General features: G+C 41.7%; 3 protein-coding genes across 7 annotated transcripts; all 3 read left to right on the forward strand.

Annotated features, from left to right (window-relative positions):
* The first annotated feature begins 919 nt into the window (after positions 1 to 919).
* On the forward strand, positions 920 to 13,666 carry LOC142160397 (uncharacterized). The gene is made up of 7 exons (XM_075215299.1): positions 920 to 1,011; positions 2,904 to 3,245; positions 4,698 to 5,018; positions 8,896 to 9,015; positions 9,724 to 10,080; positions 11,488 to 11,796; positions 11,907 to 13,666. Exons 1-7 carry the CDS (start codon positions 969 to 971, stop codon positions 12,254 to 12,256), a joined length of 1,842 nt encoding a protein of 613 aa, XP_075071400.1. The 5' UTR covers positions 920 to 968; the 3' UTR covers positions 12,257 to 13,666.
* A 1,688-nt stretch (positions 13,667 to 15,354) lies between these two features.
* Positions 15,355 to 70,419, forward strand: LOC142094377 (uncharacterized). Of its 5 annotated transcripts, none has more exons than XM_075176454.1 (15): positions 15,355 to 15,437; positions 17,101 to 17,454; positions 22,279 to 22,387; positions 22,514 to 22,684; positions 32,100 to 32,233; positions 33,697 to 33,817; positions 39,900 to 40,049; positions 42,380 to 42,552; positions 43,020 to 43,349; positions 43,898 to 44,003; positions 45,181 to 45,311; positions 45,579 to 45,699; positions 57,405 to 57,554; positions 60,204 to 60,397; positions 69,728 to 70,419. In XM_075176454.1, exons 2-15 carry the CDS (start codon positions 17,110 to 17,112, stop codon positions 69,998 to 70,000), a joined length of 2,508 nt encoding a protein of 835 aa, XP_075032555.1. In that variant the 5' UTR covers positions 15,355 to 15,437; positions 17,101 to 17,109; the 3' UTR covers positions 70,001 to 70,419. The 5 variants fall into 5 exon arrangements, with proteins under 5 accessions (XP_075032555.1, XP_075032556.1, XP_075032554.1 ...); XM_075176455.1 differs by having other exon boundaries at positions 15,377 to 15,464; XM_075176453.1 differs by lacking the exon at positions 15,355 to 15,437 and adding an exon at positions 15,486 to 15,608.
* A 13,857-nt stretch (positions 70,420 to 84,276) lies between these two features.
* PEDS1 (plasmanylethanolamine desaturase 1) lies at positions 84,277 to 110,105 on the forward strand. Its single transcript, XM_075176457.1, has 6 exons — positions 84,277 to 84,489; positions 91,802 to 91,921; positions 100,600 to 100,691; positions 101,711 to 101,855; positions 102,752 to 102,964; positions 105,249 to 110,105. The coding sequence occupies exons 1-6, from the start codon at positions 84,312 to 84,314 to the stop codon at positions 105,368 to 105,370; spliced, it is 870 nt and encodes a 289-aa protein (XP_075032558.1). The 5' UTR covers positions 84,277 to 84,311; the 3' UTR covers positions 105,371 to 110,105.
* The last annotated feature ends 34,074 nt before the right edge of the window (positions 110,106 to 144,179 follow it).

The following is a 144,179-nucleotide window of genomic DNA, read 5'->3' on the forward strand; positions in this document are numbered from 1 at the left end:
GTCCGTATGGCCTAACCCCACTCGGCAAGGCACACTTCCATCCAAATAAACTCCAAACATTATTGATATATTTATGTAAACTCTATATCAATTCTGCTTGTTATTTATATCAACATATTTACCACTAATACTTCACTGTATCAAAATTAAAGTAGATGGCTGTGATACAATGTACCTGTCTTGTGCTCACTATCACACCTGAAAGATTCAAAACGTCTCCATCCAATGCTAGTATTTCTCCAGAAAGATAAATCCGCCTGCATCTACTTATATCCCCTCATCTCTCAGGTGTTACTTTATCTCTTCAATAGCAGCATATATATAGAGTGGCCTATATACCTTTTTGCTTTAATTAATGTTTGTGTTTTTTTTCCAGTGGTGCACTGCACAATATGTTGGAATATTTCTAAATACTAAATGATATGGTTTTAAATAGAACCATGTGGGAATGTGTATATTTGATCCCTTTGCTCGTCCTCCCTTCTCTCCTCTTGCCTCAACTGGCTCCTCTTGTGCCTGGTCTGTCTACCCTCCCTTAGGATGTAAGCTCGTATGAGCAGGGCCCCCTCCCCTCCTGTCTCCATGCCTGTTCTTCCGCTCCATCTTTACTGCATATGACTAGCCGGAGTTTCTGAAGTATTGGTACTTTTTGTTCATTGTTCTGTATGGTTTCACCCTGTATAGTCTACTGTTAGTGCTGTGTGCTGCGCTGCGGATACCTTGTGGCGCCTAACAAATAAATGATAATAATAATATATGTATATATATATATATATATATATATATATATATATATATATATATATATAATTATTGTGTATATAGTAGTAACTTAGATTTCAAGCACATATCTCATTTTACTTTGACTCCTCCTCACTGCATAGGTGCGGTTTACAGATTATCAAAGTCCAGTTTTTCTCCTTTGATAAAAACAAAACAGCAGAGGATGCAGTGTCAAGCAGCAAACCATGAAATGTCTGATTGTGCTGTGGGTCTTTATTATGCTGACAGGTAAACGTAATCCTATATTATGAACAATTCATAATTTAGCATTAACCTCGATGTTTCTGCTAGTCTGGTGCTATCCGTATATCAGCTACATTGCCTTGTGGGATGTTAATACAGGTACTCCTCACTTAACAACCTACCCATTTAATGACCACTCGGAGTTACGACCAGGTTCTCCCTGGGTCCTCATTGTTATAATTGCTGCTGTTTGTAGAGCTTTACTGTACACATGTTTATTTTCTGTTATGCAGTGTTATGTAATGTAAAGCAAACTAACAAAATACAGTTTTCTTTAGTCTATTTCTTCATTCAGAATCAATAAAAATGATTACAATACATGCAGGTGCATATAACAGTACTGTACTCACTTAGCGACCAATTCGCTTAACGACCTAGTCGTAGGAACGGAACTCGGTCGTTAAGTGAGGAGTACCTGTATATCACTACAGAGTGAAGAAACCAGCATTTTGCACCTTCTGGTGTTACAGCATAATATGAACACATTAGATTTCATAAAAAAATATGCTTAACCTGGAACGGTCACTGTGAATTAACATTAAATGATGTATCAAAATGCATGCAAGGTATTTGTCCTAGAAATGCATAGTAAATATGATCTACCATATTAACCCTTGCCCCTTTGCTGGAAGCCACTCCCTAATGCCAGTGGCATTCTGTACAGATAGATTCATCTGGTTTTCTAGTAACATAAAATAATTACATTGAAATGAAGGTTATTCGAAAAGCTTAAATAATCCTTATTTTTACTCATGTTGTTTTAAGTGAGAATGACTAAGTGTACAATTATATGTGAGACAAAAGTTAATTTAATTAATCTTTACCTAGCACATATAATTGCACACAGAATTTGTCAGGCACAAGGATTACATGTTCATCAATGTTAGAATTGGAAGCGGGCTTAGAACTAACTGCTCTTGTTCAAGTAGTGATGGCTGGTGTTATAATCTGTGTAATTGAGAAGAATGGGTGTTAGAGGGTGAGGGAGAGGGCTTACCTGTACGTAGCAAACCACTTGTGCGGTTATCTTTTATGTGTAAATGTGTGGTTGAGAATCAGGAAGTAAATGTTGGGTGTACCAGTTATCCTCGTATTTTATAACTGTAGTCCTTGTGAGTCTCTGGGTAGTCAAATGGGTAATTCTTATCCTGTGACAACAGAAGGGACGGAGAGGGGAAAGATGGGGGAGTAAGCCCTGGGGGGGGGGGGGGATTTAGTCCAGTGTAGCTGAAATGTAGATTGCTGAGTTGGTTTCTAGCTAGATGCATGTATTAGAGTAAAGAGAATTTATGAAAAAGTGATTTTTATAGCTTTTGAAGTAGATAGTAGTGGAGGATAGAATAATAAAAGGTAGATAGAATCGAATTGGTAATGTAGAGAAAAGATGGGAGTAGATGTTACAGGCTCTGCTAGGAGTTAATGTTCAGCATGCAGCCCTAGTGGTCTAGGGTTGTTGTATAATATAGTATAGCTCCAAAATGTTTATTACTCAGTGACCTGTGCTTACACAGTGTATATATCTTGTATTGCTCTTAGAAGTACAGTTTGTGCAAGAAAGCACCATATTCTTTACTTTTGATATCCGGATCCAAAATAGATGCTCTGGAACGAACACGCAAATTCTGCTTACTATCTTAATTTCCACTCTGTGTTACTCTGCTCCTATTGTTTCAGATGTGCCCTTTTCCCACTAGATTGTAAGCGCTCATAAGCATGACCCTAGCCTTTTCACATCTGTCTTTAGTTTCTCTACCATTTATGTCCCTATTTTATATATATATGTTTTGTTGTGCCTTACAAATCAATGATAATAATCATAAATGTAGTAACATACACAAAACTTAAAAACTTTATTGATAATCTTTGTTTCTCACCAGATTCCTTAGAAGTGAAGACATACAAATTGCAAACACCGGCCTTAGTGCAGAGAGACATTTTACTACGCTGTGACTTTATTAGCCTGGAGCCCGTTAGGCTGCAAGATATTGCTGTGAAGTGGATTATAAAGCGCAGTGGTGTGGTGAATCCAGTGTACATGTTTGATGGCATTACTACAAATTCTCAGAGATCAGGAAGCCATGTTGATCTCCGGTTCCTAGAAATGGGCAATGCATCATTATACCTGTCAGACCTGACTCTGGAGGATGAGGGAGAGTACACCTGCACTGTGATAATTTCACCCGATGCAGGGAAATCCACACTGTTGCTTAAAGTGGCAGGTAACTGATCAGCAATACAGGTGCAATGATGGTACTTTGAATACTGAGAGAGCAACCAAAAACTAGGATGAAAAATAAATGTCCCCTATGATCCACTGCAGTTTATGGGAAATTCAATTGCCCGCGTTACTTGAAAAAGTAATGCGGCCTGTGCACTATTACCGTTATTACGGTAGTTTTAACGCCGGCTTTTTGCTCGCAGCTTCCAGAGCTGCTAACAGTTAATATTACCGTAATAACTGTAATATGTTTAACGCTGCGGTACTTCGGGGGAATTGAATTCCCTTAATGTGCGATTCCATTTCTTTGTGTCCTTATACACATTTTCAGAAAACTGCAATTATCCCACAGTGGTGTATTTGGTAAGGATACAAGATATTGAGGATTATTTACTAAGAAAATTTACATATGCCATAACTATTAGCAATTATCCAGACATTTACTTTTACTGTATATCTTGCTCTAGTTCGATTGCAAATTTGGTGCATCAATGGAACTGGTGTTCAGATTGGGCAATACATCAAAGTTGCTTTTTTTTTTTAGAAATATTTGAGTTGGCTATATTGGGAGGAGGGGGGGGGGGGACAGCTTGTCTTTACCCACAAATCATGTTGGGTTGTTTAATAATAAAGCAAATGTTAAAAACTGCGGCTGGAACCATGCTCGTTGAGCCGGTTATCTGGCAATAGCAACCGGCATCCTATTTCTGAGAGGACTCGGCAGTCTCGAATATAGTTGGTTGTCAAAAAAACGGCAACCAACGTCTCTTCATTGTGGGCGTCAATCTGGTCCCCCACAATGAATGAGAGTAGCTGCCTAACTAATCTCATGCAGTTTGAGCTTGCTGCACTTGTGCAGCTAATTAGGCAGAACTTCTCTCTTTGGCCCTTCTGTGCATAAAAATCCTTCTGGTTGATCACCTGTCCTGGTTATAGTTGCTGCTTGAGCTAGTGTGCTACTTGTATCCTGACCTGATTTGTCTTCTTGTTGTGACCCTGATTGTTTATTGAATTTCTCTGTCTTCTCCTGTGACTGACCATTGCCTGTTCTTGGATTTGCATTAACCTCTGCCTGCCCTGACCTTGGGCTGCTAAACGTTAACCTCAACCAGCCCTGAACTCAGTTTGTATTTCGGACTTATCCTTATATCGCTGCGATTGCTTGCTACCTGCTTCCGTGTTCTGTTCAAGCAATCGGCAGTATAGTGTTTTATAAACTAATACTTCTGAGTATAAAACCTGGGGGCAACCATGTACTGTGGAACACATCAAGTTCCTTGAAAATAGGGCTGCTATAGATGAAAATCTCGTTTAGTGGTTCTAGTAGTTTATGATCACTTCCACTATTGCCTTATAATCTAGGTCTGAACTGTGATTCCAACAGTTTTATTTGCTTGAGGCCACCAAACATGATGAATACAATTATCATCTCTCTTGTTTTTATTCTGTACAGCACAACCTACAATAAACCTCGCACCAGTGAATCCGAATCTGACAGGTGGAGAGACAAAGACCTTTTTTTGTGAACTAAGTCATTTTTATCCACAGGATGTTGAAATAATCTGGTTTATGAAGAAGCAGGAGATGGAAATAGTTATTACCAGCAATATATGCACAGGAATTCCAATTCTGGGTGAAAATGGAACCTTTTCTGTCAGCAGCCAAGTTTCTATGATTTTCTCTGAGGAGGATAATGGAGTTGTCCTCATCTGTGAAGTGAGACACAATTCTTTGCTGCAGCCACTAAGAAGAAATACCACTCTTCACCTCGCAAGTGAGTGAAGACATCATATACTAGTGGTAGCCTTGTGAATACAATGTTAACTGGGATGGAATATTCTTGAGCCAGGCTTTAAAGGAATATTGACCAAAATGAGTGTTCCTTGCTATTTATGTATTATTTAGAACACATCTGCTTAATACAGTCTTTTGTTTTAAATCACAATTCCTCAGCTGCATAACCTTTGTTACCTGGGACCACTGACTCCTCACAATGATGTCATGACTAGATCATGCTGAAGGCCCCTTCCCCCACATGTGTGCCGTCGAAAGTATTGAAAGCCCGGAGATAGACATATGTTAATATATTGCATCAGGTTAGACAGGCATGTCAAACTCAAAACTCCAATTGAGCCAAATAATCTATAACCAAATAAAGTCTAAGATTGTGGTGGGCCGCAAGAAAAAGTCTCATATGCAATTTTGTAAGGTTTATTATTAAGAAAAAACAAAAATAAAGATTGATGTTTTCTTCCTGATGCATGACCCTGTGCCAGGGCCGGACTGGCCATCTGGCACTTCTGGCAAATGCCAGAAGGGCCGATGGCCAGATGGGCCGGTTGCTAGCTGGCCGGCCCCATCGCTCAGCGCACAGACTGTCATGCCGGAATTCCTGCATGACAGTCTGTGCGCTGAGAAATGGGGCCGGCTGTATACTTACTTCCTGGTGGCCGCGTGTCCTCTTCTCCCCTCCTCTTCTATGAATGGATCTGGCGATGTCACATGGGACGCGCACCACGTGATAGGTGCCGTCCTATGTGATAGGAGAGACTGCACAGCGCGCCGCGGAGCGCACAACAAGGTAAGGAAGGAGGGGGGGGTAGTTTATGTGCCAGGGTATGTAATGTATGTGGGTGCCAGGGTATGTAAAGTATGTGGGTGCCAGGGTATGTAAAGTATGTGGGTGCCAGGGTATGTAAAGTATGTGGGTGCCAGATTATGTAAAGTATGTGGGTGCCAGGGTATGTAAAGTATGTGGGTGCCAGGGTATGTAAAGTATGTGGGTGCCAGGGTATGTAAAGTATGTGGGTGCCAGGGTATGTTAAGTATGTGGGTGCCAGGGTATGTTAAGTATGTGTGTGTGACAGGGTATGTAAAGAATGTGGGTACCAGGGTATGTAAAGTATGTGGGTGCCAGGGTATGTAAAGTATGTGGGTGCCAGATTATGTAAAGAATGTGGGTACCAGGGTATGTAAAGTATGTGGGTACCAGGGTATGTAAAGTATGTGTGTGACAGGGTATGTAAAGTATGTGTGTGACAGGGTATGTAAAGTATGTGGGTGCCAGGGTATGTAAAGTATGTGGGTGCCAGGGTATGTAAAGTATGTGGGTGCCAGGGTATGTAAAGTATGTGGGTGCCAGGGTATGTAAAGTATGTGGGTGCCAGGGTATGATTATAGTGTGTACGTGTGTGACAGTGAAAATATAGTATGTTTTGTGTGTGACAGGGTATGACTATTGTATGTGTGTGGGGGCCGGCGTATGACCATAATGTGTGTGTGTGTGTGGGGGCCGGTGTATGACCATAATGTGTGTGTGGGGGGGTCAGTGTATGACCATAATGTGTGTGTGGGGGGGGTCAGTGTATGACCATAATGTGTGTGTGTGGGGGGGCATACGACTATAATGTGTGTGTGGGGGGGGGGGGATCGGTGTATGACTATAATGTGTGGATGGGGGGGGTCTTAATATAATGTGGGAGGTAGGCTGGTTAATCTAATGGTGAATTGCAGGTAGGGGCTAATTATTGGGTGCTATTCAATTTGTGGGGGATGGAGGGGCAATTTAATAGTGGGGCCTATCAATTTAAGATGGGGTGATTGGATTTTTAATTTAATGCTGGGGTGGTTTGGGAGCTATTAATTGAATGTGGGGCTGTGTGTGGAAAATGAGGTATATTTATTAAATGTGATTATGAGTTATTTAATGCCTGGGGTGGTTGTAGGAAATGGATATATTTATTAAACTTAAATGCTATTTAATTTCTTGCTGGGGTTGTTTGGAGAGAGGAAAATATTTTTATTTATTAAATGGGAATACTATTTAATGTCAGGGCTAGTTGGAGGGAAATAGATTTATTTATCAAATGTGAATACTAGTATTTTAATGAGTGGCTGCAGTGAGGCCTAATTTTAAAACGTGGATGCTATATTGATTTAACACCAGGGCTAAATTTCATTTACTCATGTACTTTTTCTCCTAATAGGGCATCCAACATTCCAGGATCCAGACAAGCAGCAACTGATCTAAAGACACCAGCAGCCACAAGTGGTGACCATGACAAGACAGGTAGGAGAGACCAGGACAGTCTGCCAACTGTTCTGAATTTGATGGGTGACTGTCCCGCTTAGTCAGGATTTGGTCTGACTACAAGAACAGTTGGGAGATATGTCCTACTTCACACTGTACTGCTTGTTAAGGCAGAACTGCGTGCACCTAACAGTAGTGCACACAGTATTGCCTGTGTATTTGTCAAAAATGTGTCTAATAGCCAAATTACATTATAGGAGCCCCTATGACTTAAGTGCCGGGCCCCCGAGCCTTAATCCAGTTCTGGTCAGCAGGAGGAATTTGTGCTCCCAGTTCCGCTCAGGACACAGCCTGCAGAGCAAGCCGAGGAGCTCTAAGTCTCATGAGATTTATTAATCTCGTGAAACTAAGCGCTTCCCTGCTCACTCTACAGGAATGTCAGCAGCATCAGAAGCATAGATAAGTACAGTGGGCTGGGGGTGTCATAATGTATCTGGGGGGGTGGAGTAATGTGGATGGGGAGGGTCTGATAAATGTAATGTTTTATTATAATGTATGTATCAATGCACCATTTTGACCACGCCCCCAACATAATGTAGCTACGCCCTTGGCGGCACCGCCACTGCACTGTCGCACACATTTTTTTCAACAGAGGTGGGCCTGTGTGCTTTAAATGCCAGGGCTGATTTTTAGTCCCAGTCCGGCCCTGCCCTGTGCACTCCATGCTGCTTTTGATCCCCTTCACCTGTCTCCTGTTTCACACTGCCCTTAATGCTGCTTTTGCTCCCCTACACCTGTCTCCCGTTTTACACTGTGCCCTTCATGCTGCTTTTCCTCGCCTTCACCTGCCTCCCCTGTTTCCTACTGCGCCCTTCATGCTGCTTTTGCTCCCCTCCACCTGTCTCCCGTTTTACACTGTGCCCTCCATGCTGCTTCCCTTCACTTACCTCTCTGTTGCCTTCTTTCTTCTCTTCTGGAATCTTTTCTTTTGTTTTTCTCTTTCTCTCGAGGCTCCCCTCTGTGTGCTCCTCACTGCAAATGTTGGTCGTGATGACATCACGCCCAACATTCAGTGCAAAGGGAGGAGGGCGCCGGAAACTGGCGTATTCTGGCGGGGCTGCAAAACATATGCGTTTGGGCCGCTAGTTTGACACGTCTGAGTTAGAAGCACTGTTATTTCCCAAAAACCAGGAAAAAAAAGTACAGTATAAGGAAACATTGACTGTGATCCTATGTTCAGCCCAACCTCCTAACAATAAAATCTAAGACAAATTTGCTGTGAACATTTATGGCTAAATTCGTTAAAGATCCAGTTGTTCAGCATTAGTACCGAACTGATTACTTGCTGAATGTGTGACCAGCTCTTTAAGCAGCAAATAGGATCACATCTTGCTTCAATGAGCAGTTCAAAGTATATTTTAAGATAGGCTAGGCTAGGAAGTATACATTTCCTATGATCTGAAAACATATTTTGACACTAGAAATTGTATTCTTTATCTGTCAATGTCCTCTACAATAAATATACAAATGTAAAATCCTAACTCAGAATTTTTATCTTGAAGTTTGCTTGTAAAAAAAACAGTGGCTGAATATTAGTAATGTTGTTGCCTCTGTTTTGCAGTTTTGCAGATACTCCAAGGAGATGTGGGATTTATCGCGACAGTTGTTGTCAGTACAATTGCATTGCTGTTATTAGCTTGCATAATATTCACTATCTTATATCAGAAGTTACTTGCTAAAGGTATGCTACAAAAAAAAAATTACAGTTCACACTCAACGAATATATTCACCAGTGTACCACCAAAATGAATTGAATGAAATAACCATTCCATACCTGGAATTAAATACAAAATGGTTAATAAAAATTAACTCATCTCAAAGATATACACCAACTTGTAATATAATTTCAGCTCATGTAATACATTGAAACACACTGGATACTCTTTAAGCAAAACACTGTCCACTAATACTTATGTAATATCCTGTAATAGTATAGGGACAAACTGTAACCATTAGATTAACAGAAAAAATGTCCTTACAAACATAAACTTCTAAATATGCTGTATGTGTAAAGTCCTAATTCTGTGGCTTAACCTCATCAGTCATCTGCCAGCGGTGAGTGTCCATTCTCTTTAAAGTTCTGTAGCATATATGGAATATAGCAATTCTTTAGCTAGTACTTCTATGCTCTAACTATTCTGATGGTCTTACCTAAGTGGGCATTTAATAATATAAACTACATAGGTAAACTCACAATTGTATAAGCCTTTAATCTAAGTATTTCATAAACACCAAGAAGAAACTGACCTAACAAACAATAACCGATAAGATTAAATATACAGCACAGACATACTATGTAACACAGAGCCGAGCCTGGAATGTTTGAGATTACAATGTAACAAATAATGTATTCTTTTTGTTACTCATACATAGACCCTTTTTCCCCTAGTGTCTCCGCTGGTGTCGCCCCTTATTCTACCAGAACTGAATGCTGATGATGAGAAGATGGTAGCTTTTTGCAATATAAGTGGGTTCAGGCCCAAAGCAATCGACATTCATTGGTATATTGATCAATCCAAGGGAGAGCCAGGAACAGATCACTCAGTGAATGGCCCTCTGCTGCAACCTGCTGATATAACAAGCCAAGCACACCATCCAGTCACTAAGCACGGCACTGTGTTTAATGTGACTTCCCAGTTATCTTACACCCCCTGTGTCCTGGATAATGGAGCAATGCTAGTGTGTGAGGTACAGCACAAAGCACTGCAGAGGAAAACCAGGCATGTGAGCCACATAAATGTAGCAGGTATGTATGTCTATTGGACCTGATATATGCAGTAATACATTTGTTCCAAATAGTCCCAGAAATCATAATTGATAATTAATTTTTTAATTCATTTGTTTAATGCAGACGCCTGTGTAATAGAACAGATAGGGGCATTTTGGGGTAACATGCTTTATTAGTCATCTGATCAGAAAGGAAGTGAATAGGGTTTGCGATTAATTCCCTTCAGAAGTTTTGTTTGAAATACATTTAGCCTGTTATTGAATTACAGTGTTTGTTAAAAGATAGGTCCATCTATTGTGGACTTAATATATTCATCTAAAGTTTTTATTTTTTTATTTTGTCTAGCTGCTACAGTATAGTGTGGTAGATATACTCACTAGTAATGCATATCTAATGTCAAGCTTGAGTTCACAGTTCTGGTCTAGGAAGGGGATTCCATTAACAGAAGTGACCCTTTTGGTATAATTTAGTTAAGTATATAAAATCCACAAAAGGTGGATATATCCTTAAAGACTTTTTCATCAGCCAGTAAGAAAATGAGTTTGTTGAAAAACATCTTCCTACTGGGTAACAAGGTCACATATTAATTTAAATATTATTTGTGAAATAAATTTAAGAGACTAGGAGGTATATTTAGTAAACTGCGGGTTTGAAAGAGTCGAGATGTTGACTATAGCAACTAATCAGATTTTAGCTATCATTTTGAAGAATGTACTAAATAAATGATAGCGAGAATCTGTCTGTGTGTTTGTGCGTATGTTAGGGAATATAGACTGTAAGCCCCAATGGGGCAGGGACTGATTTGAGTGAGTTCTCTGTACAGCGCTGCGGAATTAGTGGTGCTATGTAAATTAATGATGATGATAATATAGGAAACATCTCCACTTTTTCAAACCTGCAGTTTAGTAAATATAAAACTGAAAATTCTAAACATGGACAATGAAGGTCAGAGTTACCCTGACATTCCACTACATCTCTGCTATATAGTACATTATTATCTCCTCCCTCCATTACAGGTATCTGCAGCCCCTCCCACATAATTAAGACAGTGTGCTGATGCAATGTGAAACAGATCAAAAAGCTGAGTAATTTCAGACACTGTGACATCAGGGGCCTATTCTTTTTCGGCAAATCAAATCTAACAAGCTCACATTTAATTCATGTCCTCACCTTCCTCATAAAATGTCAGCCTGCTGCAGAGGAGTGATAGAGAGCATAATGGACATATTTAGTTATGTACAAACAATTATTTAATATATATTATTCAGTTCAACAATTCACAGACCTTGATGTAAGTTATGGTTAATAGTGGATTTACTTGCTCCATAAAGTTGGATATTTGAGCATCACATTTGTGTCTTCTTAAGAATTAAATTTAGCTTTTTCTGTAGAATTAAAATTAACTATATGCTGTATTTTGTTCAGCACGTCCTAAAAAAACTTACATTACAAGCTGGCCGCAAATTCCTCGAATAGGAGAAACACTGATTCTCAGCTGCATTGTGGAAAAGTTTTATCCGAAGCTGATAACCATAACCTGGCTGAAGAACGGACAGTCTCTGACCAATGTCACTCAGTTTGGACCTTTCCCTTGTGAAAATATTTATTATAGTGTCTGGAGCCAGACAGACTTTTTACTGACTGCAGATGATGATGGGGTGATTTTTACATGTCAGATCAGCCATAGCAGCCTCGGGAAGATAGAGGAACTATCCTATGAAATCAATTTAAAAGGTGAGTTTTCCACTGCAGTGTTTATCTATTTGTCTTGTTTGCTGCAAAATATGCCATTAGTTCAAATCCGCAAACATCACTAATGATGCACATTCCACATTTCCCCCCAGGAACACCGCCTGAGGTTCAGTTTATTTCAGCCGATCCTCCAACTCCCCACATAGGAGAAGAAATGTGTCTCAGCTGCAAAATCAGTAACTTTTGTCCTATGGATATAAAAGTGAATTGGTTCAAAAATGGTATTCAACTGGAGGCTGGGGTCTATAATTCTGTATGTGTGACCAGTAACAGTGGAGTTCAATCTATGTGTAGTATTTTAAAGTTCACTCCACGGAATGAGGATAATGGGAGTGTTTTCACATGTAATGTTCAGCACATTGCTCTAAAGAACTGTGAAGAGAGGTCTTACACGCTGAAGATACCATTGATCACAAGTATACATCTTGCTGATAAAATTTAAGACAATAAAATCATTTTGCACGTTTTTTAGCCTGCTCATGGTGGCAAAGTGATTTTGGCAGTCTGTTTATCTAAATGTGTACTTTCAAATGTGCGATCTGGATATTCCTGTGCAGGGCTGGCACTTCCATTTGGTGAAACTAGGTTACCTGGGGTCCCAATGTTTAGGTGGTGCCTAAAGCACTGAATAAGTGACACAAAGTCACTCAGTATTTTTAATGCCTGTTGCAGAACCCCCACACAATGCACAGGAGTCTCACATAAATAAGAGACAGCCAGCACCTTATTATTACTGCTGTGACTACTGCTCTTCCATGTCAGTGTTATGCTGGAAATGTGGCACTTGGCTATGAAGTCACAGTCAAGCTCCCTACTCCCAGTCTGAGGAGCAGAGGATGCCACCCTCTCCTCTTGTCTGCTAAGGTAAGAAGCAGTGTAACACCTGTGGGGAAGAGGCTGAGGGGGTGCCACTTCTGATAGGGGGCTGCAGAGGGCACCCACAGGGCTCATGCCAGCCCTGCTATTTTGTATTAAATTTCCCTACTCTGGAGGTCAATTACACAACTGATCCAGACTTGTCTGTACAGGACTCCCCCTTGAAAGATGGACTGGACTTTCTTTGGTGCTACAATTAGTGCATTCAGCGGTGCAAGTCACTATATATAGTACTTTAAATAGTTGTTCTGAGCCCAGCATACACATCTAATGATATAACAAAGTATAGCCATAACTGTTCTACATTGTAGCTGTTTTGGGGCCTAAAAAAAGGGTATTAATAAATTTAGTGGAAAAAAAGCTTAAGCTTTGCACATGCTACATCATTTTTTTTTTTTTTTCAATCTCTAAAAATTAGCCAGTAAAAAATAATTATGCATGAAGATGCTAAAAATTATGTAATGTCAAAAGTCCAAAACCTCCCTTCCCCCCAGGCAACAACTTCTCAATAAAATCTGGCATTTAGCATCCATGAAGAAAATGCCAGCGTACCTTATTAAGAAACCCATACATATGCCCAAATTTGGGGTGATCGGTTCATCTACAATAGTCCATTCAGTTCCAATCCACCATCTGACCAAATCCAGAATATCTCAGCCCTATTCCTGTGAATAGCTCTGCCTAGTGTGCTGGCCGCATAATGCTTTAATCGATTTGACCTATGTCCACCGGAGAGCCCAGACCTGGTCTTACATCCCCCCACCTCTCCCCTTTCCCACACCCTCACTATTACATATAACGCCACACGCCCCAGCATTCCTTTACGGTTTCTCATTGTAATATTGTTGCAAAATTCTTCTACCTATTTATGTTTTGCAATTGCCCCAAGAGGACTTGTTCTTTTTACTTTGTTATAAAACTCTCAATGTAACTTGGTGTTGCAATCTTGGACTACAGTTGTTTACCTGTCTACTGTGTGAAGAAATCTACAAATAAACGATTTAAAAAACTGCAAAAAATATATAATGTTAAAGTTTGTTCTTTTCTTCTTTCTACCTAGAGATGTAGTAAAATATGCAGTTCATCCAGGAGTGTCCAAACTTTTGCATCTTGGTATATATTATTAGAACCAGTCTCCGTTAGGCCACTGTGCCTTTGTGAGTTGGGGGACAGTTGGTATCTCACAGTGATAATCTCAAATAATGTGGCCATTGATGAAATACATTTGTAAAAACTGGTGCACAGGAAAAATGTACTCTAACTAGTAGCAGTACATGTACTTTAAACAGTGTAGTTTTTCTAAGCTGCTCTAGAAAAATTGTGGTGACTGGTTTCTATGGATTACACAACATTTTACTTCTGCACAATATTATGAAAGGAGTTAGATGGTGTTGAAAATTCCTTTAGCTCCAGTCAGGTTGTTAGATATGTAGAAAGTGCTGCTAATCAAAATATGATGGAATAATTGCAACATATACATTACTGACTATACATGTTAGATATTATAATAACCTAGGCTTATTATGACTAAACAGCAAGACTGCATTGATCTTATAGGTAAAATAGACACGTGCCTGGGACAGCATAGATGCGTTTTCTGTAAATTTGAACCCCCCCCCCCTAATTTTAATATTATTTTTAACTACTTGGTCTTTATCAACCACCCATTTAACTCATAATGAAAGAGGAGAGGATTCTGGGCAGTGGGTCATAAGCATGTATGGTGCACAAGTATTAATTTAGAGATTTTTATTCGCAATGCCTAAGGCATAATTGCATACATTCTGGGAAGGTCTGGGCGTGCCAGATTAGGGTGAGACCTCCTGGACTTCCATGAGAGAAAACAGTTCTCTTGGAATGAGCACACACCTCAGTGAACAATTACTCAATGTGAATACAAAGTTGCCTGCTGTCCTGGAATGTCCAGGAGACTCCTGCATTATTAGACACCAGACTGTTTCCAGGTGGGCACTTACGTGACCTGCAACAACATTAGCAGGGGGTGTATTTGCTGTATGGATCCTGTCACTTCTGTAAAAGTCACATGTGTATATTTGTTCCCCACCCTACCCCACCCTTGGATGGCATATGGAGGCCATTACAAATTGGTTCTATGGAGCCCACACATCTACTTACATGCTTGGCCTTCAAAGTGTGCAGGAATGTGCTGTGATAATGCAGATTGTGTCATCATACACCTTGCCAGCCCACTTAATGATGTAAATTACCTCAAGTCACTGCCACCTCTGTTTATATACTTGTCATTTACATCTCCCTAAGGTAGGGCAGATGTAAAAGTAGGCAAGTATGTGCTAATGTTATTATCAAGTCACCTCCACCTCTCCATCTCATACCTGCCATCCTCATCTCACTACAGCAAGGTATTAAACATACCAACTGTAAACAGAGCATTAATATGAATTGTCCCTGTGGTCCCCACAACAGAATGTACAGGATATGTAATGTATGTTTCCGTGGTTATCCCAAACAAAAACGACACATTTTTGAGCAGCTGTATGTTCCATTTATTCAATATATGTAGAAAAGGCGGGAAAGGATTGCGCACGCGCACTTGAAACCGATTAGGCTTTCCAGCCTCAGCGATGGTGAGTGTATCCCGTCATCCAGTGCGCCCATCGCCACATGACATGAGCTAACGGTGACGTCAGCGGTCCATTGACAGGAAGTAAGGTTACTTCCGGCTGCTAAAGAACTGCACTTAGCTGTGTCCGCCGCTGTGTTTACCCGTGAATTTACGTCCCCTCAGCTAACAGGTGCCCAGATAGGGGTTTGACGTTGTCAGGCACACTTGAAAACATGGGGACACATGTATTTAGGGATCTGCGATGGACACGGGAAGGCATATATGTATGGACCTGTGGGGGGCAGGAGCACACGTTTGTATAGACAGCTATGGGGTACGGAGGAATACATGTATTTAGGGATCTATTTGGTCTGGGTATCTATGTGGTGTTCTATGGGGCAAAGGTGATCATGTAGTATGTATGTATGTATGGATCTATGGGAAGAGACCATCACACACACCTGTGTAGGGTTCTGCGGGGAGACACGCACACCTGTGTAGGGTTCTGCGGGGAGACACGCACACCTGTGTGGGGTTCTGCGGGGAGGCACGCACACCTGTGTGGGGTTCTGCAGGGAGGCACGCACACCTGTGTGGGGTTCTGCGGGGAGGCACGCACACCTGTGTGGGGTTCTGCGGGGAGGCACGCACACCTGTGTGTGGGTTCTGCGGGGAGGCACGCACACCTGTGTGGGGTTCTGCGGGGAGGCACGCACACCTGTGTGGGGTTCTGCGGGGAGGCACGCACACCTGTGTGGGGTTCTGCGGGGAGGCACGCACACCTGTGTGGGGTTCTGCGGGGAGGCAGGCACACCTGTGTGGGGTTCTGCGGGGAGGCACGCACTTGGATTCAGAAACCATTTCACTGCAAACACTGATAGATTTTTATGGAAACTTATGCACAGTTAAAATGTATTTAAAAACGTGAGCAAATAGTGTCGGATCAACTTTTTGCTTTCCATCAGTTTCATAAATGTCTCTGACCAGTGTTTCCCAAACTGTGTGCCACGGCTAGGGCCGGTGGTAAGCAAGGTGGGGGCAACTTGGTAATTATTTTGACTTGTACCCTTAATTGAAACAATTAAGGGTGCCTCGAACTGAGGAAGTTTGGGATCCACTGTCCCTGACCATTATGTTATTAGCAATCTCAATTGACAAGCCAGCAGTTGGTTGCAGTCTCTACACCCACTACCAGAAGAGATGGGCAGCTTACTCGCACCTTAAGCCAATATGTCCTTGTTTATGATATCATCAGCTATCTTTCTTTGCCCTCTTCTAGTGTCTGCAAAGTTATACTACCAGTGGCTGGGTATCTAAATACTTCTAGACATTTCACACCCTGTTTTCACTTGTTAATGCATTTTCTAGATTGTAAGTTATTTTGTATGTTACTGTACAGTGTTTACAGCCTCCGACTGTAATATTGTGTCATGGATGGAATGTGATAAGTGATCAGCAAGCACATTGTAAAGATGTGTCCCAGGCAATATGTAATTTTTTTTATTTTTTTTTGAAAAATACTTTGGAATGAAGTGTTTCTGGGAATGAACTGTGAAACTCAAGCACAACTTAAAGGTTTACTGAACCTCAAACTTAACACAAAAAGGAAAGACCTTGACTTTCTACTGCAGCTCTATTAGACAGCAGAAGACACATCCTTATGGGAGTTTGACAAGGACAACATAGTTGTGAGAAGTTAGAGCATGTTTGTTATACCATTACTAATCCAGCCTCTGTGTATTATCTGCAATCTGTTCAGAGCATTTCTGTTTACTTGCTCTTTAACATATGCTATTACAAAGAAATATAATCCTTTTTATTTTTAGGGTGACAATATGGAGGTGCATGAACAAGACACCCTTAACAAGAAAGAGGATGTTGTTTGGCAAACACAAGCAACACATGATGAGGCGGATTTGGCTTTTCGGGTCTACAAGATGCTAGATGGGAATGAGGCATTCAGTAACGTATCTGAATTCCATGTGGTACCTGTGCAGGCTGAGGATGGCTCTATCATAAGTATTCAGGTTACAGGAATACAGAGAGATGAGGACGATGGTCAGATCTTGCAGACACAAGTGTTTGAATTACAGGATTTGGGAGAAACTTTGCAACCTCAGGTTGCGCCTCTGTGCCAGGAAGTGTCTGTGGATAATTCAGAGGGCCAGCCCATGCAGCAGGTAGGTATTCGGCTGTTAGATAGGATTTGTTTATATTGCAATTTTCATGTGAATATCTTCTTTTTTTTTTTTTTTTTTTCTGTATCCCTGCCTATAAATTTTGGTATGCTGAAGTTCATTCCTAAGTGTGCACTCATGCTGACAATAACGTCGGGTACAGGTAGCCGAATACACTACTTTTCATAAACCTTTCCCCAGTCACGTGAGAGTTCTCATAATATATGGGTGTCCAACATACCTTGCACTAATACTTATAAGTACTTAAGTAAATTCTGTCTTTTGCTAGCCTTAAATGTCTTACATAAGTGTATGTTGTTAATAACTTTCTTGCATAGAATAAACCTAGCAGGGCTATTAGTCGTACAGAGCCATGTTATTGGAAGAGAGTGAAGGGGGTGGGGTCAGGCACTTTACGGGAGCCACTTATATTTGTAATTCTAGTTACTGCAGCTATGTGCTCACTCTATCAGCTGAGTGTGTACCAAATACTTTAGGGATCCACAGAGTTATATTACCGTGCAAATGAACACATTTGGCCTTGCAATGCAAGATGCTTTTTCACGCCCTGTAGTGTCAGCCTGGTGTCTGGAGGCCCATTTAGTAATTGGTAATTCAATTCACTGTGGTGGTGATTTGTTCCAATTTATCTGAAGTTTGGAAATATAGTTTGTAAACGGGGTGAAAGATTTGGTTGGCTCATTGGTAATTTCTAGAAGTTTTGCCTTCCTGACACGCAAAAGTTCAAGGTGACAAAAACCTATCGTTGTTGTGTAGAAATTAGGAGACTGCTCGAAGGTTGTATGTCAGAGAAGGAAATGCTTACACTAAGGATGTTTTTCTGCAAATTGAGTAAGAGCAAAATGGTTATGGAGAGCAAACGTATCTCATCAAACATTGCAAAGGTTGAACAATTAAACCAGACATAAGTTGTTGCATATATATAATGCCTTTTGTGACCTACAACTGAGTGTCTTGAATGTTAATAAATTTGAGGTGGTTTGGCTTAAGCAATAACAGATTTAGGTGGCAGAAGCCCTGCACAAGAGATATTTAAAGGACCACTAAACCTTTAAATGTAAATCATCAGCATCATCACCATTTATTTATATAGAAACCTGAGCACCCGAAGGAAACCCACATAAACACGGAGAGAACATACAAACTCCACACAGATAAGGCCATGGTTGGGAATTGAACTCATGACCCCAGTGCTGTGAAGCAGAAGTGCTAACCACTAAGCCACCGTGCGCAAAACCTCTAAATAGAAATCTTCGTTGATTAATTATGAAGGTAAAATACATTATTCAGTGGTGCATTGAGGACATTCCATTAGAGACAGACCCTGCATCTTTTGGACTGTCTTGATGGGATCAAACACAGGTTAAAAAGCTGAGCCTGCAGTCATGTGAACTGCTGTGACATCACTGGTCCTATTCTTGTGTATGAATCAATCCAAAGAGCGTTTCTGCAAAGGAAGTCTGCCATGCTATCGGTCACTGCGTATTTTGTTATATAAGTGCCTCCATCCTTACATGGAAGCTTGCAGCAGAGGAGTGATGGAGAGCACAGTGGACATATTTATAGAAGTAGTGAAAGAAAAAGAAACTAAACTGTTGCACAGTGTGATTTGGTATGTTTTTCTGTGCTTAAGAGAGCAGCACATCTGTCTGCATCATGCAAATGTCTAAACAACACAAAAAAAAGCTTGCCTCCTACAAAAAATGATTATATAGAATGAAAATATAATACCAGTTCATACCTCATACCAAACATTTTTAAATATTATAGTGGCAATCTTTAACCTGCAGATATTTTATATAAATAAAAAGAGGGCTCATAAGTTGAGTTTTAACTGTTTTTTTTTAAATATAAGTGGTCATCCTTGAGAGGGTACAGAAAGGGGTCTGATTTACAATGTCATAATTATGTTCAGATAAATGCAAATATGATAATTACATCAACTTTTTTTTGTCCAACGAGGGGAAGATTTGGTAAAATAGGAAAAAAAGGTTGGAACCTGAGTTTTCATAATATTCTTACTAATTTTATTTGAGGAAGAGGTAACCATATATATATATTTTTTTATATCGATCATCCCCTCTGTAAATGATATTATTAAAGAAAATACAATATGGATTGATAGCTTGAAGCTAAAGGGTGTCACCCATGTTGGTCCAACATCTACTCAAACATAAGGAAGACTAAAGTAAAAATCACTAAGAGTCCCAGACTATACAAATTAATATTTGTGTAAGGGTTCCCATGCAGTTGATTAGGTTTGTGGCTTTTCAGCACTTGATGGATGTAAGCCTCTATACCTGGGAAGAGCATGAGGTAAAAGCGATGGCTAGAATCCAGGTGGCTGACCCAATTATTCCAGAGTGATTTTCAAGAAAAGTCCCTTGAAAAATCAGATCCATAATATAATCCAGTGGAAGCATTTGAGGATTTAAAGAACAGAATCAAAGGACAGATGTGAGAGAGAAGGAATTCAAATTTAATAGGCATTTACTTCTTGTGAGTCAAGTGAGTGCGGACACAAAGGGGGAAGCAAGAACCTGATCTGTCGTGTGTGGATCATTACACAGATATTTTGTATGGACATATGTTTTGTCACTCTTAATGATTTTTTTTTGTTCAACTTACATTTGATTAGATGTTGAACTAAGATGGGTGACACCTTTCAGTGCCAGTACATCAAGCCATATTGTATTTGTTTCATTGCGGATTATAAGTATGGTGGCACTTGGAGATTGTACTTGGGCAGTGTTAAGGTGTCTATATAGAGGTGTCTGGGATGAGTTGTTTCATTTATTTATATTTTATTAAAGATTTTGTGTGCTTGTTTTCTTTTTTTAATGAATCACAGAAGTCCTAATAAAATAAAATATCAGCACTGTTATTCTGACAAATCTGCTGCATTAGGCTACACGACTATGTGCTCAGATTCAGTATATGGTAGTATATGTATTTAATATGATCCAAAAATCTGTTCCTTTTAAAGGAAACAAAAATAAATAATCCACAAGTATTTTGCTATTATATTTGCAAAGCAAACTGCACATGGGTGATTTAAGGTCATTACTCCTATGTAAACGAAGATGAATGAAAAATAGAATCCCTGTGGTAAAGTAAATACTGAAATATCACCAAAATTAAATAGTAAATTATTGCTCCAGAATAATCCCTTAGCATGAATGAATGAAAAATATCTGCACCAAGATTATTAATTTTTCCAAAATCAGGAATTGTGAATAGTTATGGTGATCTAAATATAACTTATTATAAGGCTCTATTTAAAAAATAACATAGCAAGCCGCTGACCTGGCCACTGGTTCCTCTCTCTTCTATCTCTATTATGATTTTCACTTTGTATTTTATCTATCAAAGGTACAATTTTATATAAAATGCAAGTTAGACTACAGCTATTAGTATTTAAATTCCAATATGGCCATATTAAAAAAGCTCAAAAGGAATGTTTATACAATTGTAAATGAAGACTTGGTTGTCTTGAAAAAGCGTTTAGGTTCTCGCTTTTCAGACGTAATAATGCCCTTCCTCAGGGCAGATTTGAGAAAATATCTTTGTCAGTGCTATTTACAAGTAGGTTTTAAACTACTAGTAATGCAGTGTCTTTCATTTGTATTATTGTCAAATAGTGGTTTTAGTTGCTTTTTAATTTTCTAGTTGTGTCACATGATCTGAGCATAGGACAGGTTTTCTGTAACAATATGAAACTGGTTCTTAAACCCCTAAATGTACTGTATTGCCTGTATCTTATAAGACCCTACTGTCATCCTCAGCACCATTGTCAGGATTTACCCCCCTCCCCCAAATACACATACACACTCCAAAGAAAAACATACTGGTAGGTTAATTGGTTGCTATCAAAAATTGACCCTAGTCTCTCTCTGTCTGAGAGTGTATGTTAGGGAGTTTAGACTGTAAGCTCCAATGGGGCAGGGACTGATGTGAGTGAGTTTTCTGTACAGCGCTGCGGAATCAGTGGCGCTCTATAAATAAATGATGATGATACACAGTCTAAGGCTGGGTACAGACTACCGCTTTTTCACCCAATTATCGTGCCAGTCACAAGATAAACGACCGTTAGGTCCGATATCGCATTAGTGTGTATGTTTCAGCGTTCATGTTTTATTGTTACAAAGCACATCGTATCGTTTGATTATATGAACAGACAAAAGTTGTCTATAAACAATGAAACAATATTGTGCAGATTCTGAAGTGTCTCACGACCAGCAGTGTAGGCAGATCTCCATAGAGTCGCTTCTTTTTAGATGATGGTTATGACAGATGAAGAGCACAGATCTAAAGGCAAATCTTGTAAAACAAGGATAATGTTTATACATTAATCAGAATGCTGATCAGTCGTTGGTAAAATCCTTAGCGATATTACATCAAGAGAAATTTTCTGTAGTGTACCCAGCCTAAATAGTAGGTCCACATCTTCTTTACTCCTTTAATGACTCCTTAATTAACTGGCTATCTGAGTTACTTCTCACACTCTGGTCTATGCTTTTGCTGTAACATTTATGTGACAATCTGAAATAGAACACATTTACAAACTGAAAGTTGTCAAACCATTAGATCTATACATGTATTATCCAGCAGCATCATTTTAATATAATATACATTCTATTACTTAGTTGCAATAATTTTATTAATGTTTGACTTAGAGAGGGTTCCATCATATTGAAAGAATTGTGTTACCAGTGCGGAGGGCTTTTGTCTTTCTTGTCAGGTCTCATCTCATGTTTTGAATGTGTGTATCTCTGGTTTTACTTTTTTTTTTTTTTTTCCTTGCAGAGTACAATCCAGGAGTATGAAGACCAGCCAGTAGCAACCACAGTGCCTGAAGTAACATCAGAACCAGAAAACTCAATCACTCAGTCACCTGTAACCATAGAAGAAACAGGTATTGATTGTATTCTATAGTTGTTGGGATTATTATTGCATTTTGATATTGTTTGATTGAACTGTTGCATACTTAACATCATCTACACACCTTTGACATAGAGCTTAGGTTGTTTTCTCTTCCAAGCTCCAGGACTGAAGACACTGTACCAGTGTGCAGAGTGCACATTCAATTCATGCAATTTGGCTGCATTGAAGCGCCACATGCGGAGACACTCAGATAAACACAAATGTCATTTGTGTGAGAAGACTTTTGGTTCCACCACAGAACTTCGCCTCCACGTGAATGTCCACTTGGGTAACTAAAAGCATGAACCATTTATATTTTTAGTTTCAGTATTTTTTATTTTTTTTGTAGATTGAAAGCTTATTTCTCAGTCAGCCCTCTGGTGAACATGGACATTAGTCTGGGCTTAAGCTTCACCGACAGTAGGCAGGGCCGTCTCAAAAAGTAGGACTCCTTCTCCTCCTATATTAGTTTAACATGGGCCAGGCAGTGTCTGTGTTAAAAGTATCTTCTGAAATAGTATATGAGCTCTGCACAAATGTTTACTAGATTATCTGGACGATTTTGTTTCCTTGATATCTCTTACCGCAACATTACTGATTTCTCTTTCATCCAGTTTGGGGGGACACTGCTACCATGGGTTGTGGAGGGGAGCTTGGGAGTTGGCACCTAGCTAGTTAACTTTTAACAACTGCTGACAGATTCCTCCCCTCTACAATCCCCCTGTCACCTCCCAGTTTTTTCTAGGTGCCCAAGGAGTTGGGCTGCTTTTTTTACTGCTAGTTTTATTTTCTATTTAATTTAAATTTTAATCTATTTTTTTCTTAACTAACTTTTAATTTTTTTCAGAAGTGGGAGCTCTGTCTTGTCAAGAACCATATTTGTTTTTTCACAAAGACAGAGCGGTATTAAGAACTCTCCCTTCTTTTGTTCCGAAGGTGGTTTCGGCATTCCATTTGTACCAGGAAATTGTGGTTCCGGTCTTTACATCGGCTTCTCATTCTGATCAGCAGTCTATGGAAAAGTTAGACGTGGTTAGGGCTCTCCGTATTTATGTTAAGAGAACTTCCCAGATTCGGCGTACCGATTCTGTTTGTCCTTTTTGATTCTAATAAAAGAGGCTGGCCAACCTCAAAACAGTCTATTGCAAGATGGATTAAGGCAACCATTAAACAGGCTTACATCAGGGCTAACCGTCCTTTGCCAGAGAGACTTACGGCCCATTCCACCAGGTCAGTAGGGACGTAGTGGGCAGCGAGAAATGGGGCTTCTGTGGACCAGCTTTGCAGGGCAGCCTCCTGGTCCTCTGTTAAAACCATTACCAAATTCTATCAGTTTAATGTATTTGCGTCTGCGGATGCAAATTTTGCTTGTAGTGCTCTCTGAGCAGGGCTTTCAGAGCGGTCCCACCCTTAGGGGGCTGCTTTAGAACGTCCCCATGGTAGCAGTGTCCTCCACACTGGATGAAAGAGAAAAGAGGATTTTTGTACTTACGTTAAATCCGTTTCTCTGATTCCATCTGGGGGACACTGCGATCCCTCCCTTCTGCTTTTCCTCTGTGGGCTCTTGGTTGATTGGCCTTCTCTCCTTTGGGTTTTTTGATTAACTGGGAGATGACAGGGGAATTGTAGAGTGGAGGGGTCTGCTAAAAGTTAACTAGCTAGGTGCCAACTCCCGAGCTCCCCTCCATAAGCCATGGTAGCAGTGTCCCCCAGACGGAATCAGAAACGGATTTAACGCAAGCACAAAAATCCTCTTTTCCCTACTCCACCCCACCCCCTTTGGGCTGCGAAGGAAAATCTGCGATATAGCATTACCGTATTAACAAAAAAAAAATTGCATCCGCCATGTTCAGCCTTAATTGACCCTTTGAGTGTGTGAGAGAATTTGCTCTATCGCTCTGCCATTGTCTACTCCCCTCTGGGATATTACTCCTTATTGGGAATACCTTTCATGTCCTGGCATGGAGCACCTGGGTCTTAAGGAAGGGGCTGGAGCTCGCAGCTAAGTACAAACACACTTAGTGTAAGGACTTATTTTTCCAGGCTTTCATTAAAGTGCAATTTATGTAAACATGAAAATATATAAAAATTTTACAAAAATTAAGTGTATTGTTATAAATAAGAACCATTTGTATAATGTGTCATGTGTTCAACATTGCCTGTTGAAAGAGGTTACCCTGAAATGCATATCGGGGACACAGATATTGTTTGACCTAATCAACATTGTTTAGACAACATTATTGTATTATCTGCTCAATTATTCCTAGTGTTTGTAAATGCAACTTATTTTAATGTATTAACAAATGGTTCACTTGGTCTATATACCTATTTTCTTCTCAGATGCTTTCCAATCTTTCCACTATGATAGGCAGTCTGTTATAGCCTTTATGCCCCTCATTTAGCTTATAATGTGTCTCCCAGGAGGTGTCACTGAGGGTAAAAACTGATAGAAATAAATTACCAGCTTGCTTGTAATTAGAGATGCACAGGCCCCCAGAATATCACAAATCTGAGTACCGAGCCAAGCTGGCTCGGTACTTTCCCGCTTCCTTGGATCTGACATTGAGGCAAAATGTCATTGTTGCATCATCGGATCTCGCATGTTTTGGATTCCATAAGTACATCCCTCCACCGGAGATCCAGCACCATTGCTCACACAAGCACAGGAGGGGTAGCAGCGTTCTTGTCACTCTCCAGTACCATTGCTCTGTGCCATCGATATGGATCATGATCAGTCAACGGAAGAACATGATCATCAAACCGCTGCTGGCACCAGTCTTGATGACAGTACAGTAGTCCTTCTACGTCCTCTATAAAAGTTTATGCACAATGGCATAGTTGGGTATAAGTCAGGGAAAAAAGTCCAAAAAACAAACTTTAAAATTGGTAAAGAAAAAAACTCCCTTCTCTCAGCTAGATCCCAGCACCTGCAGTCTGCACTGTCATCATCCTCACCCTCATCAGTGTGTATATCATCCTCACACAATAATAATTCATTCCCTTAAGCCCATTTATAGCTTGTTTTGTGGGTACCCAAACAAACCAAGCGCTTCGGCCAGAAAAGTGGAACTCATTGTCACTGAAGTGCTTGGTTTGTTAAACTGTATTTGTCCTTTTTGATATCCAACATAAGAGTGGGTGGGAGGGCCCAAGGACAATTCCATCTTGCACCACTTTTCTTTTCTGCTGATGTATGGAAATGTTTCATAGATGTACTGTAAACTGCCGTGTGCTTGAGCCTTTGTTCTGTCACTTAGTATCCAGCCAACTCGCTGAAGTTTTTAGCCGAAACTGGATGAAAATAATATTGTGACCTGTGAGGTGGTCAAAATGTACTGAAAATGAAAATGAGTGTCATTGAGGTTAATAATAATGTAGGAACAAAAAAAGGCAAATTTTGTATTTTTTTTTTTTTTTTTTTTTTTTTAGTAATTTTTGCAAAACAAATACAGAACCAAAACAAGAAGTTTTAAAACCGATCCAAAATACGGGAGTCGGTGAACATACCTACTTATAATGTCTCCCAGTACAGAACACTGAGGAGAAAAACTGATATAAATAAATGACCAACTTGCTTATAAGGTCTCCCCTGTATCACTTTATACCATTGTGTTTACATACTACATATTGCCCATCCAATCTTTGATTATTTGATGAGAAAATGGTAGGAAAGCCGATATTTTTCTGATGTGTTATACCTGTAGAAGTGCAGAGTATAGTTATGACACCCTTGCTATTTTATTTTATTACCAAAATCCCATATGCTCAGTGTTTTTTTTTTTTTTTTTTTACATGACTTGACTTCTACTCATGTAATATGCTTTTAAACCCATAGGCGATCCTTTCTTTGTTTTTTATGGGGGTTTTTTCCGTTGTACAGGATATAAAACGAAAAAAAACAAACAACCCACAGTGATGCAATCTACTTCTTGCAGTGATGCAATGATAAAGAATGAAAAGGTCAATACCAGATGGCCAATCAGTGGTTTTCCCACACTCCAGCCAATCAGACACAAGCTACTTTGATATGAACGCCTCTGATCCAATTCTCCAGGCAGCAAGTCACGTTCTTATGCACCATATCTTAAACAGGCCTTTAGTGCAGGAAAATCTCATCTTAATTTGAGGAGATTAACCAGTTATCATAACCTGGGCTTTAACGGCTGTTCGTCCATCTGAACTCTGGTCCGTTGGCCTGTCCCTCCGGATCTCTGACAACCCTTGACCCTCCTGCTCCTGAACGCTGGTCCCCATGAACTACTCCTGCTCCTGTGATTACCTGGAACTCTCCCAAACTCTCCCGGTACCTGCACTCTGTAGCCCTCACTGACTTTTCTTGTGTTTCATTTGATCATACCACCAATCCATTTATTTAATTTTTATCTATTTTTCCCACTTTTTATTTTAGTATTCCCCACTCTCTATTGCTTAGATTGTGTTTTCATCCATTTCACTGTATTTTTCATTCATTTCACCATACCACCTATCCATTTATTTTATTTATTCCACCTTTATTTTTGTTCCCCACTGTACATTGTCTACACCGCTTGATCGTGATTTCATTCTCCTCCACTTCACATTGTTATTGCTCTGCCACTACTCTTCTCCTTTTACATTGTCCACATTGGTTTCACTGCTTTGTCTCCGCTTCTAATTTGATCTGTTCCACTTCGGACTCCCTTCTGCTGCCCTCCTCTCTGTACTTCTCCCCCTCACCTCCCCGCTTTCTCCGGCCGTTCTCTTATTCCCCTGTCTCTCATCATGCCGCCTCGTTCCTTTCCTATACCCATCCTCTCCCCCAGCCCCCGCCAAGGGCCCATATCTCTCTATCCTATCTCTCACCCCCCCTCGCTCCATCAACCCTGACAATCTCATTCATATCTTCTCTTCTTCATCCCTCCCTTTTTCGTGTGCCCTCTGGAACTCCAGGTCTGTCCGTAACAAACTGTCCTCCATTCAAGACCTCTTCATCTCTAACTCTCTTAATCTTCTTGCCATAACTGAAACCTGGCTTACTTCTTCTGATACTGCCTCCCCTGCCGCTCTCTCCTATGGGGGCCTCTCTTTCACCCACTCCACCAGACCAGACGAGCGTCCAGGTGGGGGAGTGGGCCTCCTCCTATCCCCTAACTGCACTTTTCGGGTCATACCCACTCTACCTTCCCTCTCCTTCTCCTCCTTTTGAAGTCCACTCCATTCGGCTCTTCTCCCCCATCCACCTCCGTGTCTCCGTCATCTACCGTCCCCCTGGCCCTATCTCTCTTTTTCTCGACAACTTCGCCGCCTGGCTCCCCCACTATCTTTCCTCTGACCTGCCCTCCATTATACTGGGTGACTTTAACATCCCTATTGACAACTGTTCTGACCCTGCCACCATCAAACTTCTCACTCTTTCCTCCTCCCTTTGCCTCACTCAGTGGACCTCCTCCCCTACCCACTGTCTTGGTCACTCCCTCGACCTTGTCTTCTCTCACCTCTGTGATCTCTCTGACTTCTCCAACTCTCCCTTCCCACTCTCCGACCACCATCTCCTCTCCTTCTCTCTGTCCTCCTCCCCTTCTCCCACCTCGCCTAAAGCCACCCTCACCAGGCGCAACCTTGACGCTATTGACCCCATCTCCTCCGCCTCTCTTGAAACTCTCCTATCACCCCTTCCCTCTCTGGCCTGCCCTGATCAGGCATCCTCTCTCTACAACCAATCCCTCACTACTGCCCTGGACACCATTGCCCCGACCTCTTCTATCCGCCGTCGTCGCCTTACTCCCCAACCCTGGCACTCCAAACTCACCCGCTCCCTCCAAAAGTGCTCGCGCACAGCTGAATGCCTCTGGAGGAAATCTCGTTTCCTGGCTGACTTCCTTCACTTCAAATTCATCCTCTCCTCTTTCTGCTCTGCCCTGTCCCTTGCTAAACAATCCTTCTTCAAGTCGCTCATCTCTTCTCAGTCCTCCAACCCCCGCCGCCTCTCTGCCACATTCAACTCCCTCCTCCGCCCCCCCCCCCCCCCTCCCACTGTCCCGCTTTCCCTCTTGGCATCTGACTTCGCCTCCTTTTTCTCCTCCAAAATTGAAGCCATCAGACGCAACATCTCCTCCTCCCACCCCTCTCCCCCCACTCCCACCGCTTCACCTCCCGCCATCAACCAGCTGTGGTCCTCCTTCATCCCCACATCAGGTGAAGAATTTCGCTCCCTTTTTCTTTCCTCTCTACCCTCTACCTGTCCTCTTGATCCCATCCCCTCCCACCTCCTTCGCTCTCTCTCCTACTGCCTGCTCCTACCTCGCACACCTCTTCAACCTATCACTCTCCTCTGGCGTTGTCCCATCCTCATTCAAACACGCTCTTATCTCCCCTATCCTTAAGAAACCCAATCTGGACCCCACCTCTCTTGCTAACTACCGCCCTATCTCTCTTCTCCCATATGCCTCCAAATTACTTGAGCGGATTGTCTGCAGCCGCCTCACCAGACACCTCTCTGACAACTCCCTCCTTGACCCTCTCCAATCCGGCTACCGCCCCCTCCACTCCACTGAAACAGCCCTGGCTAAAGTTACCGATGATCTCCTATCAGCCAAATCCAAGGGTCACTGCTCCATACTCATCCTCCTTAACCTCTCCGCGGCCTTCGACACCGTGGACCACCCCCTCCTACTGCAAACTCTTCTCTCACTCGGCCTCTCTGGCTCTGTCCATGCCTGGTTCACCTCATACCTTGCTAACCTCTCCTTCTCCGTATCCACGTCTGGTTCTTCCTCCACCCCCTCTCCTCTCCCTGTTGGAGTCCCTCAGGGCTCTGTTCTTGGCCCTTTACTCTTTTTGCTCTATACTTCCTCCCTTGGGGCTCTCATCTCCTCTTTCGGTCTTCAGTATCACCTATATGCTGATGATATTCAACTCTACATCTTTTCTCCTGATCTTTCCTCCTCCCTCCTCTCTCGTGTAACTGACTGCCTCTCAGCCATCTCATCCTGGATGTCCTCTCGCTTTCTTACAATTAACATCTCCAAAACCGAACTCATTGTCTTTCCCCACCCAGGCTCCCTTCCCACCATGACCTCTCTATCGTTGTTAACAACTCCACTATCTCCTCTGTCACCCAACTCCGCTGCCTAGGTGTCACTCTCGACTCCTCTCTCTCTTATGCCCCCCACATTCAATCCCTTGCCCAAGCCTGTCGCTTCCAACTCTGTAACATTGCCCGCATCCGTCCCTTCCTCTCTCAAGATGCCACCAAAACTATCATCCATGCTCTCATCCCCCGTCTCGACTACTGCAACCTCTTCCTTACTGGCCTCCCCTGCTCCCGCCTTGCTCCCCTCCGCTCTATTCTCAATGCGGCTGCGAGACTCATCTTCCTCTCACGCCGCTCCTCCTCTGCCTCCCCTCTCTTTCCTTACACTGGCTTCCCTTCCCCTACAGATTCCTTTTCAAACTCCTCACCACCACTTACAAGGCTCTCTCTTGGGCCATAGTTACCTGCCTGTACTCACTTTTCCCCTCCCTCCCTCTCTTTCATGCTGTGCCTGAGCCCCCAGAGTTATAGTGCTTACTGTTACTTGTACTGTGCTGTTTCACCTTGTACTGTGCCATTGTTTGTCCTTGTACGGCGCTACGGATACTTTGTGGCGCCCTATAAATAAAAATTAATAATAATAATACTGCCCCTTACATCTCTAACCTCCTCTCCATTCACACTCCCGACCGCTCCATGCGCTAAGCCAATGATCGCCGCCTCTCCTCCACTCTGATCACCTCTTCCCACTCTAGAATCCAAGACTTCTCCCGTGCTGCCCCCCCTTCACTGGAAGGACCTCCCTCGCTCCATTCGTCTCTCGCCCAATCTGTGCTCCTTCAAGCGGGCTCTTAAAACTCACCTGTTCCTTAAGGCCTACCAACCATCCACTTAACCTCTCACCTCTTCTGGTTCTCCCCTGCCCCCTTTCTCTCTCCCCGTTGCTTCACTGGCTCCCTTATGTACCTGATTCTGTTTACCCTCCCTTAGGATGTAAGCTCGTATGAGCAGGGCCCATCTTCCCTCCTGTCTCCATACCTGTTCTTCCGCTCCGTCTCTACTGTATCTGCCTGCCTGGAGTTTCTGAAGTACTGGTACTTTGTGTTTATTGTTCTGTACTGTCTTACCCTGTATAGTCTACTGTTTGTACCATGTACGGCGCTGCGGAAACCATGTGGCGCCTTACAAATAAACGATAATAATAAATGTCAGAGAACCTCCCCTTAATGAAAGTACTGTATAATTTATGTAGCCTGACCATCCTACTACAGGAGTAAGCTATTCCATTAATAAAATACTATGAAATGCTGCCAATGCCCCTTTTGTATTTTGCACTGCACATTTCTGAAATTGGTGCTATTTTCCTATTTCAGCGTTTATCCCCACAATAGAGGTTACTGCTGTAATAGGTGTTCTGTAACTCATCATTTCAGGGTATTACTCATCCTGAACTGTGTTTTATGTATTGGATTAATTTGTTTTTTCCCCACTTCTAAGGAGAACTTGGAGAAACATGTTTATGTAATTTTACTGTATCCACACAGTCTCTGCTAAGCTGGATTGTGTGTGGCACATTGTAGCTATATAGATGAGCACTATCAGCATTGTTCCTCATGCTTTATCACAAACACTGGTATAACTGTATAGGTACATGTCTGTATAGATGTCAATAATTAAGGCTGACACTACTATGAATATGAAAGAGTAGGAAATTCACTACGGTCTGGTCTCTAATTTTGTATGAGCAGGAAAGAGGCAAGTACATATTCCCAATAATACAGTGTTACTATAGTCCCTTTTAAATTAGTAAAAAAATGTGGTGCTTTATGCATTTATTGTCATTGAGCAGCATTTGTTGTGTATAAAGATTCCTGATGATCACACTGTGACTGTCCTGAGTTACATGCTTAAAGCAACTTAAATTGCTTATGGAATTGCTATTTATTGGTCCAAGTGTTGTCATGGTGGTTGACTGCATGTGTTATGGAACATTGTACCAGAAAATGATTTAATACATATGGATTTGGGAATATTGGTGCTAACTCCTTTTTCCTGGCACAATCTAGTAGTTGCTTTTATCATTTCATCCTTTACTGTTGCATGGTATTGTCCCTTTAAGGTCTTAAATGTTTCTTCTGCTGTTCTCTGTGCAGTCAACCTACCCTGACTATTATTACAATGAAAGTTATTCAAAATTGTCTCACTTTGACACGGAGTGTCTTTATACCACTTTCAGCTATGTTATTTGTGTCGATTTATTTGATTTTAGATGGTTCCTTTCAAGGTTTAGTTCAAAAAGCAGATTTGAGGAAGTGTATTAAGGCTGCGCTACCACTAGTAAATCTCCCCTTGTGCCGCCCTAAAGGATGCAGTATAAACTCCTTGTACGTGGATCTAATAGTGTTATTGGGCACCCTGGGGGAAGTCTTTGTGATGTCACTGCAATGACATTGTAGGATTTTCTCTTGAAACGAGGACGCACTGTGTTGTGTGGAGCTAGGGATTGCGTGAGCACGCGGAAACTGCATCTCCTTGCTGTCATTGATAGGCTGACTGTTCTCGAAGATGACACCATTCTGTGCCTGCCATGTTGTGTCAACTACTTTGCGACCATAGACATAAAATAGCAAATAAATGACGCTACTGAAGCCTTGGGGTGGAAGCTAATAATACATCATTATTTGCATTGCAGGGATCCGGCCTCACAAGTGCAGAGAGTGCGACATGTCATATGGGACGGCAGCAGATCTACTGCGCCACACAAGATCTGCACATACATTTGAGAAACCCTTTCAGTGTTGCTACTGCGATTATGCAAGTGTGGAGGTATGTGCACATTGACAACATAATACTGTGTTATTACATAACTTTTTCTGATGTCAGAAATTCTAAGAACAATGGAACTGTTTCTCATTACTGAACTCTGCCTGGATGTCAAATAACAAGCAGTCTTTGCATGACCTCCTTTCCCTTTAACTTGGCTTCATCCATTGTATTTATTTTTGTTTGTATGATGTTTAACACACTTCCGGGGTGCTACATATAAAAGATGTTTCTGCTTTTGTATCTGGAGAAATGGCTGGCTCATTGATTATTAAAGCTGCGTTACCACCTAGTAAAGTCTCCCTTTTTGCCACCACTAAAAGATGCAGATAAAAACATGGTTCTCAACAGCTTGCAAAAGAGGAATTGAAAGTCCATCAAAAAATGTTTCTTTTTCCTTCCTTTCTCTTATCAAATAGAAAAAGTTGCTCAATGGTAATTGTTTAATGATGAAAACATTGTCTGATACTAGTTGGATGTGAGTTGAGCTGCTTGTTGCAGCTGATTGGGCCGCTGACAAGCTTCTTACCATTTGATACACTCTATTTGGAAGTGAGCCGTTTATTACAGCTGATGACGATCGGGATTACTCTTTGACACGCTGACTCGCCTCCTACTATCTGGTAGGAGTATAATCGTCTATATCAGGATTTTAGATTTGAGTTGTTTAGGATGTTTTGTTTTTATGCTTTTTAATAAATTATCTGGAGGTAATACACTAGATGTGATTTCTATTTCCCTACATATTGTCTGATAACGGATCAATGGGGAATGAATACATGGATGAACTTAACATCATTGGAATGAATCCCCTTTTGTGTATGCAAGTCCAATATTGATAGCAATACTTGATGTATGTTTTGTTTGGACTTTACTATCACTTATGGGCGTTACCTTCAAATCTTGCTTTCTTGCAAATCTTAAATTATCGGTGATGAATTATGTTTTGATCCAGTATTTTTTTCTGTTTTTTACATATTTAAACGACATCTGATCTAAATGTTTGGAGGAATCACTGAACACCATTTCAGACAATGTTTTCATCATTAAACAATTACCATTGAGCAACTTTTTCTATTTGATAAGAGAAAGGAAGGAAAAAGAAACATTTTTTGATGGACTTTCAATTCCTCTTTTGCAAGCTGTTGAGAACCATGTTTTTGTCTGTTTGATGCGCCTTCTGTACTTTGATTTATTTATTTGTATGGTTAATGCAGTGGCATTATATTGTGTATTTAGGCTGTCATTAAGCAGGGAGCGCTATAATTGGGAACCTTTGATTATATAAACTAAAAGATGCAGTCAGATTCTGCCTAGATTAACACAGCCTTGAATATGATGACATTGTATCTTTACGATCTTCATTAGAATATGTAAGAATTCCTAACTGTATAATAGTGTGATGTATTTACAGATTGAACCATTTCTTTCATTACTGTTACGCTCATTTTGTAATGTCTCTTTAGGCAAATAGGATGAAAGTCCACATTCGGTCCCACACCGGGGAGCGACCATTTATTTGCAGCCTTTGTCCTTTCGCCACTACTGACACCTTCAAATTGAGAAGACACATGAGAACGCACACAGGTCTGTGAGAAGGGCGATTGGGTTTTCTCCTGGTTTTATTTTGGATACTTTTACTGTGTGTAATACCCTCTTATAGCCTACGCGTGTTATCGTTTGTCTCTATGATTATAACAGATGACTAAACATAACTGTAAGGAATGGAGACAGTGATAACTGCAGGCTACTGTATATAAAGTTATAAAATATTAAATTTCTCTCTCCTACCACTGGGGGACACTGCCAGACATTGGGGTATAGTAGTGGGATTGGGAGTTTAGGCACTAAAAACTCTTTGATTTTTACTCTCCTCCTCTGCTATGCCCCTCCTCTTCTAGATACCTCAGGTTTTTTTTAGTGCCTTAGGAGTTAGGCCAGTTTAGTATAGGCTCCTGCCTATATGTTATTTAGTGATAGTGTTTCACGTTTGTATTTTATTTTTTTCTTAAGGGTGCTTCGCGGGGATCGATCCTAAGTCCCAGAGAGGGGGAATAGTCCTGGGCTTCCTTCACCCTGATCCCCGCGCAAGGTAAGAAGTGGCTGATGCCCGGGTCTTCCTTCACCAGTCTTGCCGGTAGTTCATCCCCTAGAAACGAGCTGTTCGTTGTGGATAGCACCATTAGGGCTTTAGGTGCCCACGGAGGTAGACCTCTTCAGCGGGCCACAGAGATAGGTCGCGCGGGGGAGATCCAGGATCCATCTCTCCCCGCCGACGGACTAGCCGGCAAGCCCCCTCCTCCATACCCCCACTTCCCCTGACAACGAGCAGCGGGGTCCGTTAGCGCTCCCTCCTTATAGAGAGCGGCGCTGCAGGAGGAGGGCATTGACGCACACGCTACCTGGGCACTGTAACAAGCGTGTTGTGGAGAGATTACCGACAGCCATATTATAGATGAGCTGTTCGGTAACTTAGAGAGGAGCAGACATTTTTTTGATGAAGGCGGAGCTGGAGGAGGACCTTCGTTTCCCGCGCTTCTCAGGATCCTGCACAGCGGAGTTGCCATCTTTAGCTCACACCGAGCAGCTGCATGTTGCTTCTCTCCTCTCATTTACCTCTTCTGTGACTGGTATCGTTAAATCCTGTGTTTGTTGTGTACAAAAACATTTTAAACATTCATGGTTGATTGTTCTACCTAGCGGGAGAGGTTAAAAGTTACTGTGGGGCAAATTTGTACCCAGGTATATAGATTTGGCTACAAATTGTGTATTGCTGTAAACAGTTAAGTTTAGACAATAATCATTTATCTGTCTAGTCATAATCAGTTTAGACTATATTTAACCAGTAATGTCTAACAAGGAGTCCTCTGACAGGGGATCCTCTGGAGGGTCTGCATTGTATTTTACTTGTGCCATGTGTAAAATAAAACTTTCAAAAGGACAGCATGACAAAGGTACCCTTTGCGCTGCTTGTGAGACCGGATCTCAGGAGCGTCACGCCCCAGCTCAAACACCGGTAGCCATAGTAGAGCCGCCTTGGGTTAAATCCTTTGCTGCAACTATGGAGAAGTTTACTACGGTGATGTTACAGGCTGCAGAGATACGTCAGAATGTAGTTACAGAGTCTCAGGTATCTCTCACTGCAGGGCAGCGCTCTTCACATGTAGCAGGGGCGAGTGACCAGACAGAATTTGCTGGCACATCCTCAGAGTTCTCTGACTCATAGTGATGATCGCCTACTTGCAGTCTCCCACAGAGCCAAAAGGGTCTCACTGGATGTAAACCAGGGTCGTAGCCCAGGCTCAGATATCCCATCAGATGAGGATGGGAATATAGTCTCGGATACTCAGGAAGAGGACTCGCTGAGTATTATGACCACCTCGGTGGGTAATATTGAAAGCCTGGTGTTGGGTATTAGACATAGCCTTGGTTTTGCTGTCCCTACACCCTCGGCTCCCTCAGGTTTCTCCATTTTCAAAAGGACTAAATCTCAGGTTATGTCTTTCCCACCGTCATCAGAGATGGTACAGATTGTGACGGACGCTTGGTTAAACCCAGGAAAACAGTTCGTTATGCCGGATAGATTTAAGAGTTTTTACCCTCTTGCAACAGAGGATTGTATTAAATGGGAGGCGTCTCCCAAGGTGGACAGACCCATTATCAGGTTGTCCACTTCTTCTGCCATTCCTACCCAGGAGAGAGTATCTCTTAAAGACTCCACTGACAAAAAGTGTGACAATGCGCTCCGGTCCGCATATGTGTCTTCCGGTAGCTTGTTTAGGCCCACTATGGCAATGGCATGGGCAAATAAGGCGGTGCAGATTTGGGCAGAGCAGTTGATCTCGGCCATCCAAAGTAATGCTCCGCTACCTAATCTCCTGGTTCTCGCTGAGCACATTCAGGAGACGGCGGATTATATGGGACAGGCATCCATGGATGCAGTAGCAGTCCATGCCAGAATTGGCGGCCTTATTATGGCGTCATGACGTTCCCTGTGGTTACGTTCGTGGACGACGGATGCTGAATCTAAGAGGTCCTTGGAAATCCTGCCTTTTGATGGAGTCACTATGTTTGGGCCGGAGCTTGAAAAAGTGATTTGAGGTAGCCACAGAAGGTAAGAGTAATATTCTTCCTATGGGCTCTCGTAAACCGCGTCCAGCTCAGTTTCGGTCCTTTCGCTCCTTCTCGCAGGGCCGTGGCGGCCCACCAAGGGGTCAGCCGGCGGTTTTCAGAGGAGGCGGCGGCAGAGGTAGGGGCGCTCCCAGACGGGGAACGTCGCGTCCCAGTGAAAAACCTGCAGCATGACTCCTTGGCCCCCACGCGGGTACCCGTGGTGGGGGCACGGCTTCTTCTCTTCAAGCGCCAGTGGTGGTCGGACGCTTGGATTCAAGGAGTGGTGTCGAAAGGATATTTTATAGACTTAATCCAGTTTCCACCAATAAGGTTCCTTTCCTCACCGGTGCCTGCTTGTCCTCTCAGAAGTCAGGCCCTGCTGGAGGCAGTGGCGAAGCTTCAGGGTGCGGAAGTGGTGGTTCCGGTGGCGGGGCCAGAAAGGGGTCAGGGGTTCTACTCCAATCTCTTCTTGGTTCCGAAGCCGGACGGAACATTTCGCCCTATACTGAATCTCAGGTCCTTGAACAAGCAAGTGATAGTCCAGAGATTCAAAATGGAGTCTCTTCGGACAGTCATTGCAGGGATGGAAGAGGGAGAGTTTCTAGCTTCCATCGATATAAAAGATGCGTATTTACACGTTCCCATATGGGAACAGCATCATCGGTTCCTGAGGTTTGCGGTGAGTTCCGATCATTTTCAATTCAGAGCCCTTCCGTTTGGTCTGGCATCTGCTCCTCGAGTGTTCACAAAAATCATGGCAGTTATGGCAAGTGCCCTGAGAAGAAGGGGAGTCACGATAATTCCATATCTAGACGACCTTCTTTTAAAGGCGAGGTCTGCAGAGATTTTATCCCGCCAGGTTCAGACCACAATGGAGTTCTTGAAGGACCATGGGTGGATTCTGAATGTGCCAAAATCGTCTCTCATCCCAGCTCAGCGTATGCGCTTTCTGGGATTGGTGTTCGACACAATGGTTCAGAGGGTGTTCCTTCCTCAGGAAAAGATCATCGCCCTCCAGCGGAGAACCAGAGTATTATTGGATCGTCCTCGAGTGTCCATGCTCTCTTGCATGAAACTTCTAGGAACTATGGTGTCAGTGTACGAGGCAGTTCCGTTTGCCCAATTTCATTCCCGGTCTCTTCAGTTGGAAATTCTCCGGAAATGGTCGGGGTCACAGGAACGGTTGGACAGACAGTTCATTCGACAGTCTCCGTTAACTCGACTGTCATTAACGTGGTGGCTCTCCACGAGCAAGCTAAGCAAAGGTCAGACCCTCATCAGGCCTCTGGACCTTAATGACCACGGACGCAAGTCTTTCGGGTTGGGGAGGAGTCACGGGACCGTTAAGGTTTCAGGGACTCTGGTCTCCCCAGGAGTCGGCTCTTCCCATAAACATATTGGAGTTGAGAGCTGTGCTCAAGACTCTGTTAAAAGCTCAGTGGTTTCTGGAAGGAAAACACCTGCAGATACAGTCAGACAATGCCACGGCTGTGGCTTACTTGAATCATCAAGGAGGAACTCGCAGCAAGGTAGTCATGCAAGAGGCTGCCAAGATTCTAATCTGGGCGGAACATCACATTCCCCAGATATCGGCGGGATATATCCCGGGAGTGGACAACTGGGAAGCCGATTTCCTAAGCAGGGAGAAAGTTCATCCAGGGGAGTGGTCCCTGTGCAAAGAGGTATTCGCTCTTCTAGTTCAGAAATGGGGTCTACCAGAAATAGACCTCATGGCTTCCAGACTGAATTGTCAGGTCCCTCGGTACTGTGCAAAGTCCCAGGACCCTCGAGCATACGCAGTAGACGCCATGGCAATTCCGTGGCGCTTCAGGCTGGTGTATCTGTTCCCACCTTTTCCGATGCTGTCTCGCGTCCTGAAAAAGCTAAAAAGAGAACGCGTTCGGGCAATATTGGTAGCCCCTCATTGGCCTCGCAGGGTGTGGTTCTCAGACATTCTGGGAATGTCAGCAGATCAGCCGTTTCGTCTGCCCATGCGCGCAGACCTGCTAGTTCAGGGCCCTCTTCATTATCTCGATTTAGATCGGATGGCTTTGACGGCGTGGCTGCTGAATCCTTAGTTCTTAAGGCTAAGGGTTTTTCGTCACGAGTTATTGCGACCATGATTAGGGCAAGAAAGTCATCTTCTGCGGCTATTTATCATAGGATCTGGAAGGTTTATATCCTTTGGTGTGAATCCAAGGGTTTCCATACTTCCAGGTTTAGCCTTTCTAGACTGTTGGCTTTTTTGCAGGAGGGCCTGGATAAGGGACTCAGACTGGGTTCCCTTAAAGTTCAGGTGTCTGCACTGTCAATTTATTTTCAGCGAAAATTGGCACTTCTGATTGAGGTTCAGACCTTTTTACAAGGAGTCCTTCATATTCAACCCCCATTTTCTCATCCGGTAGAACCTTGGGACTTGAATTTAGTGTTGAGGGCTCTTTGTCTTCCTCCATTCGAGCCCCTTCATACCGCAGAACTGCACCATCTGTCTTGGAAGACGGTTTTTCTTCTAGCTATATCTTCAGCTAGGACGGTGTCGGAATTAGCAGCACTCTGTTGTAGTTCTCCATTTTTGGTGTTTCATGAAGACAGAGCGGTGTTACGTACTAAACCTTCCTTTGTTCCAAAGGTAGTGTCTAGGTTCCATCTCAACCAGGAGATTGTGGTTCCGGCATTTCGTCCGGAATTGTCGTCTTCAACTGACTCTGTTGATTACGATCTTCAGCTACTGGATGTGGTTAGGGCTCTCCGGTGCTATGTGGACCGCACAGCCTCTACTCGTAAAACAAAGGATCTGTTTGTTTTATACAACGTCAAGAAGCGTGGTTGGCCGGCGTCTAAACAGATTATTGCTCGGTGGATTACTTCCACTATTAGTCTGGCTTATGTCCAAGCTTCTCAGCCAGTTCCTCAGATGCTTAGGGCTCACTCGACCAGGGCTGTTGGTGCATCCTGGGCGGCACGCCATGGGGCTTCGGCTGAACAACTGTGCAAAGCTGCCACTTGGATGTCTGTTCATACTTTTGTAAAGTTTTACAGATTGCAGGCTTTCGCATCTTCTGATGCGAGCTTTGGCAGAAAAGTATTACATGCAGCCGCTCCAGAGCATTCCCTCCCATGAAGCTGCTTTGGTATGTCCCCAATGTCTGGCAGTGTCCCCCAGTGGTAGGAGAGAGAAAAGAGGATTTTTACTTACCATAAAATCTATTTCTCTTTCTCCACTTGGGGACACTGCGCTCCCTCCCTTGCTCTGTAGACGATCTGTTTATGAATGTTTATGATTTGGGCAGCTCCTTATAGTACACTTGGTTAGTCAAAACTGAGGTATCTAGGAGAGGAGGGGAGTAAAAAAATGAAAGAGTTTTTAGTGCCTAAACTCCCAATCCCACTACTATACCCCAATGTCTGGCAGTGTCCCCAGTGGAGAAAGAGAAATAGATTTTACGGTAAGTAAAAATCCTCTTATAAATATGCTTAATTTCCTCACTTCCCATTGGATTAAGCAGAATATATTTTTTGTCTTTATGCTAAATAAATGTCTTGCTTTGTTTTCTAGGTGAGAAGCCCTACACATGTCACTTATGTCAGGCCAAGTTCACACAGAACACCAGCATGAAAATGCACATTTTGAGGAAGCATACAGAGAACTTGCCCAAGGAACATTGCCCTATATGTAATGCTGCCCTGTTTGGGAAGAATGACGTACGTAAGTATTTTTACTGACCATTTAAAGTGACGTTCCTGAAAGTAATGGGGTTTGTGAATAAAGGAAGATACGTTATTAGAGGATGGTAAGATATCTAAAACTGCTGGAGAGTTCCACATAACACACAGATAAAAAGCTTTATGAAATGTTTCATAAAAGTGCAAAAACATATCGCCATTTGGTTTCCCATGCTAAATTAAATGATCGTTACAACTTTCTATATTTTTTTTAAAATGTTTACTTTATTAAACAAGAGACACAATAAAAAAAAATAATCAGGTGAGGAAAGTTAAGAGCTTAATACATGCTTATTTGTTCATCCTCAAACAATGGACTCCTCTTCTCCCCTTTTTGCTCCTTCCTACTATTTTTTTCTAGTGTTTTGCACAGAACCTTTTGCCCTTTTTTTTTTACTTTATTACCACTACTACATATTTAGGAATTGTGGCAGGGATGTGCCTGATACCCCCTCCATCTGCTTGCTCACAAAATGGATTTCCATCAACCTCATAGCATCTTTCAGCTGCGGGTCAAATGGACCTTTGGCTGTCTAGGGTGAGGAGGGGGATATTATGGGTTTTCATGCCTGCAGCATTTATGGTTCTCACAAACTATTACTAAAGTGTTGCAGGCCAGGAGGGCTTCCCCCAGACTCTTGGGTATTCAGAATCATTATTTATTTCACTTTATTTCATTGCATGCCTCATCTCTTGAGAAAAGCGGCAGAACCACAGGATTTTTCCCTTTCTAAAGTGACATTTGCAGTGGATCAAATATGCCTGTGGGGATTGGCACAAGTATTCAGTATTCTCCAGTGTCTTTTCTAGACTGACAGATGGATAGTGTGGGGTCAGGGAGGAGGTTCTCCACATGATACATACGTTACCAATAGGATTACTTATCAAACAGCATGTCAAGTATAGCAGCAGAGTTGATCCTCTAGCAGCATCTTCCTGTTGCAAAGTTACACCGTAACACCGGCTGCCTGGAACAGGCTGCTGCTCTCCTCAGACCAGCTCCATTTCATTGAAGTGCTCTTTTTTGTAAACTCAATTTCTGAGAGGATGTGTTTGTCACTCTGGGACCCATAACTCGGACTGTATGACAACTAGGCCCTCACAATACCTTGCATTGTAACTTCTAGAGAAAGATCACTCTGACAATGACTGAATCTGATTGGTGAAGCCTGTTCTGGTATCGGTGAGTGTATATCCTCATTGGAGGGGATTTTAGAATCTTCAGCTAGGCCCTGCAGAAGCCAGAGCCTGCAGTGGTCAAATTCTGGGCCTGAACTGCATAAAATTATTAGTTAGGCCCTTTTCTCCCGTTTATGCATCCAAATTTAGAGGTCTTCAAGTTCTGTAATTTCACTTCTCAGGAAAAGTTGGAGGTGTGATCATTCTAGTCCCGGTGGAGCAGATTGGGTTGGGTTTCTATTCAGTTCTTTTATTGGTACAGAAACCAGACAGAACTTTGAACCTAAAATCTCTAAACACCTAGCATTGTAGTGACAAGTCCATGGTGAAGTCTCTGAGATCAGTCATAAACAACATAAAGTGTAACAAGTTCATGGTGTCCATGGACTTCAAGCATGTGTCCTAGTGTTTCCTGATCTGGGAAGGTCATCACGTCCTTCCCAGACTCACAGCCAAGTCTCATCATCATCAATTTTAGGCTCTACTGTTTTTGGTCTGGCAACAGCACCAAGATCAGGGCAGTTATGGATGCTTTTTTGAGGGCAAGGGTGGTGATCATAAATCCTTACTGGGACAAGCTGTTAATCAAGGCAAGATTCTTGTCTTTATACCCAACTTAACTTGTTAAGTGCCAACTCTTACTTCCCCCTTACTCAACCCCATGGTAGCAGTGTCCCCCAGAAGGGATCAGAGAAACAGATTTATCGTAAGTATATAAATCCTATTTTTTTTTCCTTATGGATGCCACATTCCTGTTACCTTTTCATTTGGACATGGCATCTATTTTTCCAGTGCCAAATCTGAGTATTGGATATCTTTGTAATCATCTGCAACTGGATGTAGACTTTAGTACTCCACTTAATTGTGACAGTATTTTAGAAAGGAGTAATACATTGCTTGGCTATGTTTATATTACTGAATACATAGTGCACGCACCACAACAAGGGCGGTAGTAGCCGACTTGCCCACAGCAAATGTCAATGCAATACCCATACTTTTGCATTCTGTCATAGTATGGAAACTGAAAACCATTCACAAATACCAAAGTCTGTCAGCTTATATTTTTAGGTCTAAATGGTGTGTAACTTGTAGCTTGGGCATTTTGAAATCTGTTTGGTAACATATTGTTTGCAGAGGTTCACATCCGCAAGCAGCACACCTACTTGGAAACTCCGCTGAAGTGTCGCTTCTGCCCTGAAACGTTTCATGAGCGTTACATTCTCCGGCAGCATCAGCTGAGCCACAGGAATGAGGTGCAAGTAGCAATAAAATCTGGGAAACAAAACACAAAGACCGACCACAAGAATGTGAGTAAACTGCTTTCACAACTCAAATATATTATATATACTTATATATTTTATATCCGAATATCTCTTAAACTATGGGTAGTTGGACATTGCTGCTCTATGCAAAATTCTGTAAGATGAGTCTGGAGAGAGGAACAGAAACTGGGTAAGGGTAAGGGGATATTGCACAAATTATAATGTCAAGTTAAAGGGGCACTCGCGAAGATACAATTTTGTTTCTACATCAGCATAACATGTGTTAATTGATATATTGGTTGAATAGGCTCAATAATGTAAGTATAATTACTTGAAATAGAAAAGATGAAAGAAAAATACCCAAAACTATTTTTTTTGGGGGGGGGGGGGGGGGGGGTGAGGGGTAGATAAGTAAACCTTGTTTTATACATTGCTTAGATTGTTATAATATGGTAGTGCAGTGTGTGTGGTCTCTTTTATGTACATTTTTTTTTTCTATTATCTGCTGATAGGTGGATGGACAAGATTCGGAAACAAAAGATGAATTTGCATGGAACTTTGTACCGACGAATGGGGAGACGCAGTTGTATTTGAAGATTGACGGGAATGAGCAGTCTGGCACTGTGACTGAATTACACAGCATCCCCATGCAGGTGGAGGATGGCAGCATTGTACAAGCTATAGTGGTGCAGAGCGCTGACCAGATGAACACTGAAGTGTATGAAGTTCAGGATCTGGGACAAGTTCTGCAGCCACTGGTGGGTCCTCACTCCTCTGAACCCATAGTCATAGCCATGGACCCTTCTACCATTATTCAGCCCACACAGAGTGGATTGGAGCAGGTATGTGGACATGGCAATTAAACAATGTCACACTAGTGTTTGATAATACAGACAACATACTGAATACGTTTTCTAGAAGATATTTCATCATCAGTTATTTATGACACCACTAATTCTGCAGCGCTGTATCATCAGTGTCACATCAGTGTCTGCCCCTTTGGAGCCTACACTCTAAATTCCCTAACATTTTTGCACTCCACATTGAACTTCCTAAAGGTTTTGCCAGTATTAGACAATTTGGGATAATGTGTATTTGAAAAACACCAGAACCATGTTGTGGCATTTTGTTACTTGCATCTAGTCAGCTCTGCCAAACACTGATTATTTTTCTTTCAGTGCATGGCCTGAAGTAGAGCAGACGCAACACTCCCACTTATAGACACTGTTTCATCTATGTTAGGGCTCTTCAGTGCAGGCTATTTTTTTCTCCTCCACATGCAAAGTGCTTTAGAGACAACCTAATTGGAATAATGAAGAGTAGCTTCATACTGTACCTAACATATTTCTTGTGGGGTTTATAATTCCTATATTGTGTTCTCTATTTGAAGAGCTTGAACCCTGAGTGTAGCCTCCAGGAAACGGACACTTCTGAGCCCCCAATAACAGCCAGGAAGGGAAAGAGGATTCAACTAGTCACCCCGGAAGAACAGATGGGTAAGAATGTTCTCTCTTAATGTAAACTAATGTTTAATACAGAAACTGTTAACTAGATTTAATTAATTTTTATCAGATACAGTGATGGGTCTGACCTCCATGTGTAGTTTTATAAAAGGTAATCAAAGGTTTTGCTGTGTTATAGAATATCAGATAGGGATGTGTGTGTGTGTGTATACATTATTACACACTATATTAGCTAAAAATAATCTGTTAATTTATGATTTAGGGTTTAATTTGTTAAATCGGCAAATGTTTAACAATTAAACTGGCGGTTGTACAATTATGTTGCAGTGTGTTTCCCATTTATTCTCAAGACTAGGGGTAAGCAGTGGACTAGTTTAGAAAGAATTTCTGATGTTCGAAACGGACACATCTCGGCTTTTCAGATGCACTATTTCCCAGATTTTATTTGTGAAAGACTTAATAGGAAAGCTGGGGTTATGAGAGGAACATAAGGAGGAAATTCCCTGTTTGAATATAGAGGCACTGCTCCAGTCTGGGGAAAGGGTTAAGGGCCACCGTTGGATCCGTAGCTATTTATAAAGGTCCCGTTTTTAAACATGGCTCCTATAGAGCTGTGGTGCCTTCTTCCTCCCAACAGTTAAGGTTAATATCTGGGGTCACTATGCTGAGAGGGAGAGGTCGTAAACAAGAATATTGAGGTCATTGCTAAATTTGGCCCAAATTTTGATGGAGATGCAAGGCCAAGTACAGGTACGAGGCAGGGTCTGAGGTTCTGAAGAATGCGGAGCAGGAGCCCTTGTGAGCCCACCACATATCGATTTGCTTTGTGCTAGTAGTTGGGTAAAGTTGGGTTCATGCATGTTTGGTCAATTATTTGAAATTTTAATCCCCAAACCCTTAATATGTTTGGATTGCCAGGTCAAGGGGCATTTTTCTAGTACAGGTTTGACTCTTGCAAAACCGAAATGCTCACCATAAATATTTGCGAGGCTAATTTTTCCTTTGTAATAGGCAGTCAGGCTCCAGGCACCAGCTTCTAAAACTGGTGAAAAGAAAATAATTTTAACTTGCACATATCTGACTGGTCACTAGAAAACGTCGCACCTTTCAATGTCGTCCCTTTCATTCTAGAAAAAAAAAAAAAGCTACAATATGATGATGTTGTGGTTTTGGTAACCTCCTATTACTAATATGCCTTTCATTCTGACAGAGGTAAAGCTACACCGATGTAAAGACTGTGATAAAGCGTTTGCGACCGGCGTAGAGCTCCTCAAGCATAAGAAATATCATAAGCCAGAAAACCTGTTTAAGTGTCCTTTTTGTGAACATGAGACCACAGAGGTATGTAGATGTGGCAGAGTTTGCACTAAAATGTGATTCATGCTCCATTGTAACTGAAATTTATAATGTTTCTTTTCCCTTTATATACAATCTATGTACTGGACAAAACTTGTCATGTTGTATTTGTTTAGTGGGGCGTTCCTATAAAACTTAAGGCGCTGTAATGATTGTCCTTGAAAGACTGTTCTTTCCTGAAACTTGTGCAAATTTTGTGGGATGAGACATTTTCTGGGCAACAGGATTTTATTGTATCTTTTGTTTGTGTAGGCCGTTGATCTGATACTGCATGTCCAGGTTCATGGTGATAATCGTCCATTTAGTTGTGAGCACTGCAGCTTCGCCACCACTGATTCCTTCAAGCTGTCCAGACACATGAGGACACACACAGGTCAGTGAGGGCTGGGAATCATTTTAGTACTTGCCAGATACAACTATACTATTTCCTGTCTGTCTGCCAGCAAACTCTTATTCTATCCACTTTCTTTTTCACTTCTGTTCTCACATCTCAGGAATGAGAAATACACTATATGGACAAAAGTATTCAGATGCTTGACCATTACACCAACAGAGACTGTAATGACATTGTATTCAAATACATATACTTTAATATGAAGTTGGTCCCCCCTTTTTGCAGCGATAGCAGCTTCCACTCTTCTTGGAAGGCTTTCCACAAGATGTTGGAGTGTTTTTCTGTGGGAATTTGTGCCCATTCATTCTGTAGAGCATTTATGAGGTCAGGCACTGATGTTGGAAGAGAAGGCCTGGCTCGCAATCTCCGTTCCAGTTCATCCTAAAGGTGTTCGATATGGTTGAGGTCAAGTTCTATGCGGGCCAGTCAAATTCTTTCACACCGAACTCATCAAACCATGTCTTTGTAGTCCTTGCTTTGTTTATTGGGGCACAGTCAGGTTGGAATAGAAATGGGTAATCCCCAAATAGTTGCCACAAAGTTGGAAGCATAGCATTCCAAAATGAAGCATTAAGATTGCTCTTCACTGGAGATAAGGAGCGTAGACCAAACCATGAAGAACAGCCCCATACCATTATCCCTCCTCCACCAAACTTCACAGTTGGCATAATGCAGTCAGACAAGTAACATTTTTCCAGCATCTGCCAAACCCAGACTCGCCCATCTGGCTGCCAAACAGTGAAGCGTGATTCATCACTCCACAGAACACGTTTCCACTGCTCCACAGTCCATTGTCGGTGTGCTTTACACCACTCCATCCGACGCTTAGTACTGGTCTTGGTGATGTGAGGCTTGCATGCAGATGCTCGGCCATGGAATCCCATTCCATTAAGCTCCTGTTGCACAGTTTTTGTGCTTACATTAATGCCGGTGGAAGTTTCGAACTTTTCAGCTATGAAATCAGCAGAGCATCGGGGACTTTTATGAGCATTAGCAGTCGTTGATCCCGCTCTGTGATTTTACGTGGTCTTCTTCGGTCTTTCTTCTTCGTGGCTGAGTTGTTTGTTCCTAAATGCTTCTACTTTCTAATAATATCACTTGCAGTTGACTGGAGTATCCAACAGGGACGAAATTTCACGAACAGTCTTATTGCAAAGGTGGCATCCTATCACAGTACTACGCTTGAAGTCACTGAGCTCTTCAGAACGACCCATTTTGTATCACAAATGTTTGCAAATGGAGACTGCATGACTAGGTGCTTGATTTTATACACCTCTGGCAACGGGTCTGATTGAAGCACCTCAATACAATAATTAACAGTTGTGGCCAAATACTTTTGTCCATATAGTGCATGAGCAGTTAGTTTCTCAGAGATTATAAGGGGTTTATAGACATTGAATGATTGTTTTGTTTGTGACTAGTTGTGCTATTAAACTGCATTTTGTTTGACATGGATATTGGATAGTGATTATTGAGATTTTTTTTAGTGATTGATAAAGATCTAGTTATAGGACTTAATCTACAATATATTTTTATTTTGGTAAACCTTTTAAGGTCATTTTATTTTCTCTTTCATCCAGTCTGGGGGACACTGCTTACCATGGGTTGTGGAGAGAGCTTGGCGAGTTGGCACCTAACTAGTTAACTTTAGTACTGCCGACAGACCCCTCCCCTCTACAATCCCCCTGCCACCTCTTGTTCAGTTTTTTTTAGGTGCCCGCGGAGTTGGGCAGTGTTTTTTAGTGCTTAGTATAAATTTATATACTTTGATTTTATTCTTTTATTTTTTAACTTTCTGTTACAGGTGGCAATGCTGGAGTGTGTTCTACTATAGAGAACACACTCACAGCTGAGCAGCGCAGGCACTCCCCTGTCAGATGAGAGCCAGCGGCTCTCACTGACAGGGACAGGAGGAACGGGTGTCTGAATTGGTAGTGACAAGCGGTCTCGCGGACCGCTGTCACTCCTGGAGCCTCCCCGATAACCGGCGCTGCCACTGCAGGCATAGAGCGCCGGTTATCGAATGTTTCAGTTGGCGGTGGCCATCTTGGATTTCGGGAAGGAGATCCTAAGGAGAAGGCTATACCTGGATCCCCCCTCATGCATAGGAGGGGGCATCGGGTATTATCCGCTGCGGAGACCTCCCCTGGAGGTCTCCACTACTCTGCTACAAAAATACCTTTTATTTTTTAATCGGCCACAGAATCGCTGCAGAAGCAGCATTACTGAAGGGGGGGAGTTAACACATAGAGCTCCCCCCTCCTTCCTGAGAGAGAGATGGTTTGTCCCAGTCTTCTGGCGCCAAGGAGAAGCCCGGGAACAGGGAACAGATCTGAGGGAGCAGGCACCAGGATACTGCTGTTGGACTTCTCCCCTATTTTGGCCTATGGGCTAAGTATCTGTTTTATTTAAACACATATTCTGTGTTGCTGTGTACAATTGAGCTAGTAGGGATAATTTTATAGTTCTCCTACCTGGTTAAATTTTAACTTGTGTTTAAAATATTACAAGTACAACTTTTATATCTAGATTAGTTGATTCTTGTAGTTATTTTCCCTCTACACACACATATCTCTCTCTCTCTCTCTCTACTCAGAAAAAAAATATTTTTTTCAGTTTAAATCTGTCTGTTTGGTGTGCCTTCCTTTATAAAAATGTCAGATAAGGGAAAGGGAGCTATGGCAAAATATTTCACATGTTCAAAATGTCATGTAAAATTACCTTGTGGGCAGAAGGACCCGTTGGCGCTCTGCTCTGTTTGTGATGTAGGAGTCCCCCCAGCGCAATCCCAAAAGGTGGCAGCCCCTCCATCGGAGGAACCGGCCTGGGTGGCCTCCCTGACACAGTCGGTTTCCTCTTTAGCCCACATGGTTTCTCAATCCAATCAATTGTTGGCTAGTGTGGCAACTTCGGTGGCTAATAATCCTAGTACACCGTCGGCCCTCCCTGTTTCCTCTGGTTCTGGTGGAACGTCCATACCAGGACCTTCCTCACTACAGACGGACCAAGCCCCTGTTCCCACAGAGCCGCCATGGTCCGCAGCTTTTTTAAAGGGTTTGAATAAACTGAACCAGTTACTCGAATCCCCGAACATTCCGCCTGCTAGAAGAAAGCGGCTTAGATCTGATAATACCCTTATGGTCCTTTCAGATTCTGAGGAGTTTTCAGAGGAAGAGGGGGAAATTAACTCTGATTCTGACCAGGTTATACCTTTGGGACAGGATGAAAGCTCTAAGAACCAATTTATTAACGATTTGGTTTTAGCAGTAAGACAGGCGTTGGACCTCCCAGAACCGGAGGATCCGATTCCTAGAGACAGAAATCTTTTTAAGAAGGCCAAAAGAAAGGCTAGCCGTTTTCCCCCTTCCGTAGAACTTAAAGATATTGCAGAAGGAGCCTGGAAACAGCCTGAGAAAAGCTTCACTGTTCCCAAAAGATTTTCTTCCTTGTATCCATTGCAGGAAGAGGATGTGGTTCGCTGGGAGAGTATTCCAAAAGTGGATATTCCTATAGCCCGTTTGGCCAAGCACACCTTACTCCCAGCCCCAGGTTCTGCATCTCTGCAAGATGTCAATGACCGCAGGGTAGAATCCCAGCTGAAATCTATATCTGCGGCTGCGGGTTCTTCCTTTAGGCCCACATTTGCTTCAGCTTGGGTTGCTAAAGCCATGGAAGCATGGGCAGACCAGCTAGCAGAAGCCTTACAGGACTCCGAGTTACTCCCCCTGGCTTTGCATTTGAAGGAGGCATCGGGGTACCTGTACGAGGCGGCCCAGAACACAGCGGCTGTATCTTCTTCTATTCAGGCTGCATCTATCTCAGCAAGAAGAATGTTATGGCTGAAATCCTGGGAAGGCGATGCTGAACCAAAAAGGTCCATGGAAACCATTCCTTTCTCAGCAGCAGGTTTGTTCGGCCCGGAGTTGGATACCCTGATTTTACAGGCAACAGGTGGCAAAATCACTTCCTTGCCTGTATTTCCTAGCAGGAGCAGAAACCCTAGGGTCAGCTCCTTTCGTCAGCCCTTTTGGGGGACCTCCTTTCCTAAAGGACAGTCCTTTAGAGGCAGACAACCCAATTCTCGAGGCTCCTCAGCCAAGGGGAGATCCTCGTTTGCAGCTAGGCGCCAGGCCTCCAAGGCCCAGGAGAAGCCTACGTCCTGACGACCACTCTGTTATTCAGGGGGCGCCAGTGGGGGGACGTCTGTCTTTGTTTCAGGAACAATGGGCAGAGTCCTCCCAAGATACTTGGATTCGGGGTATTATATCCGAGGGGTACAGAATAGACCTGTTAGGCCCGGCTCCACATCGTTTTTTCCAGACTCCGCTACCCCGAGATCCTTTAAGAAGACAGGCTATACAGGATTGTGTCGCCTCTCTTCTTTCTCAAAAAGTTATCTGCAGGGTTCCAGATTTCCAGAAGGGACAGGGGTTTTATTCGAACCTGTTTCTGGTCAAGAAACCGGATGGCTCCTTTCGTCCCATCCTAAATTTAAAGGGCCTCAATGTGCACTTAAGGGTGGACAAGTTTCGTATGGAATCCCTAAGGTCGGTAATAAACGGCTTAGAGAAGGATCAGTTTATGGCGTCCGTAGACATAAAGGACGCATACCTCCATATTCCTATATGGATTCACCATCGGTCTCTCATAAGATTCTCGGTGGGATCCTTCCACTATCAGTTTCGGGCCCTCCCCTTCGGCCTCTCAACAGCGCAGAGGGTTTTCATGAAGGTCATGTCAGTTATGGCAGCATGTCTTCACCTTCAGGGAGTCCAGGTCGTGCCTTATTTGGACGATCTGCTCATCAAATCCTCCTCAGAGATTTGCTTACGTCATCACTTGTCCCTCACCTTGGTGGTTCTCGAGGGCCACGGATGGCTGATCAATTTAAAGAAATCCCAGATGGTTCCATGTCAATGCATGTTTTTTCTAGGCCTCATCATGGACACCAGCCAGCAAAAGGTGTTCCTGCCTGTGGAGAAGATCGCTTCAATTCAAAGCATAACATCCCAGGTCTTGTCTTCCCCCAGCCCCTCAATGCACTTGTGCATGCGGCTGCTGGGAAAGATGGTGGCCTCCTTCGAGACCATCCCCCTTCGGTTGAGCCCATTCTCGTTGTTTCCAGTGGGATCTGTTGACAAAATGGTCAGGATCCCACCTACGCTTTGATCTCCAGATGATCTCTCTATCCCCGAGGACGAGAGAATAACTCCAGTGGTGGCTGATTCAGGATCACATGATAGTGGGCAGGTCCTTCGCTCCATGGTCATGGATCATAGCCACAACAGACGCCAGCCTGACAGGTTGGGGGGCGGTAATCCTACACCTCAGACTCCAGGGCATTTGGTCGGTTCAGGAGTTGACCCTGTGTATAAACGTGCTGGAATTGAAGGCTATTCTTTTAGCCCTCCGGGGGGCCCAGTGCCTCCTTCAGGGCTACCCTGTCAGAGTTCAGTCCGACAATGCCACGGCAGTGGCATATGTCAACAGACAGGGAGGAACCAGGAGTGTAGCTGCAATGAATGTTGCAGCTCAAATCTTGATTTGGGTAGAACAATATGTTCCAGCAATATTCATTCCAGGAATAAGAAATTGGGAGGCCGACTACTTAAGTCGAAATCAGATGATGCCAGGGGAGTGGTCACTCCATCCGGAAGTGTTCCAGACCCTGGCTCAGAAGTGGGGTCTTCCAGGATATAGATCTCATGGCCTCCAGACACAACAGGAAGGTTCACAGATTTTGCGCAAGGGCAAGAGACCCCTTAGCGGTGGCAGTAGACGTTATGACGATGTCATGGGACTTCAGGTGGGGATACCTGTTCCCTCCGATTCCCATGCTTCCTCGTCTGCTCAGACGAGTAAAACAGGGAGGTCTGCCAGTAATTCTAATAGCTCCCTCATGGCCGCGCCGAGTCTGGTACGCAGACATACTCTCTATGGCAGAAGGTGTGTGGTTTCGTCTTCCATCTCGAGATGACCATCTTCTGCAGGGTCCCTTCCGTTACCAGAATTTACCTCAACTCACTTTAACGGCATGGCTGTTGAAGCCAGCCTCTGGAGGGCTAGAGTCTTGTATATTCAGCCTCCCTATGTTTTGCCTACAGAGCCGTGGGATCTCAACCTGGTGCTGGACATGCTTAAAGGGCCTCCCTTTGAGCCTTTACTTGTGACCGATTTGAAGTGGTTGACCTGGAAGGTCCTCTTTCTTCTGGCTATTGCATCTGCGCCTAGGGTTTCAGAATTAGGTGCTCTGTCTTGCCGGGAACCATATCTAGTTTTCCACGAAGACAGAGCAGTGTTAAGAACCCTCCCTTCCTTTGTTCCTAAGGTAGTTTCGGCTTTCCATCTGAACCAGGAAATTGTAGTTCCGGTTTTTTCTCCCTCTTCCCATTCGGATTCAGATTCTATGGAAAAGTTAGATGTGGTTAGGGCTCTCCGCATTTATGTAAAAAAAACTTCTCAAGTGAGGCGTACTGATTCCTTGTTCGTTCTGTATGATGCCAATAAGAGAGGCTGGCCAGCCTCAAAACAGTCCATTGCAAGATGGATTACGGCTACCATTAAGCAGGCTTACATAAAGGCTAACCGTCAGGTGCCAGAGAGACTTACGGCCCATTCCACCAGATCGGTAGGGGCGTCATGGGCAGCGAGAAATGGGGCTTCTGCAGACCAGCTTTGCAGGGCAGCCACCTGGTTCTATGTCCACACCTTTACAAAGTTTTACCAGTTTAATGTATTTGCTTCTGCGGATTCAAATTTCGCTCGTAGTGCTTTACGACTTGGGCTTTCAGAGTAGTCCCACCCTTTAGGGGCTGCTTTAGAACGTCCCCATGGTAAGCAGTGTCCCCCAGACTGGATGAAAGAGAAAAGAGGATTTATGTACTTGCGTTAAATCCGTTTCTCTGATTCCGTTTGGGGGACACTGCGATCCTTCCCTTCTGCTTTTCTTTTGTGTGCTCTTGTTTGACTGCCCTTTTCTCCTTGGGCTTTTTAATTAACTGAACAAGAGGGGGCAGGGGGATTGTAGAGGGGAGGGTTCTGTCGGCAGTACTAAAGTTAACTAGTTAGGTGCCAACTCCCCAAGCTCCCTCCACAACCCATGGTAAGCAGTGTCCCCCAGACGGAATCAGAGAAACGGATTTAACGTAAGTACATAAATCCTCTTTTCTCCTTCATCCTTTCTGGGGGACACTGCTTCCATGGGGTTGTATGAGGGACATGGTGTAGGCATTCAAATAGTTAACTTCCTGCCAACAGGTTATATCGCCTCTACAACCCTGTGCAAACATCAGTGTGTTTTGAGTGCCAGAGGAGTAGGACACCCACACCTTCTCCCAAATCGGTGTTGGCACGGATTCACGCGCTTGCTTGTCTGCGGAGATCCCAGCGTTGAAATGGAGATGATGAAGACTGGGGGTACTCACTTCCTCTCCTGCCCCTTTAACAAACAGCAGCAGGGCTGGATGTGAACTTGAGCCTTGTCGGTCAGACATCCACCTCCTCAAAAGCAGAGACCCTTTTCAGGTAGAATCTGCTTGGTTTACGTCCTTTGTTTGGGACCTGGACTGGTTAAATCTGTTTCTGGACTCTCCTAGAACCAAGCGTCAGGTCCACTTATCCTCTCCTCTCACTTTCTGACTCAGAAGGGTCTTCGGTGGAGGAAAGTGATGTATCTGAACCCTCAAAGAATCAAGGCATTGAGGATCTGGTTCTGGCAGTTCTCCAGGCATTGAATCTTTTGGATCTAGTGGAACCTCGGTCAGACCTAGGCCTCTTTAAGCACAGGAAACAGCAGGTTGTCTGTTTTCCGGCATCAGTGAAGCTTACAGATACAGCTGTATCAGCTTGGAAACTGCCAGATCGTAAATTCGATTATACAATGTAGATTTCCTATTCGCTAATACCTGCAGGGTTTAGATATGGCCGCTGGGAACAATTTCCTAGGATGGATATGCTGGTGACCAGATTGGTTAGACATACTACTCTTCCAGTGCCAGGTTCTGCGGCAATCCCTGATGCCACTGACCGCAGGATGGAGGGTTTTATTAAATCCATCTTCCTGGCAGTAGGTGCCTCACTAAACCTTGTTTTAGCTTAGATTTTTGCCCTCTCTTCAGCCTCTCATCAGATTATAATTTTTATACATATATGTTTTAATTTTACTGTATATGCACAACTATATATGTAGTGTTGGTATGTATTATATCATGTATCAATATGCATTATGTTTTTATAAATAACAATAGATGATAAAAAGTTAATCACACAGCTGTGGTTGCGAATTACAAGTGGTTTCCACTATAAATAGACTCAGAATAGAGGGTGGAGCTATCTTGAGAAAGTCAGTTGTTTCTGACAAAACGCGTTGACTGCTTCATCTTTGCTACTTTTAATATTGGACTATATTTTCCTCAGTACGGTCCTTTCCAATTTTGTTACCTTTTTTGGATGTCTATTGTTCACTCAGATCTCGGTCACCAAGTACCCGGACTCCTCTTCAGTTATATAGATATATGTAAGGATAAGAGATCCTCCTCTTTAATAACTAACATATTTTCTCTGAGAGTGATTATTTACCACCTGTGTGCATATACTGGATCGTGGACATTATTTAGGCTTATATATCAGCCACCACATCACATGAGTTTTATTGGCATACCTCTTTAACTAAAGAGAATGAGTTATTTATACACTCTGATTCAGAGATTCTATCCTCTTTGCAACCCGCACAACTATACATCAACTGGATTGTGGATTCCATTTGGGCTGAACTTATTTATAAATATTGGGGACGTTTTCTCGCCAACAGCCAAACTTGTACTATTTTCTATATAAAGATCAAGCTGGACCGTGGATTTGAATTTGGGCTGAGCTCATATTGAGAAAGGGGGTGGACTCTCCCTATAAGCCACTATATTACTAGGGCAAGTTTATACTACCTTTTACCCAAGACCGATATAACTCTGAATCTGATATTGCACTATTTATGATTATAGACTGTTTTCTTACACAGCTGTTTATGGACATAAATTAGGAGTGGACTGGACTGCCCAGCCACCCTATTTTGTAGTAGTATATACTTATTATTTTAATTGTTTTTATTAGGTATCTTTTGCTATATTAATCTCACTGCAATTGTGTTTGCATTATTGATTTTGAGTCAATAAATGTATTTTTCTATACAGAATTTCCACCACAGTTTTATGCATAATAATTTATTTTTTTCTACAATCGCCTCACTAAGACCTAGGTTATCTTCAGCGTGGGTCACCCAGTGAAAAAGAGACCTGGGCTCGCCAGCTGGCAGCAGGGTTACAAGACTCAGATCTTCTTCCCCTGGCTGTACATTCAAAGGAGGCCTCGGGTTATCTGTGCACAGCCTCAGTTCCTCATCTTTTTTGGCATCTGCAGTAGTGACCCGTAGGACTTTCTGTCTGAGGTCCTGGAATGCAGACGCAAAGGCAAAGAAATCTCTGGAGGCTCTTCCCTACTCTGGTTCAGTCCTCTTTGGCCCTGAATTAGAGATAATTATCTGTCAGGCCAAGGGAGGTAAGAATACCTTCTTTTCATTGAGTATCCCTGAACCAAATAGGGTTCCCAGGTTTGGATCCTTTCACCAACCTTTTCAGGGGGGCCTTTGATGAGACGTCATTCCCAGAGGGTTAGAGACCCATACTCTGACATCCAGTCCCAGGCGCCCAGATTTTCCGGCAGCTTGACTGGACCTTCCCCTCTCCGTGAACACGGGGCTAGGCGGGCGCCTGCTGTGGGTCAGAGTTCTTGGAACAGCATCCTCCCAGGACTTGAGGAGTGGGGGGCATCATACAAGGGGTGCAGCCCCTTGGAGGCCATGTTCTCCCAGATTTACTGTAGCAGCAGGGAGCCCTGGAATATATTTCATTGTGTCCTTGTGAATTGTTTTTGGTTCACCACAAGTTTGACCACATATAGGTAGAACCAGGGAGTGTTCTGGTTGTGTAGGAAGGAGTTCCCCATTTGTTGCAGTTGAGGCCCCTCTAAAGAGTCAGGAGGGAAAAGCGAGACATGGCGTTGTCTGCAAAGCCTTTTTTTTTTTTTTTTTATTCCTTATTATTTTTTTCTTCTTCCTTTCACATGGAGTCCTGCAGATACAGTTGCAAACAAAGAAGGTTTACAGCATGGTGTGAAAGCTGAGGTGCTGCTGTGAAATTTAAGGGCGCTCACGTGGGGTGATATCAGCAGCAGAGTGGAAATCGCCATCACTGCTTTCTTCCCCCATGCTACAAACAGGAAAGTTGAATTTTGAAAGAAAGCGATGTTGACAAATGAATAATGCACTGTGTAATCCATAGTGCAGCGGTTCCCAAAGTGTGCGTCGCGGCTTCCAGGGGTGCCGTGTCGCTGTCACAGGGGTGCCGTGGCCAGAGGAAAAAGCAAACAAACAAACTTGCCATTCCGGTGGCGCCCGGGACCCAGCATTCTCCTCCCTCTTCGCATTGAATGTCGGGCGTAATGCCATCACGTCCGACATATTCAGTGAGCAGCGGCAGGAGAGAGAAGGATGCTGGGTTCCGGGCGCTGCCAGATTGGTAAGAAGACAGAAGTGAAGATAGAAGAAAGAAGGCCAAGTATGGTAAGTAAAGAAATTGAGGGGAAATGGTGATAGGAAATAGCAATGGAGGGGCAAAAGTATGGAGGGGGCACAGAGTGTGAGGATGAAGGAGGACACAGAGTGATGACTCTTTGTACATGTTGTTGTTTTAGTTTGTTTGATCTTATTCCTCCTAATATTGGCTGTAAATTATTCTTTGATAAAAAAAATATTCTTTTCCCTTGGATTTGTGTATTATTTTTGCAAACAACTTACTAAGTATTTCTGTCCTGACCTAAATACTTATTACGTTATTTTCACCCAGCTACTTATAAAACAGTACTTTGTGTAAAATTCTCATTTACATCTGCCATTGTTTGTGCATCACTATACTGTCACTTTATCTAATGTTTGCGTTGGTAGTTATAAGTGGTATTATAAATTATGATTGTTAGCACAGCATTGTCTGTGTAACTTAATGGGAGTTTGGTGGGGGAGGCATTAATGAAAATTGTTCTACAACCTGACTGACATGTTTTATAGAAAAAGTGAGGGTGCCAATAGCATCTGTTGCATATTTATTGTTGTTTTTTTAAATTGTACTAAAGATAAGTTAATGAAGAACAGTTTTCATAAATACTCTAATACAGACATTAGTTAATTTTTAACTCTACAAATAGATGTTTAGTTGAACGAGGAACAAAAGAGTCTTTTTAAAGATTCATATGCAGATTTTCCAGATCTGTAGGTCTTAAATCAGTGATGGGCAACAGGCGGCCCTCTTAGCCTTTACCTATAGCCCGCCGGCTTCTTCCTGCTTTGTCACATGTGTTTGTTATAGGTGTAACACTTGTTTAAAATGCTTGCTGCTATGTTCTTACAGATGGGGTCTCTTGATTAAATGTGTTCTTTTAACTTTACCATTAATTTTGGTAATGAAAAGTAATGTGTGGTCCTTTTAAAGGTTAGAGGCCCACACCATGTTTCAGGTTGAGCATTACTGTCTTAGATGAAAAAGAAACTGTGCCCAATGTGATACTAACTAGCTTTCTACTTCGTCATATTATCCTACATCCACCGCCTCTTTATTTTGCTGATGTTTTCCCTTTCATAGGTGAGAAGCCATTCACGTGTTCTGTGTGTCAGGCTAAGTTCACACAGAAGACTAGCATGGAAATGCATATTCTGAGGAAACACACAAAGGAGTTACCCAAACTTCACTGCCCACTGTGTAATACGGTCCTCACAGGGAAACACAGTCTAAGTAAGTACTTGTTAGCATGTTGATAGTGGGAGTGTTTATTTAAAACAAACAATAATTATAATGGAGCATGTGCAACCCCACCCCCCCCACACACACACACACACACCTGTCTATGAAAATCAGATGGTTAAACAAATGGGGTGGGGGATGAATCATCACTACCAATGTTTATTTATAGAGCCCCACAGATTCTGTAGTGCAGACAGTCATCATACAAATAAAACATAAATTAATACAAAGAGAGTGCAAGAGAAGAGAGTTGGTGTGGCCAAGCAGAGGTGTATCTTGTGACAAGGGCAGAGATGTATGGGGAGGAAGTGTTAGTGTGGGCTTTGTAATTGAACAGAATTCTGTAAGGGATAGGGAGCCAGGGAAGGGATTTACGGAGAGGAGAGAAAGAGGAGTCTAGCCTTTGCATTCAGGGTGGCTTGTAGAAGGAAGGAGCGGGTTATTGGAGGGTCAGAGATGATGATTTTAAAGTAGTCCAGGTGGAAAATTATGAGCAAGTGTCCCAGTCGAGGGTGACACATAGGTAGCGGGAGAGCATGATGCTATGGACTATGAGGGAGATGTGTAGGGGGGGAAAGCTAATGAGCTCTGATTTGGACATGTTAAATTTAGAGGCAGTTGGACACACAGCATAGGAAAGAGGGGGAGAGCTTCGGGGAGGAAAGGTAGATTTGAGTGTTGTCTGCATAGAGGTGATAATGTAGACCAAAGGATCTTATGAGTTTGCGAGAGAGGAGGTGTAGTGAGAGAAGAGCAGAGGGCCAAGAACAGATCCATGAGGTACCCCTATAAATAGATATAGGGAGAGGAGTCTGAAGTAGATACGCTGAAAGAGTGGCCAGAGAGGTAGGAGGAAAACCATTAAAAGGCACTGTTGCAAAGACCAAGGGACTGAAGGCTGTCATTGAAAAGAGTGATCGGCTGAGAATTCAAAGAGTATAAAAAACCCCCCAAAAAAAACCCACTTCTTTCTTAGGGTTTCTTGAGGATCACTAAAAAGCTTGTCTTGATGATGTGACTCTTATTATCAAGTCTTTGGTTGAGGGCTTAATGGAAAATAGTTCACTTGAAATGATCACCAATGAGCAAAACTTGAGTTGTTGATAGGGCAACCGTATCCTTTGCTGCCTCACACAGGAACTGGGAGCTGGTACCGCAGGTGAAGAAAAATCTGTACAGAAGTAACCATTGGAGGGACACCTAGTGTGTTACCATAAAACAAAATGGACAAATAACTGCTCTTTATTAGTGGTGTAGTGTGGTAGGGCACCAGCATGTCAGATCTTCATGTTGATTGGTTGAGAGGTTCTTGCCTGGGAAATGAAAGAGAATAGAAATACACATACAAAACCATGAGGTACAGGGGTACCGTTTAAGGCTATTTGAGGTAGGCCTGATCACATTGTTAAACAAGAGTCTGAGTGGCACGGTATCTGATATGGGGATCATAAAACTGTGGTATGGAAATTAGTGCAGATTTTTTTTATTTTTTTCATTTTTTTTTTTAAGTTACTTTAACTTCTATGTTCATAGTGAAATCCAGAATAGAAGGTGCTTGATGAGGAATTAAGAGTGATGTTATTTACATCTGCTTTGTTGGTGTAAGCAAGGGCTGTTTAGGAGAACAACAATCTTTTTAAGCCAAGATTCTGAACTGTTTCTTACTTCCCCAAAAATCTTAGGTGTTCCATGCTATGGCAGCATCCACTTGTGCATGGTGGGGAAGACTATAAAATGTCGGCTTAAATAGATTTAATAATCTGACAATAGTTGTGTATATGACAGATTCTCAAAATCTTGATTGGCATTTTCCTTGAGGTCCCGCAACTGCTTATCGCTGGTGACCATGTGATTATTTTTCATTTCTTTCAATGTGTGTTTTTACTGAAAAACACATTTTATGAGGGGAAAAAAGGCTAATTATACATGGTCTATATTGCATTCTGTTCATGTTTACAAGAACATAAGCAAAAAAAGACAATACGCACCTTAAAGAAAATGGTAGTTGGTGAGAGAAGAAACTACTAGTAGATTTCTGTCAGACGTAGGAAAGAGAATTTAACCCAACAGTCCTACTGACTTTCTCTAGTCCAATGTTTGTCATGTTGTCCGGCGTAAAACATTTCACTTTAGCGATGGCCAATGAGAAATCAAGTGAAAAGCACCAAGAATGAGCAGACGTTTGTGTGCTGTAAATATAAACTTTGTTAGATTGTGTTGTAATTTAGAGACATTTGGAAGCTCTGTTTGCACTGTTCAGGTCCGATTAGAAATATGGCCCGAGTAAATGCTTTTACAAATTTAGCCTGTGTGAGATGCAACCACCTAAAAGCGGAGGCGAGGGGATAGCATTACATTTTACTTGTCTAATGGGATCCATGAATCCTTTGATCTAGCCTCAGAGCTTTGTATTACAAGAATTTTTACTGGCTCATAACCAAATGTTTGTTCAGTTCACCTCCAGAGATTTTACAGGCCCTTCTCTGCAAGTGCACTAGGGGCTCTTCATCTGGGGGTGCAGAGAAGGCTGCTTTGAGAACCCCATTGATTAGGGAGAATTGATGATTACTCTATATTCTGTAGTCTAATTATCAACATCAGGTAAAATCACCTGTTAAAATATTTCCTTTAATTTTTCAGAGATTCACATCCGGAAACAACACTCTCACTCAGAGGCTGAGATGAAATGCCGCTTCTGCCCTGCCACGTTTCACGAGCGCTTTGTCCTCCGGCAGCACCAGAAGACCCACAGAAATGAGAAGAGCTCAAGGTCTAATGTGTCAGGGGTCAGCTGCAAGCGGAAAAGAGTTCGGAATGAGACTGGCATGAGAAAGGTGAGGCAATAGTAAAGATCTGAGAATGGGCTTATAAGATGTAAATTAAGAGTGAGTCATTACAGACAGTTTAGAAAATAAAACAATTTGCACATTTCAAATAATTTATCAACTCTTTGCATGCAAAACATAAAAAATGAAAAACTGGCCAAACTCGATATATACATAAGACTACTGACCTAGGTGCTCACCTCAAGCAGGAAAAAACTTGCTACATACACTGACCAGTGGAGGTGACAGTCAGAGTTTCAAATGAAGCAAATATATCAAAAGATCATTTTTTAATCCAAAGAATCTCTGGAAACATGCAGAGAATATCTGTATAAGCAGTGCGTTCTGACGGTTATTCCATCAGTTCATTAGGAAACCTTGGGTGGTATAAGGAATAATACATACATTATTACATATATTAGCTGTTACCTCCAATTTATGTGACGTGTATGAAAGCCAGGCCTACAGTGAAGATTTTGCCCATTAACTATACACACAGTCTAAAAGCCCCACACACCAGGGCATGAAAGACCTGTTGGGGAAACTAGAAGCCAAGTGGCCTATGTAATGTCATCCGTCGAAATGCGAGTCAGAAATTTATAGATTTATTTGTACTGACCTATTGTAGTGCATGTTTTTTGTAGGTTTTCATTTTCAGCAGGATGGCACATTTTTACTAGGTTTTTCTCTTTCATCCATCTGGGGGACACCGCTTAACCATGGGGTTGAGTAGGGTAGGAGGAGTTTGTCACCTAAATAGTTCATTTACAAGCTGCCGACAGGCCCCTCTCCCTGCCAACCCCCACAGGAACTGTTTTCTGTAGGTGCCCAAGGAGTTGGGCTGAAGATCAAGAGCTGCTGAACAGTGACATTATTCACTGTTTAGGACTTTTTTTTTTTTTATTTTTTTTTTATTTTAAAACTTTTTTTTACTTACTTTATAGCAACAGACGGGTGTGCTCTGTAGTAACAGAGCACACTCGTCGGGAGAAGCAGCTGCCAGCAGGGAACCGAACGGCTCTCGCTGACCGCTTCAGGACACTGTGTGAGAGTTTCTCACAGTGTGACAAGCGGTATGTACAGACGGCTGTCACACTGCTATACAGGATACCGGCGCTGCCACAGGCATAGAGCGCCGATAGTCCTGTCTGTCCCGGGGGCCATGTTGAAGGAGGTAAATGGAAGATACCAAGTCCCCTCCTCGGTGGAGGAGGAGGAGGAGGAGTTACTTGGTAATTGGCCGGACAGAGCACGGTTCTACAAGGGGCACCAGGAAAACAGTGCACAGGCGATTCTACTTGATGAAGTAGAATATCCCCGGCACACTGCGGGCGGGGAGAATGTGGAGCGCAGTAGAGGTGGCGGTTAATAATAGAACCCCACCCACCCCTGCTGACAGGGCGGTTGGATGGTCCCAGTGGTGCCAAAAGTGGTCGAGGGGAAGGAGACTGCAGCCATTTCACGAGAATACAGCTGCTGGCAGGCTTCACCCTGGTTAAGTACATTTTATATACTCTCTATATGTAAGATAGGGAAGTATAGACTTTCTGGGCACATATTTGTGAGGGCATAATATTTAAGATTGTAGCTCTCATATTTGGCAGAAATACTATATTTTGACTAAGTCATAGATTAGTTTGTATTTTCTGTGAAAATATCTTGTGTGTATATGCCTATACTTTATTTTGCTGTGTGTTGGCTTTATTTTCTGTAAAAAAAAAAAAATGTCTGAGAAAAGGAAAGCAACACGTGCCAAGTTTTATTCCTGTTCCAAATGTAACACTAAATTATCTGGTGAACATCAGGACCCAGGGGTGCTTTGTGCTTATTGCGCTGGTGCGTCAGTTGCTGCACAGCCTAGCGCCAGCTCCATTCCAGTAGCAGATCCTCCTGAGTGGGCGCCTGTTTTGACACAAGGGGTTTGTACCTTGGTCAAGCTATTATCTAAGACCACTGAAAGTCCAGCGGTAGCTGCGGTGTTACCTTCTACCTCTGGAACGGTATCTCCCATTAATTCAGGCATTTCTACGGAGAGGACAGGTTCTTTGCCCCTGGCAGTAGGACAATCTCCTTCCCTAGCGTCTCGGGTATCACCCCCTTCAAGGGAGCCGGAATGGCCTGCAGTGGTAAAAGGTCTGGATTAGTTAAACCATTTGTTAGATAACCCTAGACATTTACCTTAGAATAAGAGACATAGATCAGCAATTTCACTTTTTCTTTTGTCTGACTCCGAGGGTTCCTCTGAGGAGGAAGGTGAATTGTTAGAGGACTCTGATCCTTCAGTAGTGGAATCAGAGGAAATTTCTAGATATCGGGGTATGGACGATCTGGTTAAAGCAGTACGTCAAACCTTGGGTTTTGTAGATTTGGAAGAGACTAGGTCTCTGGACCGGTCTCTTTTTAAGAAGGCTTCAAGATAGGCGATCAGTTTCCCTCCCTTTGCAGAGTTGAGAGAGATTGCAGAGGCTTCCTGGAAACAGCCAGACAAAGTAACAAAGTTTGCTATGCCTAAAAGGTTTGTGTCATTATATCCTCTGCAGGAGGAGGATATGGCTCGCTGGGAACAGTGGCGAGGTTAGTCCGCCAGACTACATTGCTGGTACCAGGCGCAGCTTCTTTACAGGATCCGACTGATCGTAAGTTGGAATCTTTTTTGAAGTCGCTCTTTATAGCTGCTGGTACAAATTTTAGACCCGCGTTTTCATCAGCTTGGGTTGCAAGGGCAATGGAAGCATGGGCTGGCTGGGCAGTTGGTATCTGCTTTGCAGGATTCGGAGCTGCTTCCCTTGGCTATGCACTTAAAGGAAGCCGCAGGGTACGTGTATGGAACAGCCCAGAATTCAGCATTCACTTCTTTTATTTCGGCTACAGCTGTAGCGGCCAGGAGAACATTATGGTTGAGGTCTTGGGATGCGGATGTGGAATCTAAGAGATCGTTAGAATCCCTTCCTTGCGCTAGTGGAGTGTTTGGTCCAGAATTGGACTCCATGATTTCGCAGGCAACTGGAGGGAAGACCATCTTTTTGCCTGTCCAACGTCTAGGACTCTGAGGTTTAGTTCCTTGAGACAGCCCTTTCGAGGGAGTGTTTTTTAAAGGGGTCAGACGGTTAAATCAAGATCTTCTGGTGGTAGGAGACAATCTTTTCAGGGAAGTTAATCTTCATCCTCCTCTTCCGGACGCCCCTCTAAGCTTCCGGATAAACCGGCCGCAAGACGCCCACCCTCCTCTATTGGAGGCAGAGTCATCAGGAGACAAATGGATTCAGGGAATCCTAACTAGATTTAGTGGGGCCAGCTCCTCACAGGTTTTTTGTAACCACTTTGCTCCGACATCCACACAAAGACAAGCAATGCTCCACTGTGTTGATTTGCTTCTTTTGCAGGGAGTTATTGTAGCGGTTCCGGAGGATCAATGGAGGCAGGGGTTTTACTCCAACCTCTTTTTGGTCCAAAAGCCAGATGGCTCGTTCAGGCCAGTATTGAACCACAAGCAGTTAAATCTTCATGCCAGAGGGGTGCAAATAGTGCCCTACCTGGACGATTTGTTAATAAAAGCTGCATCAGCGCAATTGTTGGAACAACATCTTCAATTTACTAATCGGGTTATGGAGAGACATGGTTGGCTCCTGAACTGCCCGAAGTCCCAGTTGATACCTTGTCAAAGGATGTCATTCCTGGGACTAATAATGGACACGGCATGTCAGTGTTTTTCTTCCAGAGGACAAGATAGGGTCCCTACAAGAGGTGAGTAACATGGTTCTTTCCTGCAGGAGGTCGTCGGTCCTTCTGTGCATTAGACTGTTAGGAAAGATAGTGGCATCTTTCGAGACTCTCCCTTACGGCAGAATCCACACTCTGTGTATTCAATGGGACATGTTGAAGAAATGGACAGGGTCCCATCTGAAGTTAGATCGTCAGCTGGTGGTGGTCTCACAGGAGGCGAGAGAGTCTCTCAGATGATGGGTTGTGAGGGACAATCTGATGGAAGGCAGATCCTTTGCTCCGTGGTCTTGGATCTTCGTGTACACGAACGCCAGTCTCAGGAGGTGGGGGGCAGTGGCTCTTCACCTGAGAATACAGGGACTTTGGTCAGTGCAGAAGTTTGCTCTTCCCATAAATGATCTAGGATTGATGGCCATGTTGAAGGCATTACAAGGAGCACAGCGTGTTCTGCAGGGAATGCCAATTCGCATTCAGTCCGACAATGCTGCAGCAGTGTCGTGCATGAACAGGCAAGGAGGCACGAGGAGTGCAGGAGCAATGGAAGTGACACTTCAGATTTTAGCTTGGACTAAAAAATATTGTCAGCAGTCTTTATTCCAGAAATTTAGAACTGGCAAGCGGACTATCTAAGCCGGCACGAAGTTCTGCCGGGAGAATGGGCTCTTCATCCGGAATTTTTTCAGTTGTTGGTAGGTAGACAGGTGGGGACTTCCGGATCGAGATTTGATAGCGGTGCATCTCAACAGAAAGGTTCCAGAGTTTTGCGCAAGGGCAAGAGATCCACTGTCAGTGTGTGTGTTGACTATGCCATGGGACTTCAGGTTAGGTTACCTGTTTCCTCCCATATCAATGATTCCCAGGGGCCTTCGCAGAGTCAAGCAGGGAGGTCGGCCAGTCATCCTGGTTTCTCCAACTTGGCCACGAAGAGTCTGGTTTCCAGAAATTTTTCTTATGGCAGTAGGTCCGGGTCTTAGGTTACCTCTTCGGAAAGATCTGCTAATTCAGGGATTACATCAGGATCTAGCCTGGCTGAATTTAACGGCTTGGCTTTTGAGGCCAGTCTGTGGAAATCCAGAGGATTCTCTTCGAGGGTAATTGATACTCTCATCAAAGCTAGGAAGCCAGTTTCGGCTCGAATTTACCACCGTATCTGGCGTACATATATAAAATGGTCTGCAGTCCAGAGTCCTTTCATCTTGCTAGGTTTCTTGCTTTTCTACAAGATGGCTTTTGATGGAGGTCTTCGATTAGGAGCTCTAAAGGTTCAGGTGTTGGCACTTTCTGTATATTTTCAGAGACGTTTGGCTGAGATTCCGGATGTTAAGACTTTCTTACAGGGAGTTCTTCATATCCAACCTCCCTATGTTCCACCAAGGGCTCCTTGGGATCTTAATTTGGTCCTTAATATGCTGCAGGAGCCTCTGTTTGAACCGTTATAGTCGGCAGAGTTACGGTTCTTAACTTGGAAGGTGGTTTTCCTACTTGCTATTGCCTCAGCTCGGAGGGTGTTAGAGATGGGGGCTTTGTCTTGTTGTGAACCTTATTTGATCTTTCATGATGATAGAGCGGTTCTAAGAACAATTCCATCATTCCTCCATAAGGTGGTGTCTGGTTTCCATGTAAACCAGGAGATAGTTGTTCCTGTGTTCACAGAGGATCCTCAGGGATCCGGAGCAGGGAACATGAGATTTTTGGATGTGGTCTGGGCTCTACAAATTTATGTCAAGATAACTGTAAAGATTTGTAGGACAGATTCTTTATTTATCTTGTTTGATTTCTCTAGACATGGTTGGCCAGCGTCTAAACAATCTATTGCTAGGTGGCTTACCCAGACTATTAAGCAAGCTTATGTCAGTGCTAACCGTCCTGTGCCGGAGCGTATTGTTGCTCATTCTACCCATACTGTGGGGGCGTCTTGGGCTGCACGAAATGGGGCCTCAGCGGATCAGTTATGCAGAGCAGCCACCTGGTCCTCGGTCCATACTTTCACAAAATTATACCAATTCAATGTCTTTGCGTCATCTGACGCCTCATTTGGCCGTAGTGCTCTACATGCTGGGCTATTGGAGCGGTCCCTCCCTTCAATGTCCCCCAGATGGATGAAAGATAAGAGAATTTATACTTACGATAAATCGGTTTCTCTGATTCCATCTGGGAGACACTGCGATCCCTCCCTTCTGCTTTCGTCTGTGTGTTGGTTGATTGGCCTACCTTCCTGGGGCTTTTTAATGAAACGGAGTTCCTGTGGGGGTTGGAAGGGGCCTGTCGGCAGTTTGGAAATTAAATATTTAGGTGCCAAACTCCTTCTACCCTACTCAACCCCATGGTTAAGCAGTGTCCCCCAGATGGAATCAGAGAAACCGATTTATCATAAGTATGAATTCTTTTTTTTTTTTTCCAGTGCCACTATATATATCTTACATATGCCTATTATGTTGATAACTATACCAATATAACTTATGGTTTTCTGTATAAAACCGGTTCCAAACAATGCCTAATGGATGCTCCAATGGCTGATATAAATTTACTGTTACCATGTACAGTATATCTGTACTGGGTGTCTTCCTGAACAGAAATAGTTGTTTTGATACAGAATGGGTACCTTATACTGGTTGGTTGGCCTATATGAGAATTTGCTTTTGTGGTACCATGCACTGATGATTAGACTCCTGGACACATGCATATAACATATACTACCTTTTATAGGCTATATAAATGGTCTGCTAGTCCCACAATAGATTTTATCTGTTATAGAAAACTTATTAGTTGTGTACCGATCATTATTCTGTGATATGCTGAAGAGCACCTTGTGCCCTATGGCTGTAAAGTTACAGTATGCCTTCTGGTGTCATCTACAGTTGTTTGCTTTCTGCTTTAACAGTCCCTATTATTTATGGAGAGCATTTGTGAGGACTGAAATCCTTAGCATGCTGGTTGTTTTTAGGTACCCAAGCTTAGGTTGCATCTTCTGTTTGTTGTATCTGTTTGCTGTTTTTCTGTTGGAAAGAAGTCTGTCTTTGCCTAATATTTGATAACCTACAGGAATAATACCTAGATAATTTATACTAAGGTCCTTTTGAAATAATATATAAACTAATATCTAGATGTTAATAGCCCTGCTAGTTATGGAACTATAAGTACTATATGACTTTTATATAAGCGTATTATCCACCTTTTATTCAAATACTAGTTACACAGTACATACTTTCTAAGCGGTAAGACATGTTTTATTGTGAACTTTGGACTTCTGTGCTTGTTACCTGGAGTTCTGTCCAATCACGCTTTCTCTGCCTCCCCACCTCTAACTTGTCCTCTTTCCATTGGAGGTCCTTCAATGCTCTGTACTCAGCCCTCTGCTCTTCTCACTGTAAACCTCCTCACCGGGCAGATTAATCCGCTCTTTTGAACTCCAATACCACCTATAGACCAATGATGCCTAAACTGACCTTTCTCTCTTGGCCTCTCCCTATTCTCCTATATCTTGCATCCAACTGCCTATTTGCACTCTCCTTATGGATCTCCCAATACTGCAGTGCTCAACATGTCCTGTCCTATCACCCCCCCACATCTTTCACTACACTACACACTGGTTTGTTCCTCAAATCAAGTCTGCTGCCTTCGTGTCATTCTCCTTTATCTTACACATCTCTTATCCAATCTCTCCTAAGCCTGTTGCTTCCGACTTTTTGTCTAGGGTGAGAATGGTCCATATTGTGGCAAAGTTCTTATCTACTCTCATTATCTCCTGCCTTGTCTTCTCCTGCTGTCTGGCATCTTTCTCCTGTCTCTCCCCACTTCAATTCGTTTTCAACACTGTGGCAAGATTTTATTCTGCCATTTCCCTGCTATGTCATTCATCCATACATGTTCCCCATACTTTGCAGAATCCAATACAAACACGTCATCTATGAAGTCCTCAATCTACCCTTCCCCTTATATCTTTGACCTTCCTTATACACTCCCTCCCGCTCTCTCCATTCTGCTAGCAACCTGTGCCCAACTCCGCACTTTTTACCACCTCCTATTCCCACATCCAAGATTCTCCTGCGCTGCCCCTCACCTTCGCCAACACCACGACTCCACGTTGCACATGCTTCACTTATTTCAACCTCGTTCCTATCCATTAAATTGTAAACTCTTAGGAGCAGGGCCCTCTTTCCTCTTATTTAGCTCATCCAGATGTGCATCATTGTATTTACGCCTCCTATGTTCCCTATTATGCTTAATGTTTGACCAGTGTTTTTGTTATTTAGTTCAGTTTTTATGCTTGCTGTTCAACTGTGTAATGCTTAATTAATCACTCTACGGCACTGTGGAATATTGTGGGGCCCTATACTGTCGCGTGCCCTCGGAATCGAAACGAGGCAAAACGTCATTGTTACGTCGTTGGATCTTGCAGTTTTTGGATTCCTTTTTTAAGATCCAAAATAATGGTGGGTTGGAGTGCGGGCTGGTCCAGGGACAATTCCGTCTTGCACCATTTTTGTTTTTTGCCACTGCTGTGTGCCAATGTGTCCTAGATGTGCTAGAAACTGCTATGTGTTTGTGTCACTGCTCTGTCGCTTACCATCCAGACAGGTCGCTGCAGTACTTGTCCGAAAGTGTATGAAAATAATATTGTGATCTGTGAGGTTGTCAAAATTGACTGCAAATGACTTGAAATTAGTATTAGTGAGTTTATTAATAATGTAGGAACAAAAAAGAGCAAAAATATATGATTTTAGCATATTTTAGTTTATTTTCTAAAAAAAAAAACCAAAAAAACGCGAGGGTGGTTTTGCCAAAACCTAAACACGAAGCTAATCCAGATCCAAACCCAAAAACAGTTCACGGGGGTCAGTGAGCATCTCTAATATATGTGTGTATGTATGTATGTATATATATATATATATATATATATATATATATATATATATATATATATATATATATATATATATATATATATATATATATTATAATATATGTGTGTATATATATATGTGTGTATATATATATATATATATATGTCATCAACATTTATATAGCGCCAGCAAATTCTGTAGCGCTTTACAATTTGGAACAAGCATTAATAAAACAATACTGGGTAATGCATACAGACAGAGAGGTAAGAGATCCCTGCTCGCAAGTTTACAGTGTGTGTGTATATTTATGAGGGAGAGAGACTCCACTTACAATGGTATAGAGACTGCTGAAGATGCTTGAATTTTGTCTCTAGTTGGAGTCTTCTCTATTTTGAATTAGTCAAAGCCCTGTACTTCACTACCTCCATTTTTGCTTTATATGTGTATAAGGTGGTCAGGGGGGGTGGGGGCTGGGATCTTTTCTAGGAACTGAATATAAATTGTGATCGAGAATTTAGTTGTTTTTTTTGTGTCCTACCCACACCAGTGGGTGGTGTCTCACTTTGTACTAACCTTGAGGGAGTAGTGGATAGCAATTTCAGTGGCTTAGCAAAATTCAGTGGCTTAGCAAAACAGACCACTAGTAAGTATTAATGTCTCTGAATATTTTAATTGCCTTTCTATTAAGCATGAGCTTTAAAATGTGAGAAGTTTGATCAGACAGGCTATACTGAGTTAAGATACTTAACATTATTATTTTATTTAATTTTAGCTTCGGCCAATAAATCTGCTGGAGAATGAGCCAATGACCAAGACACAAGAGGCAGAGTTTGAATGGCAAGTGCTTCCCACAGACCAGGAGACAGAAATTCATTTTGTGATCAGTGAGTCGGAAGACGCCAACACTGTGACTGAGTATCATGTTCTCCCAATGCAGGCTGAGGATGGGAGTATAATTAGCATTCAGGTGGCAGGGCTGCAGGAGATGGAACAGATAGATGCTGGTGCTGTCCATGCACAGGTGTTTTTAGGAAAAGATATCTGAGAAAATTGGGAGCCTCTGGTTGAAGAAACTGTCCATCTCAAGGTCTGAGGAATGTCTGATCAGCACCCTGTAGACAAGGAGGCAGGGGTCTGTTGTAAACTCAGCACTTCTCATTCACGTAGCAGGTGATTAGGACTGCAAACATTGGCAACCTTACAGGGATAACATCAACTATGCATGTTACTTTTTCTGCAGAAGTCTCTGAAAAAGTAACTAATTATATGTACATAGTTAAACAGCTTTTCATTTTTTTTCTGTACTTGTTTCCTACAGTTGTGTAATTTAAAAAAGTGTTCAAATATGAAAGCCACAGATTGAAAATGAGAAATCCAGAACTGAAAGGTGTTTTATTTTGGGGTTTTTTTTTTTTTTTTTTTTTTGCATACCAGGTGTATGGGAATAAAAAAAATCATATGACATTAACGCTTTAAAGCATTGTTAAACCTAAATTACAAGTTGTTTGATATACAAGAGCTACTAATAACTGCACTGCTAGTCTGTATTCCCCAAATAGATGAGAGAGAAATGTCTATAAAGCTGGCTGCACATGGTCTGAACAATTGGAGCACTTTCCAATTTGACCACATGATCTGGCCACTCACCTCTCATACCGAGGTATCGGAGCTCTTCCAGTTGGTGCAGGTAAAGATATCTAGTGGTCACCCTCTGAACACATTTTCCATTGTGCCCTGGTAATCTGGTAGTTTGTATTCAAACTACTACAATGGGTCACTGAGCTAGATTATGGGCTCAAAGCATGCACTATTGGTCTAAAGTATCGACACAGTATCAAGACCAGCTTAAAGGTTTCCATAACACGACAGAAGTTGAGATGTTTGACATTGTACTGCATTTACATTTGCTGTGCAGTTAAATGCAAGTTTTTCTGTTTTTGCTATATTCTACAAAAGGTGATTTTTGCTTCAATGATCAGAACTTTCTCATATATCCAAGTTTTATAAATATTAATGTTAGAAGCGCTCTTGTGTATGGCAACCTGTATCTTGGGGTTAATGATCGTTTAATTCTGAACAAAGAAAGTGCCTAAATTTAACTAAAAAGCTTTACTGAGGGCATGCAGCAGTATTGTGTGGAAGCTGTAGCAACTGCAACTCTTGTCATTTTGAATAAATGAGTTCCATATGTGTCTAAAAGCAGCGGTTTGGCTTATAAATCCATACCTGATTAGTCTTACAGTCTCTAGAAAACATGTCTTTGGTTATGTCTGCATAGCTGCTCCTTGCAGGATTGTAGTGATAATCTCTGAAAACTGGCCAGTGTGATTGCCACGAACACGCTCCCAGCTGCCGTGACTTTGGGGTGTTTGCTGTATGAGGTCACACACGATTTCTGCCCGCAGTCTCTCTCACCTATCACACAGGTTCTAGACCTACGAAATCGCCCCCAACACAGCGCTCTCACCCCCCCAGACGCTTCAAGGTTCAGCCACCACCTATTGGGTACGGGCAATAGGACTCCAATATACTGTCCCTCACTGGCACACAGGCTTCTACTTATCCACAAACTAACAAGACCCACACCAGCACACACAGGGTTAACTCTTCACACCTCCAGACTGTTATACAAATGTAAATACAAGCACACACAGCTTGTCAATCAAATGTATCAACAAATCACACACTGGCATTCCAAGGGTTAACCTGGACGAGCAATCTCTTCTAAACAGGCTAATGAATCCATTAGAGTATCAAGGACGCAACTTATTAAATTTTAGATTTAATATACGAAAATACAGGGCATTCAGATATAAAGAAAAATAATGAATAAACAATTAATATATTGACATAACCAGCAAAAACAGTTTAAAATAAAAAGGATTACATTCAGATTTGCACTTGCATGAATTGCATTCTGGCCAAGGGGAATTGGCTAAGAAGATGGACAGCTTATCAATGTAACTTGATTTCCCCAAGAGTCTGACAGAGTTTTCCTTCAGAACACAGATTTTTAAGCAAACTCAAATGGGACGGCATTCACAGGGGCAGTGTGAATGCTAATGTGGGGGCAGAAATGTCCCCTGGGTGTCACCTCAGGTTTGTTCAAACTATTCCTAAGATTTGACCTGTTGGTAATTCTTCACAGATATATCTCAGAGAAATAACACCCCCCTCAATAAACCGGTCATAATCTCCGGCACGTTTAAATACCAAATATGATGAGATATCTAATCTCATCCTGAAATACATGTGACTATGGCTGTTCCCTGTGTAGTTGGTATCTATGTTTTAAGACCCTTGTGTGGTTTTTGCCCCTCAGTACGGGTGACATCCAGATTTCCCAAAATATGAACTATGACAACATTTTCCTTTTGAAGGTCATATTTCTATATACCTGTATAAGCTTTCACATGCTGCCTACCAGGATCTCCAGCTGTGATTGGCACCACAAAGTCTATTCAAGTGTCTAAAGCGAACATCTTATCTCCTCACACTGGGATGTAAAAAGCCTTCAAACACAATTCCATCAGACTCTGCGTCTTTAACTTTTACACTAACTTATCAATGGATTCATTTGATTCAACCTATTTACACTGCAGTTATGAATTATCCCTTATAAATAACTGCAAGCTCTCTATGTTCACGACACCTTCCCTTTTTAAGAGATGGCATGGGGATTGACTTAGAGGTCATTGCCCAAGCCATCTCCCACAGATCCCACCTGTTTCAAATGGAATAGCTGTTCGCTGGGTCTCAATTGGTTCTCTGGGGAGAGGGGTTAAGAAGGGGTTAAATATCTCAGACAGCTTGGACTTCTGGTCCTGCAATAGCTGTGGGCTAACCTCTGTATTCTTAAGTGGTCCTATCCCTGGCGCTGCAGATACTAGATCCACTGGCAAGTCCTTCTTCCCCTCATCTGGCAATCTACAGACTGTCGGGGCACACGCATCACGGTCATTATGAGCCTTCAACCGATTATCCTGAAAATGTCTCTATCATCCTGGCAGGGGGATCATACCACTGCTTCTGGCTTGTCTGGGCCTGCGTCATGTTCTCATGTACCAACCCTGTTACAGTGTGCACTTTGTCTCTAATCCTCATGTCCTCTAAGTTAAAGCCTGAGGGAAAAATGGCCTGGGATTCCTGACACTGCACTTCTAGGTGGGGACATAAAGTAGCAGGGTTGCTGGGCCCCTTATCTACCCTCTCTGTGTTGCTCACTGACTGAGTCTCCTTGTGGGGGCTGCCTGAAAGAACGCCTCCCTCCCCTAGAAACACATCTAAGTGGGAACCCCTTAAGTCTGGCACAGCAGAATACCTACTTCCACTCTGCCCTGCTCTCCAGTTACAACCTTCCCTGTCAGTGGGACACCCTATGCACTTCTTATCTTGGGGGCTACGGAACAGGACACTCCCCTCCCCCTTGGGCTCATCTATCTGGGGGTGTAGAGTAACAGGGAGTTTGGGCCCCTCATCTATCTCCTCTAAGCCGTTAGGCGGCTGGCTAAGTAAGTGCGGGCTAACAACTGACCCCCCTGTCTCTATAGAAAACTCAGATGACTGGTCAGAACTCAGATGTAGATCTGAGTGGTGAACATTAGAACTACAGGTCCCAGCAGCAATGTAAGGATTGCGGTCACTCGCTACTTCCCGTTGGTCAGGACTATGTGTCTCCCCCACATGCTCAACCGCTCTGTGTGCAGCTGGTTCAGGCACAGAATACACATCTTCACTCTGCCCTCCCTCCCAGTTACCTTGTACAGCATCTTCTGAGCATATTACCGGGGTAGAAACATTGTCTTTCTCTAGCACAACAGAATTAATCACATGGTCACCTGTCCCATTTCTAGTAAGCATAATATCTACACCAGTATTATTGCCAATATCTGCAATAACAATGTCCGCTGTCCCTTTCCCATGACAAGATGTCAGTGTAAAAACAGGTTTGGATTCAAACGCAATACTGTTATTGACATTATCCTTAAGACATTCTCTTTCCTTATCACATCCTGGCACCTGGAAAGAAAAAACATTGGTATTCTCAGCTGATTCTAACACAGTGACATGTGGGGCATTAACTTCCTTACACATTACACTATTAGGGGTTTCCAAATTACCCCCTATTACCTCGGGTTCTTCCCATAAAATCATCATAATTGCCAGAGTTAACACTGGCACCTATCGGCTTCTCATCATCACATTTCACTAGCACAGCACCAGATGCAAAATGATCACAGAACATTTCAGGTTCTTTACACAAAGTCACATGATTGACAGGTTCAGCATTATCCCATACTACCTGGGCTGAGTCACACGGTGTAACAGAATTAGAGATAGTAGGAACAACATTTACGGGAACATACTGAGAGTTTAACCGTCCAAGATCAGTAACTATTAAAACATTTTTGCGAATATTTTCAGGCACTTCCCTTTCTTCCACAGAAATAGGCTTCTCTACAATTATGTCCTCTTTAAAATCAGCCTCCTCCAGTAGCAAATTCTGTGCAGCATCTGGTAGTATGCTGCTAGCATCAGCTTCCCCCAGCAGAGTAAATGGGGTGATTGATGCTCCCGCTTGTGAAAGCAGCTGCTGCAGGCGCTGCCTTTCATCAGTCACCCGGCTACACTGATCTTGCCAGAAATGGGGTATGAAGCCCACCCCGGAAATATACCTCTTCTTGAGCATATTCAAAACACTCCTCTAGGCAGTCAAGCTGTTCCACAAGACTCATCTTGTAGCCCGGAATAAGAACTATCATGCGATACTCGCTGAAAGGATGAATCGGGCTGTCCTGCTCCCAGAGGAGGTGTTCGATGATCTCCCCGCCTGGCTTGTTGTGGCAGGAGAAACCTTGCAGCTGACCTTCTTCAAATAGCACTGCCATACTCATCATGTTAAGTGGATCCTTTGGATCTATGATAATGTACCCACTTGGATCCTCTGGTTCAGTGACAATATCCACACCTTGATCCTCTGGTTCTGTCTTGGTCCCCAGCTCAGGTTCCATATCACATTGCTTCTTTGCATCATCCTCCAATAATGCGCAAACCAGCTCCTTTTTAGTTTCATCTGTCCAGTTGAGACCTCGCTGCTCACACAGGGCAATTAAAACTTCTTTTGCTTTTTACTTGTAAGCAGCTGCCATCCTTGCAGCTACTTTGCAAAATAAAAGATAGAAAAGAAAACAAGAGAGAAGGGGAGGGAACTGCTTTGCACGTATGTCTTTAAAAATAATAGGCCCTGAGCTTTGTCCTTGTTAAACTATTGTATTCCTCGCAAGGTTACAATCAGTTTATAAGTGCAAGGGTTAATTGCTTAAACCATGCACTTAATACTCTAAGAAATTAAATCATCCCACCGCTATGCCACCAATTTGTCACGAACACGCTCCCAGTTTTTTCCTTCAGAACACAGATTTTTAAGCAAACTCAAATGGGACGGCATTCACAGGGGCAGTGTGAATGCTAATGTGGGGGCGGAAATGTCCCCTGGGTGTCACCTCAGGTTTGTTCAAACTATTCCTAAGATTTGACCTGTTGGTAATTCTTCACAGATATATCTCAGAGAAATAACACCCCCCTCAATAAAAACCGGTCATAATCTCCGGCACGTTTAAATACCAAATATGATGAGATATCCAATCTCATCCTGAAATACATGTGATTATGGCTGTTCCCTGTGTAGTTGGTATCTGTTTTAAGACCCTTGTGTGGTTTTTGCCCCTCAGTAAGGAGTGGCATCCAGATTTCCCAAAATATGAACTATGACAACATTTTCCTTTTGAAGGTCATATTTCTATATACCTGTATAGGCTTTCACATGCTGCCTACCAGGATCTCCAGCTGTGATTGGCACCACAAAGTCTATTAAGTGTCTAAAGCGAACATCCTGGAAGCTGCTAAAAGTGGCAGGCTTATCTCCTCCTACTGGGATGTAAAAAGCCATCAAACACAATTACATCAGACTCTGTGTCTTTAACTTTTACACTAACTTATCAATGGATTCATTTGATTCAACCTATTTACACTGCAGTTATGAATCATCCCTGATAAATAACTGCAAGCTCTCTATGTTCACGACAGTGACCTTATATAATATAAGATTTTAATTGTGTGGTGTTTAAAATCCTATTGCAGTGAGATGAAAACTCTTTAGTATGGAGTGTCCTTCTTAAAGACAATTCTGCCTTCACAGGGCTGGAGTACTATGCGCACATATTTACGTAACCGTCCCCATTGTAGTGTCACCAGTTAAACGTCAGGGAGTTTAAATTGTATTGCATAAGCTTGTTGGCGGTGGGGGGAGCATATTATGCCTGCCTTGTCATTTTATGGTGATGTCAGGTACACTTTACTAGAGAATATCCAACCAACGGTGCAAGCTAGTTAAGGTTATTCCTTATATAGCCTTATTACATTTAAATAATGTGGACTGCTCCTTTAAGAACAATTTTGGAAGCATGTGTCCACTCCAGTAAGTATATTTAGGTGGACAACTATTCGAATGAGTGGTGAAAATGGCAAAATGCCTTTAAGATGGCAATGAAATCGCTCCCTCTTTCCACTTTCATGATGTATGACTGTCAATGAAGAGAACACAGTTGGATAGGAAGAGCACCTCGTGCAAGATACTTGTTTTCTTCTAAACTAGTGTTTGTTATCCTGACACTCCAGGTATGCTGGGACTTGTGAAACTACAACACCTTTAGTGTCACAGGTTAGCCAACACTAAAGTTCTAAACTGAAATGTGTTTCCTACTCCCAATCACCTGCAGAATAGAACAGTATCAGTAGTCGCCTTGGAGTTTCATGATCTGTTTAAGTGCATTCAGCCTGCAGCCTTGCTCTTAATATGGTCATGAAAAAGGGAACAAAACAAAGGTGAAATGAGACAACAAATTGTGTATGAGTACATTTCCACTTTTTAGTGTTGTGAGCGGTCTACCATTAATATGAAAACAAGAAGAGTCAGAGCCATGGTAAAAGTTTTATCACACAAGTCACTGTGCAAGAGTATATGGGCAAAAATACAATTGTTTCCATATTGAAGAATGTTTGAAAAGTATGTGTACCTAAAAAAAAGTACGGGATTTGTGTGGAGGTTTTGTTTCTCACTTGCTGTTATTGCTAGATAGACCAAGTGCTACAGAATGCAGTGGGTAAATGTGATGCTAGCCAGATGATTGGTTGTTACTGGTGAAGTGGTTAAATTCCAATGTGTTTCGAGAATAACTGTCATGACCAAAGTTAGTGAATATGCAGTAAGTGTTCAGGAACAAGGTCGTTAACATATCTTAAAAAAAAAAAAAAAAAATTGGAGACCACGAGAATGAGGCTGACATGCTGTAACAGAATTGTGACAATAAAAACAATGAGCATTGTCATAGGTTAAAAACAAAATACCGCAATTAAAAATTAACAATGGAATTTGAAAATCACACTTAATTTACAACACCTCCATATACAATCTGCATTGATCAAATTGTTATGTGAAGAGAACAACCTAAAACCACTATTAAGGAAGTGCAAATAAGTCCACAATTACAGAACGTTCTTACAGGCTCTTGTCTATTCCATACACCATCTATTCATTATGCTCCCATTATCATACAGATGTCACCTAGCATCCCAGAGCTGTAGGAAAGATTGGGAAGATGCAGGCAATCGCAATATAGTACTAGGGCTGTAAATGTCATTGACCAACCTATTCATTTTAAGGTGCCTTCATATGTTACATTATGATTAGCAATATAATCATCCTCAGCTATTTATATAGCACCACCAAATTCCACCATGCTGTACAGAGAATTCATTTACACCAGTCCCTGCTCAATTGGAGCGTACAGTGTAAATTTACACACACGAGACAATTTTAATAGCAGCCAATTAACCTAAGAGTATGTATACGATATCTGGCAATTGGCCCAATTTTAAAGTGTGTGGACCAAAGAAAACACCATTGTCCAATAATTAGGCTGTAGAAATTGATCGGGTAAATTGTCTTCCATTTTAGAATGCATATCATTCATTACTGCACCTTATTTGTCCTGGTGCAGCGTGGGATAATCAAGAGTATATGAAACCAAAAATGGTCAATGGTGGCAGCGTTTAGACTCACATCATCTATTATATATAATAATGTATCCTCGTAGGGGAATTGTATAGGCACAAACAGTCATTGTGCAGTTCCATTACCGCATAAACATACAAAACTCCAAGCTGAGTGCTCTCCTATAGCACATGAAAATACAGTACTACTTTTGATATAATTAGCATTTACAGGCAGGTAATATGTGCCACAGTGTAGGATGCCAATACCAGGTTAACCAATTCAGAGGTCTCCCAGAAATGCGGGAGTCTCCCGGACATTCCAAGAGAGTAGGCAACTATGCGTTAAAGAAAAGCAGCTAATGAATCTCTAGTGACTGAAGTGTCTTTTACGTTTCTGTCTCCATTACCTGATTAAATCTTGGTCTCCATGAAAATGGCCACCTCCATAGGCATCAATACATGGACATAGGACACAATTTCTGAACAATGCCATCATGCCACAGATGGCGAAGCCAACCACGTCTTGTACTGGCTCCGCGTCCGGGAGAATGCCAGATTTTTCAGGGAGTGAGGGAGATCACCCCTATTTCAGGGAGTCTCCCTGACATTCAGGGAGAGTTGGCAAGTATGCTTTATTCAGCAATGGCTCTAACAGAAAACTACATACAAATAATGTTATTAATGTCTATTGCACAAGCACCAGATATAAATATAATAATAAGATAAAACACATCCTGTCTATTGAACCACTAGTTAGTTATGTTTATACAGATAATCACAAACATACCTACGTATATTGCCATTAATTGTGTATTATACTCCATTAAATAATTATAATTAGGTGTCGGACAATATGAATCTCTGTTATTGCTATAATAAAATTCAGCTGCTAAATACTTAAAAGAGAACAATAGTATTATCTTATTCACACACACTGACCTGTTCTACATACTAATCTGACACAGAGCCATGTGAAGCTTCAGATTGCAGCAACTCTTAAAGATCTCCACCTGCAGTTTAAAGTCTAGCATTAAATCCTGTACTGCTTTTCCATATGACTACTTCACACCTATTTCATACAGGCAGTGGTGTTATCCCTATCCCCTACATGTAGGGGTCATTTATAAACTGTAAATTGTGCCTTTCACAGGAACACATGCACTGTTCATGTGACAGATAAATATATATATATTTTTTTTACAATAAATATAGAAAGTGTTTAAAATATATGTGTATAAATTTTCTTTTTTCAACCTTCTTAAACAAAAGAAAAAAAAATCAAACAGAAAGAGTTTAGTCTGTGTATTTGCCAGCCTGACCATTACCACCAGAGGGCGATCTTAGTCTATGTATACAGCATTGAATGCATATAGCAGACATCCACTTTAGTGTGTGGCAGGGACACTAAAAAGCTGGGTACACACCACATTTTTCATCCAATTATCATGCCAATTACACAATAAATGGCTGTTGGGTAAGATATTGTATTAGTGTGTACGCTCACACGATCAGGTTTTATCATACCAAAACACATTGTATTGTTTGATTTGGTTTTATAAACTTCCTTCGATCAATCTATGTTGGGCAAATATGGAAGTGTGTATGCACTCACAACCAGCGGTATAGGCAGATGTCTGTACAGAAGAGCACAGATCTGAAGGTAAATTGTGTAGATGTGTACACGTAAATTTGCATGATCGTCAGGACTTTCAGTCGTTGGTAAAATCGTTACAGAAATCGCATCTGCTGTAATTTTCTGTTAATTGTGTACCCAGCTTAATTCGAGGTATCGTTTTCTCATTGGTACTATGTAAGCTAATTTCAGAGGGACACTTTATTGGACATATTTTTTTTGAAGAACTGTATCCTGAACATAGTTTGAAGATCCCAACTGCAAACTGTGTCTGCCTGACAATGAGGGTAATTTAGAGACAAAAAGCATGTTTAATTATGTGCCTATTAACCTGTCTCACTCTCACACATTCATGAACACCCATATAGACTTTTGGGAATTGACCCTGTAAAAATGCTTGGTGCAGTATTTTGTGAGACTGCATATTCAGATGGAAAAAACAAAAACGCCACTTCACAGTGCTGCCTACTCTTACTTTAGGCCACTTCTTTATTTAATCTTACATTGTTTCTACGCTACTTGGTTTGGCCTCATTTATCCTGTAGGAGTGAACATTGAGACTATCTTTGTTACATGTGTTACTATTGTACATTTCAATATTACTATTTACATTTGGTAGAATTGTGCCTATAAATGAAAATTCTTAAAAGTATAGTTTGAACTGGATATATCTGCCACTTCCAAGGACTTGTAAAAGACTTTGTGACTTCCGATTAAATTAGGAACGCCCCTGTAAATGTGCTCTTGCCACACCCTGAAACTCATTTAAATGTCTTACTTTACATGTGCATGTTGCATAAGGTACATGATTGTGCAGAGCTTGCATTTAGCTATAAAAGCTCCTAGTTCCCCAATTCCATTCTTGAGCAAAACTTTTCACCCCTGTAATCACTGCCATCTACCTGCCTAAGCTAAGCTTCAAGTGTAAATCTATACGCTGCATACACTGACCATTTTCAGTCTCATGTACTTTTGATTAACCCACTGAGCGCCAGGACAAATAAGGTGCAGTAATGAATGATATGCATTCTAATGTAGGTGCATGTTGTTACAGAATGCATTTTGCGCTGCTGACATGCATTTGTACAGCTTTGTAAATTGCGTCTTTAATGTCTGTAGTGAATAAGTTATGGCTGGGAAAGTGAGGGGTATTTAAAAACAGATTTAGTGAGTACTTTTACATCAGAATGCAGAAAATTTGCTTTCTGTGCATTAGGGTTACCCTTTCATCACAGGCAGCACGGTCGCTAAGTGGTTAGCACTTCTGCCTCACAGCGCTGGGGTCATGAGTTAAATTTCTGACCATGGCCTTATATGTGTGGAGTTTGTATGTCCTACTTGCGTGTGCATGGGTTTCCTCCCACACTCCAAAAACATACTGGTAGGTTAATTGGCTGCTATCAAAATTGACCCTAGTCTTGTTCTCTCTCTGTCTCTGTGTGTATGTTAGATAATTTCAACTATAAACTCCAATGGGGTAGGGACTGATGTGAATGAGTTCTCTGTACAGCGCTTCGGAATAAGTGGCGCTATATAAATAAATGATGAAGATGATCACAGAGTGCAGAGGACACACCGTCCTTTTACCTCAATTTCTGGCCATTCTACAGGCTTTTTTTTTTTACTTCACTCCTGTCCACCCCCAGCCATGTATGTGCTAAGTATCTACATTTTAAGCTACATTATTACAAGTACATCAAACAAACATGATCTGTATGTAATTGTAGAACTAAACCACAATGTACAACTTTTTCAGCTCCTCACTGGTGACTGTTTGTAATGGTCAATTATCTTTCTCTACATTTCTATGTTACTTGTATGGGATGATCCTCATTGGATGTTATTGACACGTACAGTTGATGTGCACCATATAAACACCTTTGTTTGCTCCAATAGCAATGAAAATAATTAATTTGGCCTGATTGCTTTTTCATGATGGCATTCCACACTACTCCGGTTGCCTTAGTGTTGAATGATGAATCCATGGGGCAGTGCCAGAGCGGTGCGATCACCTGGTGAGTAAAGTTTCTTAGCTCCCTTTCTGTGGTGTGCTGCCACCCCCCATATCTATTCCCCTACCCTCCCTCTGTGTCAGAATGACCCACTGGTATACTTGCCAGCTATGGAGACAGAGGATCCATAATTGGTTTGGTGACGCATGTTTCCCCACACAAAGCTGATCTTCAATACCCTCATGGTCGCCTCTATAAATGAGAAACTTGGAATGTGCTGACTCTGGCTGTGTCTGATTATCTGCACAGGATGGCCATAGGCAGAGCTTTAAACCTGTGACATAACCGACCATGGCTGATCCAAGGAGGGGGGCAGATACAAAAGTGGAGGCCAATTCTTTTTTTTTTTTTATATGTTTATTTATTGCGCTATTTATTGCTCTTATTCTTGGTGTTTATTTGTATGGTGCCACAGATTCCATAGCATCTAACATAGTACAAATAAATATGAAATGCATGAAAACAGTAGACATAATGTATAATAATAAATGCATGGATGCGATTAACAAAAAAAAAATTGCATGACGTACAGAAACAATTCAGCATAAGACCTGACAGGGACAAACAATAATATAAGAGACTGAATAGACATGTGACATAGAGCAGAGGACCCTGTCAGTGAGAGTTACATTCTAGCGCGAGGAGGTATTGAGACAATGGGATCTAAAGTGAAATTAACATAAGCGGTCCAGGTGGGTAGTAGAGGAGGTGGAGTGTAAGCAGTTGAACTAGGAGGGTGGGTTTAATTAGGTAAGGATATTAGACAGGGAGGATGGGCAAGAAGGGAAGCACTGAGGAGAGGAATATGGGACAGTGTAAAGAGACATGGAAAACAAGGTAGAGATGTGTGGTAATACAGATTAGACATACTGAGCAAACAAAATGAGAGGCAAGGTTAGAAAGTGGTTCTTTAAATCACCAGTGATCTTATCTATGCAAACAGGTCAGTAGGGAGAGTCTGGGCAGTGTTGGATTTTGTCATCATGTAGCAGTGATATCAGTTAGAGTGTTCATCAACTTTTACCTACTGTTTAACTCTGGTATAACTATGAATCTGATTATATTAATATTAATAAACTTGCAATAAAACACTTTGAACTGAACACATGATCAGTGACTTCAATCAATTAATAACTTCCCACAACAAAGGCTAGCAAAAAAAGTTGTAAACAGTGACAGAAAAACATGCCATCATCAGCTATACATATATATAGTGCTACTAATTCCGCAGCGCTGTACAGAGAACTCACATCAGTCCCTGCCCCAATGGAGCTTGCAGTCTAAAATCCCTAAAATACACACTCACAGACCAAGTGAGACTGATGTCAATTTAATAGCAGCTAAATAACCTACTAGTGTGTTTTTGGAGTGTGGGAGGAAACCCATGCAAACAGGAATTGAACTCATGACCCCAGTGCTGTGAGGAAGAAGAGCTAACCACTAAGCCACTGTGCTAAATCGATGTTGTATTTTCTTAATTCAGTTTTGACACTGGTGCAAATAAACTATGGAGTATTACCATGTATTAAGAAAAATATTGCAATATAGTGTTATTCTTAAAGTAAAGCCAAGAACAAACTAAACTTACTTGTATCCTAAAATACATTCAACCATGTGTCACATAGGGGCAGATTCAATTAGCCACAATGTTCCATTGCTGTACATTTTTACGGTAAAAAGGAGTGCTCACTTTTGCTCGCACCTCTATGGGACACGAGCAAAAGTGAGAGGATATTTCACTGAAAAAAAAATTGTGGCATAGCGTCTTGTGGCCGTTCCGGGACACTACATGGTGATTTTTCTTACAAATTAATCTGCGCCAGTGTAGTAAGACTCCCTTGACCTTGTCGGGTCAGAAAAATACCAAGTTAGATCAAGGTGTCTTACCATACGATATTGATCGAATCACTTAAATGTTGCGCCTAAAACAGTCTAGGTCTGTCCCTGGTGATTAACACTTCTCCTTCACAGTGCTGGGGTCTGAGTTCAAAATTAACACTAGTCTGTGTGAATTTCCACTGCAGACTCCAATAAAGCAGGGACAATTCACCCTAAGACATGACAGGCACAATGCAAAATAATCTCTGTACAGTGCTGGAGAATTGGTGATGCTTTATAAAGAAATGACAAGAAAAAGGCATTGTGTCGTGCTTGGGAAGTGCACTGAATGTGTAACACTGACAGTAAAATGCACAACAGGTGACTAAAGAAAAAAAAGACCACAAGTTCAGCACAATGATAAAGGGTTTATTCTACAACGAGAAGAACAAGCAACAATCCCACTGACATTGATAAATTCAAGCTTCCACTGTGACATACAGCTTCATGGTTTCCTTCTGCCTTATATAAACCGTATAGTGAGGCTGCTGGGTGTGTGGCGAGGAGACGTGGTCCCTGTCACACACTGATACACATCCATCCTCCTGTCACAGGGCAACCGCCCATTAAACTGTTTTCTGCGCCACCACCCTACCTCAATCCCCCGCTGCTCTCCCATTGGTCCCATGTCACATGCATACCTTGCGTGAGAGCTCGTTGATTGGTCCCGTCTCACATTCCTGACTCCCAATTGGTTTGGGCCTCCCGCCCCTTTCCTTCAGCTTCCAATCCGTCGCTAAGCGAATGACTGCTATCTCTCTGATTGGCTGACCGGCAACATGGCGAGGAAGGCGCACGGAGGATCCGACAGTGACCCCCGGCTCTGCCCGATGGCCGAGGAGGGTGAGCTGCCGGATTGCCGGCGGCATGAGCGACCAGAGCCTGGCAAGGAAGGAAGCCCAAGGTGGGGCCCGCAGCACGCCGGAGCCAGGGAGCTAGCGGAACTTTACTCGCCAGGTGAGCCACTGACAGGCAGCCTGTGAGGGACGGACACACCCGGCGCTGACCACATGCAATAGGCGCCTTTACTGGGGTCCAACAGTCCCACTGGTCCTCAACATACCCGCACCGTTATCCGGCATCACCAGCTGGTGTTCCACTGCTCAGTCCAGGGGCCCATCCCCTGAGCTGCTACAGAACCTCCTGACACTCTTATCGATGTCCTAATGCTTGGGGGGGCCCTAACAGTTGCCAAGGCAACCTATGACTTGATTGACAGGTGTCCTTTCTAATGGTCTGCATCATGCAACCAGCCTCCACCTTAGACTATACATGTTCTTGTAGCACCCCTATTTATATCTTCCCATTACATTCTGTAATATATAGCGTTGTCACATTGCTGTCTGGCAGGTTGTGGACTTCTATTCTGTTTGTATTACAGATCAAGTGATTCACACCCGAGGCATTAGGACTTTCTGTATCTACCACAACTAGTTGTAGAACTTGTTAGGGGGCAGAGCTGTCAATTATAATTAGATGCTGCACACTTAGCTTGCTGCTTGTTTTTTATGGAAATTCCGCATGAAACTTAAATCTCTTATATAAATCTAGTTGGGTGTGAATTTCAATCTCCCTTTTAATTTGATATTTTATATCTGAAACATTGATTACAGCCCCTATCTCTACATTTAAAACAATGCAACATAACATTTGTTTCATAATAGTCCATTTGTTTTATTATATGACCAGAATTGTGCAAATAATTATGTTTTGTAGTAATCATCAATGACCAAGCGTGTGAATTGTATCCGCAAATATTGTGTATGCTTGATATCAATCATTTGGTTTTTATTATACATCACCTGCAATATATTGACCAATAATATTTATATCTACTATGCTTAAGTTTTAAAGCTAATCTAGAAGTGTAAGGTAGAGAGCAAGTTTGGTGCTATTTACTATTGTGAGATTTTTTTTTTTTTTTTACAAAAAATTTTTTCTTTTTTTATTTATTTTTAAGAAGTAACTTTTAATTGAGGTTTTACTTCCAGGAACATGTCTTAAGGGATTTGATACACAAGATTTCCTTCCATCTAAGCTCTTGTTTTTTTTTTCTAATTTGAACACAAGGAGAAAGTAGCATTAATGGAGATTAGCAAGTGATCATTGATCCATATAAAGAACACAATATCGGGGTGCCAGTGGTAATATGGTGCACAGTGGTTAGCAGTGTTGCCTCACAGCACAGGGCCCATATGTTTTTTCTCTGTTCATGGTTCTATGTGCAAGTTGCATGGTTTACCTGTGTTTCTGTCATGTTCTTCTCCTTTTACTACAACTTTTACTGTAACTAAAAAAAAAAAATCTCACCATTACACTAAATTACAGTGACTTTTTAGATTTTTGTTTTTCCTTTTGGATTTTCTGATTAATCAGACTCATGTTAATTAGTGGAGTAGTTATTTTAGCTGTCATACGGAATTTATGGGGTGCAAGATGGGTGTGGGCCTTATAAAGTGAGTGACAACTGGAAATGACTTTCCATTTAAGTTTATCGCTACAATGCATATAATGGTGTTTAAGGAGATCTTGGGCTGGGCACACAGTACAGAACATTTCTCCTGATGTGATATCGTTAACGATTTTACCAATTAATGAAAGTCCTGATAAGCATGGTGATTTATGTGTACACACTATACACATTTTACAAGATTTACCTTCAGATCTGGGCTCTTCATCTGTCATAACCATCAGCTGAAAAGATCGTGACTGTAAACTCTATGGGTATCTGCCTACACTGCTGGTCGTGAGTGCAAACACACTTCAGACTTTGGCCGACATAGTTCCATCATTTATAGAGATTTTTAGTCCGTTTATAAAATCAAATGAAACACAATGTGCTTTGGTACGATAAAACATGATCGTTGGAGCGTACGCAATGCGATATCGGACCAAACGGTTGTTTATCGTGTGAATGGCGCAATAATTGGGTGAAAAACCTGTAGTGTTTACCCAGCCTTACACTGCAGGTTTCTGGTTGTAAATTGTTTCTGGAGAAATAGGGACTTCTAACAGGTGTGGCTTGTAGGTCTTTATTTAACAACAGTTATATAGTACATACATATTACACATTTGTTCAACAAGCCTATTGTGCTTCGCACAGTGATTTAAAATACACATATTATGAGCTGAATATGTACAGTCAGGGCCGTAGCTAGGGCTGTGTGAGAGGGGCGACCGCCCAGGGCACAGTGCCGAAGAGGGGCGCAGTTTTTTAATATTTAAGTTTGGTTAAAATTGAGGACTAGGGAGGCGACAGATTTCCTTCTCGGCCCAGGTGATATAATTTTAAGCTACGGCTTTGTGTACAGAACTTGCCAGCAGACAATCCTTTATGTATAGCTGAACATTAATGAATTTTTTGCACATGAATGAATCATATACCACTCCCTTTCCATCGTTATCAAAGCACTGTCATTATGTGTCTATGGAATTTGTGTTGCAGAACTGGTTAGATTGCATTGTAAATCATTGTTTCTATTCTGGGATGACATTATATCTCCACCCAATATCTGCATTTATTAATACTGAAAAGTAAGTTTAGGTTTTAAACAAAGTTTTTTTTTTTTGTTTTTTTTTTATGCAGACACAGCATTGATCTATTTGTATGAAAGTTGTAGCTCTTGTGCGGAGTTGTATTGTATCCCAGGGCAATGAGAACAAACAGTTCTGCCTAGTGATAGAAAGATGTGGCTTAAAACCATAGTGGGACCCCATAACAAGAAAGTAAAGCATTTAGTAAATGTAGGAGGGTACGTGCAAGCCAATAATGGTCACATGATGTTCGGTAATTGCCAACCTTCCCATACTTTCAAGGGTATGGAAGGGGTAGGGAAGGGCCGTAATCCATTCAATGGCTCTCTCCAGACTCAACCTCCACTAGATCCCTTGGGTGGCAGGATTTCAAATTATGTAGAGGTTTTAATGCTAGTTTGTGACTGCATCACCAAGGGGTACAAAAGCGACTCTGGGGAAAGCCACAGACCCTGAATAAACCTAGACTGGGAGATCCTGGTTTTGCTAGCGTTCCACATATTCTTCATTACTTCAGGTTGGGTTAGAAAAAGGACTTTCTCTCACTACCCTGAAAGTTCAGGTATCTGCACTTAGTATTTTCCTAAACACCACCTTGACTTTATTTTTCAATATTTGTTTCAAGCAGTAAAGATAATTCAACCTCATGTCAAATCCTTTGGCTTTTTTTTTTCTTGGGATCTCAATCTTCTCCTGGATGCCCTGATGGATCCCTTTGAGCCTTTACGACATGCCCTCCTCAAGTGGCTCACACTCAAGGTGTTGTTTTCGGTAGCAATCACATCTGCTAGACAAGTGAGAGAATTACTTGTCCTATGGTGTAAGGAGCCATTTGTGAACATCTATATAGACAAAATAGTGTTGCATATTAATCCAACCTTCCTACTGAAGGTAGTATCCACTTTTCCTATAGATCAGAAGATTGTTCTTCCATCTCTCTGTCTAATGACAAAGAGTTATGGTTATAATTGGTTGTTAGATTATCTGGTTACCTTTCTAGGATATAACAATTCAGAAAGACAAAAAAAGGATGGCTATTACACAGGCTTATAAAAATCCTAAAAGCACATCCTACAAAGTGTGTTCCAACCTCCTAGGTCTGGGCTAGGAGATTTTATTAAATCTCCTAAATATCTTGGCCAAAATACATCCAGGACCCTGCTCTGTGATCTAGCTCTCCCCTCCAAGCAGAGATTGGCTCTAGAGAGTGGGTGGCCTAACTGGCGCTGCTAAAGCCTTCTGAACACCTGTGTGGTGCTTTGCCTTCTGGGACTCAAATTAATCCAGGAGGTGCCATTGTAAGCCCCTGCGGAGCGCTATACTTCATCTGACGGCTGGGGGTATAGTGCAGCTGCTACCTAGTGTCACTTGATTTGGCCTCACCACTGGACCGCCAGGGATGGGGGGGCCCTTTCCTGACACCGCGAAGCTGCAATTTGCAGAGGCAGAAAAACACAGACAAAGGAGCCCCTATTCCCATTGGATAAACGCTAAGATTAAAGCATACTTTAAAAATATTTTTTATAAAACACGTTCAAAATGATGTGGGGGTATGTGGTCACTCTGACTAACTGAATAGTAACCCTACTGCCACATTTCTCATGAACTGTTTCCCAAAAAATGAATGTGCTTTGTTCTCCCACACGTTTTGAGGAATGCTAATTTTTTCTAGTGTACTGTCAAGATTACTTTCTAAAATACAAAACCAAAAACGCATTTGCCAATCTGTACAGGTTTTCATACATTAATAGAATCTGAGATGTTTGATGTTGATTCCTAGGCGAGATTAGTAGACTTGTATAATTTTAGTATGTACACCAATGGCTTGAAAGCAGAATATTTCTACCAAGAATGGCAAACTGAAGTAATATTTTAAATGCCTAACTTTTACTGTTACTGTACATTATTGTCATACCCATACCTTTACTGTTAGTTTAAGCTTGAAAATGCATCAATACTGTGTAGTAATGGTAATTATCCCTGGTTGCCCTTCATGAATTGGCAGTAAATCCATAGTACATTCCGGGAGACTCCCGAGTTTCCGGGAGTCCTCCCGGGAGAGCAGGCAATTCTCCTGGGTCCCGGCCAGCTCCGTAAAATTTAAATGGGGTGGGGGGGGGGGGGGGGTTAGTGACGTTGTGCAGGCATCATGGCCCCGCCCCCTGATTTTATTGGTTCAAAATACTGACAACAATTTGGAGGCGGGGCTAATTATGTGATTCTTCGAGCCCCTTCCCCACACACCCACCTGCCCCCGAACCTCACGGGAAACAACTTGCCAATGTTGGAAAGTATGAGTAAATCCAACACATGACTTTTCTCTTGTTTGCAGAGATGTTTGCATTTGAATGTACACATATGAGTAATGACACACTTAGGTCATGGTCTGTGTTATTATTGGGCTTTGTGTTGGCTGAGATTAGTCATAGTTCCCTGTAACAGCCATTTCCTCGTGTCAAGGATAATGTGACAATGCCTGGTCAGTTTGCTGGCATAACATGGTTTGTTTGTGATGTCTGCTGGGATCCTGACTGGAGCCTGAACAATCTTGTGTTGTCTTTCTCCTGCAGTCTAATCCCTTCCATAAGTTTTGTCTGTGTTCATACATCCTATGAGCTGGTTAATGTGTACCTGGTGTAGGAATAACTGGACACAGTTATTTTACAGTTGTAAAATTCCCACCATCTTTACAGGTGTGAATAATTAAAATTCCGAGGATCCAAGAAAGGTTGGCAATGTGTGACTCTTACTGATTGCATCTCCAGTGTCATGGCTTTGCTCTGTGTGTATACGTATTTATTTATATATTATGCAAATAAGTGCTTGGCCAAGATCATTCATATTATACATTTGGCCGTACTTGTATACATTTGTTGGGCCCTCCTCAGAGACACATTTTGGTCAGATGATGCAATTTGCATGCGGATTGCATCTTCAAGGCCCCATCCCACCTACTTCACAAGGGAAGTGAGCGTTATGCAAGAGGGTGGCCTGCTCTTGTTAAGATGGTAAGATGAAAACACACCGTGAATCAGGAGACATTGTCTCAGAGATCATGTAGAGAAGCCATTTACCGCTCCTGAATTGAAAGAAGCAATGTTTTCCACCCCACTGGCAACATTCCAGGGCCTGTTGGCTTAACAATAAGCTACCATAAAACCTTCAAAGAAAAACTGTGCACTAAGAGTATGCAATGTGATCTCGGACCAAGTCTTTCTCCAACCAGTCACTGGAGGCACATATTACCATTATACTTAAAGAAGGGAAGGACCTTGTGCCCCAGTTACTGAGCTATTTCTCTACTTAAAATTGACGGTAAACATATGGAGAATAGACTGAAATTCCTTTCTCAAAGTTAGTACGTGACACCAAAGTGGGTTTGCACCAGGCCGCGAGGCCTGAGAAAACACAGCGAAAGTACTAAATCTTATCCATTATGTCTGAGGCTCAGACACCTTCGTGGTCCTCCGGTCCACTGACACTGAAAAGTCTTTGACAGGGTGTACTGGGGGTATATATTAGGGTTTTTGGGGCACTTGCGATATGCACACACGATTTTATGCTTTTATAAATCACCTTCGACTAGGATCAAAATAAATGGATCCCTCTATATCCCATTTAACATCAGGAACAGCATCAGGTAGTGAAGCCCTCTTTCCTCACTTATCTGTGTCCTTTGCATAGAAGTCTTTGCACGATCAATCAGTATGAACCTATAGATAACTTGGCTTAGAATAGGAGACAAGGAACATTATAAGCTTGCACTCTTTGCTGATTACCTGCTAGCGACACTCACAGATCCAATGGTTTCATTCTTTAATCTAGAAAGTGAAATTCAGCAATTTGCTAAACTCAAAGTAAATTATTCTAAATCTGTAGCATTAAATCTTACCGAGCTAATATGCAAAATTGAATATTGGAGTGGACCAGATATACAGGCTATAAATAATGGATTGGGATAGAGGAGCAAGCCATTCGATTACCGGCAAAGTTTTCTCCATGGATTACCAATCTGCTATTAATTATCCATTCTGCAACTTCTTCTACTCTTCCTTGCTGGAAAGGCCTCTCTTTTGTGATCATTTGCAAGCAACTCATTGTTCCTGCCAGTATGGATCTTGTGGTCCTTTAAAAACTGGTTGGAGAGGGGGGTATTCCTGGCTGGCCAGCAGGTGATCCTGAATTTGTCCTTTTAGTTACATTCAAACTAAATGGAACCTCCATCAGGTGGCAGAGTAGTGATATCAACTGGTTCATCACTTCATTGGTACAAAGGGTTTGCTTGGAGAGCGTCACAGGATCTTCTCCCCTTTTGAACAACTATGCTCTGCTCCCTAGAACTCAACACATTAAACTTCTCAGTTATATAAAATCGTTTTTTGTAGATTCACACAGCACACTCCCATTGTACACGAAAGTGGGGGAGTAAGATCTCAGACACGAAATAAAGGAGAGCATGTGGTCAAAAATGTTGACAAACGCAAGGTGAGTATTTGAGAGAGTTTTGGGTTTCACATGTGTAAAGTCCTGTTACCCTGCAAAGGTGATTGGTTGTTTAAACATTGTGCAGCTTTGTGCAGCTTTATAAAAAGATCGGAACCTTTCTCTGATAAATGTGGCTCCTGCCTTCACCCTCTGCCAAAACATTGAGACAAATGCTTGAGTTTCTCTGCTTGTGCCGTTTTAATTTGGTTTTTAATCCGTATATTTTTCTTTTTCTTTTGTTTTTCTCCAGGGAAGAGGTTACAAGAATGGATTTCCGTTATTCTTTGCTTCCTTTTGATGTCCTTTAATTTCTGCAATCTATTGCTCTATTTCAGCTTTGAACATACAGCCAGCATTGTACTGAGCTTTGGTAAGTGAGGCCGCATTTTTTTATTTGTATTATATTATATGTGGTGAAGGGATACACACACAAGTCTAGGTATAGTTGTATTGGATTATTTGGCATATTGGTAATTGACAAATATTTCACTCTTATTTGTGAGGAATTCATTGAATATAAATAAAAAGGGTCAGAGAGGACACATGTCCAGCAGAGAATGATATTTTGTATCAAATCCCCCAGATGGATCATTTGGCCTCTGTGTCATCCTGCAAGACTTCTCCTTGTTATAAACAATGAGAAACGTCTTTGTCAGCAATGGCTTCACCACACACATTAGTACAACCTACACAGTGCACCAGACCCAACAGTGCCCTAATCCCTACATGCAACCTATCCTTTATTGGTCCTGGTTCCTCTCGCCTCCAGCAATATACCTCTTACCTGCTCATTGCCCAAGCCTCGATTATCAATCCATTCTGCAGTAGCAGGTATGGAGGACGTAATTCTCCTTCCACCCAGCACACACCTACTCCCTCTTCTGCCCCCCTCCCCCCAACACTCTCTCTCTACATTTTCACTCTGTTCTCAAGTGCCACCTGTCCTCATTCTATGGAACTTCCTTCACTCTGCCCTCTGTGCCATTCTCCCTCTCCATCTCTACACCTTAACTTGGCCTCATATCATCATTCAGTGAGAGGTGCTGCTCCACTGTAATAAGTGTCTTCCATCCGAAACTCCAACCTCCTGTGCGTTATCTGCTGCCACCACCTTGATTTCTGGAGACAATTTCCTATATGTAGTAATAGTACAGCTTAAAAGCCTAATTACAATGCGCAGTTGTTAGCACACTCATACCATTCTTCAGAAAATTAGCTATAAAACTGTGCCCCTCCCTTTCTAACGGTTGTTGTGGGCAGACCTGTTAGCTGAAGAATCTGTGAAACTTGTTCCACATGCTCATTCAGAGCCAATATGCTGAAGGCTGGCAGACTTCCTGCATTGCATTGATTCCATAGGATATTTCTAAGGCGCACACTTAGCATGCCCCTGTTAGCACATTTGTGGTTCCCACTACTCATTATTTCAATATAGAGAAACCATTTTTATATGTTTAATGGGCAATGTAGGTATGGAGGACCTGTCGCATATCAACTACTAATGCCCACTCTTGCATAAACTATTTTGCAATTTCCATTTCTTTTCTTTGCCCATAAAATCATGTTTGTTCTAGTGACACTGCTGCTTGCTTGCCTGGCACCCACTGTTGTCTTGTAGCACTTGTGTGACCGTCTTCTGAGTACTTTATATTTGGCAGGTATGTTTATCCTCCACTTGGATATTTTCATCTTTAGCAAATATATACATTATAAACTAAAAGTAAAACCTGATGGCTAAATGCAGGTAATCAGTTCTTATCACTGAATTGCTTGTTTGTTTTCCTGTGTGCACAGTTGATCTGTGTCAAGACACCTCATGTGCAACAGTTTTGAATGAATTGTAATTCTTTTAATTATATTGGTTTTTTTCTGAAACTAAACCTGTAAGGAATTTAAGTCCGAGTAAAAAAAAAAATAGTACCCTCAGCATAAATGACCTGCAGGGATTTGCTTGGGGTCTGGTGATGGTGCTCCCAATCCGTATTTAATAAATGATCCTCAGGGATTTGCTTGGAATCTGGTGATGGTGCTGCCAATCCGTATCATAAATTACCCTCAGGGATTTGCTGAGGGTCTGATGATAGTGCTGCCAATCCGTATTTAATAATGATCCTCAGTGATTTACTAGGGGTCTGGTGATAGTGCTGCCAAGCTTCAGCATAAATGACCTGGAGGGATTTATTGGGGGGGGGGGGGGGAAGTCTGGTGATGGTGCTGTAAAACTTCAGCATAAATGACCCTCAGGGATTTGCTGGGGGTCTGGTGATGGTGCTGCAAGGCTTTAGCATAAATGACCTGCTGGGCTTTTACAGAATTATGGTTATGGGTTATCTCACTTTACTGTAAACCTCAGGACTATAATCTAATCTAACGGAGAAATGTAAGTGCTTTTTCGGTCTTTTAACCATGTGTACAGGGTGGGATATCCTTCTCATCCCAGAGGATGTTTCCTTAACTCTTTATTGCTGGAGCTAATTGCATCTACATTGAGATCCATCTATTTGAGAACAAGCTTGCACCAGATGTATAATCATCAAAAACTATAATAATGTACACATTTTGAGGATAAACATACTGCAATATACGAATACACACATTCTGAATTCCTTGCCGGGAGCATCCCTCAAGCAAATGGTGAGAGAATCACATTGCAAAGATGCAGTATTAGACTTAATACTTACAAATGGTGACGGAATATCTGATGTAAATGTGGGGGGAGAATCTAGTAAGGTTTAATATAAAGACAGAGACCGATTCATACCACACAAAAACAAAGGTGTTAGATTTTAGGAAGGCTGACTTTGAAGAAATGGGAAAACATGTAAGTGACTCTTTGACAGAGTGGAAGAACATGAATGGAGTACAGGAGAGGTAGGAAAAATTAAAAAGTGAAATACTAAAGGCAACAGACCTTTGTTTAAAAAGGGTTAGGAAAAACACAAGGAAAAGGAAGCCAGTGTAGTTTGCAAAAGAAGTAGCAAGTATTATGAAAGCAAAACAGACGGCCTTGAGGAAATATAAGCAGACTCAGAATAATGAAGAGAAAGAGGTATATCTTGTTAGACAGAAGTAGGTAAAGGGGGCAAAAAATATTTTTAGGTATATAAGTGAAAGGGAAAAAAACAAAAGGAGGAATAATAAGACTAAAGACACACTGAGAGAGTCTTGTTGAGGGAGAAAAGGTAATAGCAGATCATCTGAATAATTTTTGGTCAGTGTTCACTACACAAAGATTAGTCAAAGGGGCCCCAGTTAAGTTGCAAGTATATTCATAAAAACAAGGTAGATACAAGTATATTTACTGAGGAGAAGGTACTTGGAGAACTCTCCAAGCTGAAAGTGGATAAATCAATGTGGCTAGATGGGATACATCCAAGGATACAAACATAGCTTAAAGGGGTGCTGGTAACACCATTAACAGAATTATTTATCCAGTACTAGCTACACGAGTAATTTCAGAGGACTGCAAATGGCAAATGTAATCCCACTGCACAAAAGTGGAAGCAAGGACGAGGCAAACTACTGACCAGTGAGTCTTACAACAGTAGTAGGGAAATTTATGGAAACACAAATATTCCATTCACGTGCAATTTGAGGGGGGGGGGGGCACTTACCCTGTCTTTATGAAATGGGCTACAGAGTAGTATAGTGTGGGACTGATGCAGTCATTGCAGATCAAACAGCACCTGCAGTATAAGTGTACTCTTTTTTTTTTTTTTTTTTTTTGTATTATTATTATTATTTTTAACTCTATCTCAGGAGATTTGGGCCCAGTGGAGAAAATATAGATGTGGGCAGGATATTTTAAGTAAATGTTATCTAACACTATTCAGCTTCTGTGCAAATGAACAGAAGCTGTGAAATATAACTTCAGGTAAACCTGGTCGCTAAGCAACCTTGTAAATAAGATATTGCCAACAATAGAAGTCGCTATGTGATAATGTGTTGTGAAAGCGGGATTGTATGTCACAAGCCAACGCTAGTTATTCGTGTGCTCAAGCCATTTTCTTATGCTAGAATACACAAATTATTCTGTTTACCACAGTGCATTATTCCATTGCTGAGCCTCACAACAATTGCAACCTACACACATGCAGCTATTTTGTGGACTGAAACAATATATAGCCTGTCAAGTTACTAAGTGACATCTCTGAGACAATTTGTGCCTCTGTCTTCAGTGATGACAGTAGTTCCTGATGAATTGATAGCCTGCATACTCATTAGGTCAGTGCACTAGGACCCCGCAGAATGCGCCTCTTTCATCCGTTAAAAAAAACACAAAAAAACCCACAGACGATTAAATCAATATTATATAAAATTGCCTGTAAATTTGGTGTTTTTATTGTAGGGGTGGACAAAGTAATGTAGAATTTAGGAGCTAGCACGATGTTACAAGGAACCAAGGAAGACGAGTCTCCATTTACATCAGTATAGGCTCTAAATATTTTCAGCCCACAAAATGGGCTAAATTTAACGTTGTGGTTTCAATGTGTGTAGCATATCACTGGACACATGTACTGCTGGAATAGCTCCAGTGATGCATTTGCCTGAATGCCTTAGTAACATAATACAAAAACCTCTTGCTTTAGCTATATAGTATTGACAATGAAGTTGGATAATCTTTTATACAAAGTGCAAACGATTCATGTACTTTGTTAATAATTAATACTCCCCTACCATTTTCTGGAACACGTTGTTTGTGTAACATTTGAGGGGTGTGTGTGATTTGGCTTTGAGTATCTCAGTCCCTCATGACACGTCTTACAAGATTGCACTGATACACTGCAGTGTTCCCTGCTCAAAGTATATATCGAGGCAGTAAGTACTGTGTTGCCCAAGGCACAGACATGTAGAATGGAAGAGCTCATTGACTGCATTACTGCTTCAAAAGGAGCACATGCTTCTATAAACAATAATTTGGCTACAATTCGATTTATTGTAAAATTGTTGTACCCAGCTTTAGAAGAGATCCACATCTATGCAATCTTACTGCAGATGCGATTTCAGTAACTCTTTCACCAACGACTTGGCATAAACATTCCAATTCATGCGTACACATCGACGCCATTTACAGTCCGATTTGAGGTCTGTATTTCTAATAACCAAATTCCAGGCAACTAAAAAAAAAACAATTACTGCTAGCGCTTAACATTTAGGGGGCATCTGTATTGATGTTAGTGGAGCCTTATCTTCCCTGGCTCCTCACAGGGGCCAATTCAATTTGGTAACGCGGCCTGTGCACTATTACCATTCGTACAGTAAACTTAACGTTGATTTTTGCTCTCAGCCCTCGGGGCCGCAAGTAAAAATCCGGGTTAAAATTACCGTATTAATGGTAATACTATTAGCGGCTGAATTGAATCAACCCTATAATATACTGCTGACTCTTAGATTTCACTGACTGGTTCCTGAATTCTGCACTGTTCTTACCTGATTTAACTGTATTTCTATAGCCAGAAAATCCGCATTTGGCTGTGTAGTCAGAGAGTGAATAGTTTTTGTTTTTTTTTCTTTTTGTGTGCAAAATACAGCTGTTAATTTTAAGTCCCTTAACATAACCCATTTGTAGATGGAATGAATTAATTGGCTGGCAACAATAGTCCCTGGTGGGATGTAATCAAACATTAACACATCTCCAAGATGAGCTGGCAGGAATTATCTAATGGGCAATACAAGTACTCTGTAAAAGATGGGTGGAGGACTCAATAAATTACACTTATTACCTGTTTTTCCTCTGCACAATATTGAACACTTCCCCGCAGGGAAAATGATCTTTTTAAGAGTGCTTCCCCCTGTTGAATGAGAATATAAAGAAAGTTAACCCCTCAATGACAACACAAGGGGTACGCCTGGTGGCAGTAGTAATGTAAGCCCACCACCCCCACAGTTAATTGGGGCTCCTTTTAATGTAGATTTATTTCTAGTTTGAATAATCAAGCATTTAGGTTTTTAAGTTTAAAAGACTAAATTTGCATTTTAAAAATATTTGATTCTGTCCTTGAATAAGGACTTGTTTTTACGGTAGTCACAGATATTTCTTATCTTGTTACTTAGCACTGGATTCATAATGATTCTTATTACTCACAGTTTAGGGCATGACATATACTGTAGTATAAATAAGAGTACCCTCATTCAGGGATTAGTGTGTATGCTGCATGTGTTCAGCACATTTCTCTTCCTTCCAGGCTCATACAACAAATATTATATGCTACCCTACCTTGCCACAGGCAATTTAACCCCTTCATGCCCCTAATTACAACAGTAACACTAGCTTTGCCCCACTGTACAGAGGATGTTTGTGTATTTATGGAAACATTTGGTACAGTAGATTATTAGTAATGAGAGGTCCCATAGACACCTGAAATTTTTATTTTTATTTGCAGTCCTGTGGATAAAGCCATCTCTACTATTAATTCTATAATACTTGTGCACTACTTATATAAGAAATGTTAGAAGCCAGAGTTTGAGGGTGAAGATTAGTAGACGTTTAGATACCTTTACTCCTAGCTGCATAATATTGCTTTTGTTACCTGTGGTTATGATTCTGATGCTTTCTATTTAGTTTGGCTTGTGTGTGTTGTTACAGATATCCGTGCTTACCTAGAGTCAAAACTAAACACATTCACTTGTTTGAGGTTTTAAATAAACAAAATGCCAGACTCTATTAGTATCAGAGCGCAGATAATCAGGCCACAGATGTTCACATATAAAAGCCACAGTACACAGCATACATGGGAAGTTTATGTACTCTCTGGTAACAAAGCACGGGACACTATTCACCATATGTACACCATTATCTGGGGAGGTACGTGAGTAAGTTGCGATTGTGTGGCTGTGTTTGACCGGGTTGGGTATTTTTTCATGAGTGTGAAAACGGCGACAACAAACTACCTACAACAAAAACCTGAGGACTTTGACACCGACAACAGGGATATAATAAAGACCTACCTAAAAAGTGACCCCTGACGTTCCAGAAGACTGCTCCATGCTGACAGTTACTGATTCCAAAGACACTGCTAGCCGGCACTTGAGTTGCACGTCAATTAGCAGAGGGACCTAGACAAATCTGAATTTACAACGGCAATGTCCGGACCCCGCAACTACATACTTTAATGTCAAGACGTGATTACAACTACCAACAGTTTGGCCAGTGGTAGAGATGTAAGATGAATGCGTTGTACTCATTAGTAATTTCAGTTGGGTGAGTATGAAGCTGTAGTACAGCAATACAAAGTAATCATTAATAACGAGTCTGTAGGAGTGTCTACTAAGAAACCAGAAGGCATTCATTGAGATGACTTCATTTTGTATTTATAGAAACGGGTTATGTTAGAATGAGCTGATCTTGGTTTATTAATATTATTAATACCATGGGGGAGGGGGGATCAATTTTCTGTTTTGTTAGATCCTACTTTTATATAGCATTTTTCTACATGTATCTTCCACAGCCCCAGCCTTTTTGGCTTAGGATTACATTTGAATTGATCCTGTATTTCACTTTTTATATTCAAGCTTTCACCTTATTGATATCATTTTTTTTTATTATTTTTTTTTAAATCCCTACTTACACTGTCTCTTTAATAGACTGAGCATACTACCAATATTATTATCCGTGTTCTCATCCTCCTCTGTCTTCATTGTGATCAGCATTCACTGCTCCAGACTGGGTCTGTTTACTTACTAGGCCTACAGGTTTATTGGATACAGTGTAACAATGATGGATGGATAGGGGACTGTGCTGGCTGTTGTATAGAATACAGTGTAACGGGGCAGAGATGGATGCAGCAGAGGGGCATTGTTGGATGGTATATGGGATACATTGTTACAGGGATAAATGGAATCGAGGACAGTGTTGGATGGTGTATCACATAGCGACTACTATTGTTGGTCTAATGTCTATCTGCCTGTTTTAAAAGCTGGAATATGACTTAATCAGCAAGCAATGAAAGCTGATATCGCTATCTTTTAAGAGATAAAGTAGACAGCTCGCTGTTTACAGTGGCAAATAATAAAAGGTGATAACCTTGGTGTGAAGAGGTGCAATAAAACCATAAATGAGAATACATTTGTTCCTCTTATATAAGTGCAGCCAGGTCAGTTTATTTATGCATGTCTTCTGCTGAACAGCAAATGATTGGAGCATTCTTGAATTATGCACAATGCTTTCAGGGAGATTTTCACCTCCAGAGTCTGGCCAAAGGTGGCTGTGTTTCAGGGACTGGAATATTTAAAAATAAAAAAAATTGAAAAAAATGTCCTCTAGCTATATTTGTGACACTCTTTGCTGAATAGTATAAAACAGTAGTTAATAGATTGGTGACTGATTACACAGCACTGTACAAAGAATATTGAATAACTCACATCAGTTCCTGCCCCAATAGAGCTTACAGTTTCAACTCTGTACCCTACAAACACACATTTTTGTCAGCGACCAACTAACCTACCAGTATGTCTTTGGACTGTGGTAGGAAAACAGAGCTTCTGGAGGAAACTGGTACAAACACTGGGAGAACATACAAACTGCACACCGATAGGGCCATGACCCCAGTGCTGTGAGGCAGCAATGCTACTGTGCCAACATTAACAAGAATAAGTTAAAAGCAGTAGAGGCATCTCAACAAACTGAAATAAATAAAATAAATGATTCAACCATAACTGGAGTGTTTGTCACTGTACTTTTAAACAAGTTCTGTGAGGACGTCGCTGTACAAAAGCCGCTATTACCACCATTAGTTATATCCTGGAGACTTATATGTTACTGATGTAAAGCTTGTTGTTATTCTCATGCTTCCTTTTTTTCCCAGGGCTTTTCTTTTGACCTTCCTTTTTTTACTTATGTTTAGGTATCTGTGGAATAAAGATGGTTAATAGCTGTTTTATTTCCTGCTAAGAGCAGGATGTTTGGTTTAATATAATGCTTGATATGCAGTGTATGAAGATGTTTCCCAGTGATTACAGATCCCAAAACACTGTTCGCTCTGTACCTGCTCTTTAATGACCCCTTTCCGGTTAACTAGCCAGACTCCTAAAGCTATATGTTTTCTTCAGTTGCAGGGATCATTACAGCTGACTTTGCCTCGGGGTTAGTGCACTGGGGAGCTGATACTTGGGGCTCAGTGGAGCTGCCGATTGTTGGAAAAGTAAGTTATCTTTCTCCCTCTTGTTTAGTGAAACGGCAAATGTTGCTGATTGCTCTAATTTATATTGCAGGTTGTGTAGTGGATCTTTGATATTTGATTAAGATATTTGATTGTCACTAGGAGACCCATATTTCAATATGGAATCTATTCCCCAAGTGGTAGATTGGAGGAGTCCCATTTTTGAAACACTCCCCGACTCTTGGGCACCTCTCCAATGGGATATTCTTCTCAGAAATACAATTCCATATTCAGTATGTGAACTACTATAAGATTAATTGTTAATTGGCTAATAAAGCTTCTGTATCCGTTTGTGATAATACGGGTAATTTTAATACATGTAGAACCCTCTATAACATGCTTTGTAATGAAGGAGATGACTGATGTCCTGAAATACACGCACAGATTTTGTTCCATGTAATCCCCAGTGCTGTTATAAAGGTGAACGCACTGCTAACAGTGACCTATATTTAATGGTGTCTAATGACTTTAAGGTTATTTTATCTTCTTTAGAAAAAGGGTAAGGCTGGGTACACACTACAGAAATATTCTCCCGATGTGTTACTAATAACAGTTTTACCAACGACTGGAGGGAAAAAAAAAGTCCCGATCAGCGTGCCGATTCATGTGTACACATTATACACATTTTACAAGATTTACCCTTCATCTGTCATAACCATCGTTTGAAAAGATCATGACTCGTGAGTGCATACACACTGCAGAACTGAAATGACTTTGTTGCACAAGATTTTTAGTTTGGTTTAAAAATCAAATGAAACCATACGATGTGCTTTGGAACGATAATCGCTCATCGTTGTAGTGTACACACTTATGCAATATCGGGCCAAACAGTCGGTTATCGGGTGATTGGCCCGATGCTAGGCTGAAAACACTATAGTGTGTACCCAGCCTAACATTAGTTCCTTGGAAACAGCCACAACATTTCATAGTTGAACATTGTGTTTTGTCTACCAGTACAGAAGCTCTTTGTTTTCTCTTAATTGCCATTGTCTCTGTTGCAGGCCTTTATCAGACCTTTTCGAGAGCATCATATCGATCCTACCGCAATCACAAGGCATGATTTTATAGAAACTAATGGTGATAATTGCATGGTGACCATTATTCCTCTGGCATGTATGGCCTACAAGTTCCTCTTCCTTTCTCCAGGTAATGTCATTACTTACATAATAGTGAGAATTCTATGGGTAATCTCTGCTTGACATAAAGTGGCATTAATCAGAATAAATAATGGGGATATTAATGGCCAGGGTATTCATTACATGAGCTTCCCACACACACAGATATGGCCGTATTATTCCAAATAACATGAACTATGAGTTATTTGGGCACTCGTGGATGGCCAGAATACATGACTCGGGTAGATGAGCTGGGTGGAATAATTGCCCATACATATGCAAACTGTACAACGTGTCAATGCATGCACTGTCACCAGGTATTCTGTTATAGCTGCACACAGTGCGTAGTCTGCCAGTTTTTTTTGTCTGGCTTTAGTCATGCGCTGAGATTTGAGGTTTTGAAGCAGATATTGTATATTAAATGCATAACCAAAAGGAAGTGAGCTAGGAAATTAATACTTTAGTAATGAGATGTTCTAGGCTGAGGGGAAGCTAATATGGGATAGATCTCCATGTCTACTAATCACTTCCAGAACAGTTCTGTTTTTGAGATCCCCTCTTGATACTTTATTTCAAATAAAGTGTAATGTCTGTAATTTTTTTTTTCTTTACCAGAGAAGAGTTAATAAATGTAACAGTTTGCACATTTTTTGCCACTTTGCACATTAAGGTGGAACACATGGAACAGCATGATCCTTATGGCATTATTCACATGAGTGTATGAGGCTGTGTTTCTGTGAATTGCAGCATGTTCAGACAGATTCAGTTGTACTAAAGTGAACAAAGTGTCAGGAATGAATATAAAATGGCTGTTCACATGTTCCAGATCTGTTCATCTTTGTTCATGGGAATGACTGTTTGCACATACTCTGAAGTATTTTGTTCCCAGTTTATTTATGGGGATGTAACTTCTATTTTCCATCACAGATCTCCTCTACAAGACATATGCCACAGAGTGTTTCATCTTTGCCCTGGCAATGTTCGTGACTCTGACTAACCAGATTCACAAGTGGTCTCATACATACTTTGGTCTTCCTTTCTGGGTGGTCTTCCTCCAAGACTGGCACATCATCTTACCGCGCAAACACCACCGCATCCATCATGTATCGCCACATGAGACCTATTTCTGCATCACAACAGGTGAGGAGTGCTCTACAAAACATCAGGACCACTTTCATCTTCACTGACTAAGTAACACTACATGTTTGTGACTCAGAACTTACATAATAGTGCTGGCAACTAACACTGTGGGGGGAAATGAGAAAAGATAGCTGGATACATAGGTTGAATACTATTGAGGTTTTTTTTTATTGTATAGAGACAACAAAATACAATAACTAAACCAATACTAATGAAATACAGTTGTACATTTTACATTGTGTGTTTTAATTTTATTGGATAAAGGGGAAGGGTAGAGGGACGGCAAAAAGGAAGTACCCCATTAAACCCATTGGTTCAAAACTGCGCAGTTGCAAAGTACAGTTGGGAGGGGGATGTGGCAGTAAAAGCGTATTGTTTTGTAACCCATGGTGAGAGGGAGAGAGTCTTAAGAATGTCCCGGGATGCTATTACACTCAAAAAAGAATGCTAAATGTTACTCCAGTTGTCTTAATAAAAACCATTCAGTGCATTCAAATACTTATATTGAGGGTTTTTAATATAATATTGTGAAGATACCGGGTTTATCTGGCCTGAGGCTACCCGCTTCATGCTGGCTGGCCACCCACGGGTGCCTCACTATGCCAGGGAAGTCTAACCAATACCTTTTAGGATTCGTATAGGCACTCAGGCAAATGCAGTTAGAAAGTAAAGAAATAAATTTATTGCAATAAAAACAATCACTAGATTATTATGTACACACAGTAAATAAATGCCAGCAGGTTTACCACATCATCTGTCCCTTACCCCACTATCTTAAGGAGCTACAGTCACCTGGCTGTCCAGACTTGACAACCCATGGATCTCTCTCCGCTGCATATGTAGACTCTGGTAGAGAACAAAAACTCAAAACCAGATCTTGCACCTTCCATGAATGAACTCCCAAAATGAACAGCACCTGCACCCCTGGAGTGGCTCCTTATATCTAGGGTCCAATTTCCACAGTACTTTATTTCTCCCTCGGCAAACTCCTGGGTCTCGCTCTAAACATTGGTAGGTCCTGAATCAGACGGTTGGAGGGGGGAGTGAAGATGAGCTGTGCTTCCACAGAAGCCCCCTGCTGGGATGCAGACAAAAAGTCTGGACTAGTCCTATGGAGAACAATGGATACTAATTGGCTTCCCCCACCTCCAAAGATAGGGTAGCAGTCAGCCCCTCCTAAAATTAACGCCTTACACTACTTTGTGATGTCACAGTGTCCCCAGCTGTTCCATGCTTCCTGTAGAGAAAGGAGGGGGGAGAATGAAAGCAGCTCCAGCCCGCTCACCTGTATCCTGGACACCACCTGATCTTTACTTATAACTCATCCGGCTTCACTTTAAGGACAATGAATAACCACCTCACTGCCACATCATCAATATACAATACACAATATACATATTTACAATGAGCTAGAATGTCCCCTTATCCACAAGCAATTAGACACTGCAGGGGTATTCTGTTGAGCTGGGAAACAAAAGCAAGGGCTGTAAAAAGTAAATGCTATAATCCACATTATGTGAGAAACAGGATGGTTATTACACTCGTTTCGTCACAAATATTATTGCTCATTATTTTTATTTTATTTTATTTTTTATTTTTTTTTGTGTAATGTGTATATAACCCAATAAATGAGATGGGATTATCTTTGTTTGAAAAGTAATATTTAATGATTAGTGCTACAGAGATGATCAGCTTAAATATGTTGCCGAGTGCTGAAACACTTTATAAAGACAATGCAAAGTATGCAAAAATACAATTGCATTCAAAGAAAAAAATTGGGAAATGTATTAAATTATGTTTGTATAATGTTAACAATAGACCCTTTGTAATTTTATAGTGTAGTTTTCATCAACTGTGCTAATGAATATAAAACAAATACCATAAAAAGGTCAGAACTATGTTGCTCCATAGTCTTAGAAACCCTTCTCTTCATAGCGGTTATTGCTCATATTTGAAAATTTCCAAAAGCATCCATATTTGTAACCTTAACCTCTTACATGAAATAAATCCATTTAGCTTTATTGATCTGATGACCAGAAAATACATAACATAGACCTGTGGTTGTCCATATGCTTTTGAACTACATTTTCTAGCACGTTCTAGGGCGGTTCCACAACAGCTGTTGCCTACCTCTGCCATGGGAGATGAAAGCGTCTGTTTCTGCCTATGTGGACATCCATTAACCATATAGCCTCAGTCACCTTATTATTGTCCATTAAGATACTGTTAAGAGATAAGCATTTTGTATCCTGTTGATTATATTTGTGATTGTGTTTTTGTTAAGGTTGGTTGAACTACCCACTAGAGAAGCTAGGATTTTGGAGGCGCCTAGAAGATATCATCCAAGGTGTAACGGGCGACAAGCCCCGATCAGATGACTTAAAGTGGGCTCAGAAAGTGAAATAATATCCGGTCAACTCACTTCATTCTTGAAACAATTGCCAACCTTTTATTACTAAGAAGTGAAAACTAAAGCCATCAGCCAAATATGTTAAAGACTGACATGGAAATAACTGACTAATAAGCACAAAACTATATTGTGCTAACTCCGTAAGACTTTAATCCAAGGACTTTCACACTCCATGCTAAGAGAGATGCAGGGCAGGGAATGCAACTCTGTCCTCTTCATACAGCAACTGACGGGATTTGTTTTTGTTATGTTTTTTTTGTACTGTTTTTGCTGATGTCTTAGGTGACCTTTCACCTTGCTGTGTCTCATGTGAGCGTCACATGAGCCAGAAAAGAGGAAGATTGTACACTATCTTGCACTATGGAAACACATCGGTGAAGTCAATGACATTTGTTGTATCAACATGATTCTGCTGCCCATGGAAAAGCCTAATGCAAATATGAAGAATAGTTCTTTTTTGTTGTTTAGTATTTCTCAGTTTGTCATGAGATGTGCGAGAAGGGCTATAGGTGCATGTTACTGAGAAAATTATATAGAGGCAGCCAGATTGTGGGCGTATGGCACTTCTGTCACCCAGTGCAGTGCTTCTTACATAAAAACTGATGTCTAAGGAAAGACGGAATGGAACTGGAAATGAGGAAAGCATTGGCTGGCTGACGCGTAACCCCTGAGTCTTTGAAATATATCTATATTTTTAAATACCTATTGATTGATCATGGTGAGGGGAGATGAGAGATTCCTTCACACACATATATATATTTTTTTAGACTAGGCAACAAATCAATAAAACGTGCAGTTAATAAGTAGCAACAATCCTTCAAATTAAAGTGTAATTAGGTTCCTAACTCACTAGTGTGATGCTTGGTAGCCAGTGTGTGAGGTAGGTACCACAGGAGGGTGTTCGCTGTTGTGATAATGGTGTTTGGCATGGCAGCACAAGTTAGCCGTTGTGATGATGGTGTTTGGTATGGCAGCACAAGTTAGCTGTTGTGAGATGATGGTGTTTGGTATGGCAGCACAAGTTAGCTGTTGTGAGATGATGGTGTTTGGTATGGCAGCACAAGTTAGCTGTTGTGATGATGGTGTTTGGTATGGCAGCACAAGTTAGCCGTTGTGATGAATGTGAAGTTGACACCTGGGCTTTTTTTTTTTTTTTTTAAATAATAACACGTCTACCAGCAATTCTATCACACTGCCCTCTGTTTTGGAACATCAGGCCACCTGACGCCTGTGTTTCTACATAGGAAACTGATCTGCAACAGAGATAATGGAGTAATGAGCATGAACATGAAATGTTTGTGTGTTGTCTGAGAAAAGTACATGGTACTTGAATTGTAAGTTGCATTTATTTGTTACCTTCATGACTATATTGCTGATTAATAGAAAATGGAACGATCACAACTTAATTATCTGCAGCATTGAATCCCTCTTGTGATGACCCGATCAGCCTTATAAAACTGTACACCTATGAAAGCAAATTACGAGGAGTGTTTATTTTGCCATGTATGCTGCAGTAGCTACATTACATACGTTGGAATAAATTCATTTGAGTACAAAGCATTTGTATTACACAGGTGTAACATTTTATATGTCTGATCTGGGCACCCAAAGCCCTTTCCTTTAATAAGCATCCATAATGTGTTTACTGGAAGTTAAGTGGTTAAATGTGCCAATCTGCTTTCTGATTGAGCTCTTGCACTTAGTACTACAAAGCAGGGCTGACCCTTTCTAGGAACCAGAGAGCAAAAATATACAGCTGTCCACTCATTGTGTATAGATCTCAACATGGGCTCCTGATTTTCTCCATCTTCTGACTAATTAAAGATACACGGTCTGTGTATTGCAGTGTGCATCTATCTAACCCCTGTTATCTTCATGATTGCTCAGTCCACCATGGTGCTTTCTACTGAGCCACACGACCAGTATTTCCAGACGGAGAATTAACATGTATTCTGTAAACGTTATCCATTCCTTGTGCTTTCCACTGATATAATGTGTGACTCGTTAGTTTCTTACAGATAACATGAAAAGGGTGGCTTTGTGCTTTGTCCAGGTTAACCGGAAGTTACTCGGTTGTGGCTGCTTTAATCTAGTATGGTTTAACATTTTGCTAAAAGAAAGTTCTTGGGCTGTCGTGTTCTGTAATTAATGAATGGATTCTTTTGATTTAATATTTACCTCTAAACTTATAATATAAGTGTAATGTCATATAGAATAATAGAAACACAGCTGTGCTTTAAATCAAGGTGACATGAATGCACAAATCGGATGGTGGGTGGGTGCCAGTTACTTCTTGCATTACTAGTCCCCAGATGTCACCATTGCAGGTGACTGTTGTCAGCTTTGTGACTGGCTATTACTATGAGTATACATGGTGACTGACCAGTGATAGAGCTGAGCACAGACTGCTGTACTTCCTACAGGCAGGTATGAGGATAAAGTACAGCGACATTAGTGGTATTGTTAAGGAAATAAATAAATGGTTTGTACACAAAGCAGCAGATCAAGATAGAGTATTTCTGCTGCTTGTCATTCAGTGACAATTACCTCTTCTGCATTTATCCTCTTTAACAGTCTACTTTGTAAACCATTGGGGTTGCAGCCTTGCCAGGCGGTATACACAGCTGTGTGATGGTATGTCTAGCAACACATGTTATTCAAGGTCTTCTGTATCCAAGCCTCAGTGTGAAATATTATGGTAGAGATGGATGGCAATTTTAAGGTGCTTTTGTTTTTGTTTTTTTCCCTTTATATAAAGCCTTAAAATATTAACTTTTCTGCATAATGAGGAACTATTTTAATTTTATGTTCTAAATGTAAATATATTTATAACAGAAAAAAAATGAGACCTTACTAACAGATTGTGGAAAACTTTGTGACTTGTTTTTATTTCTGATCCTGAATGATTGGTCACGGATTCTAACCTGCACTGTGAAAGAATGGTGAGGTTTACAGGGGGATTACCTGCTATGTTGATGATAGTATTATACAGGACTAAAAGCACACCTCAGGTGAACCTGTCATCCTCTTAAAACCACATTTCAACTTTAAATTAGAATTTCTTTAACAGTAGAAAGTAATCCCAACCTCCCGTCACCCATCTGAATCACTCTCCTTATTTGCACTGAATGCACTGGCACACATTAAAGGGTGTTAGATATCGTACATGAGTTTGACACACAAATGGTATTTTATATACTAAACAGTTCATGGTTTCATGTGCACTGGAGTGGAATTTAATTCTTAAATTATTTTTAATCCATTGATTATAGATTACTGCACTATACAGCACAGTGAATGACTGGTATAAGGATTGTGTTGGTGTGGTATTAAGAAGACAAAACAAATCACAACTTTTTGGCACATTTTAGGCTCTCATTGAAGAGGTCCATTGAAACTGATATCATTTTTTGTTTGTTTTTTTTGCTACATTTCAGCATTTAGTGAATGTAAAAATCTTGTCATTGGCTGGGTAAAATATGGTACAAATACTTCCTTATTTTATATTGTATTACAATTATACTGATGAGGACAAGCACTGACACACTGTTTTTCATTTGGCCTGCAGTATGTTCCTGGAAGTTTCCAAAATGCAGTTTCTGCAACACAATAATTTTTATGTGCCTGTGGTATATCAACTGGAATAGGGATCGTTGATTCTCATGGAGAAATTAATGTGGCGTCCATATTGAATGCTGTATTTAAATTTTTTAGTGCATTGGTCCCTGATTACGTGTGGTGATCTTCCCTACAGAGAACAATGCTGCAATTTTCAGCTGATAACGCTGCGTTTATAAATGGCTGAACGGTCTACTGGCTTATGGAAGTGCCTTAGTGTATTCAGCCTAAAAATATAGGTGAGGGTGAGGGCCAGTGTATTTTTATTTTCCTTTCCCTTGTAAAATGAGTGTGTCAGCTGGGTAAGAAGTCACTAAGCATGAGGATCATTATTATCCTTTATTTGTTAGGCGCCACAAGAGTTCCGCAGCGCCGTACACAGTACAAACAGTAGACTATACAGGGTGAGACATAACTGAACAGTAAACAATAAATACCAAAACTTCAGAGGCTCCAGGCAGGCTGATGCAGTACAGACGGAGCAGAAGAACAGGTATGGAGACAGGAGGGAAGAGGGCCCTGCTCAAATGAGCTTACATCCTAAGGGAGGGTGAACAAAACTCAAGCACATCCTCATTTATTTATATAGCGCCACTAAGTCCAGCGCGCTGTACAGAGAACTTGCATCAGTCCCTACCCCATTGGAGCCTAGTCTAAATTCCCTAACATACAAACAGACAGAGACTAGGGTCAATTTGATAGGAGCCAAATAACCTACGAGTATGTTTGTTTGTTTTTGGTTTTTTTTGCTTTTTTTTTTTAAGTGTGGGAGGAAACTGGAGCACCTGGAGGAAACCCACGCAAACACTGGGAAAACACAACCTCCACACAGATAAGGCCATGGTCAGGATTTGAACTCATGACCCCAGTGCTGTGATGCAGAAGTGCTAACCACTAAGCCTCTGTTCTGCCCACGAATGTAGATGTGGAAATAGTGGATCAACTGCAATACTCTAAAACCATAAACATGACAAAGCAGCAACTGGTCATCTGATCTACAGGAAACAGCTTTTTCTCTCCTAGTATAAATGTGTTTAGAAAACATGGCTTGGTTTTCTCTAAAAGACTATTGTTATAGATTGTCTCTTATGAAATAAATGATGTTACAAGCTAGTTTGGGGTGGAACCAATGTTTGTAAAATGTCTGAGGAACATAAGAATTAGTGACATCGCTGATAGAAATGTTTGGTAATATTTTTGCGAACACATATGTGTATAGTTTTAGTATTTAAGTAAGAAAACAAGATCCAAGTGCTACCTTCAGGATTCAACCATGTTGCTTCACTGCAGATCTCAAATGGGGTCTTGTAAAGTTTTTTTACCCCCTTTTAGTGGATTTTCTCATACAAATACCATAATGTGCTCCCTCCTGTAAATTTGGAAGGATTTGAAAGTCACTGATAAGTTGAGCATATATAAAAGCACAAGTTCATAGGTCAAGTTCTAAGGTGTCTTTCTGTAAGATGCTTAATAGTTTACAGAAGGTATTACAATATCTTATAATACTAAGTATTTAAATGAAAACACAAAACACTTGGTAACAGATTGTGGCACACAATGCCATAAAGGGTCTTTGATTAAGCTGCTAAATGCTTTTTTTCACAGATCCACACTGATATCTCTGGGAAATGACTGTGCAGATGCTTTGCAAAAAAGCTTGCTGAATTTAGGGCCCAGATAGTGATACGCATGCCAACAAAATAAAAATTGTCTCTTCAAAGCACTGTATGACCACCCCCTAATTATGTATTAATTTTCCTTCCGGTATACTGTGTGGAGCCTTGTTTATATCAAAGTCCTGAGTGAGGGGACATTGGAGCTGTCTTTTTACATGTCACAGTTGTATGTTTTAACGTCATAGGTGTTTGTGTCTAAAAATCACACCCAAAGCATGGGTAAAGAGGCTCCCTGGCCAACCAAGATGCTGAGAATGCCCCCTAAATGCCCACTCTGCAACTGCTTGAAGCTAATTTGAATATTTTGTTCTTCAACACGATCTCTGAAAGGAACCCTGGAGCTAAATTGTACACCCCTGCAGGCACCATTTTCTAGATAAGCTAAGCCATGTACTTGACCACAGACATAATTGTGCAAAAATAGATGTGATTTCACAATACAGAAGTTATTTTTACAGTTCCTCCGGATAACCATTTTAGACTGTAAGATAACATGGGCCCCCCTTTCTGCCTACCTCCCAATGCAACCAGTTCTTCTAGGGCTCACCATTCTCCCATCTTCCTTGTTTACTACTCCTTGGCACAGCTCACTGCTCTCTTCCACGCCTGTTTGATGCCATGTAAAGGTATTCATTTTTCCAACCAGTCTCGGCAGATGTAAGACTATACTAGGCTCTTTTCACAACTGCTAAAATTTTATATTTTTTATTATTACTCCTCAAACTAGCTTCTTGCTCACATACAGCACTAATGCTGGTAAATTATCCTAACTGAGCCTGGTATATTAGGTTACATACCCACTACACATTTACAGCGTTCAGTTGGGCTCACCTACTGATATTTTATGCCATACACTAGACTGGATCTGAATGCTGCTTGTAGTATTTTAGCCTGGTGAATGTCTGTGTGGTTCCCATAACGGGCAGTCACTCCATTCACATTATGCTCACTATATAAATAGTGGGTATGTGCCCTATGATTAAAAGGGTATTAGAAGTTGTCCGTCCCGTGACTGTTGTACTTACGAAGAGGCTGTTTTAACGTGTTGAAATGAATCCATATTTACTTATCCAAGCTGTGGCACAAGAGAAAGACACAATATATTACTGAATACCATGTATACAGGGCCTGTGCTAGCATATCTGCCCCCCCCCCCCCCCCCTGCAAAAATTAATTTTTGCCCCTCTTATAAATTATTTGTTCATTCAATAATGCTTTTCTACTTTAATAAAAAGTAATACAAACACATTAAAAAACAAACATTTATTGCTATATGAATAATATAAATGAGGACTATGTATTCTTTGTAATGACATTTTACATTTTTGACAACTTGGTGAGGTTAAAAGTATAGAAAAAATGGGCCCTCCATCATCCTCACACTATGGTCCCCTATCAAACTTTTGTCCTTCCATCACGGTTTGCTCTTTATCACACTTACCACTGGCCCCTTCCAATCTTTACTTGCCTTTCTATGACTTTCTTTTCTTCTGTCGTTTCCTCTGGCTCCTCTCAGCGCTGCTCCTCACTGACAGTGTCGGGACATGATGATGTCAGCGGGCCGCTCTTTGCATTGTCCCCTTAATAGCATGAATGGAACTCGCCCTTACAAATGACGTAAAGCTTGCTGTCGGTGTGTGTTTAACAGTAAAAGGCAAGATGTGTTAGATGCAAATCAAGCAGTGAGAAGGGCACTGTCACTGGAATCATTTTCTGTGCCAGTGGACAAGTGGGGAAGGCACGTGGAGTGCCTCTAATGCACGGTGACAATCGCCTTGCTTACCGCGTTCCGCCTGCATGTATATTGTGGATGTGAGCAATGTATTGGATATGAGCGCTATGAGCTGCCTATGAAGTTAGAAGGATTGTAGGGATACAGATCTTTAGGCTGCTTGAAGACTTAAATATGTAAGCACAAATGTGTGACTAACCTACATAAGAAGAAATGAACTGTAATTTGGAAATACTTTCTAATTCTTTTGAAGAATAATCACTACAGCTTTTGTCCAATGCCATATATGCCACACTGTATTTTTCATAAACCCTTAGAGGAATATCTGTTTATGCCATGACCTGTGTGTGACCTCTAATGAAATGAAAACACATAACTAATTATGCTGGCTTGCTTGCTATGCAGTAAACTGTGGTGTGTGGTGCCCTCTAGTGGAATAGTTAGTAGGAGACGTTTGTATAGCCCTAGAAAAATAATATATATATTTTTGGGTGGGGTACGTGATAGCGAAGAGCTAAATTGTGACATGAGTTGCACCAATATTTTAATCACGCCTGAGTTAATTTCTGACTTTTAGTAAATGAAACATCTTGAAATGGCAGCACGGTGACTAAGTGGTTAGCACTTTTGCCTTACAGCACTGGGGTCATAAGTTCAATCCCCGACCATGGCCTCATCTGTGAGGAGTTTGTATGTTCTCCCCGTTTTTGCGTGGGTTTCCTCCGGGTGCTCCGGTTTCCTCCCTTACGCCAAAAACATACTGGTGGGTTAATTGGCTGCTAACAAATTGACGTGTGTGTGTGTGTGTGTGTGAATTTAGACTGTAAACCCCAAAGAGGCAGGGACTTATGTGAGTTCTCTGTACAGCACTGTGGAATTAGTGGCGCTATATAAATAAATGGTAATAATAAATGCTGACCTACAATAATGACGCAAAACACACATACCCGCAGGGGACTGTGGAGGTCTTAAACATCAGTTTGTTTTCAAATCCAAGGGCGGTACCTCACACAGACACGGCAGAATCTGAGCAGATCTAGTCATTTATACCCAATCCCCAGGCACCTATCTTTTGGGACTTCTGTTTCATATTCTGCATGCCATTTTCATTTCACATTTTAGCTCTGTATATTGTTGTATTTATTATTTGGTGTGCACATCAACACAACTCGCCAGATCCCACCACCGAGTTTCAGCAACTTTCATTGTCATAGACGGAACACACCTTTTCCTTGTGTTAACACACTATACACAATTGCCACATATATACATGTCACAGCAACCATACTAAGGGGTATATTTAAGAAAGCACGGTAGTGCACTATCGTGCACTTACCGTGTAAATTAGGCCACGATGTGCTCTCCGCAAATTTATTAAAGGTGCATCGCAGCAGATATCATTGATATCTGCTTCTTTGCACTCCTGATCGTTTTTGCGAGCAGTCACCATTCAACAGAATGGTGACTGCTCCTGGCCGCAATCTAACAAGTCCCGAAAAAAATTTTTTTGCGGGAACTTGTTGTGTTAATGTACGCTGGCGTACATCATCCGAAATGCTGGTAAAACTTCTGTTCTTCGTTATGTCCAGCTCTGCTCTGGAGAGCAGAGCTGGACAGCGCATGGGCAGGGAGTGATCTTGTGATCCCTCCCTGTCACAGCCTCAAGTTCTCCGGACGGCACATGCGCAGTTGCATGAAGAACTGAAAATACACTGAAGAGGAGGAGATCCAGAGACAGCGCGACCGAAGAGGCAGTGGTGAGTATGTTTTTTTTTTATCACAGAAACAGCTGTTTTTCGGAACTGCTGTTTCTGTGTTACATTTTTCATATATTTGAGAAATACATCAATCCTTATCCATGCGATAAGGATTGATAAGTATTTCTCATTTTGCCCGATAAATGATAAATGTGCCCCTTTGAGCGCTAAGTGTACTACCCCAATTACTAGTTCATATCCAGGAGTGTAGTTAACTAAAAAATACACACAGCTGCTTGTACGAGACCTAGCAAGAGAAATAATACAATAGTTGGCGCTCTTGAAACTCTCCCTTCAAAATTAGAAGTGTAATTTCAAATAAACACAATCTCCATAAGAATATATATAGATTCTACGGAACCTTATTTAATAAATAATAACATAAAAATCCATCTAAAATAATAAATCATATGGGGAGAAGTCAAAGATCGGGGCGTCCCCCTAACATGTGATAAGCACTTCTCATCTAGATAACAGTAAACCCTTCACTAACATGGGAAATATAATTTTTCTACTAGATAAAATAGCAAATGAAACCGTATTTCAGATAAATGTTATTTAAATAGATAGATTCATAAAACCGGTTAGAGACTCACTCAAAAGGAATATGACACTGAGACTCCTAGACATAAGTCCTGTAATGTCTTTATCCAGGATCTGTGCATATATTGTAAATCTTGCAGTTACAAACTTGAAATTCACGGTACCGGTAACTTATATGGAATTCACACTAATAATCCGTTCCTGAAAGAATCTCGGCTTATATAGATATATTTTGACACACTTCTCCACAGTATTTCCACAATACACCTCTCCTGTTACTTGTATATTACAGGCAAAGAATAAATGGGCAGTTACACAGAAGTGACCTAGAAACTGCTGCATATGCCGATCTTTAGGCGGAGTTCACATCAATAATAGACTGTTCCTAGTAGAATCTCGGCTTGTAAAAGATTTTGGGGTATATTTAACAAATTGTGATGGTGCACTAACGTGCACTTAACATAGAATCCATGCCCCGATGTGTCCCCCGCATATTTATTAAAGATGCATCGCAGCAGATATCGTGGATATCTGCTGCTTTGCATTCTGCTTCGTTTTGAGGAGCAGTCACCATTCAATAGTATGGTGACTGCTCCCTCTTGCAATCTAACAAGTTCCGAAAAATTGATTTTTTTTGGGAACTTGTCTTGATAATGTACGTCGCTGGAGCTGGCATACATTATCATTAATGAGAAATCTCAGTGCTGTCAGCTCTGCTCCGAAGAGCAGAGCTGGACAGCGCATGTGTCGATCACCGCTCGCTCTCTGCAAACTATAGTTGCAGAGATCGAGGGAGATGTTTGTGCGCATGTGAACTGCACATGCTAAATTGCTGAAAGAAGAAGACTGAAGATGACGAGGAGGTGATCCAGGGACAACGCGTTCCGAAGAGGCGGGTAAGTGTGATTTTTTTTATCACAGAAACAGCAATTTTTCGGAACTGCTGTTTCCGTGCAGGGTTGTACATAAATGTGAGAAATAGTTCAATCCTTATCATTGCGATAAGGATTGAAAACTATTTTTCACTTTATGTTAATATTGATAAATGTGCCCCATAATTGCATAGGGTTCTCCACAGCATCGCGCAGTTTGAACTCTCCTGTTATGAGTATTGCACAGGCAAAACCCTAGACGGGCAGTTACACAGAGATGTCCAGAAAACTGCAGCACCGTACATTACATAATCACATGTCGATTCTGTATGTGGATAATATCAACACGATCTCAAAAAGTAACATAAAGCTTCCTCCACTGCCGATAGCTGACGCGTTTCATTTCTCTCAGGAATGAGACCAATCCCTCACTGCCTGATTTGCAACTACCACATCTTGCCTTTTACTGTGAAACACACATACCGACAGCAAGCTTTACATCATTTGTAAGAGTGACAGTTCCATTCCTGCTATTAAGGGGGCAATGTAAAGACCTGCCCGCTGTATAATGTTTTTTAGGAAGGCTTCAACATTATAAAGCAGGCGGGTGGTGTAGTGTTGTGGGGGTTCTTAACTTGTTCCTCTAGAGTGAAGAAGTTGTTGGGAGATGTTATTCTCATTTGATTTTGATGCTTTGTTCGGTGGAGTGGTCCTGGAGTGTCTAATTGTTGGTGTTCCTTTAGAGTGGAGTGGTTGCTTGGAGATGTTATTGCGTATTTGTTCTTTTGCTTGAAAAAGTGGAGATGTTGCCTATAGCAACCAATCAGATTGTAGCTGTCATTTTGTAGAATGTATTAAATACATGATAGCTAGAAACTGATTGGTTGCTATAGGCAGCATCACTTTATCAAACCCACACCTTGATACATTGACCCCCTGGAATACTTTGCCCTGTTGAAGAAACAGATGGCAGATGAGTCACAGAATGTGGGTGGTGATTTAGGTTCCCAAACATGATTAGAAGTGGTGGGGATCAAGTTCTGTTTTGTTGTGTTGTTTTTGTTATTTCTTTTTTTTTTTTTTAAAGTATTTATAGGTCTTAAGTCTGTATTTCTTTTGCATACACAGCTCATTTGCCTGCTTAAGTTCTAATGCTTGGTTCAGAAGTTTGTGTTGCCTTTACTGATAAGATTGTGTAAGAGTATTTAAGGTTGTGGTGCGGATGTAGTGGTTACTGGGGGATTCCTAGTTAATGGGAAAGGTGATAGTGCTGGTGTTTTGTAATAGGTGGAATATATTTGGAATGTTATCTGTGGCTATATGGAGTGAAGGGTAGCAAGTGGAGGTGGGATACACTGAGACTGTGGTATGTGTGTTGTGCTGTACCGCTGTGAAAGCTCTGTAGGGAATCTGCTGTCCACTGGATGCACTCAGTGGGTCGTCTGAGTAGTGTGGAGGGCGGGAGCTGCTCAAGGCATTATTGTTGGTTGTGGGCGTCTTGTCACAGGGATGGAGTGTCCGCTTACAAACTAAATGGACAATGTTAAAATAGAGTCTAGATCACCTTTGTTCAGCTGTTATAACTGAGTATTTTTGTATGTTAAGGCAAAGATTTAATGTTCAGTTTTTTACTCTTCCAGCCATATCAAACATAATGCTATTGCTATACTACTTCTACAACATTACTTACCCTTTGAACTGTACTCCAACTCAAAGACAGAGGTAATCTAGGCCATGTATAAATCACAGTACCCAATATACACACACAACACTGGGCAAAACAAATTCTTTAATATATTTTTTTGCATTGCATAAAGAGTACAGGGGTCTACTTCTGATACATAGAAGCTTCAACACAATCCCTAGGTAGATTCAATAAAACCAAAACTCTCAGTAAACATTTGAGAAAGAAGTCTATTAAATACCTGGTGGCCTCAGCCTATCCTCGTGCGACTATCGCAGTGGAAAGTGTTGTCTTATTAACTTACAAAATGTTCCCTGTTTAGAACAAAGATAACAGTCATTCCGAAACCTGGGCAAGACCCTTCGCTCTACTTTAATTACCATCCAATCTCCCTTCTAAATGCAAATTTTAAGATCTTTGCTAAAGTTCTAGCTAACAGGCTGAACCATTTAGTGCTCTGCTTAATCCATCCAGACCAGGTGCTTGGTAATACTAGATGTACAATTTACATAATCCATTATATCGACAACATAAAAACTCCCTTCACTGGTGCTTGCTCTGGATATGGAGAAGGTCTTCGCATCTGTATTGTATTACAGTCTGTGGCTATACAAGGTCACAAAATCCTTTCAAAGACACAGTTTTATGGGATATATACGCAACTCCTCCACAACAGTTCCCACCAACAGCTTCCCATCTAAAGCTTTCCAGCTAGTGAATGGCACTAAGCAAGAGTGCCCCCCCCCCCCCTCATCGCCCCCAATATTCACTCTGGTCATTGAACCCCTAGCTAGTAGAGTCAGATTGAATCTGGATATCTCAAGTATTGCCATTAGCAATTCCCAGTACAAAATTGCTCTTTTTGCAGATGATATCGTATTGACCCTCACCAAGCCTCACACACCTCTCCATATTTTATTCAAGGAATTGTCTGGGTGTGGCTCTTTCCATGGGTACAAGGTTAATAACCAGAAATCCAAGGACCTACCCTTCTACCTACCCGATCTTTTGAAAAAATTCCTTAACACAAGGTTTGGGAAAACCTGCCTTAACTTGAATTATGACTATGACTAGATTCAATCAAATATTTATGCGTTAACATATTTTGATGTTATGACCAGTTCTACAAAGCGAATTACCCACCCTAACTTAAAAAAAATCAACAGGATCTTTGCTATTGGAAAAACACTTGTATGTCTTGTATAGGGTAGGTTTATATAAATGATCCCCAGAGTCTTCTACTTGTTTCAGACCTTGTTAGTAATGGTTCCATTTCTGGTAATTAACATACTCCACACGGCATGCAACAAATTTATTTGGAATTACAAAAAAAACTTGTTTAAAAAAGGACTTCTGGCCAGATCACTGTTAATGGAGGGACTTGGACTACATTTATTTCTCGGATATTATGCTATGTGCCTAAGTCTGGCATACCAAGGCAAACATAATGCAATGGGTTGACTTAGAGAGTGAGCTGGTCAGTGAGAATCATTTGGGATGTATTCTTTGGCTCAAAAACCAACATAGACAGGGTCATGACCTTCCTGTCTCAACGGTGGGTTTGATGCTGTCCATTTAGGAAAAAATTAACAGAAGTGTGACAGAATTGGCCGCCTATGCCACCCTGTCTGCTGCTGCTGGGAACCGGACAGGCTTACTTTGCCACCGTTCCCTACATTATCCCAAGTGCGCCCTCTTGCCGCAGTAGGAGGAGCTTACAAGTGCTGCCACCACTGGACCTTACCAGCATCCAGAACCGGGTTTCTTCAGGGTGACTGACGCTGCTAGCGTACCCTGTTACTTGTGTATCTGGGCTGGTATCCCTGACCTTGTTTTATAGATCACGGTTGCTCTAGATGGATTCCCCCTGGCCTATCACACTGGCCAGAACTGCTGGGTAACGGGCAGAGCGGTAGTACTGGGTAATGGGTCCAGACCTCAGAACTGCTGTGAACAGATTAGAGTTGGGTCTAATCTGTTGGTCACAGGAATCGGCATAGAGAAGTTTCCATGCAGGTCTTGGAAGCAAGTGATGTTTATTTGCTCTTACACTGGTTAAAGGTACCAGTGATCAGGTCAGATGAAAGAAGAAGAACAGCTTTTAATAAAAAAACAGAGCCTTTTTTTATTTACATTTGGAGACTTGTCTTAGCAGGTAAACCTTCATTTTGTCCCTTTAACCAATCTGGGCTGATTCATGCACCCTGCATGTGAATCAGCCCAGAGAGTTTAACACCTTTAACATTGCTGCTAGTGGCAGGGGGAGTATACTTCCCCATGTCCATGAGTTGCCAGGGATAGGGTGGCTCAGCCCACTCTTCTCCCCTGATGCCTCTCTGTCTGGGGCAAGAGATTTATCTTTTAAATCTCCTGCCCAAACTGACTTCCAGGGACCCTGCTCTGGGGTCTGGCTCTGCTCCCTGGCCGAAAATAGTACCAGGTGAGAGCAGCCAGATCCCGGGGCAGCAGTCCCAGCCCTGTCGCTAGTTGAAGCTATTGGAGCTCCAACTAGGAACTTGGCGTCCTGGGACCCCCAGGAGGAGCTTCACGTCCTGGACCCATTTGATTCCAGGAGGCTGGTTGTTTAGTCCCTCCGGCAGCCATTGAAGCTGGCTGCTGGAGGGTGAAGGGGATCCAGGGCTGCCTCTGCAGCCCCAGCACAGGGTAAGTACTTTCTTTTTTTCATTTTACACATATACATGTACCTAGCGCCGGGAGTCAACCTCTTCAGTGCTGAGCAAAGGTTCTTTACCGGCGCTACAGCGCCTACACATACATTCCCATTTAGTTAAAATACATTTTTACACTCCCGTGGTTTAACCCTTTCCCTGCAGCGGTGCAGGGTGCTACTCACTTTCCACCCTCCTTAACACAATCTAATCTCTCTCTATGATTCTTCAACTCCCGATCAAAGCAAACACGGAAATAGCTTGATTTTTATAATGTTAGTGATGTCAAAATCGCACAAGTCTTGCATGTAAAACTTGCAACCAATCAGAAATGAGTATTGGTTTGAAAATGTCGATTTTCAGCTAACCACAGACGACTTTTCTAAACACGTGATAGTTTAAATCGCCACAAATCGCGCTAAATGAACAGTGATTTTGAAGATCAGACTAAAAATCGCTACTTAATACATATGGCGACTAGGGGACTGAAATCGATGGTTCTCTCTCGCGATTTGCGGCGATTTTAAATTGCTGACTGTTCTTCTGACTACTTCCTTACTCATATATCCTTGTTCATAATACAAGGAATAACACATGTCACATAGTGTATTATAATTAGATCACTATTTTATTAAAACATGGTTAAAAAGACTTATACAAGATGACCCCATAAGGAAATGTCAGATTCTCATCAGTTGTAGAAATCTATTTTAAAAAAATGTTATTCCTGGGCTAAAATAAATATTACAAAATAAGGTGGGATCCTTTCAAATCCCCTCCAGCCATTGTTGAAATGTTTTGACCAGATTAGAGATTGTCATAACTAGGGTTGAATCTGGTGCACATGGATGTACCCTGAACTTGTAAACAATGTGATTCAAAAGCGGAAATATGTGTAAGAATAAATTTGTTCAAATCTGACAAACTCCATTGTTTCACAAGATCCCGTCATCACTACTCAACTAATGGGATAATGCTTGTAATCCCAGTTAATATATTACATTGGTATACAAAGATTGTACATCATATGCGAGCCATAAATATTGAGTATTCCACTGAATATTAGAAAAAAATCTAGTGTCACTGCAGTTTTGACTAATGGGCTTATTTTATCTGAGGTTGTCCTCTTTAGCCACTACTATGCACGCTACACATTGAACTCCTTCCCGCTACAATCCGACTGAACCCAGATGTGAAGAGGATAGAAGTTGGACCCACTCAGTATAAATTAGGGATGTGCACCGGCGACTTTTGAGGTCTCGTGTTTTGTGTTTTGGATCCGGATTTTCGTTATTTTTGGGGTTCGGATTTGTCTCGCAAAACACTTGACGAAAGGTCTCGGTTCGGATTTAAGGTTTTGGATTCGGATTTTTTTGGAAAAAAACATAAAAAGTTTAAAAATCAAGTTTTTGGGCTTATTTTCACTCCTAGGCTATTATTAACCTCAATAACATTCCATAACAAGCATTTCCACTAATTTACAGTGTATTCTGAACACCTCACAATATAGTTATTAGTCCAAAACGTTGCAACAAGGTATCTTTCTGGACTGCGTAGAGGAGTGGGTCACCACAATATATATTAAAAACCCTGAACTTTTATGATTCGCACCAATAAATGTACCTGGACTGCGTAGAGGAGTGGGTCACCACAAGATATATTAAAAACCCTGAACTTTTATGATTCGCACCAATAAATGTACCTGGACTGCGTAGAGGAGTGGGTCACCACAATATCTATTAAAAACCCTGAACTTTTATGAATCGCACCAATAAATGTACCTGGACTGCGTAGAGGAGTGGGTCACCACAAGATATATTAAAAACCCTGAACTTTTATGATTCGCACCAATAAATGTACCTGGACTGCGTAGAGGAGTGGGTCACCACAATATCTATTAAAAACCCTGAACTTTTATGAATCGCACCAATAAATGTACCTGGACTGCGTAGAGGAGTGGGTCACCACAAGATATATTAAAAACCCTGAACTTTTATGATTCGCACCAATAAATGTACCTGGACTGCGTAGAGGAGTGGGTCACCACAAGATATATTAAAAACCCTGAACTTTTATGATTCGCACCAATAAATGTACCTGGACTGCGTAGAGGAGTGGGTCACCACAATATCTATTAAAAACCCTGAACTTTTATGAATCGCACCAATAAATGTACCTGGACTGCGTATAGGAGTGGGTCACCACAAGATATATTAAAAACCCTGAACTTTTATGATTCGCACCAATAAATGTACCTGGACTGCGTAGAGGAGTGGGTCACCACAATATCTATTAAAAACCCTGAACTTTTATGAATCGCACCAATAAATGTACCTGGACTGCGTATAGGAGTGGGTCACCACAAGATATATTAAAAACCCTGAACTTTTATGATTCGCACCAATAAATGTACCTGGACTGCGTAGAGGAGTGGGTCACCACAAGATATATTAAAAACCCTGAACTTTTATGAATCGCACCAATAAATGTACCTGGACTGCGTAGAGGAGTGGGTCACCACAATATATCTTAAAAACCCTGAACTTTTATGAATCGCACCAATAAATGTACCTGGACTGCGTAGAGGAGTGGGTCACCACAATATATTAAAAACCCTGAACTTTTATGAATCGCCCCAATAAATGTACCTGGACTGCGTAGAGGAGTGGGTCACCACAATATATATTAAAAACCCTGAACTTTTATGATTCGCACCAATAAATGTACCTGGACTGCGTAGAGGAGTGGGTCACCACAAGATATATTAAAAACCCTGAACTTTTATGATTCGCACCAATAAATGTACCTGGACTGCGTAGAGGAGTGGGTCACCACAATATCTATTAAAAACCCTGAACTTTTATGAATCGCACCAATAAATGTACCTGGACTGCGTATAGGAGTGGGTCACCACAAGATATATTAAAAACCCTGAACTTTTATGATTCGCACCAATAAATGTACCTGGACTGCGTAGAGGAGTGGGTCACCACAATATCTATTAAAAACCCTGAACTTTTATGAATCGCACCAATAAATGTACCTGGACTGCGTAGAGGAGTGGGTCACCACAAGATATATTAAAAACCCTGAACTTTTATGATTCGCACCAATAAATGTACCTGGACTGCCTAGAGGAGTGGGCACTGGGCACCACAATAAAATATATAAAAAACCTTCAACAGGTCTGCATTACACTACACATACGGCTGCTCCTCCATCCTCTCCATCATATACATGTTGGAGTTTTAGCGTGTGACAACCTCTTGTTTTTGATAATGTCAGTGCATTTTGAATATTTTTCAATTTGCCCCACACCACTGAATGAACTTTATCTATGATACGCATCTATCTATCTTGACTGCGTAGTGTGGTGGCCCCGGTACACAATTTGGTACCGAGGCCACAATATAATTAAAAAACCCTCCACGTGTCAGAATTCCACCAAAAAAGGGTATGGACTGCGTAGTGTGGTGGCCCCGGTACACAATTTGGTACCGAGGCCACAATATAATTAAAAAATTGGGCATCAACAGTCAACGTTGTTTAATATCTGATACACCTCTATCTGGACTGCATAGTGGAGTGGCCCCGGTACCCAATTTGGTACCGGGGCCACAATACCTCCTCCAAACATGGTACAGACAATTCGTCATTGAGATCCCATCAAGTATGTTAAAGACAGACAGGGTCGAAGTGTTATTCGTTGACTTTGTAAACCCAAAAAACTGTCCCTGTTGCACATAGTCGTGCAATGAAGACTGACTTTTTCATTTAAAGGCACGATCTTTCAAGTGTAGTGTTTGTAAGTCTAAGTCATATTATACTTTTGGTAAAATTGGTTTATTTTGTTCCTCTTTATGGTAATTAGTCATAGAATTAAAGTATGAAATAGAATTAAAGTATGAAATAGAATTAAAGTATGAAATAGAATTAAAGTATGAAATAGAGTGGTATAGAGTTGTAGTGTGGTATAGATAGAGTGGTCCACACAATATAATAATAAAACCCTCAACTGGTCTGAATTCCACCAAACAAGTATCTGGACTGCGTAGTGTGGTGGCCCCGGTACACAATTTGGTACCGAGGCCACAATATAATTAAAAAACCCTCCACGTGTCAGAATTCCACCAAACAAGTATCTGGACTGCATAGTGGGGTGGCCCCGGTACCCAATTTGATACCGGGGCCACAATACCTCCTCCAAACATGGTACAGACAATTCGTCATTGAGATCCCATCAAGTATGTTAAAGACAGACAGGGTCGAAGTGTTATTCGTTGACTTTGTAAACCCAAAAAACTGTCCCTGTTGCACATAGTCGTGCAATGAAGACTGACTTTTTCATTTAAAGGCACGATCTTTCAAGTGTAGTGTTTGTAAGTCTAAGTCATATTATACTTTTGGTAAAATTGGTTTATTTTGTTCCTCTTTATGGTAATTAGTCATAGAATTAAAGTATGAAATAGAATTAAAGTATGAAATAGAATTAAAGTATGAAATAGAATTAAAGTATGAAATAGAGTTGTATAGAGTTGTAGTGTGGTATAGATAGAGTGGTCCACACAATATAATAATAAAACCCTCAACTGGTCTGAATTCCACCAAACAAGTATCTGGACTGCGTAGTGTGGTGGCCCCGGTACACAATTTGGTACCGAGGCCACAATATAATTAAAAAATTGGGCATCAACTGTCACCGTTGTTTAATATCTGATACACCTAAATATGGACTGCACAGTGGAGTGGCCCCGGTAGTAAATTTGGTGCCGGGCCCACAATACCTCCTCCAACTTCCAAGTGTAGTGTTTATAAAGACAGACAGCGTCGAAGTGTTATTAGTTGACTTTCTTAACCCTAAAATTGTCCCTGTTGCAAATATTCGTGCAATGGACAGTTACTTTTTTATTGAAAGACTCAAGCTTTCAAGTGTAGTGTTTATAAAATATAAACAACAATACAGTAGTTTTAGAGCACGTCAATACCTCTTGTTTTAAATTATGACACGGCATTTTACTTTTGGTTTAATTTCTTGTATTTTTTTAAATTTGGTTTTACTTTTTGAACATGGCAAACGACTGTTGATTGGTCATATAATGCAAAAAAAAAAGGTCCAAGATGGAATTGTCCTTGGGCCCTCACACCCACCCTTATGTTGTTTAAATAGGACATGCACACTTTAACAAACCAATCATTTCAGCGACAGGGCCTACCAAACAACTTTGGCTGAAATGATTGGTTTGTTTGGGCCCCCACACCAAAAAAGCTATTCATCTCTCCCTGTACAGATTAAACAGGCTCTACTGAGGCAAGATGTCGTCCTCATCCTCAACCTCTGATTCCTCTCCCCCTACAGTGTGTACTTCCTCCTCATCACACATTATCAATTCGTCCCCGCTGGACTCCACAACCACAGGTCCCTCTGTAGTATCTGGAGGGCAGTGCTGTACTTCATTGAGGAATTGATTATTCATTTTTATAAACATCATTTTTTCAACGTTGTGAGGAAGCAACCTCCTTCGCCGCTCACTGACCAGGTTCCCCGCTGCACTAAAAACTCTTTCCGAGTACACACTGGAGGGGGGACAACTCAGGTAAAATAGAGCCAGTTTGTACAGGGGCTTCCAAACTGCCTTTTTTTCCTGCCAGTAACAATATGGACTGTCTGACATGTCTACTTGGATGGTGTCAGCAAAGTAATCATCCACAATTTTTTCTATTGTGACAGCATCCAATGCAGCGAGAGTAGACATGTCTGCAATGGTTGGCAGGTCCTTCAGTCCGGACCAGATGTTATCAGCATCCCCGCCAGTGCCTCTTTTGGGAAAACTGAGCTTTTTCCTCGCAGCCATAGATGTGGAAGAAAATGAGGGTGGAGCTGTTGGCATGTCACGGTCCTCTTCAGAGGACAATCTCCTGACCAGCAGGTCTTTGCACCGCTGTAGACTTGTGTCCGCCGGAAACAGAGACACAACATACGCTTTAAACCGAGGATCGAGCACGGTGGCCAGAATGTATTCCTCTGACTTTAAAAGAGTGACCACCCTCGGATCCTGGCAAAGCGTACGAAGGGCTACATCCACAAGAGCTACATGCTTGGTGTAATCGCAATGGCTTACCAGCTCCTCCCTCACTTTCTCCAGCTGCTTCTGCAACAGCCTGATCAGGGGAATGACCTGACTCAAGCTGGCAGTGTCGGAACTGACTTCTCGTGTGGCAAGTTCAAATGGCTGCAGAACCTTGCACAACACGGAAATCAGTCTCCACTGCGCTTGACTGAGGCGCATCCCCACTCCTTTGCCTATGTCGTAGGTGGCTGTGTAGGCCTGAATGGCCTTTTGCTGCTCCTCCATCCTCTGCAGCATATAGAGGGTGGAGTTCCAGCGTGTCACAACCTCTTGTTTGAGGTGATGGCAGGGCAGGTTCATGCTTTTTTGATGTGCCTCTAGTCTGCGGTAGGCACTGGCTGAATGCCGAAAGTGTCCAGCAATTTTGCGCGCCACCGCAAGCATCTCCTGCACACCCCTGTCACTCTTGAGGTAATGCTGCACCACCAAATTAATGGTGTGGGCAAAACATGGGACGTGCTGGAAATTGCCCATATTTAATGCCCGCACAATGTTACTGGCATTGTCTGACACCACAAATCCCCATGAGAGTCTAAGTGGGGTAAGCCACTGGGAGATAATTTCCCTCATTTTCTCTAATATGTTGTCAGCGTTGTGCCTCTTATTAAAGCCTGTAATACACAATGTTGCCTGCCTTTGCATGAGCAGCCATTTTTTAGATGCTGCTACTGATGCAGCTGTTGCTGTTGCTGCGGAAGGGGATGCATCTACCCAGTGGGCTGTCACAGTCATATAGTCCTTCGTTTGCCCAGAACCACTTGTCCACATGTCCATGGTTAAGTGGACAGTGGGTACAACCGCATTTTTAAGAGCACTGAGGACACTTGATCGTACTTCTCTGTACATTTTTGGTATCGCCTGCCTAGTGAAGTGGAATCTCGAGGGGATTTGGTACCGGGGACACAATACCTCCATCAACCCTCTAAATCCCACTCCACTGATGGCGGACACCGGGCGCACGTCTAACACCAACATTGCAGTTACAGCCGCAGTTATATGCTTTGCAATAGGGTGACTACTATCGTATTTTGTGGTCATGGCAAACGACTGTTGGACGGTCAATTGTTTTGTGAAAGACTTAGCGGTCTTACGACTTCCCCTCTGGGAAGATGACCGACTAACAGCAGCAACAGCAGCAGTGGCAGTAGTAGGCGTACCGCTGCAGGATTCCTCGGATGAATCCCGTATTGAGGAGGACTCAGTCTGGCTGCTGACTTGGGCTGCAGGACTGAATCTGATGGAGATTGTGGAGGAAGTTGACGAGGAGGGTGTTGCTGGTGTGTATCCAACTGGACCACGGGATTTAGGTGTCCCTGTACCGATGAGGGTCCTAGCCCCAGTTCCTGAACTAACCACTGAACTATGAAGGTTATTCAGGTGACGTATAAGGGAGGATGTTCCTAGGTGGGCAAGATCCTTACCCCTGCTTATTTGAGCTTTACATAAGCTACATATGGCCATACATTGGTTGTCTGGATTTGGATAAAAATAACTCCAGACCGAAGAGGTGCATTTTTTGGTCTTCTGACCAGGCATGACGATGGGCTTTTTCATCCCATGGACATCAGCTGTTTCCCCCCCTGGTGCCTCATTTACAATAACCACATCACCATCCTCATCATCAAGTTCCTCCACAGCGCCAGCTACATCATCAATAGCCTCCTCCCGAGCCACCTCTTCCCGTACAGTGATGGGAAGGTCAGGCTTGACAACCACCAACATCCTTGGACTCACCTTGTGGATTTGTGATAATTTCTCTTTAGAAGGCAGAGTTGTTTGCTGTTTTGTGCTGACAGCATAACTCTCTTCAATTTTTTGTAGGGGGGGGAGGAGGAGGAGGGCTAAGATCCGTGGGTGAAGCTGAACCACTAGTCATGAACACGGGCCAGGGCCTAAGCTGTTCCTTGCCACTCCGTGTCGTAAATGGCATATTGGCAACTTTACGTTTCTCCTCAGATGATTTTAAGTTTCTCTTTTTGCTACTTTTTCTTAACTTGGGCTTTTTGGATTTTACATGCCCGGTACTACGAGATTGGGCATCGGGCTTGGAAGACGACGTTGATGGCATTTCATCGTCTATGTCATGACTAGTGGCAGCAGCTTCAGCATTAGGAGGAAGTGGGTCTTGATCTTTCCCTACTTTATCCTCCAAATTTTTGGTCTCCATTATATGTAGCACAAGATACTGCAGAATGTGTGAACTTGGTAATATTGCAGTACCAATGGACTTATACTGCTGGATTGGTTTTGCAAATTTGGTTATAATTATTATATTTTTTTTTTTAAAAAAAATTTTTTTTTTTTTTTACTTTTTTTTTATTTTTAAAAAACTTGGGAATAGTGGGGAAATAACTATGCCCTTAGAAGCACAGAGCACAGGACACAGCACCACTGGACTGAACAGGACACGGCACAGGACCCAGCAGCACTACGGAACTCAGCAGGACAGAGCACAGGACACAGCACCACTGGACTGATACTGCAGAATGTGTGAACTTTGTAATATTGCAGTACCAATGGACTTATACTGCTGGATTGGTTTTGCAAATTTGGTTATAATTATTATATTTTTTTTTTTTTTTTTTACTTTTTTATTTTTTTTTACTTTTTTTTATTTTTTAAAAACTTGGGAATAATGGGGAAATAACTATGCCCTTAGAAGCACAGAGCACAGGACACAGCACCACTGGACTGAACAGGACACGGCACAGGACCCAGCAGCACTACGGACCTCAGCAGGACAGAGCACAGGACACAGCACCACTGGACTGATACTGCAGAATGTGTGAACTTTGTAATATTGCAGTACCAATGGACTTATACTGCTGGATTGGTTTTGCAAATTTGGTTATAATTATTATATATTTATTTTTTTTTTTAAATTTTTTATTTTTTTTTACTTTTTTTTTATTTTTTAAAAACTTCGGAATAATGGGGAAATAACTATGCCCTTAGAAGCACAGAGCACAGGACACAGCACCACTGGACTGAACAGGACACGGCACAGGACCCAGCAGCACTACGGAACTCAGCAGGACAGAGCACAGGACACAGCACCACTGGACTGATACTGCAGAATGTGTAAACTTTGTAATATTGCAGTACCACTGGACTTTTACTGCTGAATGTGTGAACTTGGTAATATTGCAGTACCAATGGGCTTATACTGCAGGATTGGTTGTGCAAATTTTGTGGTAATTAAAAAAAATTAAAGTAGTTTTTGGTATTTTTTAAAAAAACTTTTTTTTATTTTTTTAAACACAGGGGAATATTGGGGAAATAACTATGCCCTTAGAAGCACAGAGCACAGGACACAGCACCACTGGACTGAACAGGACACAGCACAGGACCCAGCAGCACCACTGACCTCAGAAGGACAGAGCACAGCACACAGCACCACTGGACTGATACTGCAGAACACAGCACAGCACAGCACAGAACTAAACAGCACAGAGGACCACCTAACACACCCTCCCTCTACCCTGATCAATGCCCGAGTGAAGATGGCGGCGACTAGCGGGGAATTTATAGGATCCGAGTATCGCGAGATCCGACAACGGGATTATGAGTCAGAGCCTCAGTTTCACATTTGAATTTGGCGCCAATACCCGGATCTGTCTCGGATCCGACTCGGATCCGCAACGTTCGGGTGGGCTCGGATTTCATAAATCCGAGTGCGCTCATCCCTAGTATAAATCATCATTGTTTGCTGATGACGTCTTACTGACTCCATCAAACCCCCTGATATCGCTTCCTAATCTTTTAAGAAATGTTGACTCCTACGAAAAACTATCAGGTTACAAAATCAATAATTCCAAATCTGAAGCCCTGGCTCTCAATATATCTACCCAAACCACTAAAACCCAAGAGTTAAATTTTGATTTTCAGTGGAAACCCTTATCAATTTGATGCCTAGAAACCAAATTACAAAAGACTACAACCAATTATTACAAACATTACACTTTTTTTTAAAATTCAAATATTATTACACTATATTTCCTTCAAATATTTCCTGTATCATATCTTACCACATTACAAACACTCTGCAAAACGTTTATATGACATTGCAAAAAAGCTACGATTAAGCAATTGTGAGGCGGCTTTAGACTACCTATTTTTATACAATACTACTACCTGGTTTGAATTAAGCCACATTATTTCTTGGCAAGTTGATCCAGGCACTAAAATATGGGTAGATATTGAAAATGACTTTACTCACAAACTCACTGACTATTCTTCCCCCCTCCATTCTGATCTGGATGCATCCACTTTTCCCACTAGGGAACAGCACAAAATTTACATCAGCCTGGAAACAGGTGGGATTTAGAGTGTTTTGCACATATTAGAAGAAATTGCTCCTCCCTTGTTTCCTGACTTGTGAGAAAAATACAGGAATTCCACATTCCCTTTAATTTCAATATCTCCAAATTAAATGTTTAATTCAAGCTCAAATGAAATCTTCTAGACTCCGCAGACTGATACTATTTGAAAGACAATGCATATATCAATTGGGCAGACAGGATCTCATATCCCTGTTATATCATAACACTTTATCCCATGTGGATCAGCCTCTAGAAGAGTGGGAAGCTGACATAGAGGAGACATTGGATCAGGAGGTAAGGTCGCTCACCACCAAAATGTTGCTAAAACTTCTATAAATAGCTCTATAAAAGAAAATACCTATAAGATATAAACTAGATAGTATATGGTGCCTTCTAAAATCCATAAAATATTCCCCTAAACCTCTGATTTATGCTGGAGACAATGTGGGAACATAGGTTCCATTTTCAGATCTGGTGAGAATGCCCCACATCTCCACTTTCTGAAAGAAAATTGCTGAATTGGATAGAACAGAACGTAGTCTCCCATATAGTTTTAAACCCCCTTGTCATGTTACTCTGCTATCCCATATAGATGCTCGCCAAACCAAGTGACAAATTAATTCCGCATATATGTAAATGAGCGCGGCTCCAGATAGCTAAAGACTGGGAAAACCCAAACTCTCCATGTATTGCAGCCGTTACATGACCTATCTGGTATATCGTCTCCATGGAATTACTCCATGATTGTATCAATAGCTTCCAAAATATATGGGAGCCCTGGTATTCATTTCACAAATCTACCATTCCAGGATCCCTCTAAATTTCTATACATCTCCTCCTACATTCTAACGTTGTGTGTAGGCAGGAATTCCCCCCCCCCCCTCCCTAAACTATATTTATTCTCTTGCCCAGCAGGCCATTTGGAAATTTAGATTCTCCCCTTTTTACCACCTGTGAAGATACTGGGTTTTATTGCCCAATTCTACCCACTTCCCTCTGGCAGGCCACCCAGGATTGCCTTCCTATGCCAGAGAAGCCTACCCAGTACCTTCTAAGGTTCTTATTAGTTACTGAGGCAAATGCAGTTTAAAAAGTACAACAGTACATTTATTTAATAAAAACAACACTTGATTATTATATACAAACAGTAAATAAGTAACAGGCAGGTTTACCACATTATCTGTCCCTTACTCCACTAGCTTAAGAAGTTAGTCACCTGGCTGTCCTGACTTGACGACCCATGGATCTGCAGATGTATTCCACTGGTATAGAATAGCGACTCAAAAAACCAACCACTCTGCAGCGTCCAGCCATCAATTCTCAGAATGAATCTCACCTTCGCCCTGGAGTGGCTCCTTATATCAAAGGTCAAATTTCCAGTGTTTTCCCTCCCTGGGCAAACCCATGGGTCTCTCTCTCTTCAACATTGGTGGGTGCTGGATGAAGGGTTTGGAGGGGGGAGTGGAGATGAACTGTGCTTCTTTAGAAGCTCCCCTGCTGAGTTACAGACAAAATCTCTGGACTAGTCCTTTGGAGGACAATGGATACTAATTGTCCTTCTCGAACTTCAGATATAAGATATCAGTCAGCCCCTCCTGAAATTAACACCTTCCCCTACTTTGTGATGTCACAGGTTCGCCAGCTGTTTATTGCTTCCTTTATAGAAAGGAGGGGGAGAATGAATGTAGCTACATCCAACATGTAATTAGACACTGAAGTTGTACTCGGGTGAGCTAGGGACATGTCATATTCCACATTTTGTGAGAAATGTTGAAGTCGTATAATTGGATGAACGAAAGTATATTGGTTTAATATTGTTTAGCCATGCAAATGCGATCCGTACGCCACGTGAAACGTGGCGAGGTGCGTTCGCACGGTAAAATACGCACACACACACACACACACGCATTACAACATTTAGTTATTTATATAATTTCATATTGGTTCTGTTACACTGTAATTCAGGAGCAGATAGTATTTGGTTTATTATTAGTCTATATATATATATATATATATATATATATATATATATATATATATATATATATATATATATATAAAACTGTATAAAAACTATATAAAAACTGTAACTAGTAACTTGTATGTTGTTTTAAGTAATGTTAAAAGTAATGTTTCAGGACAAAGATGAGGGACGGTCCCACCAGTAGGGGCAGCGGCTGAAAGTGGTGAGAATAATGAAAAGGTTAACACAGGGGGAGACATCCATTGTACTGCAGCAGCAATTTCAGCAACTAGTTCAGAACATAGTCATTTGGTAGACTTACATCCTGTCTGCACTACAACAGTTCCCAAAGGGAAAGCGGACATAGATGGTGACATTCCCTTAAAACATGTAGCAAAGCATGATACATGCACTAGGTCTGAAACATTTTAAATTTTGTCTGATTTCCCTGATCCTAGGAAAGATTTGACCAAATGTCAGCAGTTTATTAGATATTATGGTAATATGTATGAGCCAACCAATAACGATTGGCGAGTATTATTGAAGACCTGTCTTCCTTTCAATACTGATATACAAAAGTTCATTAAGGATTGTATGTTGGAGGAGAATGAATCCTTAACCGAGGATCATAATCAGGACAATATTAGACATATAATCACACAGTTGGCCATATATTTCCCAGTGATAGTGGACTGGAGTAAAATTTTTACTATCCAGCAAAAAGATAGTGAAAATGCAACAGACTATTTTTGCAGAGCTCTGATAGCAATGGGCAAATATACTGGGGTACCAGACATAAAAGATAATGTACGCTACAGAGAGGTTGCTGTTAAAGTTCTAATGGATGGCCTCAGGGAAAACTTGAAAAGAAGGGTGCAAACTTCATTACCATACTGGAAAGGAACCACTGTAAGTGCTCTCAGGGAGTCAGCTATAGAACATGATAGAAGTATGAATAAACAGAAAGAGACACTAAGTGATATGGTATTGATGGTAAGTATCCCAGCACTAGAGGGACTGCACACACGACCACCAGCATACAACCCACATAACAGGAAACCCAGAATAGTGAGATGTTACAATTGCAGAGAAGGACACATTAGGAGAGATTGTAAAAAGGAAGAGAAACAACATGAGTTGAGGAAGTGTTTTCAATGCAATAAAATAGGACACCTAGCAAAATATTGTGCAGTCATGACAGGGACGTGTTTCTACTGCCGTAAGGGACACATGAGTAAGAACTGTGTAGAGAGAAGAACGGATACCTGGGTTGGAAATCACATAGACATCCACAAAAGAGGCGTACACTCGATTCATGTTTTATAGATTGCATATCTGTTTTTGTTTTTTTTTTGTTGTTGTTTTGGTTCGTGCCTCCTGTACAAAATTGTGCCTTTATATGGATGCACAAAGGGTGGATAGGAGATTGCTGGAGGTTAGGCATACAGATATGCATCTCTGTATAGAACATTGGAGTAGGATTTATACCACAAGATACAACATAATGTGAAACCCTAGAAAATGTAGAATTTTCATGTTTTATATTTTTTTCACTGTTAGACAGGCATGTACTGGATACTGTTATATTTGAAGAAAGTGTTATAGAAATAGACCCCTTTGCCTTTCCCACTTAGTCAAGTAGCTGAATGTGAGGTACTGAGAATGACATGTGAGTTGGCAGAGGGAAAATCGATTGATATACATTGGTCTTCAGCATTTTTCTAGTCAAGGGGGCGATGTTGAGGTGACTAAGAAATAATTTTATAGCAATACCAGCACATGATTAGGACACTACATAGAGGACTTTATACAGTGACACAGTTACCAACTGAAGTAGCTGCTAGTAAGGTCCACACTTACACACACACGACCATACATGGCTGTCACACCAGGGCGAACATAGCTGTCAAATAGACAGCAGGGTTTTATGTGACAGTTAACAAATCTGTTTTGTTTTGTTCTTCGTTGTATTGTTTTAGTTCTGAAATGTGAACACACACACACACATGCACGCATACACATATTGGTTAATATATAAAGATTTGTGTTACCTGAGGAATAAACTGTCTGGAAGGTGAAGAGATGTGGTGAGGAGTCTGGTGGACTCTGGAGAGATGGACAAGGTAGACCAATAGAGCCATCCCATATCCCTCCTGCTGATGGGTTTTCCTCCAAGTAAAACAAATACACGTCATCCAATTACCACCATGCAGGATCCTCAAGTATACACTGGTGTACCAATGAAATATGTCTGGGTAGAGGTGTATTGAAATGTGTCTAATGTATTACTGTATCATACTCAAAGCTTTTGTTATTTAATGTGATAGTCCTAGAGTTATAATAGATGATAGGGGTATTCATGTTATTGATAATAGAGGTATAATGTATGAGTAGTGGTAACAAATTACATACTTTCAAATAACCATAAACCAGTGTGAACATAAAGTAGTGGTACTCGGTAGAACGAATTGAATAGAATAAGAGTTGGAACTTGATTGAAGTGACTGATAGCTTCGGCCACTAGTCCTTTCCCGCTACCAAAAGATCACTCCTGGGCAGACTCCTAACCTGTCAGTTTTTGAAATGTTCTTGACCCCTCGTGAGATGAGATTGTAACTGGGAGGCTAGGTTAGATCTTGAGAGAAGGTAAATAGTGAGACAGCAACCAAGAACGTCCAAAACACTGTTTCCTGAAAGGTCACACTAACTGTCAGGATGTTGGATCGGGAGAGTAAGTTGTGGAGCAGAAATTTCTTAAGCTTAGGTTATTTGACAGACAGATACCAGGTGTAGGCTACCAGCATCACGGCTTCAAGGGTAGCAGAGACACACTGGTGCCCATTCCACCCACTGCAGAGGGGCCAACACTCAGAGAAGGGTCCAAGGGCACTCATGAGTCTGTACTGGAAGGCCTCACATGCAGTTAGTAGCACCTGATTTAAAGGCTAAGACTATTGTCCAGCATGAAGTTGTAGTTTTTCCTGTTTTGTGTTCTCTCATTTCATTCTCTTCTAAGGGCGGTTAATTCTTTTGATTATTAGCAGGTGACAGAGACTGGTTCAGGTAATGATAAGGAGGTATTGGGGAGGAAGAAGTTAGTAGCATAATCAGTCCAGCCAATTACTCTATTCAATTCAGGGGTAAAGGAAAATTTGGAAACCCCGGAGCTTGGAGAAAGTGCGAGGGGCTATTGTCTGAGTAGCATTACGTCCGTAAGTACGGCGACCCCATGGTTAGAAAAGAGACACACCCAGCGATGCCAGTCCAGTAATATTCGGACTTGAGCAGGCATCCTTGAGAATGATTATCATTCTTGGGAGGGTAAGGTATTAGACCAAACAAAGTGCTGGGCGTGCTCACACGTGCCTCAGTGATTATATCAAGTAGGACTAGTTCTCTTCCCACTAAATATTCTTGAGGTACCCGAACTATGGGTGGGAGGTCACTAGGGAAAAAAGTACGACACCTAGGTCCCTTAGTCTGAAGTCTCCCAATGCTTTGCAAACCGATCACTGTTCAATCTGAGTATTGGGAGACTGGGAAGAACGAACAGACAGTAGCCCGCCCACAAGTGTTGATGAAAAGAACTGATGACATTATTAGAAGTGTGTATATTAACGCAGGCTGAAGGAGATTGTATATGACATTATTGATAGACATAGGATGATGCTATTGATGAACATGAAGTGTTTAAACGTATTCTGAGCTTAAAGACATGCGTTGGACAGAAGAACCTGTTAAACTTGAAGAACTGTAGTAGAGAATTCTGTATAGCTGATACATGTTCTACTGTACCTTTCCAAATAATGTATTAAGTGTTTTATTGCACCCTTGAAGGGCATACAAAAGGTTATCTCCAAGCTCCAGAAGTGTACGGTTTATAGTAAAAGAAGAAATCGTTTAGACGATTGAGACTCTCTCTTACGATAACTTGTTTAGATCTACAAACAGCGTGGTCATACACCAAGGGGGATTTGTATTACATAACAATGAAACGTGGTACTGAGATCCTGCATATAACATCTTTAAGGTGATAGTTTATTATACTATCAAAGGGTGGACTGTTGAAGTCGTATAATTGGATGAACGAAAGTATATTGGTTTAATATTGTTTAGCCATGCAAATGCGATACGTACGCCACGTGTTACGTGGCGAGGTGCATTCGCACGGTAAAATACGCACGCACACACTCGCATTACAACATTTATTTATTTATATAATTTCATATTGGTTCTGTTACACTGTAATTCAGGAGCAGATACTATTTGGTTTATTATTAGTATATATATATATATATATATATATATATATATATATATATATATATATATATATATAGTGATTATATGTACATTGTAGTGTTATTAAAGGTTTAGGTTATAGGAAAGGTGTCATGCCTGATATCATATTGATCCCCTAATCATCAGCAGCTGTCCGGTGCAGTCGGCGAAGAGATCGCACATTGCATACTTTAGTTATTGATATTAGGGAATAATCCTTTGTATGATGCTGGCTATGAAAGGAGCAGACCCCCTGGAGAGACGACCCCCTCCTTTGGATTCCTTAGACTGAATCAGCCTATGAACTATTTACCCTGAAGCCACCCTGTGCCTGGACCTATAGAAACAATCTACGTCATCTCTATTGTTCAAGTGTAACAATGTACTGTATATAATATAGCTGCGCTTCCTTTGGCTCTCAGTCTACTCTGACCACAGTTATCTAACAGATACACTGTTCCATTGGGACCCATGGAAGCGCAGCGATTGCAGCGGTATGTATGTATTTATCTTTTGGTATTGGCTGTACTGTACTGTACTTTATCATAATATAATAATGTATTGAATTGTTGACTATTTACATCTGCTAAAATAAACCACCATGTGCTTTGGACACACATACAATTGATTGAGCAATGCTTATTTTAAATCGATAGAATTACTTTAATAGAAACGAGGGACAGGCTGGTTAAGGTGTTATCATACTCGTTTAGTCACCCCCCCCCCCCTTCTCCCACTTCAAAATAAAAACAAATTTCCCAACATTAAATTAGACATTACCCTGTTTTAAGGGTATACTTAGATATGAGGCCTGATTCATTATGGCACGTATATGCTGGTATGTGCCGTATTTAGGGTAAAAGCCCTTTGCACATGCCCAGAACAGGACCACACAGCATTAAAAGCAGCAACATCCAATTGATCTTCAATCGCAAAGGACCCTTACTACAGCCTACAATTTTATGGGCAGAACAGAGAGGGGACTGGGAATATGCACGTAGTTGATTTACAGTAAGGGTGTGCCAAGCTCGAGTACATGCAGCAATGTCCGCTTCAAACTTTCGGTATCTCAAAGGTACATGTTTTTCTGTCATATTATTTGTACCAACTTCAGGCCAGGTGTAAGTGCAGTGATAGTGATGACAGATGTGTATGGATATTAGAACATGTGTTTTCAATCAGGAGCAACTATAAAAATGCATTTTATGTACAGTAGACATTAATAACATCCTAACAAATGTGTTTTATGGGGGGGGAATGTTTTTTTTTTTTTTAATGTGTTGTCATTAATGACATGTGTTATTATTAACAGGTGACATTAATTGATTTTTTGTAAATTTATATTCCACAGATGTACTGGACATATCCTGCTGTGTATTTTCTGTAAGAGCTGTTATGTATGTCTAGTCACTATTCAAATAGTGTGGTTCCAACTCACAATGCGGTTTAATAGCAAAAAGTAGCAGAGTAACCATTCAATAAAATAAGTACAACCGATTACATACACAGGCGCCCTGGATTCAGCATACAGTCATTCAGTCCTGAAGTCTGTGGTCAAGAAGACTGACTGTTGGTCCCGGAGCTCTTGTTTATATACAGTTGGTGTTACATTGAAAACAATAGAGATGATTTGGCATGTTTCCACAGGTTCAGGCTTCAGGTGTTAGGAACCCCTCCAGCCGGCACGACACAACCCAGAGTCTACTCTGCCAATCAGGTGTTCACTGGAGCCCCTGATGGTGGGGACAGACTGGGCTGCAGACTGACAGAGGGTCGTGAAGTGCGTACCGGCTGGGGAGAACCCAGGTAAGCGGAGTGGATTCCAAGCAGAGGTCAAGGGCAGCCAGCAGATAGCAGATCCGATAAACAAGCCGGGGTCAGGGGTCACGAGCAGACAGGATGGTCGGTATACAAGCCAGAGGTCAGGGTCACGAGAAACACAGGCAGGGTCCAAATCCAGGCAAGGGGTCATACACGGGTAGTCAATAGAATTTCCAAGACACAGGAACAAGGCACAGAGCAGGTCAGCAGACTGGAACAGAAGCTATAACCGGCAGTGAGGCTGCAGACCTCACTGCCTTAAATACATGGTTAGACCAATCAGAGCCTAGCTCTGTAACCACACACAGGGCCCTGTTAATTAATTAAATCAACACCTAAATAGCCTCCAGGCTATTAGATAACCTTGCGCATGCGCCCGGCTGTCCCCTGTTGCCGGGACGCAGCGCTACACTGTGAGGCTTCCGGCCGTTGTCTTGACAACGGTCGGCGTTGAAAGGGAAGTGACGTTCCAGTCGTCACGGTGACAGCTGGGACGCTGGGGCAGATAGGAAGCGAGCCGCGGCGGCTGTGAGTACCGCCGCGGCTCGTGACATCAGGACAGTCCAGTGAAATGCATGTCATTGGGTAGTTCAAACGATGCCCTTCAATGGTGGGGGTCAGCTTTCCAACAGATGCATACAAACCTACCCGCCGAAAAGCTAGTTCAAACTGGTCTATTTGTATTACACACACAATACCATTGTGATCATTTATTCCATATAATCCATAACTTGCATACCCAAGGTTCGATCTCTTAGCTGATGGAACCGGACGTCTGAGGATAAATAGGGGATTAGAATGATACTAGACATGATATGTTTCCTGTATCCTGAACCTTAGATCTCAATAAAGTGTATTTGACATTATTATATTTAACTATAAACTCTGCTACATTTGATTATAAATGACTATGTGTTGGAACTATTTTCAAGGTGAACGAATTACAAGTGAATGTGTAAATGTGTGTACCAGAGTTCGCATGTGTTGTGGTTAAATACGCTCTTCCACGCCGTAGCGTGCTATTCGCATATTTTAAGACAAAGACAATCAGATTGATAGATATTAATTTGAAATGACTATATCCAATTATTTGACTTCGACAGCTCCATCCTTTTATAGTGCACAAAGCTATCACCTAATTATGCTTACTATTCCAGGATTGTAATGAAGTTCTTTGATACCTGTACTTCTCACCACCACCATCACAGTCTCATTTTTGGTGTTTACGTCAGTAGAATGTTTTCCACACATCAACACAGTAGGAACATATCTGACACATAAGCCAATTACTAAGATGACACCAAGTATAAGAATAAGGAGCTTACCTATACTAGCAACCATTTCCTGTACCCACTCCCCTAGACCTGAGAACCACTTTGCAGGATTCAACCACGAGAACCATCATGCTACCTTTTCTTCAATCTTGCACAGTGAAGAATTATGGTTCTTCCGAAATTCCCATTTTAATTGTAGGATTTCATCCATCTTCCAGTTCATACTGTGTGTGTATGTATGGAGGTGATGTAGTCCTATGGATTTCAATCATTTCATCATGTGTAATGGTCATGACCTCGGGACCCAATTTACCTAGAAAACACAAACCCTTGGAACTCGGAGTTAACCAGGAATAAGCCTTTCTCCCACAAACACAGCACATTTCATCTGGGAGGACATAAGGTACAATACGATCATTGATAATATCACACAAACTTTTGACGAAACTACCCATGCCTAGTGTCTCCATTTGTTCAAGACAAAGTGTCGGCATGGATAACATTTTGACAATAACCTAGTAATATGTCCTAGTTTATGATGTCCATCACTATTCCTGTTTATTGGTGATCTTGAGAGTCTCCCATCAATACTGATGCGGCAAGCCATAATCTGATCAGGTAGGTCAGCTTCCCAATTCTCCAGTCTCTTTACATGTGAGATATTTAGACACAACAAAGACCGATCTAAGGAGTATTGGCAAAGCTTTAGACTAAGGGACCTAGTGGTATTATACCTCCCATCTATGGACCTCCCTCCCCGTAATTCAAGGACCTCAGAGATGTTTAATGGGCACGGTACTAGTCCTATATCATGCTGTCCCTGAGGCACATGAGAGCACACCCAGCACTCGGTTTGGTTCAAGACCTTACCCACTAGGGAGTGACAATCCTCCAGAGGATGCCTGCCCAAATCCAAATTACTATTGGACTGGCATTGCTGGTTGCACTTCTCTTCAATTAGGGAGTCACAGTACTTAAAGATACAATATTCCTCAGACAATAGTCCCTCACACTGTCTCCGAGTTCCAGAGCTAGCAGATCTTTTCATGACCCCTGAACCGAGTTTGACAATAGGCTGTACTGATGGTTCTATCAACCTTCCGTCCACCTCCACATCATCAATACCACTTCCAGATCCTTTCTCCGTCATCTGTCCTCCATCACAAAAATAGGATGTTCTAAAAAGAATAAAACGAGAAAAATCCTGGAACAAGAAAAATATAAAAACCGCCACTCCATTGCTGGGATAATAGTCTGTGCAACGTCCTTGGCTCAGGTGTTTTAGCTGCAGTCTTTAGGTCTCCCGGAATAGGTTCACAAGTGACAGATCTGTGTTGTCAATCTCGACTTTGTCTTGTACCTTCTCCGTTTTGTTGACTTTCCTGCAGTGAGTAGAATGGACCAAAATGTCTCTTTCTGCTACCTTCAGAGATGTGGTACTGGTCATCAACACTTGGTACGGCCCTTCTTAACGGTCTGTTAAACAACCTGAACGTAAGAAATTGCGGATCATAAAATATTCCCCAGGTTCAACATCATGACAGTTTGTTTCTGGCATTGTTTTAGCTGTTTGCTAATTTTTTGGAGATATTGCACAGTCAGTTCATTATTGCACTTCAAATCGTCCTGTGGACCTATGATCAAATGAGGTTGTCTGCCAAAAAGTGGGACAGATTAAGAGGAGGTCTGGGAGTGGTTCTGATGCTATGGAGGACTAGTGGCAAAGCTTCTGTCACGGGCACTAGGAGTCTTTACCCAGTATCACCCGCTGATGGTCTTATCAGAGCAGTAGAGTTGGTATATGATACTCTGATGGCAGGGTGATAATGGAACTGGAAACAGCAGATGGTTAGAGAATGCTCAGAAAGTCTATGACTAGCAGCACTGGTAAACAATAGGTAACTGAACACGAGGATCTAGATAGACAAGGACACGTGAGAGTAGTCAGTGGTCTGCGCACGGCAAGTTGTACCACTGCTATAGTGAGAAGAATGTCCAGGAGTAATAAGGAGGTGGAAGTCAGCGGTCTGCGTATAGCAAGTTGTACCGCTGTCTGTAGTGAAGGAATGGAATCCAGGTGAAGGTAACGGGGAAGTCAGTGGTCTGCGTGTAGCAAGTTGTACCACTGCTTATGTGAGAGGATATATGCAACTGGTGACACAGGGAAACAGGAATCAGTGGTCTGCCTCTAGCAAGTTGTACCACTGAATATATATGTGAGGAAGGACACGAGGAGATAAATGCTATGCAGAGTCTACACGGGTACACTGAACTTGATCCCACGTTGAACTGCACACAATAATAATAATGAATGAACAGCACTGCACAGATAAACAAAGTCACTAGAATAGTCCAGCAAAAGGAAACACAGTCAATAATAGCAATAGTCTCAGAGGATGGAAACTCCGGAGGAGAACAACTCAGTCCAGATGGATATGCAATACACCAGCACAGTCAATGAGAAGTATGCATACCGTGGTTCAGATGAGCAGGCTGTTAGAGATAGCTGCAGGGATACCTGAGCGGCAGGGAACTGACGAGATGAGAAGTCTTTGCAGAATGGAAGCGGCAGGTAGGTGCAGCGCACTGTAGGTAGGCCAGCAAGGACGACAAATACTCAGGAAGCAGTAGTATATCGAATTGAACAGCAGGAGACCACGGGAGAGCTGAAGCGATGTAGCAGAGCTGGAAGCCGAGGAGCGTAGACTCAATGCTAACAGGCAAGTTGACACAAATGGACACACTGTAGAAGCAGTAGGCAGCGGGTCAGCTGAAGGCAGGTAGAATGCAGACTGGAGCGCTGAGACGAGCAGGACTCTGTAGACATGCTGAAGTAGCTAACAGGAATCAGCTGGAACAGTAGCGATGTAACACAGGAGAGTTGAAGAGATCTGTAACTTGTTAGACACACGGAGGCAGCGGGTAGGAATCAGCTGCTGGAGTCACGATGAAACACAGGAGAGTTTGAAGTAATCTGTAACTGTAGATATACGGAGACAGCGGATAGGAATCAGCTGCTGGAGTCACGATGAAACACAGGAGAGTTTGCAGTAATCTGTAACTGTAGATATACGGAGGCAGCGGATAGGAATCAGCTGCTGAAGACACTAGGAACATGAGGAGTAGAAGTGGTCTGGAAACCACAAACGGCAAACAGGAATCAGCATCAGCTGAACACACGAGCAGGCACTGGAACACCTTCAGAGACTCATGAGGAATGAGAATCCAAGATCAGGCAACGTGGTATTGACCACAGGTGCTTAATATAGGGAGTGTTGCCTGATCAGCCAATTAAGTTAAAGGAACAGAACTGAAGGTTAAAAAGGGACTGCACACGCGCAGTAACCATTATAATGGACGGACACGGTTCCTAGCTACCTTAGCAGTCCGGTGAGTGACAGTACCCCCCCTTTTAAAGGTGGGCACAGAACACCTGGAACCGGGTTTGTCCGGAAATTTGGTATAGAACTTTTTCAAGAGGGCTGGAGCGTTGAGATCTTCAGCTTTGATCCATGAACGCTCCTCAGGACCAAAGCCTTTCCAATGCACGAGGAAACTAAGAACTCACGAAATTTTAGCATCCAAAACCTGAGTAATCTCAAAGTCTTCCTCCTGATGAACTTGAAGTGGCCGAGGTGCTGAAGGAGGAACCGAGAAACGGTTGATGATGAGAGGTTTGAGCAAGGAAACATGGAAGGCGTTGGAAATACGAAGACTCTTGGGAAGTAAAAGTTTGAAGCAAACTGGATTTATAACTTGAATGATCCTATATGGACCAATAAAACGGGGAGCAAATTTCATGGATGGAACCTTCAAATGAATATTCTTAGTAGATAGCCACACCCGGTCTCCGACTTTCAATGGTGGAATAGCCCGTCTCTTTTTGTCCGCAAAAGACTTATATCTGGCAGATGTCTTCTTTAAACAGGTTTTTACCTGAGCCCAAATATTTTTGAAGGTTTGACACAAAGTCTCAACAGCAGGAACTTGGGTGGGCGGGAGGGTAGGAAATTCCGGGAAAGACGGATGGTGACCGTAAACCACAAAGAATGGAGTTTTAGATGATGACTCATGGTACATGTTGTTATGAGCGAATTCAGCCCAAGGAAGTAATTCTACCCAGTTGTCTTGATTGGCTGACGAGAACATCCTTAAGAAAGTCTCAAGATCTTGGTTGACTCTTTCAGTTTGTCCGTTCGATTGAGGATGGTAGGAAGATGAGAGTGCTAATCGTATGCCCAAGGTCTTGCAAAGGGCCCGCCAGAATCTGGAAACGAATTGTACTCCTCTATCTGACACGATCTCGGACGGACATCCATGGATACGGAAAATTTCTCTAATGAAATGTTCAGCCAGGGTAGAAGAAGAAGGTAAACCAGACAAGGGAACGAAATGCGCCATCTTCGAAAATCTATCCACCACTACCCAAATGGTGTTGCAATTCTTACTAGGAGGAAGCTCAGTA

Source organism: Mixophyes fleayi, chromosome 6, assembly GCF_038048845.1.
Source record: "Mixophyes fleayi isolate aMixFle1 chromosome 6, aMixFle1.hap1, whole genome shotgun sequence".
Classification (NCBI taxonomy): Eukaryota; Metazoa; Chordata; class Amphibia; order Anura; family Limnodynastidae; genus Mixophyes; species Mixophyes fleayi.

Bases quoted from the DNA above. Each gene is read 5' to 3' on its own strand.
- LOC142160397 (XM_075215299.1), top strand. From the start codon at position 969: ATGAAATGTCTGATTGTGCTGTGGGTCTTTATTATGCTGACAG. The intron at 1,012-2,903 runs GTAAACGTAATC...GTTTCTCACCAG, and splicing joins GGTCTTTATTATGCTGACAG to ATTCCTTAGAAGTGAAGACA. The intron at 9,016-9,723 runs GTATGCTACAAA...TTTTTCCCCTAG, and splicing joins TCAGAAGTTACTTGCTAAAG to TGTCTCCGCTGGTGTCGCCC.
- LOC142094377 (XM_075176452.1), top strand. From the start codon at position 15,604: ATGGGGTACGGAGGAATACATGTATTTAGGGATCTATTTGGTCTGGGT. The intron at 17,455-22,278 runs GTAGGTATTCGG...TTTTCCTTGCAG, and splicing joins AGGGCCAGCCCATGCAGCAG to AGTACAATCCAGGAGTATGA. The intron at 45,312-45,578 runs GTATGTAGATGT...TTGTTTGTGTAG, and splicing joins GTGAACATGAGACCACAGAG to GCCGTTGATCTGATACTGCA.
- PEDS1 (XM_075176457.1), top strand. From the start codon at position 84,312: ATGGCGAGGAAGGCGCACGGAGGATCCGACAGTGACCCCCGGCTCTGC. The intron at 101,856-102,751 runs GTAATGTCATTA...TTTCCATCACAG, and splicing joins GTTCCTCTTCCTTTCTCCAG to ATCTCCTCTACAAGACATAT. The intron at 102,965-105,248 runs GTGAGGAGTGCT...GTTTTTGTTAAG, and splicing joins CTATTTCTGCATCACAACAG to GTTGGTTGAACTACCCACTA.